The sequence below is a fragment of the Anomaloglossus baeobatrachus genome, unplaced genomic scaffold (genome assembly GCF_048569485.1).
Source record: "Anomaloglossus baeobatrachus isolate aAnoBae1 unplaced genomic scaffold, aAnoBae1.hap1 Scaffold_291, whole genome shotgun sequence".
Taxonomy (NCBI): Eukaryota; Metazoa; Chordata; class Amphibia; order Anura; family Aromobatidae; genus Anomaloglossus; species Anomaloglossus baeobatrachus.
The window spans coordinates 79,296-223,474 of record NW_027442361.1 but is presented as its reverse complement, the minus strand read 5'-3'; the positions used below and the strand labels follow the sequence as shown (position 1 = coordinate 223,474).

The 144,179-nt window shown below is 47.5% G+C and overlaps 1 protein-coding gene across 1 annotated transcript; it reads left to right on the top strand.

Annotated features, from left to right (window-relative positions):
* The first annotated feature begins 49,803 nt into the window (after positions 1-49,803).
* On the top strand, positions 49,804-120,915 carry LOC142266789 (nucleotidyltransferase MB21D2-like). The gene is made up of 3 exons (XM_075332321.1): positions 49,804-49,917; positions 57,634-57,812; positions 119,172-120,915. Exons 2-3 carry the CDS (start codon positions 57,641-57,643, stop codon positions 120,179-120,181), a joined length of 1,182 nt encoding a protein of 393 aa, XP_075188436.1. The 5' UTR covers positions 49,804-49,917; positions 57,634-57,640; the 3' UTR covers positions 120,182-120,915.
* The last annotated feature ends 23,264 nt before the right edge of the window (positions 120,916-144,179 follow it).

The following is a 144,179-nucleotide window of genomic DNA, read 5'->3' as shown; positions in this document are numbered from 1 at the left end:
GGCAGGTGAGTGTGTGTGTGAAGCTGGCGTAGCGATAACTTTCGCTACGCCAGCTATCACCACATATCGCTGCTGCGACGGGGGCGGGCACTATCGCACTCGGCATCGCAGCATCGGCCTGCGATGTCGTAGTGTGCAAAGCCCGCCTTAGGAAGCTGGCTGAGGTCTGCAAAGTCTGATAGCCAGGTGACCAAATTGTCCCAGCCTGGGTTTCTTCCTTAAGTAGTCCATGATATCAAAGCCGAATCCTTGCATTCGATGCTGAAGTCCTTATAGTATTATAATCCAGGTTTGATTATGGCTTGCCAATCGGATCCGCAGGTCCTAGATTGGTAGCATGTAGCAAGAGTCTACCCAGGCAATGGACAGTCCTCCTTCTTATACCCCTGAGCTCTCCGACCATTGGGGTCTTCACGATTGGTTGTACAAGGTTGCTTCTCTTATTTTGATGAATTTCAAGCTGTATGGATAATGTTCATTTAAATGATGTTGATAGAAAGACTGAGGATGTTTACATGTAGTCTGAAGTGCACAGACTAGACAATGGCCACTGAGGTAATATACATTAGATTAGCAATACACAACTACATTACAATGATTGCTCAGAAGGGTCTGGAGAAACAATAGTTTAGCAAACATGACTTAACACACAGAAGAACAATACGTCTGGCTAATGTAAGAACTTTAACCCACGAGACACATTAAAAAAGTCTGTGTCGTCACAGGGTATACATAATAGGGACAAGTACAATAATCAATACAAGACACAGACAGGTACAGGAGGAGAGAGGTCCCTGCCCGCGAGGGCTCACAGTCTACAAGGGATAGGTGAGCATACAGTAGGTTAGGGTATAGTTGATTGTGCGGCGCTGTATCAGACTGAGGGTTAAGGCAGGTTGTAGTCTTGTCGGAAGAGGTGGGTCTTCAGGTTCCTTTTGAAGTTTGTCAAGGTAGGAAAGAGTCTGATGTGTTGAAGCAGAGCATTCCAGAGTATGGGGGAGGCACGGGAGAAATCTTGGATGCGATGGTGGGAAGAGGAGATGATAGGGGAGTAGAGAAGGAGATCTTGAAAGGATCGAAGGTTACGTGCAGGTAAGTATCGGGAGACGAGGTCAGAGATGTAGGGAGGAGACAGGTTGTGGATGGCTTTGTAGGTCATAGTTAGGGTTTTGAACTGGAGTCATTGGGCAGTGGGAAGCCAGTGAAGGGATTGGCAGAGAGGACAGGTCAGGGAGTAGCGGGGGGACAGGTGTATTAGCCGGGCAGAATAGTTTAGAATAGATTGTAGGGGTGCGAGACTGTTAGAAGGGAGGCCACAGAGCAGGAGCTTGCAATAATCCAGGCAGGAGATAATAAGGGCATGTACTAGATTTTTTGCAGCTTCTTGGGAAAGGAATGTACGGATCTGGGAAATATTTTTTAGTTGAAGACAGCAGGAGGTGAAGAGGGCTTGGATGTGTGGCTTGAAGGATAGAGCAGAGTCTAAAGTTACTCCCAGGCAGCGAGCTAGTTGCACTGGGGAAAGTGAACAGCCATTGACATTGATGGATATGTCAGGAGGGGGAGATGAGTGATGAGGAGGAAAGACAATGAATTCTGTTTTGTACATGTTCAATTTTAAGAATCGAGCAGAGAAAAAGGATGAAATAGCAGACAGACATTGTGGGATTCTGGTTAGTAGGGAGGTGATGTCAGGTCCAGAGAGGTAGATCTGTGTGTCATCGGCATAGAGATGATACTGGAAGCCGTGGGACTCTATGAGCTGTCCCAGGTTGAAGGTGTAAATGGAGAACAGCAGGGGTCCAAGAACTGAACATTGGGGGACACCGACAGATAGAGGGCGAGATGAGGAAGTGGTGTGAGAGTGGGAGACGCTGAAAGTTCGGTTGGTTAAGTATGAGGAGATCCAAGATAGCGCCAAGTCTGTGATGCCCAGAGATGAGAGATACTGTAGTAGGAGGGAATGGTCTACTGTGTCGAAGGCAGAGGACAGGTCCAGGAGGAGGAGGACAGAGTAGTGTCGCTTGGATTTTGCGGTTAGTAGGTCGTTAGTGACTTTCGTTAGGGCAGTTTCAGTGGAATGATGGGGTCAGAAGCCAGATTGTAGCCGGTCAAAGAGGGAGCAGGATGAGAGGTATGAGGACAGTTCAAGATGGACATGCTGTTCCAGTAGTTTTGAGGCATAAGGAAGAAGTGAAATGGGGCAATAGTTTGAAACAGGAAGGGTCAAGGGAGGGCTTTTTCAGGATGGGTGTGATGGAGGCATGTTTAAAGCATGAAGGGAATACACCACTTGTTAGTGATAGGTTGAAGAGATGGGTTAGGGCTGGGATGAGAACTGCGGTGATGTTGGGGATGAGGTGCGATGGAAGCGGGTCCAGTGCACAGGTGGTTAGATGTGATCTTGAGAGCAGAGTGAAAAGATTGTTTTCTGTCATGGTGGAGAAGCTGGATTTGGAGGAAGAGGGCTGAGTAGCTATGATGAGGGGCTGCGGTGATTGTGGGCCAAAGCTTGCTCTGATGTTGTCAATCTTATGCTTGAAGAAAGAGGCAAAGTCTTCAGCTGAGATGAGAGGAGAGGGAGGTGGTGCCGGGGGATGGAGGAGAGAGTTGAAAGTGTTCAATGGCTGTTTAGGGTTGTGAGAGAGAGAGGATATTGTTAAGGTTAAATTGATGATTATGATGATGACACTCAAGCGGTCCCTCGGGATCTGACTGCTGTTCCAAATTATATTGTCATGTGTGCACGCGAGAAAGAACGATAACAAACACTATATCGGTTATGGACCTTCTCCATGACGGGCGCTGACCAACTGGTCTTTATTGTTTGAAACTTTCTATAGCTCTTGAGAAGTGAAGGGTGTAGACAAAATACAGTCCAATCAAGTATCACAGGCTGGACTGAGGACATATAGAAATTAGCATAATCTCTTCTGGATTGGTCAGTCTAAGCTTTAGGAATTCCTTTTTTCATCATCTTCTTTGGGAGTTGTCCAGGATGTGGCAGCCATCTTCAAGTTACATATGCCGATATATACTGTGCTAAGGAAAATCACTAAATATGCAATATATACCTGTTAGTAAGGAACAAAAGCATTCATAAATATGTGTGTTACTTTACATCTACTAAACTACAGTCATATGAAAAAGTTTGGGCACCCCTATTAATGTTAACCTTTTTTCTTTACAACAATTTGGGTTTTTGCAGCAGCTATTTCAGTTTCATATATCTAATAACTTATGGACTCAGTAATATTTCTGGATTGAAATAAGGTTTATTGTACTAACAGAAAATTACAATCCGCATTTAAACAAAATTTGACTGGTGCAAAAGTATGGGCACCCTTATCAATTTCTTGATTTGAACACTCCTAACTACTTGTTACTGACTTACTAAAGAACTACATTTGTTTTGTAACCTCATTGAGCTTTGCACTTCATAGGCAGGTGTATCCAATCATGAGAAAAGGTATTTAAGGTGGCCACTTGCAAGTTGTTCTCCTATTTGAATCTCCTATGAAGAGTGGCATCATGGGCTCCTCAAAACAACTCTCAAATGATCTGAAAACAAAGATTATTCAACATAGTTGTTCAGGGGAAGGACACAAAAAGTTGTCTCAGAGATTTAAACTGTCAGTTTCCACTGTGAGGAACATAGTAAGGAAATGGAAGAACACAGGTACAGTTCTTGTTAAGCCCAGAAGTGGCAGGCCAAGAAAAATATCAGAAAGGCAGAGAAGAAGAATGGTGAGAACAGTCAAGGACAATCCACAGACCACCTCCAAAGACCTGCAGCATCATCTTGCTGCAGATGGTGTCAATGTGCATCGGTCAACAATACAGCGCACGTTGCACAAGGAGAAGCTGTATGGGAGAATGATGGGAAAGAAGCCGTTTCTGCAAGCACGCCACAAACAGAGTCGCCTGAGGTATGTAAAAGCACATTTGGACAAGCCAGTTACATTTTGGAAGAAGGTCCTGTGGACTGATGAAACAAAGATTGAGTTGTTTAGTCATACAAAAAGGCATTATGCATGGAGGCAAAAAAAACACGGCATTCCAAGAAAAGCACTTGCTACCCACAGTAAAATTTGGTGGAGGTTCCATCATGCTTTGGGGCTGTGTAGCCAATGCTGGCACCGGGAATCCTGTTAAAGTTGAGGGTCGCATGGATTCAACTCAGTATCAGCAGATTCTTGACAATAATGTGCAAAAATCAGTGATGAAGTTGAAGTTGCGCAGGGGATGGATATTTTAGCAAGACAATGATCCAAAACACCGCTCCAAATCTACTCAGGCATTCATGCAGCGGAACAATTACAATGTTCTGGAATGGCCATCCCAGTCCCCAGACCTGAATATCATTGAACATCTGTGGGATGATGTGAAGCGGCTGTCCATGCTCAGCGACCATCAGACTTACCTGAACTGGAATTGTTTTGTAAACAGGAATGGTCAAATCTACCTTCATCCAGGATCCAGGAACTCATTAAAAGCTACAGGAAGCCACTAGAGGCTGTGATTTCTGCAAAAGGAGGATCTACAAAATATTAATGTAACTTTTATGTTGAGGTGCCCATACTTTTGCACCGGTCAAATTTTGTTTAAATGCGGATTGCACATTTTCTGTTAGTACAATAAACCTCATTTCAATCTAGAAATTTTACTGAGTCCATAAGTTATTAGATATATGACACTGAAATAGCTGCTGCAAAAACCCAAATTGTTGTAAAGAAAAAAGGTTAACATTAATAGGGGTGCCCAAACTTTTTCATATGACTGTAGTTTAGTAGATGTAAAGTAACACATATTTATGAATGCTTTTGTTCCTTACTAACAGGTATATATGTATATTGCATATTTAGTGATTTTCCTTAACACAGTATATGTAACTTGAAGATGGCTGCCACATCCTGGACAACTCCCAAAGAAGATGATGAACAAAGGAATTCCTAAAGCTTAGACTGACCAATCCAGAAGAGATTATGCTAATTTCTATATGTCCTGAGTCCAGCCTGTGATACTTGATTGGACTGTATTTTGTCTACACCCTTCACTTCTCAAGAGCTATAGAAAGTTTCAAACAATAAAGACCAGTTGGTCCATCAGTTATTAGATATATGAAACTGAAATAGCAAAAACCCAAATTGTTTTAAAGAAAAAAGGTTAACATTAATAGGGGTGCCCAAACATTTCCATATGACTGTATATACCTGAGTCTATGAAATGGCTGAATTAAAGGGAACCTGTCATCAGAAATTTGGCTTTCAACCTAAATGTTTCCCCCTCTGCAGCTCGTGGGCTGCATTCTAGTAAGGTTTCTATGCTTTTTGTGCCCCCTTTTAAACCAAAATAAATACTTTATAAAACTGTACCTTTTGGTTTGAAAATCTCGTGGCCGCGCTCTCCCCTCTGTACGTCGCTCAGATCCTCTCTGCTCCTCCCATCTATTTCCTGCTGCAGGGTACGATGGGAAGGAGGTGACGTCGGGCCGGCGCAGAACGCTGGAGGCAGTGGGGAAAGAGTGGGCACGAGAGTATGGGCGGGCACTTGCAATGCAATCAAAGCGCTGCCCATACTCTCATGCCTGCGACCACGTCACCAGGTGTCCTGGCATGCACGGGACCTCGGGCGCAGTGGGCGGCGTCCTGAGGGATGATTTGAAGCGTGGGGGGACGGCGTAAGATACAGCAACGGACGCCAGACGGCCCGCCCCCATGGAGAATATATAAGATTTTCAAACCAAAAGGTACAGTTTTATAAAGTATTTATTTTGGTTTAAAAGGGGGCACAAAAAGTATAGAAACCTTACTAGAATGCAGCCCACGAGCTGCAGAGGGGGAAACATTTAGGTTGAAAGCCAAATTTCTGATGACAGGTTCCCTTTAAGTATTTTTGGTTACTTAATTCTTATCCTCAACAGTCCCCCCTAAAGACTTATTTCTGCCATTTCTGAACTCTAAGGGTACTGTGTTCCCTTAGGAAGAGAGGTAGAAATATCTGTTGGAAAAACTTGCCTAATTAAACGTTGAGGCATGGGCAGAAAGGGAAAGTGGTTTTCTTCACCGGTTTGAGAGCAAGGACTCCTAGGCGAGTCCTCACCCTTTGTAGTTGGACTTTCCCATGTCTCAAGGTTCTCTAAGGGGAACTTTGCACACTACGACATCGCAGGTGCGATGTCGGTGGGGTCATGTCGAAAGTGACATCGTAGTGTGCAAAGCCTAGATGATACGATTAACGAGCGCAAAAGCATCGTAATCGTATCATCGGTGTAGCGTCGGCGAAAACCATAATTACCTTGCTGCGACGGTCTGATGTTGTTCCGCATTCCTGCGGCAGCACAAATCGCTGTGTGTGAAGTCGCAGGAGCGAGGAACATCTCCTACCTGCTTCACTGCGGCTCCTGTCGGTTATGCGGAAGGAAGGAGGTGGGCGGGATGTTTACGTCCCGCTCATCTCCACCCCTCCGCTTCTATTGGCCGCCTGCCGTGTGACTTCGCTATTACGCCGCACGGCCCGCCCCCTTAATAAGGAGGCGGGTCGCCGGCCAGAGCGACATCGCAGGGCAAGGTGAGTGCATGTGAAGCTGGCGTAGCGATAATTTTCGCTACGCCAGCTATCACCACATATCGCTGCTGCGACAGGGGCGGGGACTATCGCATTCGGCATCGCAGCATCGGCTTGCGATGTTGTAGTGTGCAAAGTACCCCTAAGTTCTCTCTGCTAACTGTTTTGGCAATGATGGTCTGAGACTGTACAGGTTTTTTGAAAAGGATAAATATGAGCAGGACGCTCAGTGCAGCTCTGGTTGGTCAACCCTTTTACAATGCGAGGCGTGGATCCATAGATTTTTCTGCGGTTGGATCGGCTCATCTAGTGTTGACTAATGGCTCTTTTTTTGCTTGTCCTTTAGAATCAGTCTCCTGACTGGAGACCATATGCTACTAGCTCTGATTTAAGATCTGGAATTGGAAAATACACCTGTTTATCACACTATTTAGTCAATCATATAAAAATTGTACATGCCTGTGCTAAACCAAAAACATCTTACATAAAGACCTGTTTATTACGAAAAGAAAACAAAACATACATTTTATTCACGATTTGCCAGTTTCCACTTTTCTATAAAAAAATATCCACTTTTTTACTTCTGTCAACCCATTTTTTTACATACCACCATCATGTGCTTCTCAGCAATAATGTCTCTTTCTGCACTGGAATGCCTCTGACCAAACCTGGAGAGAAATCTACACAACACGCACAGACTTGCATACAACGTGCTCATGATATACAGTGCCTACAAGTAGTATTCAACCCCCTGCAGATTTAGCAGGTTTGATAAGATGCAAATAAGTTAGAGCCTGCAAACTTCAAACAAGAGCAGGATTTATTAACAGATGCATAAATCTTACAAACCAACAAGTTATGTTGCTCAGTTAAATTTTAATAAATTTTAAACATAAAAGTGTGGGTCAATTATTATTCAACCCCTAGGTTTAATATTTTGTGGAATAATCCTTGTTTGCAATTACAGCTAATAATTGTCTTTTATAAGACCTGATGAGGCCGGCACAGGTCTCTGGAGTTATCTTGGCCCACTCCTCCATGCAGATCTTCTCCAAGTTATCTAGGTTCTTTGGGTGTCTCATGTGGACTTTAATCTTGAGCTCTTTCCACAAGTTTTCAATTGGGTTAAGGTCAGGAGACTGACTAGGCCACTGCAACACCTTGATTTTTTCCCTCTTGAACCAGGCCTTGGTTTTCTTGGCTGTGTGCTTTGGGTCGTTGTCTTGTTGGAAGATGAAATGACGACCCATCTTAAGATCCTTGATGGAGGAGCGGAGGTTCTTGGCCAAAATCTCCAGGTTGGCCGTGCTATCCATCTTCCCATGGATGTGGACCAGATGGCCAGGCCCCTTGGCTGAGAAACAGCCCCACAGCATGATGCTGCCACCACCATGCTTGACTGTAGGGATGGTATTCTTGAGGTCGTATGCAGTGCCATCCAGTCTCCAAACGTCACGTGTGTGATTGGCACCAAAGATCTCGATCTTGGTCTCATCAGACCAGAGAACCTTGAACCAGTCTGTCTCAGAGTCCTCCAAGTGATCATGAGCAAACTGTAGACGAGCCTTGACATGACGCTTTGAAAGTAAAGGTACCTTACGGGCTCGTCTGGAACGGAGACCATTGCGGTGGAGTACGTTACTTATGGTATTGACTGAAACCAATGTCCCCACTGCCAAGAGATCTTCCCGGAGCTCCTTCCTTGTTGTCCTTGGGTTAGCCTTGACTCTTCGGACAAGCCTGGCCTCGGCACGGGTGGAAACTTTCAAAGGCTGTCCAAGCCGTGGAAGGCTAACAGTAGTTCCATAAGCCTTCCACTTCCGGATGATGCTCCCAACAGTGGAGACAGGTAGGCCCAACTCCTTGGAAAGGGTTTTGTTCCCCTTGCCAGCCTTGTGACCCTCCACGATCTTGTCTCTAATGGCCTTGGAATGCTCCTTTGTCTTTCCCATGTTGACCAAGTATGAGTGCTGTTCACAAGTTTGGGGAGGGTCTTAATTAGTCAGAAAAGGCTGGAAACAGAGATAATTAATCCAAACATGTGAAGCTCATTGTTCTTTGTGCCTGAAATACTTCTTAATACTTTAGGGGAACCAAACAGAATTCTTGTGGTTTGAGGGATTGAATAATAAATGACCCTCTGAATAAACTTTTCACAATTTAAAAAAAAAATAAAAAAAGAAATAACATTCTTTTTTGCTGCATTTCACACTTCCAGGCTGATCCACAGTCCAAATGTCACAATGCCAAGTTAATTACGAATGTGTAAACCTGCTAAATCTGCAGGGGGTTGAATACTACTTGTAGGCACTGTACATCTATAATCAGTTTGCAGTCTCTAAAAATTGGTTGAGCAGGTGCAGGGTGTGTTTCTGCGGATTCTTTACAGTTTTTTCCTCACTTCGTTTTAGGCACATGTCTTACAAGACTGGGTGAGTCTGCCCACCTGAGTACTGAACCCTGGTGTCACCAAAGCACACACTGACAATTGTCTTACACAGATTTTAGTCCATAGGTTACCTGGGCCATCATTAAGAAGAGATCTCATGGCAGAGAAAGCTTACCACCCTTTACCTACTGACCTTCCTCAATCAGCTGGCTCCCTGCATGTCACACTCCATTCCTTGTTGATTTGCTTGTTCCTGTAGGGATTTAAGAACAAAAGGAGTGACAGAAGTCACTGATGTGACAGGTGTCACCGAGGTATGGTCCATATTGGTGAAAGACTCTCAACTCTAGGCCCGTTCACTGCTTCTTGGTCAGCTGCACCTGTGCGGGGATCTCCATCCGATTCAATCAGCTCAGATCTAGACTTTCTCTTCAGCATACCTAATCCATTTGACAACAGAGAAAAATCTACAACCTACAAACACCTCTAACCATCTTACCCACTCCTGTCGTACCCATCTAGAGAGGCATTAATACGTCACTTCCTCCTGTACTGATAGGAGGGGAGGGAGTGGTTCAAATTTAGACTACCTCATGTTGTGCAAACCGCAGCATATCCAGTGTAGAATCGACCAACATCTAATTCCATTTATGAAAACAAAAACTAAAAAAAATATACATTAGATCATTCTTATAACTTTAACTCTGACCATAATACAGTTAGTGGTCATCTATATTTCACATAACTGAAAATACTAAATAAATAAACAAATAAACATATATGACAAGACTTTCCTTTGTCAGTTAACAGCTATGCCTCGTAGCAATCTAGTAAACATAACTGTTGCAAAGGAAAAGCCAGCGTCAAAGCCTATTTAATATGCCTGCTGCGCCCTCTACTGTTGGAAAATATAATAAAATAACCTCTCCCCCCCTTTTTTTTTTTGTTTACCAACGTGGCAAAATTCAGAGTTTTTATGCTGGTATTCCCTAAAAGAAAAATAAGACAGCAGGTAACAAATTAGCTACATACTAGAAACTAAAGTTAGACAAACATTGAAAATAACGTATATCTTACAATAATATACATGGCTGGGGAATTTTAAAACCTTACGATAAACAACACTGTATCCATAAAGAAAAGAAAACCTTTGATAGTAAAAATAACTGAAACATGGTTAGTTGACAGCTGTGACTGGGTGACTAACCTGCAAAAAATATAAATTGTTTAGAAAGAATCGTACAAACAGAAATGGGAATAGAGGGAATAGAAAGGGAATAGAGTCACAAAATAAAAATATATTGTTCGAATAAATCGCCATTAAAAAACAAAACAACACAGAAACTAATTCGCATATCTCATGAAATCTAATTTTCCCTACAAAATTAATTTAATAATTTAGGTATGAGCAGGAAACTAAAAATGTAAAATCCTGAACTCTAAGGGTTAAACAGAACTGATTTCACCATCTGGGAAAGCCACATTCCATTCTTATCTTTTAGTAGAAGCCAAAGCAAAGAAAAAAAACCTCATCCTTTGTTTTAAAGAAGACTGAGCCCTGAAACATCTGTGTACGTCCATGTTGGGACTCCCTGGGTGTAATGGGAGGGGCTGGAACTACGGAGTGAACAAGGGGTGTTACCTTTAGTGCCTGTAAACCAGTTTGCATTCCAGCATACAAAGGAGGGGTTTGATTAATACCAGATATAATGACTTCTAAAGGAGAACAATGAGAAAGACATTTAGTGATTCTAGAAACAGCAACAGGCAGTGAATGGGGTCCTTGTTCTTCCTTATACCCTCACTGGAGATTAATATGGACTTCCGTACATGGGTTGCAGCCTGCCATCTGGTGGTAGTCCAACTACTTCACACAATTCCTCACAATCTTTTGTATCCTTTTTCCAGCTCCTTTTTTTTTTTTTTTTTAACTAGGGCGATAGCGCCTTTAGCATTTTCCGGAAAAACAGATTTCTTCTTGAACAGAGAGTGCATAGTGCTCTAATTGGATTGGCCACATCCAACTGAATCCTTTTCCCTCCTCCCCTGCTGTGTAATAAGGACACACTTACGACGCCCAACATATGAATACAATACCGTTCCTCATACGTCCCTATTTCCGGCTTCTTACATAGCAGTGCATGAGTTAATACTCAGGGGAATACGCTAATTCAAACACTTATCTTCCACCTGAACCCCTCCCCCTCTTTTACCGTATAAAGAGGACGCAATTTTGGCATCCAACACGTGGATACTATATACCGTTCTCCACGTGTTCCTATTTCTCCGGCTATAAATACAGCAATAGATGTGATACAAACACGGGGGAAACGCTGGTTCCCTTATGTCTCTGTTCCAAAAACAAACCAACAATTACAAAATACTGAAAACGCATAAGCCAGCTAGTTTCTGTTCCAATCCAAACAAAATAGCACTCTGTCCTTCCTACAGATCACTACAGCTCCTTCGTTTGCTTTTGCTACATAAAAGCTTCAGCTACGTGGGTAATTGCTAGGCCACTGACCCCCCCTTCTTGCTTCCAATGTAAAGACTACGGCAGTGGGGGGGGATTGCTAACCCCCCTTCCTCTTCACTCTCAGTAGAAAGACTGCAGCTGCGTCCCTGGGCTGTCTTGACCCCCGCTCTGTCCCTGTCTTAAGAGCCGGTGGGTGACTGACCCCCCTTCTTGCTGCTAGTGATTCCAACAACTGCAGACAATTAACACTTTGAGAACTAAGTCAGAGCTAAAGCAGAGAAATTACAAGCCTTCTGATCGTATTCCTAATTAATCACAAATGTCAGTCCGCTACATACAAATCTGTGGGCAACTGCTACTCAAAAAAAGCCCCCGATTTCTGCCTCACTTTCAACAACTCAATAATACAGACAGCCAGTCAGATCCCATACAAAAGAAAAAGACCTAAACTCAAGTTCTCAAGGAGTCTGAGTTCTTCTGTAGATCACCGGCGAGTTACAGTCACACTGTTAAGTCTCCGGTGCACTACCATTTTCCGGAGTAGTGACCACCCCCTTTCGCCAGGTGTCTCTCGAACCACAGGTAGAACAGCACACACAATGTATATGATGCTTACCGCGGATCGGATGGCGATCAATCCTATCGAGTGACACCTGGATACTTGTGGAGTAGCCCTCAGATGTCCGGAAGGTGGAAGATCTGACTCACTCTTTTCGGTGGCCCCACGTTGGGCGCCAACTGTTAAGGTTAAAGTGATGATTATGATGATGAGACTCAAGCGGTCCCTCGGGATCTGACTGTTGTTCCAAATTATAATGTCATGTGTGCACGCGAGAAAGAACGATAACAGACACTACATCGGTTATGGACCTTCTCCATGACGGGCGCTGACCAACTGGTATTGTTTGAAACTTTCTATAGCTCTTGAGAAGTGAAGGGTGTAGACAAAATACAGTCCAATCAAGTATCACAGGCTGGACTCAGGAAATATAGAAATTAACATAATCTCTTCTGGATTGGTCAGTCTAAGCTTTAGGAATTCCTTTGTTCATCATCTTCTTTGGGAGTTGTCCAGGATGTGGCAGCCATCTTCAAGTTACATATGCTGATATATACTATGCTAAGGAAAATCACTAAATATGCAATATACATATATAGGTGTTAGTAAGGAACAAAAGCATTCATAAATATGTGTGTTATTTTACATCTACTAAACTATATACCTGAGTCTATTAAATGGCTGAATTAAGTATTTTTGGTTACTTAATTCTTATCCTCAACAATATGAGAGATGAGAAGTGGTTTGTTTTGCAGCAGTGAGTGTGGACTTGAAAGTGGTGAGAGCTTGTTTGTATGTAACGAAGTGCTCAGTGGAGTGAGACCTCTTCCATCTGTGCTCAGCAATTCTGGAAGATCATCTCAATTCTTTAGTCTGGCTCGTGTGCCAGGGTTGCTTGTTGATTGTGCGGGTTTTGGTGTGTGTGAGAGGGGGCAGCTGATTCGAGAGCTGCAGAGATGGTGGTGTTGTATAAAGTGGCAGCAGCATCTGCATCATGTGAAGAAGCGATGTCTGCAAAAGGGAAAAGAGACTGAGAAAGTGAGTGTAAGTCAAGGTGATTGAGATTTCTGAGCGGGTGTGAAAGTTTGTGGAGGGGGGTTGTGTACTTAGAGAAGAGAGGGAAGAGAATGTGAGTAGATTGTGGTCAGACAGGGGGAGAGGCAAGTTAGAGAGGTTAGATAGGGAACAGAGGCGAGTGAAGATGAGGTCCAGCATGTGGCCATCTTTGTGAGTAGCTGCAGAGGACTATTGAGTGAGGCCGAAGGAGGAAGCGAGTGTTAGAAGTTTGGAGACAGATGAGTGGGAAGTGTCAATGGGGATATTGAAATCACCCATGATGATGGTGGGGATGTCGGTGGAAAGGAAATGTAGTAGCCCTGTGGTGAAATGGTCAAAAAAGGAAGTGGCTGGCCCTGGGGGGCGATAAATGACAGCCAGTTGGAGGTTAGAGGGGGCGTATGATTCCATGTATTCCATGGAGGTGTGTGTGTGATTTGCTTCTCCTGCACCTGTGATGCTTCCACTTTAGTGGGGGTTTAGCTGTATCCTGGTAGAGCACTAGTTTTTGGCCTGGGCGATGTTCACACTGCTGCCCAACTTGCTGTGAGTAATACTTAATTTTTGGAGGATATTATCCTCTTTTTGTTGCTATTTTTATATGGGGTGTAGATGCGTACGGAGTGCAACTCAAAAGAGGGGAGAGTAACCGAGGGTGGTAGTGGAATTGATAAGTATCAGCAGTGAGAAAGGGAATAATACATAACTTTTATTAGAATTATTAAAAAAATTGCGTAGTGCTGCAATTTATAAATAATTTTTTTGTGCAAAAAAATGAAGTAATACTCATGTCCAAGAGGACCAACAAAGATAGCGTTGGAGCCCCCCCGGTGGTGTCCGTCAATGATAGACCATAATCACCAGATGGACATTGAGGGGCTTCGACGCCAAATCAGTGTCCAAGATTCATAGACACTGTAAATTAATGACTACTATGAGCCGGATAGATGGGGCAACATCCTATAATCTTATTAGTCAGGTTAGGGTCATGGGAGGATATATTCCAGTGGGAACCAAGCCCCCCCCCAATAGGACTCACCAGTGTAAAATACAGTATGGGGTTACTAAATCCCCCAAAAAAAGCTTTTCATACATGTAAACACCAACAATTACCAACCATAACCTAACAAAAATCCATCCAAGATCACAGTGGTGTTTCTTGGATTTAATTCAGAGTATAATCACGGCAGTAAACATATAGGTATAATTATTGCCTCTTGCTTATAATGACCGGCTCATTTATACATCATGCAATTATAAATAGAGAAATGGAATGGTCTCACCCAGTTGTAGGTGCAGGTCAGTAGTTAGAAGGGGGTCATCAGGATAGATGAATCGGGTGGCTGTCCATGGCCGGGCAGGAGCTCTCTCCCTGGCAGGAACTAGCTGAACCCTCAAGCCCCATTAGCTCCAGCCCTTACAAGGACCGTCCCAAACTGACCCTGATTAAATTAGCCCTAAAGATTCATCACCATGGAACCTCCCGACGCGTTTCCTCCGCCAGGATTCATCAGGAGAGATACTGTAGGTGAAGGGCTCAAAATGCAGGTATAGAGACCCCAACATACAAGTGGTCAGACTCTAGGGCCTATGACACATGCTCAGGGCTTCAATGAGCCAGAACCCCAAGCCACCACCCTTCACACTCAGGCCACACTCTGCACGGCTCCATCGCGGTCGTCTCTTTCCAACAATGGCGCCAGCTTGCTTAGTGTTGGGAGTCCCTTTTCGCTGGTCCACAACTTCCAGTGCGGAGCCTCTTCCAGCTCCTCCGCCCATTTCTTCAGTTCCACCACCAGTTCTGCATCAGCTCGCTGCAAGGTGTGGAACCTCTCCTATCGCCTCGCCCATCTGGGATGAGGCATTCCCTCCAGGATATGTCTTCCCGCAGAGGCCAGCTGAACTTTGGCGCATTAGCGCTGTCGCAGCGCCCACAATGGGCCAGTCTTTTTTGCGCTGTGCCATAGTCAGCCATGCTAACGTACATTGTACTTTTTGTCTTCATCCGAGCTCTGGTCACGGAGTTGCATTTTGCAGGGGTCTTCCACACTGCTTCCCACTATTCCTGAAGCGAAGGTGGATCCTGCTGACTACAGCAGATGTGAGGGTGGTCTAGGGCAGTAGTCACGGGCGAGGGGCTCAGAACGTCAGTGGTCCACCTCCCGACCAGAGCAAGGGGGAGGGACTGGTCGTGGTGATCCTGACTGGGTGTGTGGACTTGGTGTAGAGGCCATACCAGTGACTAGGCCATTGTGCAGTCCAGGGTTCATCTGCTGGGGAGTCACAGACGGATTTCCTTCTGAATATTCGTTTACGTGACACTTTGCACAGCACTGTGAACACGTTGGTCCTGTGCCCACAACACAGGGACATGTTCTTTTCAGCAGGTTTAGCTTTGTGGCACAGTTTTCCTCCAGGCTGCGCCATCATTCCTGGTGATAGAGCTGCTGTTTGTCCATCCTCCTCCTCACTCTTTGTCACCATAGTCCTGCACATAGTCGACCCTGCCCAGGGTCTCGTCCCTCCCACCGGGCCCATTCTCTATAATGGTGCAGACCGCCGTTGGACTTGCCTCGTCTAATATTGGCTTCTATGCTGACCTGTTCGCCCAGGTCTATGCTGAGCCTCCTCATTAGGACTCGCACCGATAGAGTCCACTGACCGGGGAACCTCAGTAGAGTCTGGAACTCGTGACTGCGGGACAGAGGTGACACAGGTGAACCCTCTACCCCTTCTCGACTGGAGTCTTTCCCAGACGCTCTGCTCCTGCTGTCACTCGATGGTCAGGTGACAATTGAAAATAAGTAGCCACTGGGTATAAATACAATTTATCAATGATAAGTAGCAAGTTTTTCTTTTGGTCCGAAAAAATTATTTTAAAATTTAACTTTTAATAGTGCAACTAAAAGTGATGAAGTATCACAAACACCAGACAAACAACATAAAAAGGTTCTGGCCCTCCTATCGTCTCAAGGATTCATATAAGCCCAGAAATTGTTTGGACCTTTAACCCAAATGTAATCGGACTTCAATACCCGTCAATATAGGTGCCAATTAACATCCGTGTCCAAAAAAATGGATAATTCTTACCTCACTCCATAACAAAGATATGAATTGGTCTCACCACATGTTATTTGGATGTCATCAAACGCACATATTGGGGTCACGAAATACCCCTACCTCCCGACGCGTTTCATTCAAGTATCGAACTCTTCAGGGGAGTCTCAAAAAATATATTACATCCTTTTAGGGTCCTTCAGAAACTGAACCCATATATCCGCATGACATGCAACTAGTGAGGATTCATCACATAACCACTCTGTGACGCATCCAACTTCGGTCCCAAAAGTTATGGACCCATAGCCTATACACCATGCATGTGGCTGGAGCGGCCGTGCTTATCGCTCTATCCAATCTGGCCGCTCCAGCCACATGCATGGTGTATAGGCTATGGGTCCATAACTTTTGGGACCGAAGTTGGATGCGTCACAGAGTGGTTATGTGATGAATCCTCACTAGTTGCATGTCATGCGGATATATGGGTTCAGTTTCTTAAGGACCCTAAAAGGATGTAATATATTTTTTGAGACTCCCCTGAAGAGTTCGATACTTGAATGAAACGCGTCGGGAGGTAGGGGTATTTCGTGACCCCAATATGTGCGTTTGATGACATCCAAATAACATGTGGTGAGACCAATTCATATCTTTGTTATGGAGTGAGGTAAGAATTATCCATTTTTTTGGACACGGATGTTAATTGGCACCTATATTGACGGGTATTGAAGTCCGATTACATTTGGGTTAAAGGTCCAAACAATTTCTGGGCTTATATGAATCCTTGAGACGATAGGAGGGCCAGAACCTTTTTATGTTGTTTGTCTGGTGTTTGTGATACTTCATCACTTTTAGTTGCACTATTAAAAGTTAAATTTTAAAATAATTTTTTCGGACCAAAAGAAAAACTTGCTACTTATCAGGTGACAATTGCCATAAACACCCACTTACTATACAGCCTAAGGTATCCGGCTTGCACAATGCTCCTACTCGCTAAACTACCCACTAGTACAGCTTTCTACCCACTAAACCAAGATGGAATCAGCTTGTATCATGTAGCTGGATCCTCCTTCTCTGGGCGACCAACAGAGCTTAACTTTTCCTGCCCATAGTCCTCCTGTTGCTAGGCAGATTCTAATCATTACACCGAGGAGCGCTACCTAAAATCGGCCACTTGATGGCCATACTGATACTCGAATTAACACATTATACAAAATAGATAAGGGTGCAGGCCCCGTAGTGCAGGGTACGGGCCCCATACTGTACAGTGTGAACTCCATAGTGCAAGGTGTGGGGTCCATAGTGCAGGCTGCGGGCCCCGTAGTGCACGCTGCGGACCCTCTAGTTCAGGGTGTGGGCCCTGTAGTGCAGAGTGTGGGCCCCGTAGTGCAGGGTGTGGGCCACGTAGTGCAAGGTGCTGGCTCTATAATGCAGGGGATGGGCTCCGTGATTCTGGGTGTGGGCCCCATCATGCAGAGTGCAGGCCCCATGGGGAAGGGTGAGGGACTCGTAGTGCAGGGTGTGGGATCTGTAGTGGGGACATCATACTGTGTGTGGAGAGGGAATGTACTGTGAGGACATCATACTGTGTGTGGGGGGAATGTACTGTGAGGATATTATACTGTGTGTGTGGGGGAATGTACTGTGAGGACATTATACTGTGTGTGGGAGGAATATACTGTGGGAACATCATACTGTGTGTGGAGGAAATGTACTGTGAGGACATCATACTGTGTGTGGGGGAAATGTACTGTGAGGACATAATACTGTGTAGAGGAAATGTACTGTGAGGACATCATACTGTGTGTGGGGGAATGTACTGTGAGGACATTATACTGTGTGTGGGGGAATGTACTGTGAGGACATTATACTGTGTGTGGGGGAATGTACTGTGGGGACATCATACTGTGTGTAGAGGAAATGTACTGTGAGGACATCATATTGTGTGTGGGGGAATGAACTGTGAGGACATCATACTGTGTGTGTGTGGGGGAATGTACTGTGAGGACATCATACTGTGTGTGGGGGGAATTACTGTGAGGACATCATACTGTGTGTGGGGGAATGTGCTGTGAGGACATCATACTGTGTGTGGGGGAAATGTACTGTGAGGACATTATACTTTGTGTGGTGGAATGTACTGTGGGGACATCATACTGTGTGGAGAATGTACTGTGAGGACATCATACTGTGTGTGTGGGGGAATATACTGTGAGGACATTATACTGTGTGTGGGGGAATGTACTGTGAGGACATTATACTGTGTGTGGAGGAAATGTACTGTGGGGACATCATACTGTGTGTGGAGGAAATGTACTGTGGGGACATCATACTGTGTGTGGGGGAATGTACTGTGAGGATATTATTTTGTGTGTGGGAGGAATATACTGTGAGGACATCATACTGTGTGTGGGATAATGTACTGTGGGGACGTCATACGTAGGGGAAATGTACTGTGAGGACATCATACTGTGTGTGGGGGAATGTACTGTGAGGACATTATACTGTGTGTGGGGGGAATGTACTGTGGGGACATCATACTGTGTGTGTGGGGAATGTACTGTGAGGACATTATACTGTGTGTGGGGGAATGTACTGTGAGGACATCATACTGTGTGTGGAGGGAATGTACTGTGAGGACACCATACTGTGTGTGGGGGAATGTACTGTGGGGACGTCATACGTAGGGGAAATGTACTGTGAGGACATCATACTGTGTGTGGGGGAATGTACTGTGAGGACATTATACTGTGTGTGGGGGGAATGTACTGTGGGGACATCATACTGTGTGTGTGGGGAATGTACTGTGAGGACATTATACTGTGTGTGGAGGGAATGTTCTGTGAGGACATCATACTGTGTGGGGGGGGAATGTACTGTGGGGACATCATACTATGTGTGGAGGAATGTACTGTGAGGACATCATACTGTGTGTGGAGGAATGTACTTTGAGGACATCATACTGTGAGTGGGGGAATGTACTGTGATGACATTATACTGTGTGTGTGGGGGAATGTACTGTGAGGACATCATACTGTGTGTGAGGGAATGTACTGTGAGGACATTATACTGTGTGTGGGGGAATGTACTGTGAGGATATTGTACTGTGTGTGGAGGAATGTACTGTGAGGATATTGTACTGTGTGTGGGGGGAATGTACTGTGAGGACATCATACTGTGTATGGGGGAATGTACTGTGAGGACATCATACTGTGTGTGGGGGAATGTACTGTGAGGACATTATACTGTGTGTGTGGGGGAATATACTGTGAGGACATCATACTGTGTGTGGGGGGAATGTACTGTGAGGACATCATACTGTGTGTGGGGGAATGTACTGTGAGGACATTATACTGTGTGTGGGAGGAATATACTGTGGGAACATCATACTGTGTGTGGAGGAAATGTACTGTGAGGACATCATACTGTGTGTGGGGGAAATGTACTGTGAGGACATAATACTGTGTGTAGAGGAAATGTACTGTGAGGACATCATACTGTGTGTGGGGGAATGTACTGTGAGGACATTATACTGTGTGTGGGGGAATGTACTGTGAGGACATTATACTGTGTGTGGGGGAATGTACTGTGGGGACATCATACTGTGTGTAGAGGAAATGTACTGTGAGGACATCATATTGTGTGTGGGGGAATGAACTGTGAGGACATCATACTGTGTGTGTGTGGGGGAATGTACTGTGAGGACATCATACTGTGTGTGGGGGGAATTACTGTGAGGACATCATACTGTGTGTGGGGGAATGTGCTGTGAGGACATCATACTGTGTGTGGGGGAAATGTACTGTGAGGACATTATACTTTGTGTGGTGGAATGTACTGTGGGGACATCATACTGTGTGGAGAATGTACTGTGAGGACATCATACTGTGTGTGTGGGGGAATATACTGTGAGGACATTATACTGTGTGTGGGGGAATGTACTGTGAGGACATTATACTGTGTGTGGAGGAAATGTACTGTGGGGACATCATACTGTGTGTGGAGGAAATGTACTGTGGGGACATCATACTGTGTGTGGGGGAATGTACTGTGAGGATATTATTTTGTGTGTGGGAGGAATATACTGTGAGGACATCATACTGTGTGTGGGGTAATGTACTGTGGGGACGTCATACGTAGGGGAAATGTACTGTGAGGACATCATACTGTGTGTGGGGGAATGTACTGTGAGGACATTATACTGTGTGTGGGGGGAATGTACTGTGGGGACATCATACTGTGTGTGTGGGGAATGTACTGTGAGGACATTATACTGTGTGTGGGGGAATGTACTGTGAGGACATCATACTGTGTGTGGAGGGAATGTACTGTGAGGACATCATACTGTGTGTGGGGGAATGTACTGTGGGGACGTCATACGTAGGGGAAATGTACTGTGAGGACATCATACTGTGTGTGGGGGAATGTACTGTGAGGACATTATACTGTGTGTGGGGGGAATGTACTGTGGGGACATCATACTGTGTGTGTGGGGAATGTACTGTGAGGACATTATACTGTGTGTGGAGGGAATGTTCTGTGAGGACATCATACTGTGTGGGGGGGGAATGTACTGTGGGGACATCATACTATGTGTGGAGGAATGTACTGTGAGGACATCATACTGTGTGTGGAGGAATGTACTGCGAGGACATCATACTGTGTGTGGGGGAATGTACTTTGAGGACATCATACTGTGAGTGGGGGAATGTACTGTGGGGACATTATACTGTGTGTGGGGGGAATGTACTGTGGGGACATCATACTGTGTGTGGAGGAATGTACTGTGGGGACATCATACTGTGTGTGGAGGAATGTACTGTGAGGACATCATACTGTGTATGGGGGAATGTACTGTGAGGACATCATACTGTATGTGGGGGAATGTACTGTGAGGACATAATACTGTGTGTGGAGGAATGTACTGTGGGGACATCATACTGTGTGTGGGGGGAATGTACTGTGGGGACATCATACTGTGTGTGGAGGAATGTACTGTGAGGACATCATACTGTGTGTGGGGGAATGTACTGTGAGGACATCATACTGTGTGTGGGGGAATGTACTGTGAGGACATCATACTGTGTGCGGGGGAATGTACTGTGAGGACATCATACTGTGTGTGTGGGGGGAATGTACTGTGAGGACATCATACTGTGTGTGGGGGAATGTACTCTGAGCACACCATACTGTGTGTGGGGGAATGTACTGTGAGGACATCATACTGTGTGTGTGGGAATGTACTGTGAGGACATTATACTGTGTGTGGAGGAATGTACTGTGAGGACATCATACTGTGTGTGTGGGAATGTACTGTGAGGACATCATACTGTGTGTGGAGGAATGTACTGTGAGGACATCATACTGTGTGTGTGGGAATGTACTGTGAGGACATTATACTGTGTGTGGAGGAATGTACTGTGGGGACATCATACTGTGTGTGGAGGAATGTACTGTGGGGACATCATACTGTGTGTGGGGGAATGTACTGTGAGGACATCATACTGTGTGTGGGAGAATGTACTGTGAGGACATCATACTGTGTGTGGGGGAATTTACTGTGGGGACATCATACTGTGTGTGGGGGAATGTACTGTGAAGACATCATACTGTGTGTGGGGGGAATGTACTGTGAGGACATCATACTGTGTGTGGGGGGAATGTACTGTGAGGACATCATACTGTGTGTGGGGGGAATGTACTGGGAGGACATCATACTGCGTGTGGGGGAATGTACTGTGGGGACATTATACTGTGAGTGGGGGGAATGTACTGTGGGGACATCATACTGTGTGTGGAGGAATGTACTGTGGGGACATCATACTGTGTGTGGGGGAATGTACTGTGGGGACATCATACTGTGTGTGGAGGAATGTACTGTGAGGACATCATACTGTGTGTGGAGGAATGTACTGTGGGGACATCATACTGTGTGTGGGAGGAATGTACTGTGAGGACATCATACTATGTGTGGAGGAATGTACTGTGAGGACATCATACTGTGTGTGGGGGAATGTACTTTGAGGACATCATACTGTGAGTGGGGGAATGTACTGTGGGGACATTATACTGTGTGTGGGGGGAATGTACTGTGGGGACATCATACTGTGTGTGGAGGAATGTACTGTGGGGAAATCATACTATGTGTGGAGGAATGTACTGTGAGGACATAATACTGTGTATGGGGGAATGTACTGTGAGGACATCATACTGTATGTGGGGGAATGTACTGTGAGGACATAATACTGTGTGTGGGGGAATGTACTCTGAGCACACCATACTGTGTGTGGGGGAATGTACTGTGGGGACATCATACTGTGTGTGGAGGAATGTACTGTGAGGACATCATACTGTGTGTGGGGGAATGTACTGTGAGGACATTATACTGTGTGTGGAGGAAATTACTGTGGGGACATCATACTGTGTGTGGAGGAATGTACTGTGGGGACATCATACTGTGTGTGGGGGAATGTACTGTGAGGACATCATACTGTGTGGGGGAATGTACTGTGAGGACATCATACTGTGTGTGGGGGAATTTACTGTGGGGAAATCATACTGTGTGTGGGGGAATGTACTGTGAAGACATCATACTGTGTGGGGGGGGGAATGTACTGTGAGGACATCATACTGTGTGTGGGGGGAATGTACTGTGAGGACATCATACTGTGTGTGGGGGGAATGTACTGTGAGGACATCATACTGTGTGTGGGGGAATGTACTGTGAGGGCATCATACTGTGTGTGGGGGGAATGTATTGTGAGGACATCATACTGTGTGTGGGGGGAATGTATTGTGAGGACATCATTGTTGTGAATGTCAGTTATGCTTTTGCTGCTGTGAGGCTCCCTCTTTTGGCCAGGAATGGTTTGGACAGAGACCAGGTGTGTTGAGCAATGGGCGCTCTGCTTATTTAAACCCTGGTCTGCTGGCAGGCTATGTCGGATGTCAGTTGTTCTTTGTTCACCAGCCTGCTTCATCTTGCTCCACACCACATCTACCTCAGATAAGTGCTTGGCTCTTTATTTGTTGTTTGGTTCTTTTGGCTCTTATCTGAGTTTGTCATTGACTGTGGTGGTTTTCAGTTTATTTGCATGCAGGGATCTTCCCTCTCAGTTGCTTAGCTGGGAAGCTCCCTGCAGCTATGTTTGGAGTATTGCTCCTGTAAGTTCATATGTTTGTTGCTTCTTGAATTTGTAATGATTCCTGCTTTCTGTTCATTGGTATGACAAGAGCTCCTGGTATAGGACGGAGTTCAGATTTAGCGATCTGAGGGCTTTTTGTACTATCAGGTTGTTGGATTTTTCCAAGGTTTTTCTCTGGCCACCATCAGTCCCTTTCCTGTCCTTTCCTATTTTAGTCAGTAGGGCCTCACCTTTTGCTAATCCTGTCATCTACCTGTGTATTGTGTTTTCCTATATCACCGCAGTCTTTGAATGTGGGGGGCTTGCTATTCTTGTCTATTTTCTGAGGCAGAGAGTTATTCATCTTTCCTACCTTTAGGATAGTTAGTTCTCCGGCTGGGTTCACGGTGCACAGGATGTTAGTTCACCCCTCGGCTACTTCTAGTTGTGATGGTTAGTAAGGGGATGGCGGCCAGATTAGTTGCCAATGCTCTTGTCACCTTTTACCAATGATTTGTGGTGGTCTTCCATGGTTCCGGATCATAACAGTACATCCGGCCAACAAATTTAAAGGGTACTCTTAAGGAAAAAAAAAAAAGTCTGCTGAAAGATTTTTTTTTTTGGTGTTTTTTCCTCTTTTTCTTTGGGTTCCGTGGAAGATTTCTTTTTCTAGCATGGATGAATTGGGTGAGCGTGTTGCTCATCTTGATGCTAAGGTTCATATAGAGTCTTATCTTGCTCAGACTCCCCTTGCAGAGCCTAAGATTCCTGTTCCTGAATTTTTTTCGGGAGATAGGTCGAGATTTTTGAGCTTCAGGAATAATTGTAAATTATTTTTTGACCTGCGCCCTAAGTCCTCAGGGAATCCCGTACAGCAGGTCAAGATTGTCATCTCATTGCTGCGTGGTGACCCTCAGGACTGGGCCTTCTCTTTAGCGTCTCATGATCCGATTCGCAATGATGTGGACTCCTTTTTTCAGGCCTTGGGTTTATTATATGACGAACCCAATATTGTGGACCAAGCAGAGAAGGTCTTGTTGTCCTTAACTCAGGGTTTGGATTCTGCAGAAACGTTTTGTCAGAAATTTCGTAAGTGGGCGGTCCTTACCAAATGGAATGATGATGCGCTTGCGGCTCTTTTTCGCAAGGGTATTGCGGATGCTGTGAAGGATGTAATGGTAGGATTTCTGTCCCTTCTGGTCTTGATGCCTCTATGACCTTGGCCATTCAGATTGATAGGCGTTTACGTGAGCGCAGGAAGATACCTGCTGGTTTTGTGCCTGTGGAACAGCCTTTGGAACCTATGGAGTGTGATAGGGTCCTTTCTAATGCTAGTCGGCAGGGGTTCAGACGGAAGAATACACTGTGCTTCTATTGTGGAGACGCTTCTCATAACATCTCTGTCTGCCCTAAACGTGAAAGGAGATTGGCTACTTCTGTTACTGTGGGTTCTTTGCAACCAAAGTTTCTTTTGTCTGTCACATTGATTTGCTCATTGTCCTCCTTTTCTGCATTTGCCTTTGTGGACTCAGGGGCGGCGCTCAATTTGATGGATTTGGGGTTTGCTAGGGATTGTGGTTTCCCCATGGTTCCTTTGCAAATTCCTATTGATGCTACCCCTTTGGCAGAAAATAAACCCCAATTTTGGACCCAGGTGCCTATGAGAGTTGCACCAGCGCATCAGGAAACTTAGTATTGCATAATCTACAGGACACCTTGGTACTGGGATTTCCGTGGTTGCAGACCCATAATCCGGTTCTTGACTGGAGATCCTTGTCGGTAGCTAGTTGGGGTTGTCAAGGTTTGCATCAGGACCTTTCTGTGTCGTCCACGTCTGCTCAGGCAGTTGATGTTCCGGCTTTCTTGTCTGATTTCCGTGATGTATTTAATGACCAGGAATCTGATTCTCTGCCCCCACACCGGGACTGTGACTGTGCCATTGAGCTGGTGCCGGGTTGTAAATTTCCCAAGGGGCGGATTTTCAACTTGTCTGTGCCCGGACATGATGCCATGCGGTCATACATCAGGGAATCCTTGGAGAAGGGGCACATTCGGCCCTCATCTTCTCCTTTGGGTGCTGGCTTTTTCTTTGTTGCTAAGAAAGATGGTTCGTTGAGGCCTTGTATTGATTACCGTCTTCTTAATAAAATTACGGTCAAATAACAGTACCCTTTGCCTCTGATGTCTGATCTGTTCTCTAGAGTGAAGAGTGCCAAATGGTTTATGAAACTGGATCTAAAGGGTGCGTATAATCTCATCCGTACTAAGGAGGGTGATGAATGGAAGACGGCTTTTAATACTCCTGAGGGGCATTTTGAGTACCTAGTGATGCCTTTTGGGCTCACTAATGCACCCTCCGTCTTCCAGGCCTTCATGAATGATATTTTTCGGGACCTTATTGGTAAATTTTTGATTGTGTATTTGGATGACATCTTGATTTTTTCTGATGATTGGGACTCTCATGTGGGGCAAGTACGGGAGGTTTTTCAGATACTTAAGGATAATGCACTGTACGTTAAGGGGTCAAAGTGCCACTTTGGGGTGCAAAGGATTTCCTTTTTTGGCTTCATCTTGTCTCCCTCCGCTATCGAAATGGACCCGGTTAAGGTTCAGGCTATTTACGACTGGGTGCAACCGACTTCTCTAAAATCCCTGCAGCAGTTTTTGGGGTTTGCTAATTTTTACCGTAAATTTATAGCCAATTTTTCTGCCATTGTCAAACCTCTGACAGATTTGACAAAGAAGGGAGCTGATGCTGAGCATTGGACCCCTGAGGCTATTGTGGCCTTCCAGGAGCTTAAAAGGCGGTTCACTTCTGCCCCAGTTCTGCAGCAACCTGATGTGTCTCGCCCATTTCAAGTTGAGATCGATGCCTCAGAGATCGGAGCAGGTGCTGTTCTGTCTCAACGAGACGCTACTTCAGGTAAACTTAAGCCCTGTGCCTTTTTCTCTCGGAAGTTTGTGTACCGCCCCGCGGGCTCGGCTGCGACCGCTGAGCCACTCGGATCCGTGCTCGTACTGCGGGTGGTGGCTTGAGCCTCTCACGGACCCGGGGGTCACGTCGCTCTGCAAGGGAGTTGGCACTACACGCAGGGATTTGGGGTGTTTGGATTTGAAGTGATAGTTCGTGACGCCACCCACGGGTTGTGGTGATTGTGGACACCACCGCTGCGGTGAAGGTGTGGGGGCTCTTGGGAGCGATGTAGTAGCGCAGCTAGGTGTTGACCCCTCCGTGGGTAGGGGATGTTGGTCCCGGGGTCCGGAGGGCCGGGGCTCGGGTGCAGGGTGTAGTGTTGCGGTGCAGCGCGGCGCGGTGCCGGATGGCACTGGTGTACTCACTCTGACACAAGACACTGGAGTCGCTGGTAAACCAAACGGAGTGATGAACGGGGCCCGCAGCCAGCTGCAGCTTTTCCCAGACTGGGTTGGTAATGTCCGCTTTTCTCCTGCATCTCTGTATGTGAATCTTGACTCCTGTGCCTAGGCACCGCTAGTCCGCTCCCCGGCGGGTATCCGTCGTAGGAGCCCGTTTGCCCGCAGACGCTGGCCCCCTGGATCTGTGGCCCTTGGCGGTGGCACTTATCCGGAATGGTTGGGCTGTTGCCTTCAATCGGGACTTAGATTATTATTATTATTATTATTATTATTATTATTATTTATTTATAGAGCACCATTAATTCCATGGTGCTGTACATGAGAAGGGGGTTACATACAAAATACGTATACAAGTTACAGTAGACAGACTAGTACAGAGGGAAGAGGGCCCTACCCTTGCGGGCTTACATTCTATAGGATTATGGGGAGGAGACAATAGGTGGGGTGTAGGTCAGGCGGCAGCTCCGCACGGTGGTCGGGCGGCAGCTGCGCACGGTGGTCGGGCGGCAGCGAGTTCATTGTAGATTGTAGGCATTTCTGAACAGGTGCGTTTTCAGGTTCCGTTTCAAGTTTGCAAGAGTAGGGGATAGTCTGACGTGTTGAGGCAGCGAGTTCCAGGAGACTGGGGATGCTCGGGAGAAGTCTTGGAGTCGGTTGTGTGAGGAGCGAATGAGAGAGGAGGAGAGGAGGAGATCTTGGGAGGACCGGAGGTGACGTGTTGGAGTGTAGTGGGAGAGTAGTTCGGAGATGTACGGAGGGGAAAGATTATGCACAGCTTTGTAGGTCAGTGTTAGAAGTTTGAATTGGATACGGTGGAAGATTGGAAGCCAGTGGAGGGACATGCAGAGAGGAGAAGCGGGGTGGTATTGAGGAGAGAGGTGGATAAGTCGGGCAGCAGAGTTAAGGATGGACTGGAGAGGGGCAAGCGTGTTGGCAGGGAGGCCACAGAGGAGGATGTTACAGTAGTCGAGGCGGGAGATTATGAGGGCATGCACTAGCATTTTAGTAGATTGCAAATTGAGGAAAGGGCGGATTCTGGAAATATTTTTGAGTTGAAGACGGCAGGAGGTGGTGAGGGATTGGATGTGTGGTATGAAGGATAAGGCAGAGTCAAAGGTCACTCCGAGGCAGCGAACTTTGGGTACTGGCGAGAGCGTGGTGTTATTTATTGTAATAGATAGATCAGGTAGAGAGTGTAGGTGAGACGGAGGAAAGATGATTAGTTCAGTTTTGGCCACATTGAGCTTTAGGAAGCGAGAGGAGAAGAAGGAGGATATAGCAGATAGACATTTCGGGATTTTGGACAGCAGAGATGTGGCATCTGGGCCAGAGAGGTAGATCTGGGTGTCGTCGGCATATAGGTGGTATTGGAAGCCATGGGACTTTATGAGTTGTCCCAGGCCAAATGTGTAGATAGAGAAAAGTAGGGGTCCTAGGACAGAGCCTTGAGGGACGCCAACAGAGAGATGGTGGGATGAAGAGGTTGTGTGGGAGTGGGAGACACTAAAAGTGCGATTTGAGAGGTATGAAGAGATCCAAGAGAGGGCGAGGTCTCTGACACCAAGGGAAGAGAGGATCTGTAGTAGGAGGGAGTGGTCAACGGTATCGAAGGCTGAGGACAGGTCTAGGAGTAGGAGTATAGAGAAGTGCTTGTTCGCTTTGGCAGTAAGCAAGTCATTTGTGACTTAGATGGGAATAAACCCCTGAGGTCCAGACCGCAATCAGTTAATTTGACTATGGTGGTGGCTTCTAGCCTAGTTCGGGGTCCCAGTACCCTGCCTGGTGCTCCGGTATCCAGTTGGATCCCAGATTCGGTTCCGGCGGGCCACTACCCTGTCCCGGTCCCTTACGGTTCCACCAGTCATATTCCCGGTCTCCTGCAGGCGGCCACTACTGTCTGCCTCCTTGCCAATGGTGACTGGGCTCCAACCCAGCCACCGGAGTAGTCTTTGGCAGGCCTGAGCACAGGTCTGCTTCTGGACACAACCTCCCTCCTTCACTGTCAAAACCACTCTCTCCACTAACTTGAACTTGACTACTTGGTTCCCGCCTCCAGGCCTGTGAACTCCTCGGTGAGTGGAGCCAACCGCCTGGCTACACCCCCCCCCCCCGGTGTGGACATCAAACCTGGAGGATGGTGACAAGGCTTTTAGTTTGACTGCTGTTACCTAACTGGGAAGGGGTGTGTAGTGTTGTTGTGTCTACCTGGGACGACCTGGATAGTCCAGGGAATCACATTTGCTCCTTCTGAACGGAATTATGATGTGGGGAACTGGGAGTTATTGGCTATGAAGTGGGCATTTGAAGAGTGGAGGCATTGGTTGGAGGGGGCTAGTCATCAAGTTGTGGTGCTTACGGACCACAAGAATCTCATCTATCTGGAATCTGCCAACAGGTTGAATCTTCAGCAGGCCAGGTGGGCTTTGTTTTTTACCCGGTTTAATTTTGTGGTCTCTTTTTTGCCGGGCACCAAGAATGTTAAGGCCGATGCCCTTTCCCGGAGTTTCTGCGCTGACTCTTTGGAGGTTGTCGAGCCGTCTACTATCCTGAAGGATGATGTAGTTCTCTCGGCCATTTCGCCTGATCTGCGGTTGGCACTGGCGGAATTGCAGGGGGATGAACCTGAGAGATGTCCTACGGGGAAACTGTTTGTCCCAGACCAAAGGAGAGACCGAGTTGTTTCTGAGGTTCATTGCTCTGTTTTGGCGGGTCATCCTGGCATTTTTGGTACTCGGGATCTTGTGAGCCGCTCTTTTTGGTGGCCTTCCCTGTCCCGGGATGTCCGTCGTTTTGTGCAGTCGTGTGGAGTTTGTTCTAGGTCCAAGCCCTGTTGTTCACGTTCTAGTGGGTTATTGCCTTTGCCGGTACCTAAGAGACCTTGGACGCACATCTCTATGGATTTTATTTCAGAGCTTCCCGTCTCTCAGAAAATGACTGTGATTTGGTTGATCTGTGATAGATTCTCCTAGATCAGTCATGGCGAACCTTTTACAGGCCGAGTGCCCAAACTGTAGTTCTAAACCCATTTTTTTTTCCAAAGTGCCAACCAATCCTATTATGTAAATAATTGATTTTAACCTTACCTTTGCCGTCTTCTCTTCTCTTCAGCAGGGGGCGTCACACTCATGCTTACCACACATGGAAACTGAGCCCCTGCCCTTTCCAGACACAGCAGTTGGATTGATCTTTCTGGAAATAATTGCAGCATATTAGACAGAGCTGTTAGCCTGGAATGCAATCACATGTCACCCTGTAATCCACATCTACATTTCAAAGTCTGAACATCTCGAAATCCCATAAAGACGTACGAGTTGCTCCCCTCCCCTTTCATTGTGTAGTTATGTCCCCCTTCCTGGCCACTTCCTGGTAAACATGTCCCCCATCCTGATATATATTTCCTACATTCTGGTATATTTGTCCCCATCATGGCCCCATCCTGGTAAATGTACCCCATTCCTGGTAAATGTACCCCATCCTGGTAAATGTACCCCATCATTGTAAATGTATCCCATCCTGGCATGTTCCCCCATGCTGTTAAATGACCCCATACTGGTAAATGTACCTCATCCAGGCATGTTCCCTTATCCTGGTAAATGTACCCCATCCTGATAAATGTCACCCTTCCTGCTAAATGTTCCCCATCCTGGCATTTTTCCTCATCCTGGCATGTTCATGTACCCCCATCCTGGCATGTTTCCCCCCCATCTTTTCATGTTTCCCCCCCATTCTGGTAAATGTATCCCCCTTACTGGTAAATGTATCCCCCATACTGGTAAATGTACCCCCCATACTGGTAAATGTACCCCTTCCTGGCATGTTTCCCTTCCTGCTAAATGTACCCCATCCTGGCATGATTTCCCCCATCCTTGCATGTTTCCCCCATCTTTGCAGCCATGTTTCCCCCATCTTTGCAGCCATGTTTCCCCCATCTTTGCAGCCATGTTTCCCCCATCTTTGCAGCCATGTTTCCCCATCTTTGCACGTTTCTCTCCATCTTTGCAGCCATGTTTTCTCCGTGCTCTCCATGTTTTCCCCGTGATCTGTTTGTATATGCCCCATGCTCCCATGTTTCCCTGTGCTAGCTCTGTCCCCCGTGCTCCCATGTTTGCCCCGTGCTAGCTCTGTCCCCCGTGCTCCCATGTTTCCCCCATGTAGGCTCTGTCCCCCGTGCTCCAATGTTTCCCCCGTGCTCCATGTTTGCCCCGTGCTCCCCATGTGTCCCCCGTGTGCTCCATGTTTGCCCCGTGCTGGCTCTGTCCCCCGTGCTCTATGTTTCCCCCGTGCTGGCTCTTTCCCCCGTGCTCCCCATGTGTCCCCCATGTAGGCTCTGTCCCCCGTGCTCCAATGTTTCCCCCGTGCTCCATGTTTGCCCCGTGCTCCCCATGTGTCCCCCGTGCGCTCCATGTTTGCCCCGTGCTGGCTCTGTCCCCCGTGCTCTATGTTTCCCCCGTGCTGGCTCTGTCCCCCGTGCGCTCCATGTTTCCCCCGTGCTGGCTCTGTCCCCCGTGCTCCCCATGTTTCCCTGTGCTGGCTCTGTCCCCCGTGCTCCCCATGTTTCCCCCGTGCTGGCTCTATCCTCCGTGCTCTATGTTTGCCCCGTGCTGGCTCTGTCTCCCATGCTCTATGTTTGCCCCGTGCTGGCTCTGTCCCCCGTGCTCCCCATGTTTCCCTGTGCTGGCTCTGTCCCCCGTGCTCCCCATGTTTCCCCCGTGCTGGCTCTGTCCCCTGTGCTCCCCATGTTTCCCCCATGCTCTATGTTTGCCCCGTGCTGGCTCTGTCCCCCGTGCGCTCCATGTTTCCCCCGTGCGCTCCATGTTTCCCCCGTGCTCTTTGTTTGCCCCGTGCTGGCTCTGTCCCCCGTGCGCTCCATTTTCCCCCCGTGCGCTCCATGTTTCCCCCGTGCGCTCCATGTTTCCCCCGTGCGCTCCATGTTTCCCCCGTGCGCTCCATGTTTCCCCCGTGCGCTCCATGTTTCCCCCGTGCGCTCCATGTTTCCCCCGTGCGCTCCATTTTTCCCCCGTGCGCTCCATTTTTCCCCCGTGCGCTCCATGTTTCCCCCGTGCGCTCCATGTTTCCCCCGTGCTGGCTCTGTCCCCTGTGCGCTCCATGTTTGCCCCGTGCTGGCTCTGTCCCCCGTGCTCTATGTTTGCCCCGTGCTGGCTCTGTCCCCCATGCGCTCCATGTTTCCCCCGTGCGCTCCATGTTTCCCCCGTGCTGGCTCTGTCCCCTGTGCGCTCCATGTTTGCCCCGTGCTAGCTCTGTCCCCCGTGCTCCCATGTTTCCCCCATGTAGGCTCTGTCCCCCGTGCTCCAATGTTTCCCCCGTGCTCCATGTTTGCCCCGTGCTCCCCATGTGTCCCCCGTGTGCTCCATGTTTGCCCCGTGCTAGCTCTGTCCCCCGTGCTCTATGTTTCCCCCGTGCTGGCTCTTTCCCCCGTGCTCCCATGTTTCCCCCATGTAGGCTCTGTCCCCCGTGCTCCAATGTTTCCCCCGTGCTCCATGTTTGCCCCGTGCTCCCCATGTGTCCCCCGTGTGCTCCATGTTTGCCCCGTGCTAGCTCTGTCCCCCGTGCTCTATGTTTCCCCCGTGCTAGCTCTGTCCCCCGTGCTCTATGTTTCCCCCGTGCTGGCTCTTTCCCCTGTGCTCCCCATGTGTCACCCATGTAGGCTCTGTCCCCCGTGCTCCAATGTTTCCCCCGTGCTCCATGTTTGCCCCGTGCTCCCCATGTGTCCCCTGTGCGCTCCATGTTTGCCCCGTGCTGGCTCTGTCCCCCGTGCTCTATGTTTGCCCCGTGCTGGCTCTGTCCCCCGTGCTCCCCATGTTTCCCTGTGCTGGCTCTGTCCCCCGTGCTCCCCATGTTTCCCCCGTGCTGGCTCTGTCCCCCGTGCTCCATGTTTCCCCCGTGCTGGCTCTGTCCCCCGTGCCCTCCATGTTTCCCTGTGCTGGCTCTGTCCCCCGTGCTCTATGTTTCCCCCGTGCTGGCTCTGTCCCCCGTGCTCCCCATGTTTCCCTGTGCTGGCTCTGTCCCCCGTGCTCCCCATGTTTCCCTGTGCTGGCTCTGTCCCCCGTGCTCCCCATGTTTCCCCCGTGCTGGCTCTGTCCCCCGTGCTCTATGTTTCCCCCGTGCTGGCTCTGTCCCCCGTGCTCCCCATGTTTCCCCCGTGCTGGCTCTGTCCCCCGTGCTCCATGTTTCCCCCGTGCGCTCCATGTTTCCCCCGTGCGCTCCATGTTTCCCCCGTGCGCTCCATGTTTCCCCCGTGCGCTCCATGTTTCCCCCGTGCGCTCCATGTGTCCCCCGTGCAGGCTCTGTCCCCCCCACATCTTGGCACAGCCGCACAGAGACTAAAAACAAAACAAAAAAACCTCACCTTCTGGCCCCCACTCCTCCACTGCTGTGTCCTCAGTCACTTCAGTTCCCGCGCGGCCACAAGACACCGGCGCCGCCTACTGACGCTCCTCCGTCTCCTAGGCAACAAGCCTGCGGCCCAGGAGAGGAGCGTGTCAGAGCGAGGAGAAATGTCTCCTCTCCTAAACACCAGTTTGAGCTGCTGGCGCGACCACACCAGCAGATCAAAGTGGCGCAGTGTGGCGACAGCGCGCGTGCCAGCACAAACGGCTCTGCGTGCCCTGTCTGGCACGCGTGCCATAGGTTCGCCATCACTGTCCTAGATGGTCCACTTGGTTCCCCTATCTAAGTTGCCGTCTTCATCAGAGTTGGTGCCTTTGTTTTTCGAACATGTTGTCCGTTTGCATGGTATTCCCGAAAACATTGTTTCTGACAGAGGGGTGCAGTTCGTATCCAGATTTTGGAGGATTTTTTGCTCCAAATTGGGTGTTCAGCTGTCTTTCTCCTCGGCGTTTCATCCTCAGACCAACGGTCAGACTGAAAGGGCTAACCAGACCCTGGAGACCTATTTACGGTGTTTTGTTTCTGCGGATCAGGATGACTGGGTTTCGTTTTTGCCTTTGGCTGAATTTGCCCTTAACAATAGAGCTAGCTCTACCACGTTGGTGTCCCCATTTTTCTGCAATTTTGGGTATCACCCCAGGTTCCTCTCGGGGCAGCTTGAGGCGTCTGACTGTCCGGGGGTGGATTCGGTGGTCAATAGAATGCAGCAGATTTGGGGGCAGGTAGTGGATAAATTGTTTCAGTCCCAAGAAACTGCCCAAAAGTTTGCCAACCGGCGTCGGACTGTTGGTCCCCAGTTTAAAGTGGGGGACATGGTGTGGTTGTCCTCTAAAAATATTCCTATGAGAGTTCCGTCTCCTAAATTTAAGCCCAGATTTATTGGACCTTATAAGATTTCGGAGATTATTAACCCTGTATCTTTCCGTTTGACTCTGCCTGCGTCATTTAAGATTCACAATGTCTTCTAAAAGTCCTTGTTGAAGAAACATGTGGAGCCGGCAGTTCCTGCAGCGGCGCCTCCTGACCCTGTTTTGGTACAAGGGGATCTGGAGTATGAGGTTGAAAAAATTCTGGATTCCCGTCGCAGTAAGTGTCAGCTTCAGTACCTTGTGAAATGGAAGGGTTATGGGCAGGAGGATAACTCTTGGGTTGTGGCTTCTGACATTCAAGCGGACAGGTTGGTTCGCGCCTTCCATCATGCTCATCCTGAGCGACCCGGTGGTGTTGGTGAGGGTTCGGTGACCCCTCCTCAAGGGGGGGTACTGTTGTGAATGTCAGTTATGTTTTGGCTGCTGTGAGGCTCCCTCTTGTGGCCAGGAATGGTTTGGACAGAGACCAGGTGTGTTGAGCAATGGGCGTTTCTATTGCTAACTCTCTGCCTATTTAAACCCTGGTCTGCTGGCAGGCTGTTGCCGGATGTCAGTTGTTCTTTGTATCTCCAGCCTGCTTCATCCTGCTCCACACCACATCTACCTCAGATAAGTGCTTGGCTCTTTATTTGTTGTTTGGTTCTTTTTGCTCTTATCTGAGTTTGTCATTGACTGTGGTGGTTTTCAGTTTATTTGCATGCAGGAATCTTCCCTCTCTGTTGCTTAGCTGGGAGGCTCCCTGCAGCTATGTTTGGAGTATTGCTCCTATAAGTCCACGTGTTTGTTGCTTCTTGAATTTGTAATGGTTCCTGCTTTCTGTTCATTGGTATGACAAGAGCGCCTGGTATAGGACGGAGTTCAGATCTAGCGATCTGAGGGCTTTTTGTACTATCAGGTATTTGGACTTTTGCAGGGTTTTTCTCTGGCCACCATCAGCCCCTTTCCTATCCTGTCCTATTTAGTCAGTAGGGCCTCACCTTTTGCTAATCCTATCATCTATCTGTGTATTGTGTTTTCATATATCACCGCAGTCTTTGAATGTGGGGGGCTTGATATTCTTTATCTATTTTCTAAGGCAGAGAGTTATTCATCTTTCCTACCTTTAGGATAGTTAGTTCTCCGGCTGGGTTTGCGGTGCACAGGATGTTAGTTCACCCCTCAGCTACTTCTAGTGTTGATGGTTAGTAAGGGGATGGCGGCCAGATTAGTTGCCAATCCTCTTGTCACCTTTTACTAATGATTTATGGTGGTCTTCCATGGTTCTGGATCATAACACATCATACTGTGTGTGGGGACATCATACTGTGTGTGTGGGGGAATGTACTGTGAGGACATCATACTGTGTGTGGGGGGAATGTACTGTGAGAACATCATACTGTGTGTGGGGGAATGTACTGTGAGGACATCATACTGTGTGTGTGTGTGGGGGGGAATATACTGTGAGGACATCATACTGTGTGTGGGGGAATGTACTGAGGGGACATCATACTGTGTTTGGGGGAATGTACTGTGGGGACATCATACTGTGTGTGTGGGGGAATGTACTGTGAGGACATCATACTGTGTGGGGGGAAGGAACTGTGAGGACATCATACTGTGTGTGGGGGAATGTACTGTGAGGACATCATACTGTGTGTGGGGGGAATGTAATGTGGGGACATCATACTGTGTGTGTGGGGAAGGAACTGTGAGGACATCATACTGTGTGTGGGGGGAATGTACTGTGAGGACATCATACTGTGTGTGGGGGAATGTACTGTGAGGACATCATACTGTGTGTGGGGGAATGTACTGTGAGGACATCATACTGTGTGTGGGGGGAATGTACTGTGAGGACATTATACTGTGTGTGGGGGGGAATGTACTGTGAGGACATCATACTGTGTGTGTGGGGGAATGTACTGTGAGGACATCAAACTGTGTGTGGGGGAATGTACTGTGAGGACATTATACTGTGGGTGGGGGGAATGTACTGTGAGGACATCATACTGTGTGTGGGGGGAATGTACTGTGAGGACAAGACATCATACTGTGTGTGGGGGGAATGTACTGTGAGGACATCATACTGTGTGTGGGTGGAATGTACTGTGAGGACATCATACTGTGTGTGGAGGAATGTACTGTGAGGACATCATACTGTGTGTGGGGGGAATGTACTGTGAGGACATTATACTGTGTGTGTGGGGGAATGTACTGTGAGGACATCATACTGTGTGTGGGGGGAATGTACTGTGAGGACATTATACTGTGTGTGTGGGGGTAATGTACTGTGAGGACATCATACTGTGTGTGGAGGAATGTACTGTGAGGACATCATACTGTGTGTGGGGGGAATGTACTGTGAGGACATCATACTGTGTGTGGGGGGAATGTACTGTGAGGACATTATACTGTGTGTGTGGGGGAATGTACTGTGAGGACATTATACTGTGTGTGTGGGGGAATGTACTGTGAGGACATCATACTGTGTGTGGGGGGAATGTACTGTGAGGACATCATACTGTGTGTGGGGGGAATGTACTGTGAGGACATTATACTGTGTGTGTGGGGGAATATACTGTGAGGACATCATACTGTGTGTGGTGGGAATGTACTGTGAGGACATCATACTGTGTGTGGGGGAATGTACTGTGAGGACATCCTACTGTGTGTGTGGGGGAATGTACTGTGAGGACATCATACTGTGTGTGGGGGGAATGTACTGTGAGGACATTATACTGTGTGTGGGGGGAATGTACTGTGAGGACATCATACTGTGTGTGGGGGAATGTACTGTGGGGACATCATACTGTGTGTGTGGAGGAATGTACTGTGAGGGCATCATACTGTGTGTGGGGGAATGTACTGTGAGGACATCATACTGTGTGTGGGGGAATGTACTGTGAGGACATTATACTGTGTGTGTGGGGGAATATACTGTGAGGACATCATACTGTGTGTGGGGGGAATGTACTGTGAGGACATCATACTGTGTGTGGAGGAATGTACTGTGAGGGCATCATACTGTGTGTGGGGGAATGTACTGTGAGGACATTATACTGTGTGTGTGGGGGAATATACTGTGAGGACATCATACTGTGTGTGGGGGGAATGTACTGTGAGGACATCATACTGTGTGTGGGGGGAATGTACTGTGAGGGCATCATACTGTGTGTGGAGGAATGTACTGTGAGGGCATCATACTGTGTGTGGGGGAATGTACTGTGAGGGCATCATACTGTGTGTGGAGGAATGTACTGTGAGGACATCATACTGTGTGTGGGGGAATGTACTGTGAGGACATTATACTGTGTGTGGGGGAATGTACTGTGAGGACATTATACTGTGTGTGTGGAGAAAATGTACTGTGAGGACATTATACTGTGTGTGGGGGGAATGTACTGTGAGGACATCATACTGTGTGTGGGGGGAATGTACTGTGAGGACCTCATACTGTGTGTGGGGGAATATACTGTGAGGACATTATACTGTGTGTGGGGGAATGTACTGTGAGGATATTATACTGTGTGTGGGGGAATGTACTGTGAGGACATTATACTGTGTGTGGGGGGAATGTACTGTGATGACATCATACTGTGTGTGGGGGAATATACTGTGAGGACATCATACTGTGTGTGGAGGAATGTACTGTGAGAACATCATACTGTGTGTGTGGGGGAATGTACTGTGAGGACATCATACTGTGTGTGTGGGGGAATGTACTGTGATGACATCATACTGTGTGTGGGGGAATATACTGTGAGGACATCATACTGTGTGTGGAGGAATGTACTGTGAGGACATCATACTGTGTGTGTGGGGGAATGTACTGTGAGGACATCATACTGTGTGTGGGGGGAATGTACTGTGAGGACATCATACTGTGTGTGTGGAGGAATGTACTGTGAGGGCATCATACTGTGTGTGGGGGAATGTACTGTGAGGACATCATACTGAGTGTGGGGGAATGTACTGTGAGGACATTATACTGTGTGTGTGGGGGAATATACTGTGAGGACATCATACTGTGTGTGGGGGGAATGTACTGTGAGGACATCATACTGTGTGTGGAGGAATGTAGAGTCCCTATGGGTGGAGATAAGGGGGGGAGAATGAATAATAAAATACTGATAGGGGTGTGTTATAAGACGCCGAATATAAGACACACCATACTGTGTGTGGGGGAATGTACTGTGGGGACATCATACTGTGTGTGGGGGAATGTAGTGTGAGGACATTATACTGTGTGTGGGGGAATGTACTGTGGGGACATCATACTGTGTGTGGAGGAATGTACTGTGAGGACATCATCCTGTGTGTGGGGGGAATGTACTGTGAGGACATTATACTGTGTGTGGGGGGAATGTACTGTGAGGACATCATACTGTGTGTGGGGGAATGTACTGTGGGGACATCATACTGTGTGTGTGGAGGAATGTACTGTGAGGGCATCATACTGTGTGTGGGGGAAAGTACTGTGAGGACATTATACTGTGTGTGTGGGGGAATATACTGTGAGGACATCATACTGTGTGTGGGGGGAATGTACTGTGAGGACATCATACTGTGTGTGGGGGAATGTACTGTGAGGGCATCCTACTGTGTGTGGGGGAATGTACTGTGAGGACATTATACTATGTGTGTGGGGGAATATACTGTGAGGACATCATACTGTGTGTGGGGGGAATGTATTGTGAGGACATCATACTGTGTGTGGGGGGAATGTACTGTGAGGACATTATACTGTGTGTGTGGGGGAATGTACTGTGAGGGCATCATACTGTGTGTGGAGGAATGTACTGTGAGGACATTATACTGTGTGTGGGGGAATGTACTGTGAGGACATTATACTGTGTGTGGGAGGAATGTACTGTGAGGGCATCATACTGTGTGTGGGGGAATGTACTGTGAGGACATTATACTGTGTGTGGGGGGAATGTACTGTGAGGGCATCATACTGTGTGTGGAGGAATGTACTGTGAGGGCATCATACTGTGTGTGGGGGGAATGTACTGTGAGGACATCATACTGTGTGTGTGGGGGGAATATACTGTGAGGGCATCATACTGTGTGTGGAGGAATGTACTGTGAGGACATCATACTGTGTGTGGAGGAATGTACTGTGAGGACATCATACTGTGTGTGGGGGGGGAATGTACTGTGAGGACATCATACTGTGTGTGGAGAAAATGTACTGTGAGGACATTATACTGTGTGTGGGGGGAATGTACTGTGAGGACATTATACTGTGTGTGGGGGGAATGTACTGTGATGACATCATACTGTGTGTGGGGGAATATACTGTGAGGACATCATACTGTGTGTGGAGGAATGTACTGTAAGGACATCATACTGTGTGTGGGGGAATGTACTGTGAGGACATTATACTGTGGGGGGGGGGATGTACTGTGATGACATTATACTGTGTGTGTGGGGGAATGTACTGTGAGGACATCATACTGTGTGTGAGGGAATGTACTGTGAGGACATTATACTGTGTGTGGGGGAATGTACTGTGAGGATATTGTACTGTGTGTGGAGGAATGTACTGTGAGGATATTGTACTGTGTGTGGGGGGAATGTACTGTGAGGACATCATACTGTGTGTGGGGGAATGTACTGTGAGGACATCATACTGTGTGTGGGGGAATGTACTGTGAGGACATTATACTGTGTGTGTGGGGGAATATACTGTGAGGACATCATACTGTGTGTGGGGGGAATGTACTGTGAGGACATCATACTGTGTGTGTGGGGGAATGTACTGTGAGGGCATCATACTGTGTGTGGGGGAATGTACTGTGAGGACATTATACTGTGTGTGGGGGAATATACTGTGAGGACATCATACTGTGTGTGGAGGAATGTACTGTGAGGACATTATACTGTGTGTGGGGGAATGTACTGTGAGGACATTATACTGTGTGTGTGGGGGAATGTACTGTGAGGACATTATACTGTGTGTGGGAGGAATGTACTGTGAGGGCATCATACTGTGTGTGGGGGAATGTACTGTGAGGACATTATACTGTGTGTGGGGGGAATGTACTGTGAGGGCATCATACTGTGTGTGGAGGAATGTACTGTGAGGGCATCATACTGTGTGTGGGGGGAATGTACTGTGAGGACATCATACTGTGTGTGTGGGGGGAATGTACTGTGAGGGCATCATACTGTGTGTGGAGGAATGTACTGTGAGGACATCATACTGTGTGTGGAGGAATGTACTGTGAGGACATCATACTGTGTGTGTGGGGGAATGTACTGTGAGGACATTATACTGTGTGTGGGAGGAATGTACTGTGAGGGCATCATACTGTGTGTGGGGGGAATGTACTGTGAGGACATCATACTGTGTGTGTGGGGGGAATGTACTGTGAGGGCATCATACTGTGTGTGGAGGAATGTACTGTGAGGACATCATACTGTGTGTGGGGGAATGTACTGTGATGACATCATACTGTGTGTGGGGGAATATACTGTGAGGACATCATACTGTGTGTGGAGGAATGTACTGTAAGGACATCATACTGTGTGTGTGGGAAATGTACTGTGATGACATCATACTGTGTGTGGGGGAATATACTGTGAGGACATCATACTGTGTGTGGGGGAATGTACTGTGAGGACATCATACTGTGTGTGGGGGAATATACTGTGAGGACATCATACTGTGTGTGGGGGAATGTACTGTGAGGACATCATACTGTGTGTGGGGGGAATGTACTGTGAGGACATCATACTGTGTGTGGAGGAATGTACTGTGAGGGCATCATACTGTGTGTGGGGGGAATGTACTGTGAGGACATCATACTGTGTGTGGGGGAATGTACTGTGAGGACATTATACTGTGTGTGTGGGGGAATGTACTGTGAGGACATTATACTGTGTGTGGGGGGAATGTACTGTGAGGGCATCATACTGTGTGTGGGGGAATGTACTGTGAGGACATTATACTGTGTGTGGGGGGAATGTACTGTGAGGACATTATACTGTGTGTGGGGGGAATGTACTGTGAGGACATTATACTGTGTGTGGGGGGAATGTACTGTGAGGACATTATACTGTGTGTGGTGGAATGTACTGTGAGGACATCATACTGTGTGTGGAGGAATGTACTGTGAGGGCATCATACTGTGTGTGGGGGGAATGTACTGTGAGGACATCATACTGTGTGTGTGGGGGGAATGTACTGTGAGGGCATCATACTGTGTGTGGAGGAATGTACTGTGAGGACATCATACTGTGTGTGGAGGAATGTACTGTGAGGACATCATACTGTGTGTGGGGGGGGGAATGTACTGTGAGGACATCATACTGTGTGTGGAGAAAATGTACTGTGGGGACATCATACTGTGTGTGTGGGGGAATGTACTGTGATGACATCATACTGTGTGTGGGGGAATATACTGTGAGGACATCATACTGTGTGTGGAGGAATGTACTGTAAGGACATCATACTGTGTGTGGGGGAAATGTACTGTGATGACATCATACTGTGTGTGGGGGAATATACTGTGAGGACATCATACTGTGTGTGGGGGAATGTACTGTGAGGACATCATACTGTGTGTGGGGGAATATACTGTGAGGACATCATACTGTGTGTGGGGGAATGTACTGTGAGGACATCATACTGTGTGTGGGGGGAATGTACTGTGAGGACATTATACTGTGTGTGGAGGAATGTACGTAAGGACATCATACTGTGTGTGGGGGGAATGTACTGTGATGACATCATACTGTGTGTGGGGGAATATACTGTGAGGACATCATACTGTGTGTGGGGGAATGTACTGTGAGGACATCATACTGTGTGTGGGGGGAATGTACTGTGAGGACATTATACTGTGTGTGGAGGAATGTACTGTAAGGACATCATACTGTGTGTGGGGGAATGTACTGTGAGGACATTATACTGTGGGGGGGGGGGATGTACTGTGAGGACATTATACTGTGTGTGTGGGGGAATGTACTGTGAGGACTTCATACTGTGTGTGAGGGAATGTACTGTGAGGACATTATACTGTGTGTGGGGGAATGTACTGTGAGGATATTGTATTGTGTGTGGGGGAATGTACTGTGAGGACATTATACTGTGTGTGGGGGAATGTACTGTGAGGATATTGTACTGTGTGTGGAGGAATGTACTGTGGGAACATCATACTGTGTGTGGGGGAATGTACTGTGAGGACATTATACTGTGTGTGGTGGGAATGTACTGTGAGGATATTGTACTGTGTTTGGGGGAATGTACTGTGAGGACATCATACTGTGTGTGGGGGAATGTACTGTGGGGACATTATACTGTGTGTGGGGGAATGTACTGTGAGGACATTATACTGTGTGTGGGGGAATGTACTGTGAGGACATCATACTGTGTGTGGGGGAATGTGCTGTGAGGACATCATACTGTGTGTGGAGGAATGTACTGTGAGGATATTGTACTGTGTGTGGGGGAATGTACTGTGAGGACATTATACTGTGTGGGGGGGAATGTACTGTGAGGATATTGTACTGTGTGTGGAGGAATGTACTGTGAGGACATTATACTGTGTGTATGGGGGAATGTACTGTGAGGATATTATACTGTGTGTGGAGGAATGTACTGTGAGGACATCATACTGTGTGTGGGGGAATGTACTGTGAGGACATCATACTGTGTGTGGGGGAATGTACTGTGAGGACATCATACTGTGTGTGGGGGAATGTACTGTGAGGACATCATACTGTGTGTGTGGAGGAATGTACTGTGAGGACATCATACTGTGTGGGTGGGTCTGAATGGCTCAGGTGTGCACAGTGAGGGATGGGGCAGAGCAGCTCAGGTGTGCATAGTGAGGGATGGGGCAGAGCGGCTCAGGTGTGCACAGTGAGGAATGGGTCAGAGCAACTCAGGTGTGCATAGTGAGGGATGGGGCAGAGCGGCTCAGGTGTGGACAGAAAGGGGTGGGGCAGAGCAGCTCAGGTGTGCACAGTGAGGGAAGGGGCAGAGCAGCTCAGGTGTGCACAGTGAGGGCTGGGGCAGAGCAGCTCAGGTGTGCACAGTGAGGGAAGGGGCAGAGCAGCTCAGGTGTGCACAGTGAGGGATGGGGCAGAGCGGCTCAGGTGTGCACAGTGAGGAATGGGTCAGAGCAACTCAGGTGTGCATAGTGAGGGATGGGGCAGAGCGGCTCAGGTGTGGACAGAAAGGGGTGGGGCAGAGCAGCTCAGGTGTGCACAGTGAGGGAAGGGGCAGAGCAGCTCAGGTGTGCACAGTGAGGGCTGGGGCAGAGCAGCTCAGGTGTGCACAGTGAGGGAAGGGGCAGAGCAGCTCAGGTGTGCACAGTGAGGGATGGGGCAGAGCGGCTCAGGTGTGCACAGTGAGGAATGGGTCAGAGCAACTCAGGTGTGCATAGTGAGGGATGGGGCAGAGCGGCTCAGGTGTGGACAGAAAGGGGTGGGGCAGAGCAGCTCAGGTGTGCACAGTGAGGGAAGGGGCAGAGCAGCTCAGGTGTGCACAGTGAGGGCTGGGGCAGAGCAGCTCAGGTGTGCACAGTGAGGGAAGGGGCAGAGCAGCTCAGGTGTGCACAGTGAGGGATGGGGCAGAGCGGCTCAGGTGTGCACAGTGAGGGATGGGGCAGAGCAACTCAGGTGTGCACAGTGAGGGAAGGGGCAGAGCAGCTCAGGTGTGCACAGTGAGGGAAGGGGCAGAGCAGCTCAGGTGTGCACAGTGAGGGATGGGGCAGAGCGGCTCAGGTATGCACAGTGAGGGATGGGGCAGAGCAACTCAGGTGTGCACAGTGAGGGCTGGGGCAGAGCAGCTCAGGTGTGCACAGTGAGGGAAGGGGCAGAGCAGCTCAGGTGTGCACAGTGAGGGATGGGGCAGAGTGGCTCAGGTATGCACAGTGAGGGATGGGGCAGAGCGGCTCAGGTGTGCACAGTGAGGAATGGGTCAGAGCAACTCAGGTGTGCATAGTGAGGGATGGGGAAAAAACAAAAAGCCAGCACCAAATGTGCACTACAGCACTAAATATTCCAAACTGTACTTATTATAAAAAATGTTTTGAGATTTTTGGCAAAAAATTGCAATTTCTTGAGCTGCCCCGCCACGTCACGGCAAATCTCATTTGAAGCAGTCCTACACTAAAATATTTTTATAAAATGTGCCATGCGGCCTCACATATAAATAGCAGAACTGCTCCCAGCAGCACTCACCTGGTCTATTTCAATCCCGTACCCATGACTGAGTCATGGCTGTGGGCGGGACAGGTCCAAGCAAATGCTGCATGAAGTAAATAGCCTGTGGACAAAGCCTGATGACTTAATGTGAACAGTCACCAACCGCCAAAATCCAGACAGATGGAATACATCCCAAATTGGGGTGCAAAGCAAGGTGGAGGTCAACCACCGACCAATTCAATGAAGAAAAAACAAAAAGCCAGCACCAAATGTGCACTACAGCACTTTTATAAAAATATTTTAGTGTAGGACTGCTTCAAATGAGATTTGCCGTGACGTGGCGGGGCAGCTCAAGAAATTGCAATTTTTTGCCAAAAATCTCAAAATTTTTATAATAAGTACAGTTTGGAATGTTTAGTGCTGAAGTGCACATTTGGTGCTGGCTTTTTGTTTTTTCTATAGTGAGGGATGGGGCAGAGCGGCTCAGGTGTGGACAGAAAGGGGTGAGGCAGAGCAGCTCAGGTGTGCACAGTGAGGGCTGGGGCAGAGCAGCTCAGGTGTGCACAGTGAGGGAAGGGGCAGAGCAGCTCAGGTATGCACAGTGAGGGATGGCGCAGAGCAGCTCAGGTGTGCACTGTGAGGGAAGGGGCAGAGCAGCTCAGGTGTGCACAGTGAGGGAAGGGGCAGAGCAGCTCAGGTATGCACAGTGAGGGATGGCGCAGAGCAGCTCAGGTGTGGAAAGTGCGGGGTGGGGCAGAGCAGCTCAGGTGTGGAAAGTGCGGGGTGGGGCAGAGCAGCTCAGGTGTGCACAGTGAGGGATGGGGTAGAGCGGCTCAGGTGTGGACAGTGAAGGGTGGCGCAGAGTGGCTCAGGTGTGTACAGTGAGGGATGGGGCAGAGCAACTCAGGTGTGGACAGTGAGAGGTGGGGCAGAGCAACTCAGGTGTGGACAGTGAGGGCTGGGGCAGAGCAACTCAGGTGTGGGCAGTGAGGGGTGGGGCAGAGCAGCTCAGGTGTTGACAGTGAGGGGTGGGGCAGAGCGGCTCAGGTGTGCATAGTGAGGGATGGGGAAGATAAGCTCAGGTGTGCACAGTGAGGGCTGGGGCAGAGCAGCTCAGGTGTGCACAGTGAGGGAAGGGGCAGAGCAGCTCAGGTGTGCACAGTGAGGGATGGGGCAGAGCGGCTCAGGTGTGGGCAGTGAGGGGTGGGGCAGAGCAGCTCAGGTGTGCACAGTGAGGAATGCGGCAGAGCAGCTCAGGTGTGCATAGTGAGGGATGGGGTAAAGCGGAGAGGTGTGAACAGAAAGGGGTGGGGCAGAGCGGCTCAGGTGTGCACAATGAGGGGTGGAGCAGAGCGGCTCAGGTGTGACAGTGAGGGATGGGGAAGAGCGGCTCAGGTGTGCAAAGTGAGGGGTGGGGAAGAGCGGCTCAGGTGTGCACAGTGAGGGCTGGGGCTGAGTGTCTCAGGTATGCACAGTGAGGGGTGGGGAAGAGCAGCTCAGGTGTGCACAGTGAGGGATGGGGCAGAGCAGCTCAGGTGTGCACAGTGAGGGGTGGGGCAGAGCGGCTCAGGTGTGCACAGTGAGGGGTGGGGCAGAGCAGCTCAGGTGTGCACAGTGAGGGATGGGGCAGAGCGGCTCAGGTGTGCACAGTGAGGAATGAGTCAGAGCAACTCAGGTGTGCATAGTGAGGGATGGGGCAGAGCGGCTCAGGTGTGGACAGAAAGGGGTGGGGCAGAGCAGCTCAGGTGTGCACAGTGAGGGCTGGGGCAGAGCAGCTCAGGTGTGCACAGTGAGGGAAGGGGCAGAGCAGCTCAGGTATGCACAGTGAGGGATGGCGCAGAGCAGCTCAGGTGTGCACTGTGAGGGATGGGGCAGAGCAGCTCAGGTGTGCACAGTGAGGGAAGGGGCAGAGCAGCTCAGGTATGCACAGTGAGGGATGGCGCAGAGCAGCTCAGGTGTGGAAAGTGCGGGGTGGGGCAGAGCAGCTCAGGTGTGCACAGTGAGGGATGGGGTAGAGCGGCTCAGGTGTGGACAGTGAGGGGTGGCGCAGAGTGGCTCAGGTGTGTACAGTGAGGGATGGGGCAGAGCAACTCAGGTGTGGACAGTGAGAGGTGGGGCAGAGCAACTCAGGTGTGGACAGTGAGAGCTGGGGCAGAGCAACTCAGGTGTGGGCAGTGAGGGGTGGGGCAGAGCAGCTCAGGTGTGCACAGTGAGGGGTGGGGAAGAGCAACTCAGATGTGGACAGTGAGGGGTGGGGCAGAGCAGCTCAGGTGTGCACAGTGAGGGGTGGGGCAGAGCAGCCCAGGTGTGCACAGTGAGGGGTGGGGCAGAGCAACTCAGGTGTGGGCAGTGAGGGGTGGGGCAGAGAAGCTCAGGTGTGGACAGTGAGAGGTGGGACAGAGGAGCTCAGGTGTGCACAGTGAGGGGTGGGGCAGAGCGGCTCAGGTGTGGACAGTGAGGGGTGGCGCAGAGTGGCTCAGGTGTGTACAGTGAGGGATGGGGCAGAGCAACTCAGGTGTGGACAGTGAGAGGTGGGGCAGAGCAACTCAGGTGTGGACAGTGAGAGGTGGGGCAGAGCAACTCAGGTGTGGACAGTGAGAGGTGGGGCAGAGCAGCTCAGGTGTGCACAGTGAGGGGTGGGGAAGAGCAACTCAGATGTGGGCAGTGAGGGGTGGGGCAGAGCAGCTCAGGTGTGCACATTGAGGGGTGGGGCAGAGCAGCTCAGGTGTGGACAGTGAGAGGTGGGACAGAGCAACTCAGGTGTGGACAGTGAGGGCTGGGGCAGAGCAACTCAGGTGTGGGCAGTGAGGGGTGGGGAAGAGCAACTCAGATGTGCACAGTGAGGGGTGGGGCAGAGCAGCTCAGGTGTGCACAGTGAGGGGTGGGGCAGAGCAGCCCAGGTGTGCACAGTGAGGGGTGGGGCAGAGCAACTCAGGTGTGGGCAGTGAGGGGTGGGGCAGAGAAGCTCAGGTGTGGACAGTGAGAGGTGGGACAGAGCAGCTCAGGTGTGCACAGTGAGGGGTGGGGCAGAGCGGCTCAGGTGTGGACAGTGAGGGGTGGCGCAGAGCAGCTCAGGTGTGTACAGTGAGGGATGGGGCAGAGCAACTCAGGTGTGGACAGTGAGAGGTGGGGCAGAGCAACTCAGGTGTGGACAGTGAGAGGTGGGGCAGAGCAACTCAGGTGTGGACAGAGAGGTGGGGCAGAGCAGCTCAGGTGTGCACAGTGAGGGGTGGGGAAGAGCAACTCAGATGTGGGCAGTGAGGGGTGGGGCAGAGCAGCTCAGGTGTGGACAGTGAGAGGTGGGACAGAGCAGCTCAGGTGTGGACAGTGAGGGGTGGGGCAGAGCAGCTCAGGTGTGCACAGTGAGGGGTGGGGCAGAGCAGCCCAGGTGTGCACAGTGAGGGGTGGGGCAGAGCAGCTCAGGTGTGCACAGTGAGGGGTGGGGCAGAGCAGCTCAGGTGTGCACAGTGAGGGGTGGGGCAGAGCAGCTCAGGTGTGGACAGTGAGAGGTGGGGCAGAGCAGCTCAGGTGTGGACAGTGAGGGGTGGGGAAGAGCAGCTCAGGTGTGCACAGTGAGGGGTGGGGCAGAGCAGCTCAGGTGTGGGCAGTGAGGGGTGGGACAGAGCAGCTCAGGTGTGCACAGTGAGGGGTGGGGCAGAGCAGCTCAGGTGTGGACAGTGAGGGGTGGGGCAGAGCAGCTCAGGTGTGCACAGTGAGGGGTGGGGCAGAGCAGCTCAGGTGTGGACAATGAGGGGTGGGGAGGAACATCTCAGGTGTGCACAGTGAGGGGTGGCGCAGAGCAGCTCAGGTGTGGACAGTGAGGGGTGGGGAAGAGCAGCTCAGGTGTGGACAGTGAGGGGTGGGGCAGAGCAGCTCAGGTGTGGACAGTGAGGGGTGGGGCAGAGCAGCTCAAGTGTGCACAGTGAGGGGTGGGGCAGAGCAGCTCAGGTGTGCACAGTCAGGGGTGGGGCAGAGCGGCTCAGGTGTGCACAGTGAGGGGTGGGACAGAGCAGCTCAGGTGTGCACAGTGAGGGGTGGGGCAGAGCAGCTCAGGTGTGGACAGTGAGGGGTGGGGCAGAGCAGCTCAGGTGTGCACAGTGAGGGGTGGGGCAGAGCAGCTCAGGTGTGGGCAGTGAGGGGTGGAGCAGAGCAGCTCAGGTGTAGGCAGTGAGGGGTGGGGCAGAGCAGCTCAGGTGTGGACAGTGAGGGGTGGGGCAGAGCAGCTCAGGTGTGGACAGTGAGGGATGTGGCAGAGCAGCTCAGGTGTGCACAATGAGGGGTGGGGCAGAGCAGCTCAGGTGTGCACAGTCGGGTGGGGCAGAGCGGCTCAGGTGTGCACAGTGAGGGATGGGGCAGAGCAGCTCAGGTGTGGACAGTGAGGGATGGGGCAGAGCAGCTCAGGTGTGGACAGTGAGGGATGTGGCAGAGCAGCTCAGGTGTGCACAGTGAGGGGTGGGACAGAGCAGCTCAGGTGTGCACAGTGAGGGGTGGGGCAGAGCAGCTCAGGTGTGCACAGTGAGGGATGGGGCAGAGCAGCTCAGGTGTGCACAGTGAGGGGTGGGGCAGAGCAGCTCAGGTGTGCATAGTGAGGGATGGGGCAGAGCAGCTCAGGTGTGCACAGTGAGGGATGGGGAAGAGCAGCTCAGGTGTGGACAGTGTGAGATGGGGCATCAGTGAGGGATGGGGCAGAGCACCTCAGGTGTGCATAGTGAGGGATGGGGCAGAGCGGCTCAGGTGTGCATAGTGAGGGATGGGGCAGAGCAGCTCAGGTGTGCATAGTGAGGGATGGGGCAGAGCAGCTCAGGTGTGCATAGTGAGGGATGGGGCAGAGCGGCTCAGGTGTGGACAGTGAGGGATGGGGAAAAGAAGCTCAGGTGTGCACAGTGAGGGATGGGGCAGAGCGGCTCAGGTGTTGACAGTGAGGGGTGGGGCAGAGCGGCTCAGGTGTGCACAGTGAGGGATGGGGCAGAGCAGCTCAGGTGTGCATAGTGAGGGATGGGGCAGAGCAGCTCAGGTGTGCATAGTGAGGGATGGGGCAGAGCGGCTCAGGTGTGCATAGTGAGGGATGGGGCAGAGCAGCTCAGGTGTGCATAGTGAGGGATGGGGCAGAGCGGCTCAGGTGTGGACAGTGAGGGATGGGGAAAAGAAGCTCAGATGTGCACAGTGAGGGGTGGGGCAGAGCGGCTCAGGTGTGGACAGTGAGGGGTGGGGAAAAGAAGCTCAGGTGTGGGCAGTGAGGGGTGGGGAAAAGCAGCTCAGGTGTGCACAGTGAGGGATGGGGCAGAGCGGCTCAGGTGTTGACAGTGAGGGGTGGGGCAGAGCGGCTCAGGTGTGGACAGTGAGGGGTGGGGCAGAGCGGCTCAGGTGTGCACAGTGAGGGATGGGGCAGAGCAGCTCAGGTGTGCATAGTGAGGGATGGGGCAGAGCAGCTCAGGTGTGCATAGTGAGGGATGGGGCAGAGCGGCTCAGGTGTGGACAGTGAGGGATGGGGCAGAGCAGCTCAGGTGTGCATAGTGAGGGATGGGGCAGAGCGGCTCAGGTGTGCATAGTGAGGGATGGGGCAGAGCGGCTCAGGTGTGGACAGTGAGGGATGGGGCAGAGCGGCTCAGGTGTGCACAGTGAGAGGTGGGGCAGAGCAGCTCAGGTGTGCACAGTCAGGGGTGGGGCAGAGCGGTGAGGGGCGTGACTGAGCGGCTCACGTGTGCGGTGAGGGGCGGGGCTGAGCGGCTCAGGTGCGCTGTGATAGGCGGGGCTTATATCCAGGAAGTGAGTTCCGCTCCGGAGGTGTGCACACTGCTCTGATGGTCGCTGGTGATCGGTTTTGCCGGAGATTTCTCCGGTTTCTTCTTTTCATGCAGCGGTGACTGCGACACTGTAACGACAGCACAGCGCGACACAAGGTACCGACAGTCACACAGGCGGAAGAGTTGCAGAGCATTGCTCTGTCTGAAATTCTGCAGATTATCCCACCTCTGGCCTCTGCAGAGCATTGCTCTGTCCTCAGTGATACTCTGCAGATTATCCCACCTCTGGCCTCTGCAGAGCATTGCTCTGTCCTCACTGATATTCTGCAGATTATCCCACCTCTGGCCTCTGCAGAGCATTGCTCTGTCCTCAGTGATATTCTGCAGATTATCCCACCTCTGGCCTCTGCAGAGCATTGCTCTGTCCTCACTGATATTCTGCAGATTATCCCACCTCTGGCCTCTGCAGAGCATTGCTCTGTCCTCAGTGATATTCTGCAGTTTATCCCACCTCTGGCCTCTGCAGAGCATTGCTCTGTCCTCAGTGATATTCTGCAGTTTATCCCACCTCTGGCCTCTGCAGAGCATTGCTCTGTCCTCAGTGATATTCTGCAGATTATCCCACCTCTGGCCTCTGCAGAGCATTGCTCTGTCCTCACTGATATTCTGCAGATTATCCCACCTCTGGCCTCTGCAGAGCATTGCTCTGTCCTCACTGATATTCTGCAGATTATCCCACCTCTGGCCTCTGCAGAGCATTGCTCTGTCCTCAGTGATATTCTGCAGATTATCCCACCTCTGGCCTCTGCAGAGCATTGCTCTGTCCTCACTGATATTCTGCAGGTTATCCCACCTCTGGCCTCTGCAGAGCATTGCTCTGTCCTCACTGATATTCTGCAGATTATCCCACCTCTGGCCTCTGCAGAGCATTGCTCTGTCCTCAGTGATATTCTGCAGATTATCCCACCTCTGGCCTCTGCAGAGCATTGCTCTGTCCTCAGTGATATTCTGCAGATTATCCCACCTCTGGCCTCTGCAGAGCATTGCTCTGTCCTCACTGATATTCTGCAGGTTATCCCACCTCTGGCCTCTGCAGAGCATTGCTCTGTCCTCACTGATATTCTGCAGATTATCCCACCTCTGGCCTCTGCAGAGCATTGCTCTGTCCTCAGTGATATTCTGCAGATTATCCCACCTCTGGCCTCTGCAGAGCATTGCTCTGTCCTCACTGATATTCTGCAGATTATCCCACCTCTGGCCTCTGCAGAGCATTGCTCTGTCCTCAGTGATACTCTGCAGATTATCCCACCTCTGGCCTCTGCAGAGCATTGCTCTGTCCTCACTGATATTCTGCAGGTTATCCCACCTCTGGCCTCTGCAGAGCATTGCTCTGTCCTCAGTGATATTCTGCAGGTTATTCTGCCTCTGGCCTCTGCAGAGCATTGCACTGTCCCCTCACTGATATTGTGCAGATTATTCCACCTCTGGCCTCTGCAGAGCATTGCTCTGTCCTCAGTGATATTCTGCAGTTTATTCCACCTCTGGCCTCTGCAGAGCATTGCTCTGTCCTCAGTGATATTCTGCAGGTTATTCCACCTCTGGCCTCTGCAGAGCATTGCTCTGTCCTCAGTGATATTCTGCAGTTTATTCCATCTCTGGCCTCTGCAGAGCATTGCTCTGTCCTCAGTGATATTCTGCAGTTTATTCCACCTCTGGCCTCTGCAGAGCATTGCTCTGTCCTCACTGATATTCTGCAGATTATCCCACCTCTGGCCTCTGCAGAGCATTGCTCTGTCCTCAGTGATATTCTGCAGATTATCCCACCTCTGGCCTCTGCAGAGCATTGCTCTGTCCTCACTGATATTCTGCAGATTATCCCACCTCTGGCCTCTGCAGAGCATTGCTCTGTCCTCAGTGATACTCTGCAGATTATCCCACCTCTGGCCTCTGCAGAGCATTGCTCTGTCCTCACTGATATTCTGCAGGTTATCCCACCTCTGGCCTCTGCAGAGCATTGCTCTGTCCTCAGTGATATTCTGCAGTTTATTCCACCTCTGGCCTCTGCAGAGCATTGCTCTGTCCTCAGTGATATTCTGCAGATTATCCCACCTCTGGCCTCTGCAGAGCATTGCTCTGTCCTCACTGATATTCTGCAGGTTATCCCACCTCTGGCCTCTGCAGAGCATTGCTCTGTCCTCACTGATATTCTGCAGATTATCCCACCTCTGGCCTCTGCAGAGCATTGCTCTGTCCTCAGTGATATTCTGCAGATTATCCCACCTCTGGCCTCTGCAGAGCATTGCTCTGTCCTCAGTGATATTCTGCAGATTATCCCACCTCTGGCCTCTGCAGAGCATTGCTCTGTCCTCACTGATATTCTGCAGGTTATCCCACCTCTGGCCTCTGCAGAGCATTGCTCTGTCCTCACTGATATTCTGCAGATTATCCCACCTCTGGCCTCTGCAGAGCATTGCTCTGTCCTCAGTGATATTCTGCAGATTATCCCACCTCTGGCCTCTGCAGAGCATTGCTCTGTCCTCACTGATATTCTGCAGATTATCCCACCTCTGGCCTCTGCAGAGCATTGCTCTGTCCTCAGTGATACTCTGCAGATTATCCCACCTCTGGCCTCTGCAGAGCATTGCTCTGTCCTCACTGATATTCTGCAGGTTATCCCACCTCTGGCCTCTGCAGAGCATTGCTCTGTCCTCAGTGATATTCTGCAGGTTATTCTGCCTCTGGCCTCTGCAGAGCATTGCACTGTCCCCTCACTGATATTGTGCAGATTATTCCACCTCTGGCCTCTGCAGAGCATTGCTCTGTCCTCAGTGATATTCTGCAGTTTATTCCACCTCTGGCCTCTGCAGAGCATTGCTCTGTCCTCAGTGATATTCTGCAGGTTATTCCACCTCTGGCCTCTGCAGAGCATTGCTCTGTCCTCAGTGATATTCTGCAGTTTATTCCATCTCTGGCCTCTGCAGAGCATTGCTCTGTCCTCAGTGATATTCTGCAGTTTATTCCACCTCTGGCCTCTGCAGAGCATTGCTCTGTCCTCACTGATATTCTGCAGATTATCCCACCTCTGGCCTCTGCAGAGCATTGCTCTGTCCTCAGTGATATTCTGCAGATTATCCCACCTCTGGCCTCTGCAGAGCATTGCTCTGTCCTCACTGATATTCTGCAGATTATCCCACCTCTGGCCTCTGCAGAGCATTGCTCTGTCCTCAGTGATACTCTGCAGATTATCCCACCTCTGGCCTCTGCAGAGCATTGCTCTGTCCTCACTGATATTCTGCAGGTTATCCCACCTCTGGCCTCTGCAGAGCATTGCTCTGTCCTCAGTGATATTCTGCAGGTTATTCTGCCTCTGGCCTCTGCAGAGCATTGCACTGTCCCCTCACTGATATTGTGCAGATTATTCCACCTCTGGCCTCTGCAGAGCATTGCTCTGTCCTCAGTGATATTCTGCAGTTTATTCCACCTCTGGCCTCTGCAGAGCATTGCTCTGTCCTCAGTGATATTCTGCAGGTTATTCCACCTCTGGCCTCTGCAGAGCATTGCTCTGTCCTCAGTGATATTCTGCAGTTTATTCCATCTCTGGCCTCTGCAGAGCATTGCTCTGTCCTCAGTGATATTCTGCAGTTTATTCCACCTCTGGCCTCTGCAGAGCATTGCTCTGTCCTCACTGATATTTTGCAGATTATCCCACCTCTGGCCTCTGCAGAGCATTGCTCTGTCCTCAGTGATATTCTGCAGATTATCCCACCTCTGGCCTCTGCAGAGCATTGCTCTGTCCTCAGTGATATTCTGCAGGTTATCCCACCTCTGGCCTCTGCAGAGCATTGCTCTGTCCCCTCACTGATATTCTGCAGATTATCCCACCTCTGGCCTCTGCAGAGCATTGCTCTGTCCCCTCACTGATATTCTGCAGATTATCCCACCTCTGGCCTCTGCAGAGCATTGCTCTGTCCTCAGTGATACTCTGCAGATTATCCCACCTCTGGCCTCTGCAGAGCATTGCTCTGTCCTCACTGATATTCTGCAGATTATCCCACCTCTGGCCTCTGCAGAGCATTGCTCTGTCCTCAGTGATACTCTGCAGATTATCCCACCTCTGGCCTCTGCAGAGCATTGCTCTGTCCTCACTGATATTCTGCAGGTTATCCCACCTCTGGCCTCTGCAGAGCATTGCTCTGTCCTCAGTGATATTCTGCAGTTTATTCCACCTCTGGCCTCTGCAGAGCATTGCTCTGTCCTCAGTGATATTCTGCAGTTTATTCCATCTCTGGCCTCTGCAGAGCATTGCTCTGTCCTCAGTGATATTCTGCAGTTTATTCCATCTCTGGCCTCTGCAGAGCATTGCTCTGTCCTCAGTGATATTCTGCAGTTTATTCCACCTCTGGCCTCTGCAGAGCATTGCTCTGTCCCCTCACTGATATTCTGCAGATTATCCCACCTCTGGCCTCTGCAGAGCATTGCTCTGTCCTCAGTGATACTCTGCAGATTATCCCACCTCTGGCCTCTGCAGAGCATTGCTCTGTCCTCACTGATATTCTGCAGATTATCCCACCTCTGGCCTCTGCAGAGCATTGCTCTGTCCTCAGTGATACTCTGCAGATTATCCCACCTCTGGCCTCTGCAGAGCATTGCTCTGTCCTCACTGATATTCTGCAGGTTATCCCACCTCTGGCCTCTGCAGAGCATTGCTCTGTCCTCAGTGATATTCTGCAGTTTATTCCACCTCTGGCCTCTGCAGAGCATTGCTCTGTCCTCAGTGATATTCTGCAGTTTATTCCATCTCTGGCCTCTGCAGAGCATTGCTCTGTCCTCAGTGATATTCTGCAGTTTATTCCATCTCTGGCCTCTGCAGAGCATTGCTCTGTCCTCAGTGATATTCTGCAGTTTATTCCACCTCTGGCCTCTGCAGAGCATTGCTCTGTCCTCACTGATATTTTGCAGATTATCCCACCTCTGGCCTCTGCAGAGCATTGCTCTGTCCTCAGTGATATTCTGCAGATTATCCCACCTCTGGCCTCTGCAGAGCATTGCTCTGTCCTCAGTGATATTCTGCAGGTTATCCCACCTCTGGCCTCTGCAGAGCATTGCTCTGTCCTCAGTGATATTTTGCAGATTATCCCACCTCTGGCCTCTGCAGAGCATTGCTCTGTCCTCACTGATATTTTGCAGATTATCCCACCTCTGGCCTCTGCAGAGCATTGCTCTGTCCTCAGTGATATTCTGCAGATTATCCCACCTCTGGCCTCTGCAGAGCATTGCTCTGTCCTCACTGATATTTTGCAGATTATCCCACCTCTGGCCTCTGCAGAGCATTGCTCTGTCCTCAGTGATATTCTGCAGTTTATTCCACCTCTGGCCTCTGCAGAGCATTGCTCTGTCCTCACTGATATTTTGCAGATTATCCCACCTCTGGCCTCTGCAGAGCATTGCTCTGTCCTCAGTGATATTCTGCAGATTATCCCACCTCTGGCCTCTGCAGAGCATTGCTCTGTCCTCAGTGATACTCTGCAGATTATCCCACCTCTGGCCTCTGCAGAGCATTGCTCTGTCCTCACTGATATTCTGCAGATTATCCCACCTCTGGCCTCTGCAGAGCATTGCTCTGTCCTCACTGATATTTTGCAGATTATCCCACCTCTGGCCTCTGCAGAGCATTGCTCTGTCCTCAGTGATATTCTGCAGGTTATCCCACCTCTGGCCTCTGCAGAGCATTGCTCTGTCCTCAGTGATACTCTGCAGTTTATTCCACCTCTGGCCTCTGCAGAGCATTGCTCTGTCCTCAGTGATATTCTGCAGGTTATCCCACCTCTGGCCTCTGCAGAGCATTGCTCTGTCCTCAGTGATATTTTGCAGATTATCCCACCTCTGGCCTCTGCAGAGCATTGCTCTGTCCTCACTGATATTTTGCAGATTATCCCACCTCTGGCCTCTGCAGAGCATTGCTCTGTCCTCACTGATATTCTGCAGATTATCCCACCTCTGGCCTCTGCAGAGCATTGCTCTGTCCTCACTGATATTTTGCAGATTATCCCACCTCTGGCCTCTGCAGAGCATTGCTCTGTCCTCAGTGATATTCTGCAGTTTATTCCACCTCTGGCCTCTGCAGAGCATTGCTCTGTCCTCAGTGATACTCTGCAGATTATCCCACCTCTGGCCTCTGCAGAGCATTGCTCTGTCCTCACTGATATTCTGCAGATTATCCCACCTCTGGCCTCTGCAGAGCATTGCTCTGTCCTCACTGATATTTTGCAGATTATCCCACCTCTGGCCTCTGCAGAGCATTGCTCTGTCCTCAGTGATACTCTGCAGATTATCCCACCTCTGGCCTCTGCAGAGCATTGCTCTGTCCTCAGTGATACTCTGCAGATTATCCCACCTCTGGCCTCTGCAGAGCATTGCTCTGTCCTCACTGATATTCTGCAGGTTATCCCACCTCTGGCCTCTGCAGAGCATTGCTCTGTCCTCACTGATATTTTGCAGATTATCCCACCTCTGGCCTCTGCAGAGCATTGCTCTGTCCTCAGTGATATTCTGCAGTTTATTCCACCTCTGGCCTCTGCAGAGCATTGCTCTGTCCTCAGTGATATTCTGCAGGTTATTCCGCCTCTGGCCTCTGCAGAGCATTGCTCTGTCCTCAGTGATATTCTGCAGGTTATTCTGCCTCTGGCCTCTGCAGAGCATTGCACTGTCCCCTCACTGATATTGTGCAGATTATTCCACCTCTGGCCTCTGCAGAGCATTGCTCTGTCCTCAGTGATATTCTGCAGTTTATTCCACCTCTGGCCTCTGCAGAGCATTGCTCTGTCCTCAGTGATATTCTGCAGTTTATTCCACCTCTGGCCTCTGCAGAGCATTGCTCTGTCCTCAGTGATATTCTGCAGTTTATTCCACCTCTGGCCTCTGCAGAGCATTGCTCTGTCCTCACTGATATTCTGCAGATTATTCCACCTCTGGCCTCTGCAGAGCATTGCTCTGTCCTCACTGATATTCTGCAGATTATCCCACCTCTGGCCTCTGCAGAGCATTGCTCTGTCCCCTCACTGATATTTTGCAGATTATCCCACCTCTGGCCTCTGCAGAGCATTGCTCTGTCCTCAGTGATATTCTGCAGATTATCCCACCTCTGGCCTCTGCAGAGCATTGCTCTGTCCTCACTGATATTCTGCAGATTATCCCACCTCTGGCCTCTGCAGAGCATTGCTCTGTCCCCTCACTGATATTCTGCAGATTATCCCACCTCTGGCCTCTGCAGAGCATTGCTCTGTCCTCAGTGATACTCTGCAGATTATCCCACCTCTGGCCTCTGCAGAGCATTGCTCTGTCCTCACTGATATTCTGCAGATTATCCCACCTCTGGCCTCTGCAGAGCATTGCTCTGTCCTCAGTGATATTCTGCAGATTATCCCACCTCTGGCCTCTGCAGAGCATTTCTCTGTCCTCAGTGATATTCTGCAGTTTATTCCACCTCTGGCCTCTGCAGAGCATTGCTCTGTCCTCAGTGATATTCTGCAGGTTATTCTGCCTCTGGCCTCTGCAGAGCATTGCACTGTCCCCTCACTGATATTTTGCAGATTATCCCACCTCTGGCCTCTGCAGAGCATTGCACTGTCCCCTCACTGATATTGTGCAGATTATTCCACCTCTGGCCTCTGCAGAGCATTGCTCTGTCCTCAGTGATATTGTGCAGATTATCCCACCTCTGGCCTCTGCAGAGCATTGCTCTGTCCCCTCACTGATATTGTGCAGATTATTCCACCTCTGGCCTCTGCAGAGCATTGCTCTGTCCCCTCACTGATATTTTGCAGATTATTCCTCCTCTGGCCTCTGCAGAGCATTGCACCTTCTGTTTTGCAGGCGGGGCATGGCGTCTCCGGCACGACTTCTGACTGATCTGGATTTCTGCTCTGGATCTCGAATTGAGGAGCTGAATAAACTCCTGGAGGAGCTGGAGAGGAGGGAGAGCGTCGCTCTGCAGGGGAAGGAGGTCGTCCACACCTGTGTCCAAGCCAAGGAGCTCGTCTTCTCCATCGTAGGTGGGTGACGGGAGGGGAGCCGCGAGGAGACCCAGGGTGGGTGACGGGAGGGGAGCCGCGAGGAGACCCAGGGTGGGTGACTGGAGGGGAGCCGCGAGGAGACCCAGGGTGGGTGACGGGAGGGGAGCCGCGAGGAGACCCAGGGTGGGTGACGGGAGGGGAGCCGCGAGGAGACCCAGGGTGGGTGACGGGAGGGGAGCCGCGAGGAGACCCAGGGTGGGTGACGGGAGGGGAGCCGCGAGGAGACCCAGGGTGGGTGACGGGAGGGGAGCCGCGAGGAGACCCAGGGTGGGTGACGGGAGGGGAGCCGCGAGGAGACCCAGGGTGGGTGACGGGAGGGGAGCCGCGAGGAGACCCAGGGTGGGTGACGGGAGGGGAGCCGCGAGGAGACCCAGGGTGGGTGACGGGAGGGGAGCCGCGAGGAGACCCAGGGTGGGTGACGGGAGGGGAGCCGCGAGGAGACCCAGGGTGGGTGACGGGAGGGGAGCCGCGAGGAGACCCAGGGTGGGTGACGGGAGGGGAGCCGCGAGGAGACCCAGGGTGGGTGACGGGAGGGGAGCCGCGAGGAAACTCGCAGGAGCGCTGCTGATGTATGATGGGTGTAATAACTAGTCTATTAACTAGAACTCCTGTCTCTTCATTGTTATCGTCACTGTTTCTCCCTATCATGGTCTGGATTCCATAGTCTTACTGCTTGTACTGTTAAGAAGCCTTCCTAGGATATCACATGACCCCCCCCCCCCCCATTGTCTTGATGTGCTAGAACATCTCTCGCGTTACCCCATCTTCTAAGGTTACAACAGAAGAAGGCCCCCCGGGCAAGAACCGCACACACCACGGCGTGTGTGTTGTGGCTGGCGGCGTGCACTTGGGCCTGTGTGTGTGTGGTGTGGCTGGCGGCGTGCCCTTGGGCCTGTGTGTGTGTTGGCTGGCGGCGTGCCCCGGGCCTGTGTGTGGTGTGGCCGGCGGTGTGCCCCGGGCCTGTGTGTGTGTTGGCTGGCGGTGTGCCCCGGGCCTGTGTGTGTGGTGGCTGGCGGTGTGCCCCCGGCCTGTGTGTGTGGTGGCTGGCGGTGTGCCCCCGGCCTGTGTGTGTGGTGGCTGGCGGGGTGCCCCGGGGCTGTGTGTGTGGTGGCTGGCGGGGTGCCCTGGGCCTGTGTGTGGTGGCTGGCGGCGTGCCCTGGGCCTGTGTGTGGTGTGGCCGGCGGCGTGCCCTGGGCCTGTGTGTGGTGTGGCCGGCGGCGTGCCCTGGGCCTGTGTGTGGTGTGGCCGGCGGTGTGCCCCCGGCCTGTGTGTGTGGTGGCTGGCGGTGTGCCCATGGCCTGTGTGTGTGGTGGCTGGCGGGGTGCCCCGGGGCTGTGTGTGTGGTGGCCGGCGGCGTGCCCTGGGCCTGTGTGTGGTGTGGCCGGCGGCGTGCCCGGGCCTGTGTGTGGTGTGGCCGGCGGCGTGCCCCGGGCCTGTGTGTGTGGTGTGGCCGGCGGCGTGCCCCGGGCCTGTGTGTGGTGTGGCCGGCGGCGTGCCCCGGGCCTGTGTGTGGTGTGGCCGGCGGCGTGCCCCGGGCCTGTGTGTGTGGTGTGGCCGGCGGCGTGCCCCGGGCCTGTGTGTGGTGTGGCCGGCGGCGTGCCCCGGGCCTGTGTGTGGTGTGGCCGGCGGCGTGCCCCGGGCCTGTGTGTGGTGTGGCCGGCGGTGTGCCCCGGGCCTGTGTGTGTGTTGGCTGGCGGCGTGCCCCGGGCCTGTGTGTGTGGTGGCTGGCGGCGTGCCCCGGGCCTGTGTGTGGTATGGCTGGCGGTGTGCCCCGGGCCTGTGTGTGTGTTGGCTGGCGGCGTGCCCCGGGCCTGTGTGTGGTGTGGCCGGCGGTCCGCCTCGTGCCTGTGTGTGTGTTAGCTGGCGGCGTGCCCCGGGCCTGTGTGTGTGGTGGCTGGCGGCTTGCCCTTGGGCCTGTGTGTGTTGTGGCTGGCGGTCCGCCTCGTGCCTCTCTCTCGGCATTTCCCCCATATCTGCTGTTCCATTTAAGGTGTGTTAGGAGGCCAGGCCTATACATATAGGGCATTACATAGTGGGCCGAAGCAGACCAAGCTGCAGAGGTCCCTGTGTAAGAACACTACGGGGCCTTTCCAGTCCAATGACTCCTCGTAATGCACAGTCCACCTGCTTTGGAGGCCCCAGAATGCACCAATGATATGTCCCCCCCCCCCCTCCCCCGATAGTAGCCTTCCCCCCCGATAGTAGCCTCCCCCCCCCCCCAATAGTAGCCTTCCCATTTACAACCTCCTCTAGAAGCCAAAATGTATTTTATTTTTTTTAATTGCCTGCCGTAACTCCCGCAAGAAGCAGAAGATGACTGTATATGGTCACGTGCTTGTCTCAGCTGACTGTGGTCTCCTGGTGGAGGTCTCCGTGGACCCGGCTGCTCTCAGTACAGGTCATATGGCCTATGTTTTTCCTGGTGGTCTTCCGCTATTGGTCCCCCGTTGTCTTGGTGACTGTTCCCAGTAAAGGTCCTGATGGTGTCTGAGTACAGGGTGCGGTGCCGTCTGTTCTTGTTGGTCTTCCACTACTGGTTCCCATTGGTGACTGTTCCCAGTAAAGGTCCATGTGGTGTCTGGTTCAGGTCGCTGTGGTATTGCACTACCGGCCCCCATGGTCTTGGCTGCTCTGAATAATGGTGCTCTGAATAATGGTGTGTATGTGTTGCGGGCACGGGACAGGCCAGGGGAAGGGGCTGCTTGATAGGCTCGGATCCGGGGTCGTGGCGGTGGGTCGAGGGGAAGCATGTTCCGGGGCCTGAGCACCAGTCTGTCGCCCGCAAGTGAAAAAGGGGGGAGTTATTATATAGGGGATTTGTTGGTGACACCGCCGCTGCCTTGGTATTGGGTGCCCGGGGCTAATGGAGGGGGGCAACAGGATGGTAACCCCTCCAAGGGTAGGGGAGGTGTTGTCCTGGGGCACAGGTGTTGGTGAGATAGCGTGATGGGGCTCAGTCTGCGGGGTTGGACCGGATGATACCGGTGTACTCACTATTTTGAATAAAGTCACACAGAGTCCAGATAGTAAACCAACTGCCGGTAACCGGTAGCCTCCGGAGAGGTGTGCTCGGGTCCCGCACACCGGTGAACAGAACAGGGGGCCCTTCCTCCTGCACTTTAGGTTGGTGCTTTGTGTGTTGACTAGTCCGCATGAAACAGGGAAGTCCACTCCCAGTGTCTTTGCTGTGGGAGCTGTCGCCCGTGAGAACTGACCCGTGGGATTTTTGCAAGCACTTGCAGACGCCTTATCCCCCGCGTTGGGCTTCCGTCTCGCTCTATCTGGGCTGCTGGTGGGACAAGACTTGGAATCTTGTCCCCTGCTGGCTAATTGACAAGGTGCTTGAAGCTGTCCTCTCCCTAGGGTCCAGGTACCCCGACTGTGCATGACCTCCGGACCAGATTCCCGCTGTCTGCACCGGCGGGCAACAACCCTGCCCCGGTCCACTTAAGGTCTCCGTCGCCTGTGGCCCTGCTCTGCCGTCTGACACCTAGTCAGGTCAAGTAGGTAGTCCGGGAGCTACAAACCCCAACTACCACTTTACTCCTCTCACTTCCACTGTCCAACTCTGCTGCCTCTACCGACTGTCTCAACTCCCTCTGGCCCCTCCCATCACACCTCTGGACCCCTAGATGGGCGTCACCATCTGCCTGGCCCCGCCCACTGGTGTGTCCCTATTGTCCTGGGGGTGGGGGGGGGGTGACTAGGCTTTGGCTGGTGTTAGGTACCTGTGTGGGTTTGTGTTGGAAGGCCAAATAGGAGGGAATCCTGCATCTAGAAGATGGATGCAGTGTTCTGTGACCACCTGATTTTGTCAGAGCGTCACATATGGTCTTTGATTACAGCCCCTTGTACTCTCCCACTTCAGGCAGTATTGGTGCCTGTAGTCTTAGGTGCTACCAGTACAGATTGCCATGACTGGTCCCTGTGGTCTCTGTTGTTTCTAGTGGTTTTCCACTATAGGTCTCCTTGACTTTGGCAGCAGCATCCTGTGGTCTTCAGGTCTCTGAGTAGAGATTCCTGTGCTCATTCCTAGTATAGGTCTCCATGATCTTCCCTGGTCCCAAAGAAGGTCTACAAGTCTCAGTGGTTTTGTCTCCATCATGTACAAGAGGCCGTGTTGTCTCAACATTTTGCAGGGAGGTCCCCATTGTCTGGGTTGATCTGAAGGAAGGTGCACTCAGTTTCAGTTGCTCTTAGTACAGGCCCCTGTGATGACTACAACCAGGTTCACAGTCAGCTCAGTGAGTGGTCCAGTAGGCTTTGTTTCTCCCATAATAGGATCTCATAGTTTCTACTATTCCCAGTGAAGGCATCTAGTGTTCCTAGAACAGGCCATAGTGGTGTGGCAGTACATGTCCACGTGGTCTTGACAATGAAGGCCCTACTGGTTTTGTCTGTTCCCAGTGAAAATACCTTTGGGCCTGGCAGTTCACGATAAGGTTCATGTACTGTCCTGGTACAAGTTGCAGTGATCTTGGTTGCTCTCAATGGCTGCCCCTTGGTCTTTGCGGTTCCCAGTGATCTCTCCCTACAGGTCACTATAGTTATGGCTTTGATATTTTCCACTACTAGGGACCTCTGTTTTTACTGAAGATACCTTAGGTCTCAGCTACTCCCAACAAAGGTTCATGTGGATTTTGACTGTTCCCATTGAAAGTACTAGTGGTCTTGGCCACAAGTCTCACTGGCCTCTTGCTAAAAGTCCAGTGTTTCTTCTACGCTGAGCAATCTATATGGGAAAGAGTTAAAACAACCCAATAGTAAGATTGACTAGCCCAATTGCAGATATACCTCGCTGTAGTCCCTATGGTCTTGGCTTCATTCAGTAGATGTCTCCAAATTTCAGGTCCTGTAGTCTCAGTTCCTCATGGTATAGGTGTTTGTAGCCTGTGTCTCCCAATACTATTCCTTCTAGTTTTGGATGTTCCCAGTACCGGACCTTGTTGGCCCCCAATGAAGGTCCTAGTGGACTGATGACACTGCCCAAAGAAGGTGTGTGTGCGCTTTTGGTTGCTCCTGGTAGTCTCCCCCTTCAGGTCCCTTTTTGTTCATGATTCAGATTCCCTCTGCTCTCTACAAGGAGCCTCCAAGAGGATGTAAACCTATACTAATGGTAGAAGAAATCACAGAGACCTTCACTAGAAACACAGTCCAAGTGCATCCATCCATGGTGTCAACTTTTAGTTTGAAAAGTTTTGTGTGAACTTTGCTGCTCCATAGTGTCCTAGCACAAGATCCAGGTGGTCTCTTATTACAGGTCTCGTGGTTCAGGACGCTCCCAGTAAAGGTGTTTGTGGCCTCAGCTGCTCCCAATAAAGGTCCCGTGACCTTGGCTGCTCTCAATACACGTCTACGGTACTTGTTTTCCTAGTAGAAGTCTCTGTTGCACTTGTTGGTCTACCATTTAAGGTCCCTGTGGTCTTAGTTGCTACCAGTAAAGTCCTTATGGTCTTAGTGGTCTTAGCTTCTCCCAGTACATGTTACTATGGTGCTGGTTCCTCTCAGATCATATGTTGGTGGTCTTCTTAGTTCAGTGGATAGTGGTCTTTTTTGATCCCATTAAACGTCCCCATAATGTTAGCCATATTCAGTACAGTCATGGGGCGTGTGAGCGAGCATGCGGGGACAGCGGACCACTCAACAACCCTTATTGTGTCAGTGAGAGAATGTTCCATCAAGATATGTAGATATCATTCCCCAAGATCTATAACCTGCTCCAGCAAAAGGAACAACTCTGGGGCACCACCCGCTAATCCAATGTCAAGGAAGATAAACCACTAGTCTTTAGAATAGCTCTTCAAATCCAGCAGGGTGACCAAAGCGATTGACAACAGTACGTGGCAGATGCTCCGGTTTTCTCTAGTCCATGCACTTGTACCAGGCTCGGCAGAAGCACGGCCTCCTCAGAGACGGCAGTAACCTCCCCCAAACATCTGTCTGCTCCTTTACAGGTAAAATAGATTTTTGTACCGTGTTATTCAATAGATAGAAGAAAAAAAAAGGTTTAAAAGAACTGAGAGTCCTCAGTGGGTGATACCTTGTAATGGCTAACGAAAAAGATGGTAATAAAATTAGCTGTGGAGACTCCTCCGGCCTCTTCATCAGGCCGAGTATAACACATAATCTGAGGAGTCCATATTATACACAGGACACAGAATAGAGCAGTAAATAAGATGAGGAACAGAACCATCAGTATAGGAAGAGGAGACACAGCTGTGGAGACTCCTTCAGCCTCTTCATCAGGCCGAGTATAACACATAATCTGAGGAGTCCATATTATACACAGGAGGACATAGAATAGAGCAGCAAATAAGACGAGAAACAGAACCATCAGTATGAGAAGAGGAGTCACAGCTGTGGAGACTCCTCCAGCCTCTTCATCAGGCCGAGTATAACACATAACCTGAGGAGTCCATATTATACACAAGACACAGAATAGAGCAGTAAATAAGACGAGGAGCAGAACCATCAGTATGGGAAGAGGAGACACAGCTGTGGAGACTCCTCCGGCCTCTTCATCAGGCCGAGTATAACACATAACCTGAGGAGTCCATATTATACACAGGACACAGAATAGAGCAGTAAATAAGATGAGGAACAGAACCATCAGTATAGGAAGAGGAGACACAGCTGTGGAGACTCCTCCGGCCTCTTCATCAGGCCGAGTATAACACATAACCTGAGGAGTCCATATTATACACAGGACACAGAATAGAGCAGTAAATAAGATGAGGAACAGAACCATCAGTATGGGAAGAGGAGACACAGCTGTGGAGACTCCTCCGGCCTCTTCATCAGGCCGAGTATAACACATAACCTGAGGAGTCCATATTATACACAGGACACAGAATAGAGCAGTAAATAAGATGAGGAACAGAACCATCAGTATGGGAAGAGGAGACACAGCTGTGGAGACTCCTCCGGCCTCTTCATCAGGCCGAGTATAACACATAACCTGAGGAGTCCATATTATACACAGGACACAGAATAGAGCAGTAAATAAGACGAGGAGCAGAACCATCAGTATGGGAAGAGGAGACACAGCTGTGGAGACTCCTCCGGTCTCTTCATCAGGCCGAGTATAACACATAATCTGAGGAGTCCATATTATACACAGGACACAGAATAGAGCAGTAAATAAGATGAGGAACAGAACCATCAGTATGGGAAGAGGAGACACAGCTGTGGAGACTCCTCCGGCCTCTTCATCAGGCCGAGTATAACACATAACCTGAGGAGTCCATATTATACACAAGACACAGAATAGAGCAGTAAATAAGACGAGGAGCAGAACCATCAGTATGGGAAGAGGAGACACAGCTGTGGAGACTCCTCCAGCCTCTTCATCAGACCGAGTATAACATATAATCTGAGGAGTCCATATTATACACAGGACATAGAATAGAGCAGTAAATAAGACGAGGAGCAGAACCATCAGTATAGGAAGAGGAGACACAGCTGTGGAGACTCCTCCGGCCTCTTCATCAGGCCGAGTATAACATAACCTGAGGAGTCCATATTATACACAGGACATAGAATAGAGCAGTAAATAAGACGAGAAACAGAACCATCAGTATGAGAAGAGGAGACACAGCTGTGGAGACTCCTCCAGCCTCTTCATCAGGCCGAGTATAACATAACCTGAGGAGTCCATATTATACACAGGACACAGAATAGAGCAGTAAATAAGATGAGGAACAGAACCATCAGTATGGGAAGAGGAGACACAGCTGTGGAGACTCCTCCGGCCTCTTCATCAGGCCGAGTATAACACATAATCTGAGGAGTCCATATTATACACAGGACATAGAATAGAGCAGTAAATAAGACGAGGAGCAGAACCATCAGTATAGGAAGAGGAGACACAGCTGTGGAGACTCCTCCAGCCTCTTCATCAGGCCGAGTATAACATAACCTGAGGAGTCCATATTATACACAGGACATAGAATAGAGCAGTAAATAAGATGAGGAACAGAACCATCAGTATAGGAAGAGGAGACACAGCTGTGGAGACTCCTCCAGCCTCTTCATCAGGCCGAGTATAACACATAATCTGAGGAGTCCATATTATACACAGGAGGACACAGAATAGAGCAGTAAATAAGACGAGGAGCAGAACCATCAGTATGAGAAGAGGAGACACAGCTGTGGAGACTCCTCCAGCCTCTTCATCAGGCCGAGTATAACACATAATCTGAGGAGTCCATATTATACACAGGAGGACATAGAATAGAGCAGTAAATAAGACGAGGAGCAGAACCATCAGTATGGGAAGAGGAGACACAGCTGTGGAGACTCCTCCAGCCTCTTCATCAGGCCGAGTATAACACATAATCTGAGGAGTCCATATTATACACAGGAGGACATAGAATAGAGCAGTAAATAAGACGAGGAGCAGAACCATCAGTATGGGAAGAGGAGACACAGCTGTGGAGACTCCTCCAGCCTCTTCATCAGGCCGAGTATAACATAATCTGAGGAGTCCATATTATACACAGGACATAGAATAGAGCAGTAAATAAGACGAGGAGCAGAACCATCAGTATAGGAAGAGGAGACACTGCTGTGGAGACTCCTCCGGCCTCTTCATCAGGCCGAGTATAACACATAATCTGAGGAGTCCATATTATACACAGGACATAGAATAGAGCAGTAAATAAGACGAGGAGCAGAACCATCAGTATAGGAAGAGGAGACACAGCTTTGGAGACTCCTCCAGCCTCTTCATCAGGCCGAGTATAACACATAATCTGAGGAGTCCATATTATACACAGGAGGACACAGAATAGAGCAGTAAATAAGACGAGGAGCAGAACCATCAGTATAGGAAGAGGAGACACAGCTGTGGAGACTCCTCCAGCCTCTTCATCAGGCCGAGTATAACACATAATCTGAGGAGTCCATATTATACACAGGAGGACACAGAATAGAGCAGTAAATAAGACGAGGAGCAGAACCATCAGTATAGGAAGAGGAGACACAGCTGTGGAGACTCCTCCGGCCTCTTCATCAGGCCGAGTATAACACATAATCTGAGGAGTCCATATTATACACAGGACATAGAATAGAGCAGTAAATAAGACGAGGAGCGGAACCATCAGTATGGGAAGAGGAGACACAGCTGTGGAGACTCCTCCAGCCTCTTCATCAGGCCGAGTATAACACATAATCTGAGGAGTCCATATTATACACAGGACATAGAATAGAGCAGTAAATAAGACGAGGAGCAGAACCATCAGTATAGGAAGAGGAGACACAGCTGTGGAGACTCCTCCAGCCTCTTCATCAGGCCCAGTATAACATAATCTGAGGAGTCCATATTATACACAGGAGGACATAGAATAGAGCAGTAAATAAGACGAGGAGCAGAACCATCAGTATAGGAAGAGGAGACACAGCTGTGGAGACTCCTCCAGCCTCTTCATCAGGCCGAGTATAACACATAATCTGAGGAGTCCATATTATACACAGGAGGACATAGAATAGAGCAGTAAATAAGACGAGGAGCGGAACCATCAGTATGGGAAGAGGAGACACAGCTGTGGAGACTCCTCCAGCCTCTTCATCAGGCCGAGTATAACACATAATCTGAGGAGTCCATATTATACACGATGTAGAATAGAGCAGTAAATAAGACGAGGAGCAGAACCATCAGTATGGGAAGAGGAGACACAGCTGTGGAGACTCCTCCAGCCTCTTCATCAGGCCGAGTATAACACATAATCTGAGGAGTCCATATTATACACAGGACATAGAATAGAGCAGTAAATAAGACGAGGAGCAGAACCATCAGTATAGGAAGAGGAGACACAGCCGTGGAGACTCCTCCAGCCTCTTCATCAGGCCGAATATAACACATAATCTGAGGAGTCCATATTATACACGATGTAGAATAGAGCAGTAAATAAGACGAGGAGCAGAACCATCAGTATGGGAAGAGGAGACACAGCTGTGGAGACTCCTCCAGCCTCTTCATCAGGCCGAGTATAACATAATCTGAGGAGTCCATATTATACACAGGACATAGAATAGAGCAGTAAATAAGACGAGGAGCAGAACCATCAGTATAGGAAGAGGAGACACAGCTGTGGAGACTCCTCCGGCCTCTTCATCAGGCCGAGTATAACATAATCTGAGGAGTCCATATTATACACAGGACATAGAATAGAGCAGTAAATAAGACGAGGAGCAGAACCATCAGTATAGGAAGAGGAGACACAGCTGTGGAGACTCCTCCAGCCTCTTCATCAGGCCGAGTATAACATAATCTGAGGAGTCCATATTATACACAGGAGGACATAGAATAGAGGAGTAAATAAGACGAGGAGCAGAACCATCAGTATAGGAAGAGGAGACACAGCTGTGGAGACTCCTCCAGCCTCTTCATCAGGCCGAGTATAACATAATCTGAGGAGTCCATATTATACACAGGAGGACATAGAATAGAGCAGTAAATAAGACGAGGAGCAGAACCATCAGTATAGGAAGAGGAGACACAGCTGTGGAGACTCCTCCAGCCTCTTCATCAGGCCGAGTATAACATAATCTGAGGAGTCCATATTATACACAGGAGGACACAGAATAGAGCAGTAAATAAGACGAGGAGCAGAACCATCAGTATGGGAAGAGGAGACACAACTGTGGAGACTCCTCCGGCCTCTTCATCAGGCCGAGTATAACATAATCTGAGGAGTCCATATTATACACAGGACACAGAATAGAGCAGTAAATAAGACGAGGAGCAGAACCATCAGTATAGGAAGAGGAGACACAGCTGTGGAGACTCCTCCAGCCTCTTCATCAGGCCGAGTATAACATAATCTGAGGAGTCCATATTATACACGATGTAGAATAGAGCAGTAAATAAGACGAGGAGCAGAACCATCAGTATGGGAAGAGGAGACACAGCTGTGGAGACTCCTCCAGCCTCTTCATCAGGCCGAGTATAACACATAATCTGAGGAGTCCATATTATACACAGGACACAGAATAGAGCAGTAAATAAGACGAGGAGCAGAACCATCAGTATGAGAAGAGGAGACACAGCTGTGGAGACTCCTCCAGCCTCTTCATCAGGCCGAGTATAACATAATCTGAAGAGTCCATATTATACACAGGAGGACATAGAATAGAGCAGTAAATAAGACGAGGAGCAGAACCATCAGTATGGGAAGAGGAGACACAGCTGTGGAGACTCCTCCAGCCTCTTCATCAGGCCGAGTATAACACATAATCTGAAGAGTCCATATTATACACAAGACACAGAATAGAGCAGTAAATAAGACGAGGAGCAGAACCATCAGTATAGGAAGAGGAGACACAGCTGTGGAGACTCCTCCAGCCTCTTCATCAGGCCGAGTATAACATAATCTGAGGAGTCCATATTATACACAGGAGGACATAGAATAGAGCAGTAAATAAGACGAGGAGCAGAACCATCAGTATGGGAAGAGGAGACACAGCTGTGGAGACTCCTCCAGCCTCTTCATCAGGCCGAGTATAACACATAATCTGAAGAGTCCATATTATACACAGGAGGACATAGAATAGAGCAGTAAATAAGAGGAGGAACAGAACTATCAGTATAGGAAGAGGAGACACAGCTGTGGAGACTCCTCCAGCCTCTTCATCAGGCCGAGTATAACATAATCTGAAGAGTCCATATTATACACAGGACATAGAATAGAGCAGTAAATAAGACGAGGAGCAGAACCATCAGTATGGGAAGAGGAGACACAGCTGTGGAGACTCCTCCAGCCTCTTCATCAGGCCGAGTATAACATAATCTGAGGAGTCCATATTATACACAAGACACAGAATAGAGCAGTAAAATAAGACGAGGAGCAGAACCATCAGTATGGGAAGAGGAGACAGCTGTGGAGACTCCTCCGGTCTCTTCATCAGGCCGAGTATAACACATAATCTGAAGAGTCCATATTATGCACAGGACATAGAATAGTGCAGTAAATAAGACGAGGAGCAGAACCATCAGTATGGGAAGAGGAGACACAGCTGTGGAGACTCCTCCAGCCTCTTCATCAGGCCGAGTATAACATAATCTGAGGAGTCCATATTATACACAAGACACAGAATAGAGCAGTAAAATAAGACGAGGAGCAGAACCATCAGTAAAGGAAGAGGAGACCCAGCTGTGGAGACTCCTCCGGCCTCTTCATCAGGCCGAGTATAACACATAATCTGAGGAGTCCATATTATACACAGGAGGACATATAATAGAGCAGTAAATAAGACGAGGAGCAGAACCATCAGTATGGGAAGAGGAGACACAGCTGTGGAGACTCCTTCAGCCTCTTCATCAGGCCGAGTATAACACATAATCTGAGGAGTCCATATTATACACAGGAGGACATATAATAGAGCAGTAAATAAGACAAGGAGCAGAACCATCAGTATGAGAAGAGGAGACACAGCTGTGGAGACTCCTCCAGCCTCTTCATCAGGCCGAGTATAACACATAATCTGAGGAGTCCATATTATACACAGGAGGACATATAATAGAGCAGTAAATAAGACGAGGAGCAGAACCATCAGTATGGGAAGAGGAGACACAGCTGTGGAGACTCCTTCAGCCTCTTCATCAGGCCGAGTATAACACATAATCTGAGGAGTCCATATTATACACAGGAGGACATATAATAGAGCAGTAAATAAGACAAGGAGCAGAACCATCAGTATGAGAAGAGGAGACACAGCTGTGGAGACTCCTCCGGCCTCTTCATCAGGCCGAGTATAACACATAATCTGAGGAGTCCATATTATACACAGGACATAGAATAGAGCAGTAAATAAGACGAGGAGCAGAACCATCAGTATAGGAAGAGGAGACACAGCTGTGGAGACTCCTCCGGCCTCTTCATCAGGCCGAGTATAACATAATCTGAGGAGTCCATATTATACACAGGAGGACATAGAATAGAGCAGTAAATAAGATGAGGAGCAGAACTATCAGTATAGGAAGAGGAGACAGCTGTGGAGACTCCTCCAGCCTCTTCATCAGGCCGAGTATAACATAATCTGAGGAGTCCATATTATACACAGGAGGACATAGAATAGAGCAGTAAATAAGACGAGGAGCAGAACCATCAGTATGGGAAGAGGAGACACTACTGTGGAGACTCCTCCAGCCTCTTCATCAGGCCGAGTATAACATAATCTGAAGAGTCCATATTATACACCGGACATAGAATAGAGCAGCAAATAAGACGAGGAGCGGAACCATCAGTATGGGAAGAGGAGACACTGCTGTGGAGACTCCTCCGGCCTCTTCATCAGGCCGAGTATAACACATAATCTGAGGAGTCCATATTATACACAGGAGGACATATAATAGAGCAGTAAATAAGACGAGGAGCAGAACCATCAGTATGGGAAGAGGAGACACAGCTGTGGAGACTCCTTCAGCCTCTTCATCAGGCCGAGTATAACACATAATCTGAGGAGTCCATATTATACACAGGAGGACATATAATAGAGCAGTAAATAAGACAAGGAGCAGAACCATCAGTATGAGAAGAGGAGACACAGCTGTGGAGACTCCTCCGGCCTCTTCATCAGGCCGAGTATAACACATAATCTGAGGAGTCCATATTATACACAGGACATAGAATAGAGCAGTAAATAAGACGAGGAGCAGAACCATCAGTATAGGAAGAGGAGACACAGCTGTGGAGACTCCTCCGGCCTCTTCATCAGGCCGAGTATAACATAATCTGAGGAGTCCATATTATACACAGGAGGACATAGAATAGAGCAGTAAATAAGATGAGGAGCAGAACTATCAGTATAGGAAGAGGAGACAGCTGTGGAGACTCCTCCAGCCTCTTCATCAGGCCGAGTATAACATAATCTGAGGAGTCCATATTATACACAGGAGGACATAGAATAGAGCAGTAAATAAGACGAGGAGCAGAACCATCAGTATGGGAAGAGGAGACACTACTGTGGAGACTCCTCCAGCCTCTTCATCAGGCCGAGTATAACATAATCTGAAGAGTCCATATTATACACCGGACATAGAATAGAGCAGCAAATAAGACGAGGAGCGGAACCATCAGTATGGGAAGAGGAGACACTGCTGTGGAGACTCCTCCGGCCTCTTCATCAGGCCGAGTATAACACATAATCTGAAGAGTCCATATTATACACCGGACATAGAATAGAGCAGCAAATAAGACGAGGAGCGGAACCATCAGTATGGGAAGAGGAGACACAGCTGTGGAGACTCCTCCAGCCTCTTCATCAGGCCGAGTATTACATAATCTGAAGAGTCCATATTATACACAGGAGGACATAGAATAGAGCAGTAAATAAGACGAGGAGCAGAACCATCAGTATAGGAAGAGGAGACACAGCTGTGGAGACTCCTCCAGCCTCTTCATCAGGCCGAGTATAACACATAATCTGAGGAGTCCATATTATACACAGGAGGACATAGAATAGAGCAGTAAATAAGACGAGGAGCAGAACCATCAGTATAGGAAGAGGAGACACAGCTGTGGAGACTCCTCCAGCCTCTTCATCAGGCTGAGTATAACATAATCTGAGGAGTCCATATTATACACAGGAGGACATAGAATAGAGCAGTAAATAAGACGAGGAGCAGAACCATCAGTATGAGAAGAGGAGACACAGCTGTGGAGACTGCTCCAGCCTCTTCATCAGGCCGAGTATAACACATAATCTGAGGAGTCCATATTATACACAAGACACAGAATAGAGCAGTAAATAAGACGAGGAACAGAACCATCAGTATGGGAAGAGGAGACACAGCTGTGGAGACTCCTCCGGTCTCTTCATCAGGCCGAGTATAACACATAATCTGAGGAGTCCATATTATACACAGGACATAGAATAGAGCAGTAAATAAGACGAGGAACAGAACCATCAGTATAGGAAGAGGAGACACAGCTGTGGAGACTCCTCCAGCCTCTTCATCAGGCCGAGTATAACACATAATCTGAAGAGTCCATATTATACACAGGACATAGAATAGAGCAGTAAATAAGACGAGGAGCAGAACCATCAGTATGGGAAGAGGAGACACTACTGTGGAGACTCCTCCAGCCTCTTCATCAGGCCGAGTATAACATAATCTGAAGAGTCCATATTATACACCGGACATAGAATAGAGCAGCAAATAAGACGAGGAGCAGAACCATCAGTATAGGAAGAGGAGACACAGCTGTGGAGACTCCTCCGGCCTCTTCATCAGGCCGAGTATAACACATAATCTGAGGAGTCCATATTATACACAGGAGGACATAGAATAGAGCAGTAAATAAGACGAGGAGCAGAACCATCAGTATAGGAAGAGGAGACACAGCTGTGGAGACTCCTCCAGCCTCTTCATCAGGCCGAGTATAACACATAATCTGAGGAGTCCATATTATACACAGGACATAGAATAGAGCAGTAAATAAGACGAGGAGCAGAACCATCAGTATGAGAAGAGGAGACACAGCTGTGGAGACTCCTCCAGCCTCTTCATCAGGCCGAGTATAACACATAATCTGAGGAGTCCATATTATACACAGGAGGACATAGAATAGAGCAGTAAATAAGACGAGGAGCAGAACCATCAGTATGGGAAGAGGAGACACTGCTGTGGAGACTCCTCCGGCCTCTTCATCAGGCCGAGTATAACACATAATCTGAGGAGTCCATATTATACACAGGACATAGAATAGAGCAGTAAATAAGACGAGGAACAGAACCATCAGTATAGGAAGAGGAGACACAGCTGTGGAGACTCCTCCAGCCTCTTCATCAGGCCGAGTATAACACATAATCTGAAGAGTCTATATTATACACAGGACATAGAATAGAGCAGTAAATAAGACGAGGAGCAGAACCATCAGTATGGGAAGAGGAGACACAGCTGTGGAGATTCCTCCAGCCTCTTCATCAGGCCGAGTATAACACATAATCTGAGGAGTCCATATTATACACAGGAGGACACAGAATAGAGAAGTAAATAAGACGAGGAGCAGAACCATCAGTATGGCAAGAGGAGACACAGCTGTGGAGACTCCTCCAGCCTCTTCATCAGGCCGAGTATAACACATAATCTGAGGAGTCCATATTATACACAGGAGGACACAGAATAGAGCAGTAAATAAGACGAGGAGCAGAACCATCAGTATGGCAAGAGGAGACACAGCTGTGGAGACTCCTCCAGCCTCTTCATCAGGCCGAGTATAACATAATCTGAGGAGTCCATATTATACACAGGAGGACATAGAATAGAGCAGTAAATAAGCCGAGGAGCAGAACCATCAGTATGGGAAGAGGAGACACAGCTGTGGAGACTCCTCCAGCCTCTTCATCAGGCCGAGTATAACACATAATCTGAGGAGTCCATATTATACACAGGAGGACATAGAATAGAGCAGTAAATAAGACGAGGAGCAGAACCATCAGTATGGCAAGAGGAGACACAGCTGTGGAGACTCCTCCAGCCTCTTCATCAGGCCGAGTATAACACATAATCTGAGGAGTCCATATTATACACAGGAGGACACAGAATAGAGCAGTAAATAAGACGAGGAGCAGAACCATCAGTATGGGAAGAGGAGACACAGCTGTGGAGACTCCTCCAGCCTCTTCATCAGGCCGAGTATAACACATAATCTGAGGAGTCCATATTATACACGATGTAGAATAGAGCAGTAAATAAGACGAGGAGCAGAACCATCAGTATAGGAAGAGGAGACACAGCCGTGGAGACTCCTCCAGCCTCTTCATCAGGCAGAGTATAACATAATCTGAAGAGTCCATATTATACACAGGACATAGAATAGAGCAGTAAATAAGACGAGGAGCAGAACCATCAGTATAGGAAGAGGAGACACAGCTGTGGAGACTCCTCCAGCCTCTTCATCAGGCCGAGTATAACACATAATCTGAGGAGTCCATATTATACACAGGAGGACATAGAATAGAGCAGTAAATAAGACGAGGAGCAGAACCATCAGTATGAGAAGAGGAGACACAGCTGTGGAGACTCCTCCGGTCTCTTCATCAGGCCGAGTATAACACATAATCTGAGGAGTCCATATTATACACAGGAGGACATAGAATAGAGCAGTAAATAAGACGAGGAACAGAACCATCAGTATAGGAAGAGGAGACACAGCTGTGGAGACTCCTCCGGTCTCTTCATCAGGCCGAGTATAACATAATCTGAAGAGTCCATATTATACACAGGACATAGAATAGAGCAGTAAATATGACGAGGAGCAGAACCATCAGTATAGGAAGAGGAGACACAGCTGTGGAGACTCCTCCGGTCTCTTCATCAGGCCGAGTATAACATAATCTGAAGAGTCCATATTATACACAGGACATAGAATAGAGCAGTAAATAAGACGAGGAGCAGAACCATCAGTAAAGGAAGAGGAGACACAGCTGTGGAGACTCCTCCGGTCTCTTCATCAGGCCGAGTATAACATAATCTGAGGAGTCCATATTATACACGATGTAGAATAGAGCAGTAAATAAGACGAGGTGCAGAACCATCAGTATAGGAAGAGGAGACACAGCTGTGGAGACTCCTCCAGCCTCTTCATCAGGCCGAGTATAACATAATCTGAAGAGTCCATATTATACACAGGACACAGAATAGAGCAGTAAATAAGACGAGGAGCAGAACCATCAGTAAAGGAAGAGGAGACACTGCTGTGGAGACTCCTCCAGCCTCTTCATCAGGCCGAGTATAACACATAATCTGAGGAGTCCATATTATACACAGGAGGACATAGAATAGAGCAGTAAATAAGACGAGGAGCAGAACCATCAGTATGGCAAGAGGAGACACAGCTGTGGAGACTCCTCCGGCCTCTTCATCAGGCCGAGTATAACACATAATCTGAGGAGTCCATATTGTACACGATGTAGAATAGAGCAGTAAATAAGACGAGGCGCAGAACCATCAGTATGAGAAGAGGAGTCACAGCTGTGGAGACTCCTCCAGCCTCTTCATCAGGCCGAGTATAACACATAATCTGAAGAGTCCATATTATACACGATGTAGAATAGAGCAGTAAATAAGACGAGGAGCAGAACCATCAGTATAGGAAGAGGAGACACAGCTGTGGAGATTCCTCCAGCCTCTTCATCAGGCCGAGTATAACACATAATCTGAAGAGTCCATATTATACACGATGTAGAATAGAGCAGTAAATAAGACGAGGAGCAGAACCATCAGTATAGGAAGAGGAGACACAGCTGTGGAGACTCCTCCGGTCTCTTCATCAGGCCGAGTATAACATAATCTGAGGAGTCCATATTATACACGATGTAGAATAGAGCAGTAAATAAGACGAGGAGCAGAACCATCAGTAAAGGAAGAGGAGACACAGCTGTGGAGATTCCTCCAGCCTCTTCATCAGGCCGAGTATAACACATAATCTGAAGAGTCCATATTATACACAGGAGGACATAGAATAGAGCAGTAAATAAGACGAGGAGCAGAACCATCAGTATGGGAAGAGGAGACACAGCTGTGGAGACTCCTGCAGCCTCTTCATCAGGCCGAGTATAACATAATCTGAGGAGTCCATATTATACACAGGACACAGAATAGAGCAGTAAATAAGACGAGGAGCAGAACCATCAGTAAAGGAAGAGGAGTCACAGCCGTGGAGATTCCTCCAGCCTCTTCATCAGGCCGAGTATAACACATAATCTGAAGAGTCCATATTATACACAGGAGGACATAGAATAGAGCAGTAAATAAGACGAGGAGCAGAACCATCAGTATGAGAAGAGGAGACGCAGCCGTGGACACTCCTCCGGCCTCTTCATCAGGCAGAGTATAACATAATCTGAGGAGTCCATATTATACACAGGAGGACATAGAATAGAGCAGTAAATAAGACGAGGAGCAGAACCATCAGTATGGGAAGAGGAGACACAGCTGTGGAGACTCCTCCAGCCTCTTCATCAGGCCGAGTATAACACATAATCTGAAGAGTCCATATTATACACAGGAGGACATAGAATAGAGCAGTAAATAAGACGAGGAGCAGAACCATCAGTATAGGAAGAGGAGACACAGCCGTGGAGACTCCTCCAGCCTCTTCATCAGGCCGAGTATAACACATAATCTGAGGAGTCCATATTATACACAGGAGGACATAGAATAGAGCAGTAAATAAGACGAGGAGCAGAACCATCAGTATAGGAAGAGGAGACACAGCTGTGGAGACTCCTCCAGCCTCTTCATCAGGCCGAGTATAACACATAATCTGAGGAGTCCATATTATACACAGGACATAGAATAGAGCAGTAAATAAGACGAGGAGCAGAACCATCAGTAAAGGAAGAGGAGACACTGCTGTGGAGACTCCTCCAGCCTCTTCATCAGGCCGAGTATAACACATAATCTGAAGAGTCCATATTATACACAGGAGGACATAGAATAGAGCAGTAAATAAGACGAGGAGCAGAACCATCAGTATGGGAAGAGGAGACACAGCTGTGGACACTCCTCCGGCCTCTTCATCAGGCCGAGTATAACACATAATCTGAGGAGTCCATATTATACACAGGACATAGAATAGAGCAGTAAATAAGACGAGGAGCAGAACCATCAGTATAGGAAGAGGAGACACAGCTGTGGAGACTCCTCCAGCCTCTTCATCAGGCCGAGTATAACACATAATCTGAGGAGTCCATATTATACACAGGAGGACATAGAATAGAGCAGTAAATAAGACGAGGAGCAGAACCATCAGTATGGGAAGAGGAGACACAGCTGTGGAGACTCCTCCGGCCTCTTCATCAGGCCGAGTATAACACATAATCTGAGGAGTCCATATTATACACAGGAGGACATAGAATAGAGCAGCAAATAAGACGAGGAGCAGAACCATCAGTATGAGAAGAGGAGACACAGCTGTGGAGACTCCTCCAGCCTCTTCATCAGGCCGAGTATAACACATAATCTGAGGAGTCCATATTATACACAGGAGGACACAGAATAGAGCAGTAAATAAGAGGAGGAGCAGAACCATCAATATAGGAAGAGGAGACACAGCTGTGGAGACTCCTCCAGCCTCTTCATCAGGCCGAATATAACACATAATCTGAGGAGTCCATATTATACACAGGAGGACATAGAATAGAACAGTAAATAAGACGAGGAGCAGAACCATCAGTATGAGAAGAGGAGACACAGCTGTGGAGACTCCTCCAGCCTCTTCATCAGGCCGAGTATAACACATAATCTGAGGAGTCCATATTATACACAAGACACAGAATAGAGCAGTAAAATAAGACGAGGAGCAGAACCATCAGTATGGGAAGAGGAGACAGCTGTGGAGACTCCTCCGGTCTCTTCATCAGGCCGAGTATAACACATAATCTGAAGAGTCCATATTATGCACAGGACATAGAATAGTGCAGTAAATAAGACGAGGAGCAGAACCATCAGTAAAGGAAGAGGAGACACTGCTGTGGAGACTCCTCCTGCCTCTTCATCAGGCCGAGTATAATATAATCTGAGGAGTCCATATTATACACAGGAGGACATAGAATAGAGCAATAAAATAAGACGAGGAGCAGAACCATCAATATAGGAAGAGGAGACACAGCCGTGGAGACTCCTCCAGCCTCTTCATCAGGCCAGGTATAACACATAATCTGAGGAGTCCATATTATACACGATGTAGAATAGAGCAGTAAATAAGACGAGGAGCAGAACCATCAGTAAAGGAAGAGGAGACACAGCTGTGGAGATTCCTCCAGCCTCTTCATCAGGCCGAGTATAACATAATCTGAGGAGTCCATATTATACACGATGTAGAATAGAGCAATAAAATAAGACGAGGAGCAGAACCATCAGTATGGGAAGAGGAGACACAGCTGTGGAGACTCCTCCAGCCTCTTCATCAGGCCGAGTATAACACATAATCTGAGGAGTCCATATTATACACAAGACACAGAATAGAGCAGTAAAATAAGACGAGGAGCAGAACCATCAGTATAGGAAGATGAGACACAGCTGTGGAGATTCCTCCTGCCTCTTCATCAGGCCGAGTATAACATAATCTGAGGAGTCCATATTATACACGATGTAGAATAGAGCAATAAAATAAGACGAGGAGCAGAACCATCAGTATGGGAAGAGGAGACACAGCTGTGGAGACTCCTCCAGCCTCTTCATCAGGCCGAGTATAACACATAATCTGAGGAGTCCATATTATACACAGGAGGACACAGAATAGAGCAGTAAATAAGAGGAGGAGCAGAACCATCAATATAGGAAGAGGAGACACAGCTGTGGAGACTCCTCCGGCCTCTTCATCAGGCCGAATATAACACATAATCTGAGGAGTCCATATTATACACAGGAGGACATAGAATAGAACAGTAAATAAGACGAGGAGCAGAACCATCAGTATGAGAAGAGGAGACACAGCTGTGGAGACTCCTCCAGCCTCTTCATCAGACCGAGTATAACACATAATCTGAGGAGTCCATATTATACACAAGACACAGAATAGAGCAGTAAAATAAGACGAGGAGCAGAACCATCAGTATGGGAAGAGGAGACAGCTGTGGAGACTCCTCCGGTCTCTTCATCAGGCCGAGTATAACACATAATCTGAAGAGTCCATATTATGCACAGGACATAGAATAGTGCAGTAAATAAGACGAGGAGCAGAACCATCAGTAAAGGAAGAGGAGACACTGCTGTGGAGACTCCTCCTGCCTCTTCATCAGGCCGAGTATAATATAATCTGAGGAGTCCATATTATACACAGGAGGACATAGAATAGAGCAATAAATTAAGACGAGGAGCAGAACCATCAATATAGGAAGAGGAGACACAGCCGTGGAGACTCCTCCAGCCTCTTCATCAGGCCGAGTATAACACATAATCTGAGGAGTCCATATTATACACGATGTAGAATAGAGCAGTAAATAAGACGAGGAGCAGAACCATCAGTATGGGAAGAGGAGACACAGCTGTGGAGTCGCCTCCAGCCTCTTCATCAGGCCGAGTATAACATAATCTGAGGAGTCCATATTATACACAGGAGGACATAGAATAGAGGAGTAAATAAGACGAGGAGCAGAACCATCAGTAAAGGAAGAGGAGACACAGCTGTGGAGACTCCTCCAGCCTCTTCATCAGGCCGAGTATAACACATAATCTGAGGAGTCCATATTATACACAAGACACAGAATAGAGCAGTAAAATAAGACGAGGAGCAGAACCATCAGTATAGGAAGAGGAGACACAGCTGTGGAGATTCCTCCTGCCTCTTCATCAGGCCGAGTATAACATAATCTGAGGAGTCCATATTATACACGATGTAGAATAGAGCAATAAAATAAGACGAGGAGCAGAACCATCAGTATGGGAAGAGGAGACACAGCTGTGGAGACTCCTCCAGCCTCTTCATCAGGCCGAGTATAACACATAATCTGAGGAGTCCATATTATACACAGGAGGACACAGAATAGAGCAGTAAATAAGACGAGGAGCAGAACCATCAGTATGGGAAGACGAGACACAGCTGTGGAGACTCCTCCAGCCTCTTCATCAGGCCGAGTATAACATAATCTGAGGAGTCCATATTATACACGATGTAGAATAGAGCAGTAAATAAGAGGAGGAGCAGAACCATCAGTATGGGAAGAGGAGACACAGCTGTGGAGACTCCTCCAGCCTCTTCATCAGGCCGAGTATAACACATAATCTGAGGAGTCCATATTATACACAAGACACAGAATAGAGCAGTAAAATAAGACGAGGAGCAGAACCATCAGTATGGGAAGAGGAGACACAGCTGTGGAGACTCCTCCAGCCTCTTCATCAGGCCGAGTATAACACATAATCTGAGGAGTCCATATTATACACAAGACACAGAATAGAGTAGTAAAATAAGACGAGGAGCAGAACCATCAGTATAGGAAGAGGAGACACAGCTGTGGAGACTCCTCCAGCCTCTTCATCAGGCCGAGTATAACACATAATCTGAAGAGTCCATATTATACACGATGTAGAATAGAGCAGTAAATAAGACGAGGAGCAGAACCATCAGTATGGGAAGAGGAGACACAGCTGTGGAGACTCCTCCGGTCTCCATCAGGCCGAGTATAACACATAATCTGAGGAGTCCATATTATACACAGGACATAGAATAGAGCAGTAAATAAGACGAGGAACAGAACCATCAGTATGGGAAGAGGAGACACAGCTGTGGAGACTCCTCCAGCCTCTTCATCAGGCCGAGTATAACACATAATCTGAAGAGTCCATATTATACACGATGTAGAATAGAGCAGTAAATAAGACGAGGAGCAGAACCATCAGTATGGGAAGAGGAGACACAGCTGTGGAGACTCCTCCGGTCTCCATCAGGCCGAGTATAACACATAATCTGAGGAGTCCATATTATACACAGGACATAGAATAGAGCAGTAAATAAGACGAGGAGCAGAACCATCAGTATGGGAAGAGGAGACACAGCTGTGGAGACTCCTCCAGCCTCTTCATCAGGCCGAGTATAACACATAATCTGAAGAGTCCATATTATACACGATGTAGAATAGAGCAGTAAATAAGACGAGGAGCAGAACCATCAGTATGGGAAGAGGAGACACAGCTGTGGAGACTCCTCCGGTCTCCATCAGGCCGAGTATAACACATAATCTGAGGAGTCCATATTATACACAGGACATAGAATAGAGCAGTAAATAAGACGAGGAACAGAACCATCAGTATGGGAAGAGGAGACACAGCTGTGGAGACTCCTCCGGTCTCCATCAGGCCGAGTATAACACATAATAGTCCATATGATACACAGGAGGACCTTGACGCAAAGTCAACATGGCTGCTTCTGCTGTAGCACCTTTCAGGTTATCGAATACATGACTCATGGCTGAAATGAAATCAATCTGATTATTCAAACATTCATCAGCCCATGCTGGAGCCTTGTTGGTGAGCAGCATGATTATTGTTAGAACTTTTGATCGCTCATTGAGTGGGGTGCATGAGCTGCCAAAAACAGTTTGCATTGATTAATAAACCCCCTACATTTTTCCAGTTCACTGCCAAAGTAGAATTGTGGTAACTTGGGGAGTCCAGAAACCGGAGGTAAATATGGTGCGTGGAGTCGTTCCTCCAGAGCTTTAGTCCGGGTTCGCAATTGTTGAATGTTTTTTTCCGAAAACCTGTAGATTACGAACATTACAATTCTGCAGACTTGCAAAGCTGGTCTTTTCCCTTACGCCTCTTGTTGTATTTTATTTTCCCTTACGCCCATGACAGCTCCACCTGAGAGAGAGGTTCCGCCCACCTCAGGATAGGAAACCCACTGAAATAAAAAGGTGGTACCTCTCCTCCGCTTCAGTTTAGGTTTCCTGTCCTGATGGACGTCCCACAATTGTCCCAGGTCCGACCCGGTGTGGAAGTCTGGTCTTACCAGAAACTGGCATTAGGGTCTGGAAGCACCTCCCCGGGGGCTTTATCCTTCTACAGTGGTGGGGTGCGAGCCTGGAGCAGGAGCTTGGCTCTGCGTCGCCCCAGGCTCTGGACCGCTCACGGAACCTGCGAGACAGGTTCCCTGCTGCTGGTTTCCCTGGAGTGAAGTGGAGCATACAGCGCGGTGGATCCGGAAGTGCGCGACGGCAGGAAGTAAGTCACCGGCGCATGCGCAGGAACACCAGGATGGCGGCGCCCAGTAAGTGATTCCTGGGCGGGAGATTTGCATACTGGAGGATAAAAAGATCGGCAGGACTGCGTGCTGGGGGAGTATAGTTTTCCCCTACCCAGATGAAAGACAGCGCTCTCCCAGCACAGGATGTGCTCGAGCAGCAGGAGAATGCAGAGTCCTTGCAGCACCAGTAGCGAGGGGACCGCTTCACCGCTAGGACCAGTCCCTCTAGTCCAGCAGGTCGTCATTCTGGGGGATCTAAGAGGTCCAAGCCTGGAAGCTATGTCACCTCCTAAACCTGTACCTGATTCGCCATCTTGGGGGTAAGTGTTGTTCTCTTACAACCTCCTAAAATGTTCCCCCTTCTATGTTCCCTTATTTTTTCCAGGAAGTATCCAAGAAGCATACCTCCAAGAGGAATCCTACGGCTTGTGAAGTATGCAAGGACCCCCTGGCCTCAGATTACAAGAAGGATCTCTGCTCCACATGTATATAAAAAAAAAAATTCTCTGTGTAGAAGGGCCGGGATTTGTGGCCGAACTGAAGGAGATTATTCCGGCAGAAGTCAGGGATTCCATTAGCTCCCCCTCTCACACTGTTCTGAAGAAGCATAAGAAGTTTGCTAAAAAAAAAACTGATGGTGTCTCTGACAGTTCAGTGAACTCCGACCTGGGCTCTAGGTCGTCCTCTTCTTCCTCCGAGGAAGGCGGCAGACCTTGCTTTCCTTCCTTCGAGGTAACTTCCCTTGTGAAAGCGGTCTGCACCACCATGGGGCTGGTGGATACTAAGGATCCCGAGTCTGCACAGGACTTAATGTTTTTGGTGGCCTGGAGGGCAGGAGAAAGCAGGTATTCCCTATTCATCAGAAGATCCAGGACCTGATAACTGAGCAATGGAAGAAGCCAGACAAGAGGGTATCCATTTCCTCGTCTATGAAACGGAAATATTCCTTTGACGAGGAAGCTACCTTGTCTTGGGATAAGTCGCCAAGGATTGAGGTGGCTATCGCCAAAGCTTCCAGGTCCACTGCAGGATATTGGGTCCCTGCGAGATCAGCTGGACCGAAAGGCGGATGGATTTCTCTGTGGTGCATGGGAGACAGCAGCTGGAGCCCTGAGACCTACAGTGGCAAGCACGTGCGTGGCAAGATCTCCCATGGTCTGGATCCAGCAGTTAGACCAGCTTAAGGGGGATATTTCTAGGAAGGATATTTTTTTTTCTCCTCTATACCCCATATTCAGGGGGCAGCGGCTTTTTTGGCAGACTCCTCTATAGACTCCCTGAGACTCTGCAAAATCGGCGGCCCTTTCCAATTCAGCCTGGAGGGCCCTCTGGTTAAAAACCTGGAAGTGAAATTTACAGTCCAAAGGGAGGCTTTGCGTAATACCTTGCGAGGGTACCTTCTTGTTTGTTGCACAACTGAATGACCTGCTGTCCAAGGCGGCGGATAAGAAACAGGGCTTTCTGGTTGTCCAGACCCCATTGCGTCAGAGCAGTCGTTTACGGAGAAAGCAATTTTGCCACACGAAGCCCCCCCAGAGACCAGGACTCCTGGAGGGACAGAAGGAAGAAGTCGTCAGGATTCCTATTCAGTCCACCCTCCACTACCAAACCAAAAGGCCCCCAATAACTCCATGGTTCAGGTGGGGGGAGGCTTTCACTTTTCTGCATGGAAGATTTCCTCCAGCCAGTGGATTCTCCAGATCATCTCGAAGAATTGAGGCTGCAGATGACTTGGCCCCTTGGGGGTATTTCATTGTAACATCCCTAAGACAGGGAGAAAAGAGACGGGCCTTGGAATTAGAGATCCATGCCCTCCTTCTCAAGGAAGTGATACAGGAGGTCCCCAAGGGAGAAGTGGGGCAGGGGCTCTATTCCCCACTGTTCCTAGTGAGAAAACCAGATTGGTTCTTCAGGACTATCATCAACCTGAAGCGACTCAACCATCATCTACTTCAGCAATCCTTCAAGATGGAAACAATCCAGTCCACAATAAAGCTGTTATATCCCGGGTGTTTCATGGCAGTGATAGACTTGAAGGATGCATGTTATCATGTTCCTATCCACGCTGCTTACCAGAGATACCTAAGGGTTTGCCTTCCAGAAGGACAATGATATTCTTCATTAGCAGTTCAGGGCACTTCCCTTCGGGAACTCCATGGCACCCAGGGTTTTCAGGAAACTCATGGCAAAAGTGATGGCATATGTCAGAATCCACCAAATTCTGGTTATCCCTTACCTGATATTGACTCAGTTGGAGGACCTTTGCAGACAGCATGTGGACACTGTAATTTCAGTTTTAGAGAACTTTGGGTGGATAATAAATCAAAACAAATCCAGACTACAGCCCCAGCAATGCCAGTCCTTTCTGGGTCTTCTGCTGGATTCGGTCTCCCAAATGACTTTCCTTTCGGGAGACAAAGATCAGGATACAGAAGCTGGTTGCTGCAGTAATAAGGAATCCGGTCGTGACCCTCAGACAAGCCATGTCACTGGTGGGATCCCTCACCTCCTGTATCCCCGTGATTCTTTTGGGCACAGGTGCATACAAGATCTCTTCAGGCGGAGGTCCTGGCATGGCAGCAGCTGTTTGGACCACAAAATCCATCTAAGCCCAGAGACATTGCGTTCCCTTTCGTGGTGGCAGGATTTAACTCGCCTATCCGCTGGGGTGCTGTGGAGTCCTCACATCAGATACCATCACGACCAATGCAAGCCATCTAGGCTGGGGGGCTCATCTGAAAGATCACTTCTTACAGGGTCGATGGGACTCCAATCTACGGTATCAGTTCTCAAATTTCAGAGAGTTGACACTGGTGAAGTTAGCACTCGAAGGCTTCCTCCCTTATCTAGCAGGTCGGCACGTTCAGATCCTTTCCGACAACAGAGTGACTGTAGCCTACCTCAATCATCAAGGGGTAATCAGATCCAGATCGCTCCTCTCCCTCTCAACAGACCTCTTTCAGTTGGTAGAACCTCATCTTCTTTCCCTGACTTCCCTTCATATTCGGGGATGGGACAACGAGGAGGCCGATTTTTCTCAGAAGACCTCATCTGGACCAAGGGGAATGGGCTCTGAGCCCTCGGGTGTTCAGTTTAATCTTAGAACTCTGTATGACTCCGGTTGTGGCTCTATTTGCAACCAGGGCCAACAGGCAGGTGCAGAACTTTTGCTCTCTCAATCCCAGAGACTGTCCCTTGGCAGTAGATGCCATGCGTATCTTCTGATCCCAGGGTCTCCGGTATGCCTTCCTGCCCTTGATTCTTCTTCCAGCAGTCCTTTGGAAGATCCGGGAAGACAGAGCCCATGTCATCCTCGTTGCTCCCTTTTGGCCAAAGCGGGCCTGGTTTTTCTGGCTCCAGAAACTGACAATCTCAGAATCCTGGATACTTCCAGGCGATGCAGACCTCCTAGTCCAGGGACCAGTGCGTCATCCCAGAGATCCAGCCTTGCACTTGACAGCGTGGCATTTGAGCGGCAGCTTCTCTTTTGCACAGCGATTTTTCTGGGAACCTGGTGGAGACTCTCCTGAAGAGTAGAAAGCCAATCACCACTGGTATTTATGGGAGGGTCTAGAGAAAATTCTTACAGGTTTCAGGAGTTAAGGTCCTCCTCCCTTCCCCGCTATACTAGAGTTCCTTCAGAAGGGGTTGGAATTGGGCCTGTCCACCAGTACGTTGAAAGTACAGGTTTTGGCCCTGGGGGCACTATATATAACTGCAACCTGTCGGAGAATAGATTAATAAGTTCATTCGATCCTGTGCTAGAGCTGCTCCTGTTGCCTCTCCTTGTGTACCTGCATGGGATTTAAATCTGGTCCTGGATGCCTTGGTAGATGCCCCTTTCAGAGGTTTCCCTCAAAAACCTGTCCCTGAAGGTAGCACTGCTTATTGCATTAACATCGGCTAGACGGGTGGGTGATCTACAGGCACTCTCTTTCGCCCAACCATACACGCAAATTCTGGTAGACAGGGTGATACTATTCACCGACCCCCTCCTACCTTCCAAAAGTAGTCAAGCCTTTTCATAAGTCTCAGGACATATTACCATCCTTTTGTGACCCTCCTTCCAATGACAAGGAAGGCCGACTCCATACGTTAGATGTGAGAAGGGCCCTTCTTACCTACTTAGATAGGACCTGCTTGCTTCCTTGAGGGGGTGTCCAAGGGTTGCAAGGTTTCTAAGAGCACCCTAGCTAGGTGGATACGAGATGCTATATCACTGGCCTACTCATCTAAGGGGGTCCCTGCCCTCTTGCAGATTAAAGCACATTCTGCTAGGTCAGTTTCCACCTCCTGGGCAGAAAAGGCAGAGGTTTCAATTGAGCAAATCTGTAGGGCTGCCACTTGGTCCTCTTTTTCTACCTTTTTTCCGTCACTGTAGACTTGACTTGTCCTCCACAGCCGACCTCTCTTTTGGTAGATGGGTTTTACAGGCGGTGGTCCCTCCCTAAGGTGATTGGTCTATAGAATCTCTCAGATGGTGCTGTCATGGGCGTAAGGGAAAAATCCTAATTACTTACCGGTAATGGGATTTTCAGTCCTCTCTGGCTCTTTAAACCTACTGAAGCAGAGGATAGGTACCGCCTTTTTATTTCAGTAGGTTTCCTGTCCTGAGGTGGGCGGTACCTCTCTCTCAGGTGGTGCTGTCATGGGCTCCTGAAAATCCCATTACTGGTAAGTAATTAAGATTTTAACACGTGTATCTCAGCAAGAATGGTCAGTCACTTCACACAGATTTTTAATGCGGGCTTCCATATTTCCAGACCCTGCAGACTCTATCCTTGGCTTCTGAAACTTGTAATATCTTAAATACTGTTTTCCTAGTGCAGGGAGCTGTGTTCTTGGCTGGTGTCAGTACAGGTCTCATGGAGTCATCCTAGGGCAGGGCGCTGTGTTCTTGGCCATTCTCAGTACAGGTTCTCATGGTGTCCTCCTAGTGCAGGGAGCTATATTCTTGGCTAGTGTCAGTACAAGTCTCATGGTGTTCTCCTAGTGCTGCAAGCTGTGTTCTTGGCCATTCTCAGTACAGGTTCTCATGGTGTCTTCCTAGTGCAGGGCGCTATATTCTTAGCTGCTCTCAGTACAGATTCCCATGGTGTCCTCCTAGTGTAGGGTGCTGTGTTCTTGGCTACTTTCAGTGCAGGTTCTTATGGTGTCATCCTAGTACAGGGTGCTGTGTTGTTTTTTTTTCGATCTCTGTACAGGTTCTCATGGTGTCATCTTGGTACAGGGTGCTGTGTTTCGTTGTTTGTCGATCTCGGTACAGGTTCTCATGTCCTAGTGCAGCGTGCTGTGTTTTTGGCTGGTCTTAGTACTGTTAGGGTGAACTCTTAACCAGAGATCACTAGTTCCATACTGCCTGGCCTAATTGGTGTGGACCAAGTGCATGCGTAAAGAAATCACACCAGACAGTCGGATGTGAAATCTCTTTTTGATCACAGTATAGATGGCACCAAACAGAACAGGAGAACCCGTGCGGTCTCTGATATAATCTAGGGGCGTACACAAGTTCAGATATGCCCATTTAGTGGAACAGTTCATGGGCTAGCTAATAGGGAGATCCGTGTTGCTGTTGATGGGCAGGTCTGACTTTAGTAGATAAAGCCATGGTGTCATCTGATCTGTGGGTTGGTCCTCTAGCTTGTCTAGTGGGTTTTTTCCTTATATGGTGGCCTTCTTACATCTGGACATTCCTTGTATTCCAGGCAAGGTGTGAAAAACAGGAAATGGCAGCCATCCTTAAATCTGTGTCATGTGTATGATCTGAAACCTGAATTATGTAAGGCAAATCGACATATTTCCCACAATCCCTTGTCAAGAGGTTAATTAAGTATTTCATCTTATAACTAGAGATGAGCGAACCGGTCGCGGTTCGGCTCGAGGTTGGTTCGCCGAACGGACCTCCCGTTCGAGTTCGGTTCGTCGAACGTTCGACGAACCGAACTCGAACTGCATAGGAAACAATGGCAGGCAATCACAAACACAGAAAAACACCTAGAAAACACCCTCAAAGGTGTCCAAAAGGTCACAAACAACTCACAACACATGGGAAAGTGACAAGGACATATACTCATGCGAAAACAAAAGAGCTGGACAAGGAAAAAGAGGAGGACACACAGATATATGAGTATATGCAAGGAAACATGCCATTATTGTGCAACTTGAGCCCTGCTCATTCTTGGCTTCCAATCTTGATAAATTGCCTGAGCTCGCCACGTACGTCTTGGGGATCTTGTCGTGTCCTGCAGCCAGCGTTCTCTCTGAACCTGTCTTCAGTGCTGCTGTGGGTCTGCTGGCAGATAAGCACACGTGTCTGTCCACTGACAATGTGGACATGGCTCTCAGAGGACTTTTCTTCCCCGGGGTCAGCCAGGGGACGGGAAAGGCACGCGTATTTTTGAGAGTGCTTCATGCAAAGCATCTTTTTCTTTTTCAAAAGGGGGCTCAACCGATGCCAGTCAAGTGGGGTGTGTGTGGCCCAGTGAGTGGCAACGAGGGAGACTGTGGTTGGAGTCCCCTCGCTGTGTTTCTAAAAGAACCAAGATGAACAAGTCATGGCTCTCAGAGGACTTTTCTTCCCCGGGGTCAGCCAGGGGACGGGAAAGGCACGCGTATTTTTGAGAGTGCTTCATGCAAAGCATCTTTTTCTTTTTCAAAAGGGGGCTTAACCGATGCCAGTCAAGTGGGGTGTGTGTGGCCCAGTGAGTGGCAACGAGGGAGACTGTGGTTGGAGTCCCCTCGCTGTGTTTCTAAAAGAACAAAGATGAACAAGTCATGGCTCTCAGAGGACTTTTCTTCCCCGGGGTCAGCCAGGGGACGGGAAAGGCACGCGTATTTTTGAGAGTGCTTCATGCAAAGCATCTTTTTCTTTTTCAAAAGGGGGCTCAACCGATGCCAGTCAAGTGGGGTGTGTGTGGCCCAGTGAGTGGCAACGAGGGAGACTGTGGTTGGAGTCCCCTCGCTGTGTTTCTAAAAGAACCAAGATGAACAAGTCATGGCTCTCAGAGGACTTTTCTTCCCCGGGGTCAGCCAGGGGACGGGAAAGGCACGCGTATTTTTGAGAGTGCTTCATGCAAAGCATCTTTTTCTTTTTCAAAAGGGGGCTCAACCGATGCCAGTCAAGTGGGGTGTGTGTGGCCCAGTGAGTGGCAACGAGGGAGACTGTGGTTGGAGTCCCCTCGCTGTGTTTCTAAAAGAACCAAGATGAACAAGTCATGGCTCTCAGAGGACTTTTCTTCCCCGGGGTCAGCCAGGGGACGGGAAAGGCACGCGTATTTTTGAGAGTGCTTCATGCAAAGCATCTTTTTCTTTTTCAAAAGGGGGCTCAACCGATGCCAGTCAAGTGGGGTGTGTGTGGCCCAGTGAGTGGCAACGAGGGAGACTGTGGTTGGAGTCCCCTCGCTGTGTTTCTAAAAGAACCAAGATGAACAAGTCATGGCTCTCAGAGGACTTTTCTTCCCCGGGGTCAGCCAGGGGACGGGAAAGGCACGCGTATTTTTGAGAGTGCTTCATGCAAAGCATCTTTTTCTTTTTCAAAAGGGGGCTCAACCGATGCCAGTCAAGTGGGGTGTGTGTGGCCCAGTGAGTGGCAACGAGGGAGACTGTGGTTGGAGTCCCCTCGCTGTGTTTCTAAAAGAACCAAGATGAACAAGTCATGGCTCTCAGAGGACTTTTCTTCCCCGGGGTCAGCCAGGGGACGGGAAAGGCACGCGTATTTTTGAGAGTGCTTCATGCAAAGCATCTTTTTCTTTTTCAAAAGGGGGCTCAACCGATGCCAGTCAAGTGGGGTGTGTGTGGCCCAGTGAGTGGCAACGAGGGAGACTGTGGTTGGAGTCCCCTCGCTGTGTTATACATGCTTTTAGAAGGGCATGACATGGCTTGGAGGTTGACTTTCATAAAATGCAAACTGTTGGCTACCAAAATGCTGCCTTTCCAACAACTGTGGTTATAGGCAATGAGGAACATACTGATGAAGATGAGACGCAGATACCCGATTGGGATGACAACTTAAATATTCGGTCAGGGCAAGAAGAAACTCGGTCTGAGGGGGAGGGGAGTGCAAACACAACAATTGATGATGAAGTTCTAGATCCCACCTACTGTCAACCCACAGTCAGACACTCGAGGAGGTCAATAGAGGCGGTGGAGGAGGATGCAACCGACGTCGAAGTAACCTGGCGCCTTCCTGGACACAGTCGGAGCACTGGTAGCACGTCTACAACTGCATCCTCAGCCACCACTCTGCCTCTGAGCATTATTCGGGGTGGATCAACAGGTCGCATGGCCTCTAAGCCTTGCCTAGCCTGGTCCTTTTTTGACATAAAAAAAGATCGGCCAAATTATGTGATCTGTAACATTTGCCATGGTTATCTTAGTAGAGGTCAAAACCTCAGCAGTTTGACAACTTCTTCCATGAATCGTCACATGAATAAATATCATATGGCCTGGTGGGAAGCTCACCGTGCTGCAATGCGGCCTAGTGGAGCCAACCATCCACCGCCTGCCCCTTCCAGGGCATCCGCGCGCTCGTCATCTTCTAGGACTGTGGGGACAGCTGTCACACCTGTTTTTCCACCCACAACTTCCACCACTGTAACCGCAACAGGCAGTTTGCTTGGTAGGTCGTCAGTTGGTTTGGAAGGGGAAACAAGTGAGTGTGTACAGCTCTCTCAGACATCGATAGCACCAACTTTGGATGAAGGCAACATCATGTCTCCGCCTGCACTTTCCTCCCAAAGCTGCATTTTTCCAGGGACACCCTACTCAACACAGTCTACACACAGCAGCCAGATCTCTGTCCCTCAGATGTGGTCAAATAAAAGGCCACTTCCTTCGACCCATGACAAAGCGAAGAGGTTGACTCTATCCCTCTGTAAGCTGTTGGCTACAGAAATGCTGCCTTTCCGCCTAGTGGACACACAGGATTTTAGAGACCTTATATCTGTCGCTGTGCCCCAGTACCAGATGCCTAGTCGCCACTACTTCTCTAAGAAAGGTGTGCCCGCGCTACACCAGCATGTCACACACAACATCACCGCTTCCTTGAGAAACTCTGTGTGTGAACGGGTGCATTTCACCACCGATACTTGGACCAGTAAGCATGGACAGGGACGTTACATGTCGCTGACTGGGCACTGGGTAACTATGGTGATAGATGGTGAAGGGTCTGCTGCACAAGTCTTGCCGTCCCCACGACTTGTGTGTCAATCCTCTGTCTGTCCAAGTTCCGCCACTGCTTCTGCATCCTCCACCTCATCTGGGTCCTCCACCTCCGCCCCAAGCCTGCCTGGTCAGGCCACCAGCGTTCTCACTGCGCAGAAGGAATCACGCACCCCTCATTACTATGCTGGCAGCAGAGCGCAACGGCATCAGGCGGTCTTTAGCTTGACATGTCTTGGGAATAAGAGTCACACAGCTGAGGAGTTGTGGTCAGCTCTGCGGTCCGAGTTTAATAAATGGTTGTCTCCACTCAACCTGCAGCCTGGTAAGGCCGTGTGCGACAATGCTGCAAACCTGGGTGCGGCCCTTCAACTGGGCAAGGTGACACACGTGCCTTGTATGGCTCACGTGTTGAACCTTGTTGTCCAGCAATTTTTAACACACTATCCCGGCCTAGATGGCCTTCTGACCAGGGCACGGAAACTGTCTGCAGTGCTCACTTCCGCCGTTCAAGCGCCGCAGCTGAGCGACTTGCATCGCTCCAGAAGTCTTTCGGCCTGCCGGTTCATCGCCTGAAATGCGATGTGGCGACACGCTGGAATTCAACTCTCCACATGTTACAGCGACTGTGGCAGCACCGCAGAGCCCTGCTGCAATACGTCATGACGTATAGCCTGGGCCAACGAGATGCAGAGGTGGGGCAGATCACCCTGATGGAGTGATCTCAGATCACGGACCTATGCACCCTTCTGCACAGTTTCGACATGGCGACGAATATGTTTAGCGCTGACAATGCCATTATCAGCATGACGATTACAGTCATTTACATGCTGGAGCACACGCTAAACACTATTCGGAGTCAGGGGGTGGGACAACAGGAAGGGGAGGAACTACAGGAGGATTCATATGCGCAAGACACAACAACATCACCAAGGTCCAGACGTTCATCATCACCAACGCGGCAGGCATGGGACCATGGGGGACAGGGATCAACAAGGGCGCATGGTAGCAGGCGAGATGTTGAGGAAGGTGCAGGAGGACATGAAGATATGGAGGACGAACTGTCCATGGACATGGAAGACTCAGCTGATGAGGGGGACCTTGGTCAAATTTAAGTTGAAAGAGGTTGGGGGGAGATGACAGAGGAAGAAAGAACGGTTAGCACCTCTATGCCACAAACACAGCGTGGACTTGGTCCGCATGGCTGCGCAAGACACATGAGTGCCTTCTTGTTGCACTATCTCCAACATGACCCTCGTATTGTCAAAATTAGAAGTGATGATGACTACTGGCTTGCCACACTATTAGATCCCCGGGACAAGTCCAAATTTTGTGACATAATTCCACCCATAGAAAGGGACGCACGTATGCAGGAGTATCAGCAGAAGCTGTTACTCGATCTTAGCTCGGCTTTTCCACCAAACAACCGTGCAGGTGAAGGGAGTGATTCTCCCAGTTGTAACTTGACAAACATGGGACGGCCTCGTCATCTTCAACAGTCTACCCGTACCAGTAGGACCGTATCTGGTGCTGGTAACAGCAATTTTATGGAATCTTTTCATAATTTTTTTAGACCCTCCTTTGCAAGGCCACCAGAGTCATCAAGTGTGTCACATAGTCAACGGATGGAGAGGATGATACAGGAGTATCTCCAAATGAACATCGATGCAATGACTTTGCAAATGGAGCCTTGCTCCTTTTGTGCTTCAAATCTAGAAAAATGTCAAGAGCTCTCCAGTTACGCCTTGAAGATTTTGTCGTGTCCAGCTGCCAGCGTTGTCTCTGAACGTGTCTTCAGTGCTGCTGGGTGTGTGCTGACAGATAAGCGCACGCGTCTGTCCAGTGACAATGTGGACAGACTAACGTTCATCAAAATGAACAAGTCATGGATCCACCAGGAATTTACTACCCCTGTGTCATCCTGGGGAGAGTAAATGCTTGTGGATTTGGAATGTGCTTGATGCAAATCAAAACATCCTGTTTGCAACTAGGGCACAAGTCCTGCCACTGATGGGGTGTCTGTGTGCCCAATTTGGGGAAAAAAGGTAGACTCCGCTTGGAGTAACCCTTGCTTGCTGTGTTTTTTAAAAATGATACAAGATGAACAGATCTGAAGGCAAGATGAAGGCAACATCATGTCTCCGCCTGCACTTTTCTCACAAACCTGCATTTTTCCAGGGACACCCTACTCAACACCGTCTACAGACAGCATCCAGATCTCTGTCCCTCAGATGTGGTCAAATAAAAGGCCACTTACTGCGACCCATGACAAAGCTAAGTGGTTGACTCTATCCCTCTGTAAGCTGTTGGCTACCGAAATGCTGCCTTTACGCGTAGTGGACACACAGGATTTTACAGACCTTATGTCTGTCGCTGTGCCCCAGTACCAGATGCCCAATCACCACTGCTTCTCCAAGAAAAGCATGCCCGCGCTACACCAGCATGTCGCACACAACATCACCACTTCCTTGAGAAAATCTGTGTGCGACAGGGTGCATTTCAACACAGATACTTGGACCAGTAAGCATAGACAGGTTCATTACATGTCACTGACTGGGCACTGGCAAACTATGGTGAGAGATGGAGAAGGGTCTGCTGTACAAGTCTTGCCGTCCCCACGAGTTGTTTCAATCCTTGTTCTGTATGTAGAAGTTAATACACTGCTTCTGCCTCTTCAACCTCGTGTGGGTCCTCCACCTTGGCGCAAACCCTGTGTGGTCAGGCCACCCTTCCTTGCAACTGCGCACAAGGACTACCACACACCTCCTTACTATGCTGGCAGCAGAGCTCAATGCCATCAGGCGGTCAAAGTTTTACTTTGAAATGTATGGGAAATGTGAGTCACACCGCTATTACAGAGAATAGTAGTCAGGCAGGGTCAAAACATTAATTGAGGAACAGGAACAGAATGGGACGGCCAGGAAAGAATCAGAAAACAAGCAGAGGTGAAATGCGGATCGGCCAACAAGGTACATAAACAGCAAGCAGGAAAAGTAGTCAGGTAACAAGCACACAAAATCATAAAACTGAACTGGGGGTAAAATTAACCAGAGGTTCATAGCTATGTCTGGCAGTGGTCTGCAGACAGGATGGGCATAAAAAAGGGTGTGGTGTCTTCCCATTGGTTGTAGCTGAATGATGGTATTTCATCTGTGAGATACCCACCAGCTACATTCAGCCAGAGATTCTGCATCTGTCAAGGTAATGCAGCCCAGTGGGTGAGCATAACCTGCGTCCACCTGCGCCGCTGGCATCGACTACTCTCCCATCATCAGCACTATTCATGAAAGGAACACGTTGTCACCTGGCGACCGGAGTACAAATTGACGGAGCGGACTCCGTTGGTGACTTAACAGCCGTGTGCGGCAATGATGCAAACCTGGCTGCGGGCCATCCTCAGGGCAATGTGACACACGTGCCTTTTAGGGCTCACGTGTTGAACCGAATTCGCCAGCAATTTTTAAAACACCATCACGGCCTACATGGCCTTGTGCAGTGGGCACGCTCGCTATGTGCTCACTTCCATCGTGCGCACACAGCAGCTCAACAACTTTCATCACTCCGGAAGTCTTAGGGTCTGGCAGTTAAACGCCGTAAATGCGATGTTTCGACACGCAGGAATTGGAATCTGCACATGTTGCAGCGTGTGTGGCAGCACCGCAGAGCCCTGCTGAAATACGGTAAGACATATAGCCTGGGATAACTTGATCCAGAGGTGGTGCAGATCACGCTGCTGGAGTGGTGTCAGATCAAGGACCTATGCACCCTGCTACACAGTTTACAAATGTCGACGAAGATGTTTAGCACTGGCGATGCCATTCACAGCGTGACAATTCTGGTCATCTACATGATGGAGCACACTGTAATTATTATTCGGAGTCAGGTGTTTGGACAAGAGGAAGGGGAGGAAGTACAGGAGGAGTCATATGCGGAAGGGATAACAAGATCTACGAGGTCCAGATGGTCAGCGGCACCTATGCGGCAGTCATGGTGAGGGAGAGGGATTAACAAGGGCGCATAGTATCAGCAAAAAGTGTTGATGAAAGTGCAGGAGCCCATGAAGAAATGGAGGACGAACTGGCGATGGGCATGGAAGACTCAGCAGATGAGTGAGAGCTTGCTCACATTTCGGTTGTTCGAGGTTGGGGGGAGAGGGCAGAGGAAGGATGCACGATTCTCACCTCTCTGCCACCAACACACCAAGGACTTGGTCCTCCTGGATGCACAAGACACATGAGCGCCTTCTTGCTGCACTACCTACATGACCCTCGGATTGTATGAATTTGAACTAATCCTGAATACTGGGTTGCCACACTGTTAGATCCCCGGTACAAGACAAAATTTGGCGAACTAATTCCTGCCATAGAAATAGACGCACGTATACAGGAGTATCTGCAGAATGTGGTACGCAATCTTAGATCTACTTGTCCACTAAACACCAGTGCTGCACAGAGTGAATCTCAACGCTTTGTCATGGATAGGAGGAAATGGTCTTTTACTTGTCCACATCGGAGGGACCGAGGGATGGCTGCTGTGCTGAGATGGCATTGAGTACGGTGTCCCTGCACAGTTGCACTTTTGGTCATATCCCAAAATGAGTTGAAAAAGGACAGATGCTGGTGGAAAGGGGAACAGGTGTGTTGGAAAGGGGAAAAAAGTTTTGGTCCGTGGATTTGGTGGTTAAGCAACTGTAACATTTGCTGAAGAAACAACATCTGTTACAGTGGGACTGGCAGATTTGGATAAAGTGGTATATAATCTGTGACCGCTATATAACGAAAATTAATAAGAAAAGAAAGAGAAAGGTATATATCCCCATCAGCAGTCAGTGTCCACCGTGCTCCCAGTTGGAAAAGGAGAGGTTGGCAACTGGAAGGTTAGGCGGAGGATACAGAGCTGTGTGGCTATGAAACTAATAGTAGCCTGAACCGAGTTAGACGCCATTCGGATCTGGAGACTGTGAGCCCTGTTAGCGTCACAGGGTCCACATGCCCACCCAGCCCAGGAACTCCCTGTTAACAACACAGGGGCCATTGAGTACGCTGACCGTGTGCGTAGGGGCCACACCTGTGGACAGCAGGCGCATCAGCAGCAGCAGGCCTGTTAATGCCACTGGGCTGCACAAGCAGGACTGTTAGGACAGGAGCTGGTCTTAACCGTTCTGCGTTACCAACTGTGGTGGTGGCCTGCATCGACGCCCTATCCCTGCCTACCTCTGGCCTAAAGCCGCAATGGGTTCAACACATGGAGGTGTGCTCTTTCGGAGCATAATAGAAGACTGCGCACCTCCTTGTTGGCTCCAGCCCCTTTTATAACCTGGGTCCGCCCCAAACCAGGGTGAACCACAATGCACCTCCTGGAGACAAAAGTAGAGTGACACGTCATGAGTGGCATAACTAGCGTCCTATTTGGAAACGCAACTTCAATGATGACCTCATGGCTGCCATGACCCAAACACCTCACCAGTCATCGTCTGAGCATCAATAATGCGGTGACAAGTCATAGGTGTGGGCCTCTGCAAGCCATTTGGGAGGACACCTGATGCCCTGTGGTCTATATGGGACCCCCACATCAGGGCCAGGGCCAAAGAGTTCATTACCGGACCTAGTCTCTGATGCAGGAAGTGCCTGAGCATGCTCAGTAGCATGAAATACAGTCTCTGAAAAAAGACTATCAGCTTTAGCATGGTGTCTATGCCCAAAACAGGACTTATACCCGGCACGGAATGCAAGCACCTGTGCAAAGAGGCTTTTCACACTTAGTGTGGGAGCATGCGCTGTATCCCGAAATGAAAACTTAGCGTCAGGAATGGCACAGTCAGGCTGAGCATACTCACTAGGCGAAACACTGTAATTATGCTGCAGCTGGGGTACATCGGCACACGCATGCGCACTAGCTGCCTCTCCACACTTAGACGTGGAGGGGAAATTTGTCTTGGAGATGCTGTCTATGAACAGAAGGAAAAGCTAAAGGAAGCCTGACTTTCTATCCCTCCGAATTATGAAATGCAGCAATGAATTCCATGAGTTTGCTATAACATTAGCGTAGCAAAATGTGCATGAGGGTGTGATGTAGAGGTGCTAGAAATAGCTTGTCACCAGTGGGGCACTAATGGAATACAACAGCCAGTTCTATGATGCCACTAAATGGCAGTATTTTGTGCTATCATTATAGCTTATTAAAAACAGAGCACGAGGTTGTCATGCAGAGGTGCTGCACATAGATTTGCAGTAGTGTGAATTGACAAAAGTACAATAGCCACGTTTAGGATACAACTAGGTACAGTGAGTGTTTGCTAGTATAATGGCTGAGTTTAAAAAAGTTTGAGTGTGCAATGCAGGCAGACGTGCTGCAAATAACGTTCCAATACTGTGAATTGACAAAAGTACAATAGCCACGTATAGGATGCCACTAGGTACACTGAGTGTTTGCTAGTAAAATTGCTTAGTTTAAAAAAGTTGTAGTGTGCAACGCAGGCAGACGTGCTCTGCAAATGTCTTTGCACTAGTGGGACTATAGCAAAGTCCAATAGCCACGTATAGGATGCCACTAGGTACACTGAGTGTTTGCTAGTAAAATTGCTTAGTTTAAAAAAGTTGTAGTGTGCAATGCAGGCAGATGTGCTCTGCAAATGTCTTTGCACTAGTGGGACTATAGCAAAGTCCAATAGCCACGTTTAGGATGCCACTAGGTACACTGAGTGTTTGCTAGTAAAATTGATTAGTTTAAAAAAGTTGTAGTGTGCAACGCAGGCAGACGTGCTCTGCAAATGTCTTTGCACTAGTGGGACTATAGCAAAGTCCAATAGCCACGTATAGGATGCCACTAGGTACACTGAGTGTTTGCTAGTAAAATTGCTTAGTTTAAAAAAGTTGTAGTGTGCAATGCAGGCAGATGTGCTCTGCAAATGTCTTTGCACTAGTGGGACTATAGCAAAGTCCAATAGCCACGTTTAGGATGCCACTAGGTACACTGAGTGTTTGCTAGTATAATGGCTTACTTAGAATGAGTTGGAGTGTGCAGAGGACAGGAGGGTACAGTGGCAGGATTGTGGGTCTGGGTAGAGGAATGGAAGCCTGCCTTTCTATTCCCTCCTAATGGTGAAATGCAGGGAGGAAATCCCTGACCTGGGCTACACAGACGCTGTTGCTGTTTGCAGGACCTGTCACTTATGGCTCTCTGACCCTGCCGCTTTGAGCCCTTAAAAGGACTGCTAGAATGTGCTCTCCCTAAGCTGTCTAACGCTGTGTATGCAGCGCATACAGCTGTATCGGCTATAGGACTCAGGAGGACGGAGCTGCGACACTGATGTCTGACACCAAAGACGCAGAAGGCAGATAATGGCGTTCGTGAAGAAAATGTCCGGTTTTATAATGCAGGGACATGTGACATGCAGATCCTATCACACATGCCGTTGCTTCTCTGGCTCAAAGTCCACTTAGGTGTGTGTGTGTCTGTGATTGGCTGACATGCTGGCCCGCCCCACAAGACGCGCGCGCTTAGGGAAGGAAGACAAGAAAAAAAAAAAAAAAAAATGGCGATCGCCATTATAGAAACAGCAGTGATCTGAAGGCGCTGTTCACGCACACTATACACTGAAATGTCATAATAGTGTGAGTCACAGAGTGACTTACACTATTACAGCAGAAACCAAGCTAGGATTTAGCTGTTTTTTGGCTGCTAGAACCGTTCTCGAACGTTTCTAGAACTATCGAGCTTTTGCAAAAAGCTCGAGTTCTAGTTCGATCTAGAACATGCCCCAAAATCACTCGAGCCGCGAACTGGAGAACCACGAACCACGAACCGCGCTCAACTCTACTTATAACTCTCCTCAACAGTCCCCCCTAAATACTTTATTAACCTTCTGACCCTACCTTGGTCCTCTAACACATCCGATCAGCTCTAAAGCTTTAACTGCAACTTTTTTCATTTTGCTATCTGCTATACAAGCATTACTAAGCCTTTGCCCCTACTGGTGAAGACTGTTGATTAGAGAGTTGATTACATCCCGCACACACAGTTCACAGAGGCATAGGTAACGTCCCAGTCCTTAGAACAGACTATTTAATGCTGAAGAGCTCACCCAGATTTTTAGATTAATCGATTAGAAAGAGTAAGGCAATTGCAAGAATAAGCTTCTTACCGTTATGCTGCAGCTTTTAGCATTACTGTTTCTAAAAGACTGATTCTCAGTCAACATCTGAGTGCTGTCCACGTCTTTGAGACTTTTCTACCTGAATAGACCTAATTGTATCACACTAATGGATCTCTTCTTGTCTCGGGTCCGTAATCTATCAGCAGGAGGCCTTTAACAAGATTTCCCTTACACATGGATCCGATTACCTTCAGTAAAGCTGTGTTCACACTAAGCGACAGCGACGTCGCTGTTACGTCACCATTTTCGGTGACGTAACAGCGACCTTGTAAGTCGCTGTTATGATCGCTGCTTAGCTGTCAAACACAGCAGAAGCAGCGATCATAACGTCGCTGTGCTACATGTGCAGAGAGCAGGGAGCCGCGCTTAGCGCTGGCTCCTTGCTCTCCTAGGTACAGTACACATCGGGTTAATTAACCCGATGTGTGCTGCAGCTACATGTCACAGTGCAGAGAGCAGGGAGCCGCGCGCACTGCTTAGCGCTGGCTCCTTGCTCTCCTTGCTACAGTATACATCGGGTTAATTACCCGATGCGTACTGCAGCCACATGTGCACAGAGCAGGAGCCGGCGCTGGCTGCAAGAGCGGAGGCTGGTAACGAAGGTAAATATCGGGTAACCAGGGAAAGGTCTTCCCTTGGTTACCCGATGTTTACGCTGGTTACAGCTTACCGCAGCTGCCAGTGCCGGCTCCTGCTCGCTTCATTTCGTCGCTCTCTCGCTGTCACACACAGCGATGTGTGTGTCACAGCGGGAGAGTGACGACCAAAAAATGAAGCTGGACATTCAGCAACGACCGGCGACCTCACAGCAGGGGCCAGGTCGTTGCTGGATGTCACACACAGCGACAGGACGTCGCTGCAACGTCACAGAAAATGGTGACGTAGCAGCGACGTCGTTGTCGTCGTCGTCGCTGTGTGTGACACCAGCTTAACACAGAGTTGCACTTTTACGGCTTCAAATACCAACAAATAACACAATACCAGTTACCTACAGGTGTATGTTACCCTTAAAAAGTCACTTAAACCCTTAAACTAATGAGCTGCTTCAAGTCAGATGATAATGTTGTTCCCACCATGAGCCCTTATTTGTGTAATGTTCCTGTACCCATTGTTCCCTTATCATGGTTATCTCCAATGTATCATCCCCAATCTAGAAATTCTCCATAAGGTTCTATGTGAGATAATCCAGCACTATGTGTGTTGTGACCCTCATTCTGCTAGTACGATGACTCTTTACAGCGGCTGTTGTCTCCAGATGGGTTTTCCCTCAAGCTTCATGGAAGTTGCAGTGGTTGGGAAAAGCTGGAGCGGCTCATCTGATTCTGACTCATGGCTCTTTTTCACTTGTTTTTTTAGGGTCACCCAGTCTCCTGGCTGGAGACCACGTGCTCCTGACACGGATTTAGGATCTGGAATTGGAGGATACACATGTGTAACACACTATATACGCAGTTGTATACGGCTCATACATCACTGGTCAGGATATCACACTGTATCTGCAGTATCTGTGAGAAATATAATCACGTTCCACGTGCTAAACTAAAAATATCTTATATAAAGATCTAATTATTAAGGAAAAGGATAATTAACATTTGTTACATGATTTGCAGCGTCCACCATTATCTTGTGGATCGTTACATGTTTATGTTATAATCCTTAAAATTCCAAACAACATCCACCCATGTGAGTAACTATAGACACAATTAGATATTCCAGTAAAGGAGGGGGCAGGGATTGGGGCAATAGCCCTAAACTCTCCCTACCTCGCAGCGTAGGTCGGCACCCTGTAAGGCGAATTGGCGCCCCCGCTCACCGACGGCTCGCCCTCCCTATCCGTACACTGCTAAGCTAATACGTGCTGCTAATGTCAGTGAGGGAATATAGAAACCGTGAGATACCGGGGATAAAGAGGCGGCAATATGCAATTATATATATCCAATTCATTCCCAAAGATTAAATATTCAAACTCTGTATTTACATAGCTGTTTGGTAGCTTAAGTCAATATGATACAGCAAAATTCAAGGACCAAACCCTAAAACAAATTGAATATTTCACATGTATAACATGTACCCACTGTATAAAAATAATAATAAGGCCAGGTAAAGTCAGGAGATCTTGTGCAATCATAGACCCTCCACTGTCCAATTCACACTCAGGCTAATAAAAATATAAACGCATATTTGTTAAACACTTAGCTTGAAAGAAGCCCAACGTGTTTCTCCCCTTTTCACAATGGCAGACTGGTTCATCAGGGGCATCGGCAGGTGAGGACCGTAAAGGCGGCGTTACACGCAACGACTGATCTAACGATATATCGCCGGGGTCACGGATTCCGTGAAGCACATCCAGCATCGTTAGCGACGTTGTTGCGTGTGACAGCTAGGAACGACTGTTAACGATGGAAAATACTCACCAAATCTTCCATCATTGACACGTCGTTCATTTTTAAAAAATCGTTAATTGTTGAGCACGCAGGTTGTTAGTCGTTCCTGAGGCAGCACACATCGCTACGTGTGACACCTCGGGAACGACGAACTGCAGCTTACCTGCGGCCGCCGGCAATGCGGAAGGAGGAGGTGGGTGGGATGTTACGGCAGCTCATCTCCGCCCCTCCGCTTCTATTGGGCGGCCGCTTAGTGACGTCGCTGTGACACCGCACAAATCGCCCCCTTAGAAAGGAGGCGGTTCGCCGGCAACAGCGACGTCGCTAGGCAGGTAAGTACGTGTGACTGCTCCAAACTATTTTGTGCACCACGGGCAGCGATTTTTGCCCGTGACGCACAAACGACGGGGGTGGGTGCTGTCACCAGCGATATCGCTAGCGATATCGCTGCGTGTAACACCCCCTTTAATTTAGCCAGTTCAAAAGAGCTACTAATCCCCAGATCATGATCTCTGCTATAGAACATGTACTTTACCACTTTTAGGAACTTCATTTTTACATACCACTAACATCATGAGTTTTTCAGCAGTAACGTTTTCCATACTGGATATGTTTCAGAGCAGGCCTCAAAAGAAATTCACACAACACGCACAATCTCATACAAACCATGTGTAGGTTTATATGACTAATCTTCAATCACCGAAGCAGTAGAGCGGATGAGGGGGGTGTTTCTACGAGGTCTTTAGTTTCTCTATCTTGTATTAAGCACAGGTCTTACAAGACTGGATGTGTCTGGCCACCTGGGTACTGAAGCACTGGTGCTGCCCATATATTGTCCACAACAACACTTATAACAGTCTTTGTCACGTGCATTCATTGATTACTTGGGCCATTATTGAGTAGAGTGCTCATGGCAGAGAAAGCTTACCGCCCTTTATCCACAGACCTTCCTCAGTCACTGGCTCCCTGCGTCTCACACGTCGTTCCTTGCTGAATCGCTTGTTCCTGTAAGGATTTAAGAACACAAGGAGTGAGAGATGTCACGGACGACGTGACAGGTGCCACCGAGGAATGGTACTGGTCTGCATTGGTAAAGGACTTTCAACTCTAGGCCCATTCACTGCTTCTTTGTTGTCTGCACCTGTGAGAGCATCTCCTCCGGCTCCGTCACCGCCTCCTTTGATAACAGGAGAGCCTCCACCTGGGCTCATACCCACTGTATGGTCTTTATAGGTTTATCACGTCACACTATAAAAGATCTGCTGCCTATATCCACATTTGACTCTTACACCCCTCCACTCTACAAACCACAGTGATCGCAAATCTTCATCTCGTTCTCCTATTCTGATGGGAGAGGAGCGAGTGGTCCGGCTTTATTACCTCATGTTGTGTAACCTCAGCATATCCAGTGCAGAATCAACCAGCATCTTGGTATCTGGATCCATCTACAGAAAAACTCAAAATCTGCATTAGTAATGGAATCGTCTCAGACATGTTCAAAACCTGACAATTCTTGTTACTTCAAAGCAATCATGAGATATATGTGTGACTGCTGTATCATCCTTACAGATAAAAATATAAAAATTACTTAATAGAAAAACTCAATCGATGAACAAATTAAAACCTTAAAAATAGGTGTTTCTTTCCACATCATCTTTCCCCCCTTTTTGAATCTATTATCCAAAGCCTAATTAGATTCAAAAAGTGTGTGGCCCCGGAGCTCTACATTTAGGCATAAAAGTCACAATGTGTAGATTGTACCTAACCGGGAACACCATAAATATTATGTTATGTATAATCTTATAATGGAAATCCATTTCAATGACTTCAACCTTTCGCTTTTTTTTTTTTTTTTTAAAGAAACATAAACATGCTTGGGCTGCTCTTTTCACAAGAAACCCCCTGTAAGGTGAAATGTAAATAGATAGGACTACCCCCCCCCTCCTCCCCCGCAAGGTGAAAAAACTTCAATTCTCTTTCCTACAAACTGGGAGAACCTGTTTTTTTCTCCACACACTAAGGCCAAAATCAAACAGGCCTTCTCCTTCTGTTGGACACGTTAAGAAGCCAAATCTCTCTCCTCCCTTGAACATATATATCTTTTATTGATTGATTTTTTTTTTATTTTTTTTTAAACATGAAACTCTCAGGATCAGTCTATCAGATCCATAACTGGAATATTTATTATTTACTTATTTATCATGACCTCTACTGCAAAGGTACGTTATTTAAGAATTTTTATCTTAATGCTTTCCTAATCTATCATTTTCAATATTGTAATGGACTTTAACATATTGATCCATAAGTCTCACACTGCAAATACTTATTTTATCTAATTTCCTACTAATTTGATATTCTTTTATGACTGTCCCAACTACCAAATATTACTTTATCAATATGTGCAGTTACCCTTACTAACACTTCATGTTATTCAGTGGGTGCAGTTTTGTCAGTTTCACTAGATGTGAAAAGATGGCCACCACAGCACATGATTTCCTTTTCTTTTTTCTAAGGAAGCATGTGGGAGGGTAAACTGTTTTTGTTTTGTTTTTTGGTTTTTTTGTTTGCTCAACTATCTCCCCCCTATATTCTATTGTCTGTGATTATTTATTATTTTATATATATAATATATATATATATATATATATATATTTGGTGCAAAGACGTTTTATAATATGTAACCACAATATGTACACAGAGCAGAATATACACAGTAGAACATACACATAGTAAATACCTGCCGGGTTCGGAGCAAAGGGGAATTCCCGGGACCGCGCACCGGACTCCCCCAGGGAGACCACCAGGAGCGAACCCCTATACAGGGGCTGTCTGGCAATCACCCCAGAAGGCCTAAATGCGCAGCAGCCGGGACACAAAAGGGCAACAGGTATAGTCCAAAAAATGTCCGTACGTGATGTGAGTCCTAGGGTGGATATGAAACGGAAGGGACCGGGCAGAAGTGCCGACCAGAGACGGCAGACAAAGTCCGAGCACAGCTTGATGAGACAGGTGAAGTCCAGAGCTGGTGTCGGGTGTTTCAACAGGATCCAAACCGCAATCAGGAGATGAGAGCAGCAGGGCAGGAGCACACAGGAAGCAGTATACTCAGGCAACTAGACTAAGCTTAGGGGCGGCTTTAAAACAGATGAACAGGAAGTGGGGCAACAGAACAGAAAACTCCATGTTAACAAAGGGCAAGATCCTTCAGAAGAAAACAGGAAATCCCGGAACTCTGACAGCCAGTTGTTATGACTATTAAGATACGATGGCACTATGGAAAACCCAGGGACACAAAGATGGTGAATAACAACAGTTTTATTTATAATTCTAAAAAAAATTATTTTAAAAATAAAAAATTATTTTACAAAAAAACCCCAGTTCTCTTACAAATTATGGACCACAACAGCCCGGAATAAACAATAACAGTTTATGCAACTCGGAGGACTTCAAGTGTCGGTCTGTAGGGATGAACTGGACTATATTTCCCCCCACTATATCGCTCCCTCCCTTATCTATTAATGGGGCTTACCCGGGTGCACTACTACAGATAAGGGCACGTGATCCCTCCAAGGATATAATCTTACAACCACCTCCCCTTATGTTTACAATTCAATCAGGGTAGCCGGCCACCTCCCCATATACAGCCAGAAACAAGTAAATATATGTACATGTACCTTTTTATACCTGTACCTCTACTGTGTACTTCTATTCAATATTCTGTACCTCACTGCCCCAGACAGTGTAATGAAGCAAAGGCAGAATAGTCTTATTATCAGCACAACACAGCTTAACCTCCACTAACTTCCGGTTCAGAGCAAACGCCTCAGGATAAGCAAACACAGCTCCTTCTCAGTGAATAATCTGTAGAATAATCCTCCTTCTTCTTTATCCTTTCTATCTATCTGTCCCTGACTGACTATTATACACCGATCGATCTCAGGTCAATTGTTACTCACTGAAGTCTTCACCCAAGATGGCGTCCGTCCCCTCAGACTGCTTCTGATTCACTCTTAGATGATTTTGTCCAAACAGTTTCTGGAGAAAAAAAAGTCACTCAGATAAATTCCCCTCATCAGGGGCAGTAGGAGCTCCAAGAAAAAAAAAACGAGTAAGCAGTCCATAAAAAGAAGAAAAAAAAAACAGCCAATCCTATGAATCCAAACACTGGAAAAGGACAGTAGTTCTTCTCTTGCGCAGTCCCTCAGATCCTGACTGAAATTTTCAACCGTCTCTCTCCATCTACGTTACCAGGGAAACCTAATGTAACCCCTTACTGTTTAGCAGTGTGCCTGCACTCTAGTGACACCTAGTGGCCATTTAAATTATAGCATAAATATATAAAATACATAAACAAACATGCAAGTTTATCTGATGTACATTTTCACCCTGTTACACTCCACCCCACTTAAGATTTGGCGTCCCGACAAATCAATTTCTACATCTTACATGCAGTACATATTTTTCAGGGTTGTACCATATCGGAGGAACACCAGCCGTACTCCTTTCAAATCTTCGTAATTCAGTACCTGTCGTGTTTGTGGGAGTGATTTCCATGTCTGGCGGAGCAACGACACTTAGAGGTAGCTCTGGAACAACTGGAATCTGCAATGCCGGATCTAGGTCATCTGGTGCCACGTTGCTGAAATCATCACAGCAGTCACACACAAGGTTATTTGGCCGACCCGTGATTGGTGGATCAAGTGAGACAGGTGGGCATGTAGGTGTGTCGGAGATGCACCTTTTCAACCAGTTCCGGTGCAACGTACGACGCGGCTCGACACATCCTTCAGGGATCACAGTGTACACACTTCCCCCTGTAAATGGTCTGTCCACCACAGTGCAAGGTGTAGCCTCCCACTGATCGTCCAACTTTCCACCTGGGCGAGTAACTCGTACAAGCACCCTATCGCCCACTAGGAACTCATCTCCATGCACCAGTCCACGATCTCGATGGGGATGGTCCCGCACTCGTTCCCCCACTATCCTGTGGATTTCTCGCAGCTTCCATTGGTGACTCTGAACCCATTCACTGGCTGTGCGATACTCGAGTTCCCCAGGTACTGACAAGTTCAGTTCCTCGACCTCCCTCCCAGGCCGCCCAAACATCATCATGTAAGGGGTAAACCCGGTAGTGCTATGGACTCTATTGGTAAAAACAACTGACATGTCAATTGTTTTTGCCATTTGGGTTTTGCACTGCAAAGCTGAGTTTTTGACCAAAGTTCTGCAACAAAAAGGCTGCAGTTTGAACTGCATAGTGCGGACAAGAAACCCAAATTCCCATAGACTTTGCTTGAAAAGCAGAACACAACCATTTTGGCATTAAACGCTGCAGTTGAAAAAGCAGCAAAAAAGCAGGTAAAAAGCAACGTGCGGACATAGCCTTACTCGTGACAGCCCAGGGTCTGCGTTCTGTAGATCAGCCCATTCTTGACGAGTCTTCCCCAGCAATCTGGCTACTCGTGTCACCACCCCACTTGAACGTGCCAGATCTACAAATTCAGGTAATCGCCTCAGGTCAGGAATCTCGGTATCCTCGAGATCTTCGTCTACCTCACGCCCTGGCGCATGTCGCGTTACCCGTGACAGGGCATCCGCGTTGGAGTTCTCTTTGCCGGACCGGAACCGAATCCGGTAATTAAATTTGGACATTCGCACCACCCATCGCTGTTCTAACGCGCCCAGTTTGGCGTTCTCCAGATGAGCTAGCGGGTTATTGTCTGTCATTACAAGAACCTCCGACCCTCAGTCATGGCCCACACCAGGGCTAACCTCTCCAATTTGAACGAACTATATTTATCAGGGTTGCGCTCAGTGTCCCTTAAGGACCGGCTGGCATACGCGACAACCGTCTCCCGTCCCTCTTGCTCTTGGGCCAACACTGCTCCCAGTCCATGCAGACTTCCATCTGTATACAGAGTAAAGGGTCGTTTGTGAAAATTATTACCAAGGAATAGAACAGTGTACAGCAAATGGCAATAAGGTTAAAATATAACTTTTAATTAAGTCTTATTAAAAACGACTCATGGTCTATTATTCACCCGTGCATGGTATCACACAAATTTTAGACAAACACAGACAATTGGGTATTCAATCCCAGGAGATATTGAAAAAACCTCCACTGGAGAAAGATAGATCAGATATCAATTACTCCTATGGTATCTTATTATCAAGTATTTTTATCCAAGGGTAGTGTAATGAAACACAATATCTGCTTGTTACCTCAAATTGCTGTTTTACCTCTGGCAGAAATGGGGTATGACAATTCACCCATCCTCTCTGGCAGAGAAAATTAAAAAGATATTACCTTAATGGGACATGATGCTCAATGTAAATTCAGCCCAAAGGTAATCATTAGAATAAGCTCAATGCCCTCCTTTTTCCCAACGCGTTTCCTCTTATCGATTCATCAGGGGAAATATTAAATGGAGGCTGTGGTATAGAAAAGACAAAATGAGCTAATACCCAGTCTAAGTAGTGCTCAAATAGAGTAAAATCATTGCTATATATATCCCCAAATCATAAGCAGATGTTACCTTATTTAGAGTAGCATAGGACCTATATTGCCCTAGGTGTGAGCTTCATAACACACCGGGTCCGGGGACCACACCTCTTATGGAGTCCACATAAAATGCCGGAAACGCCGGTCTTTTCATCTCTGGCCCTATATAGCCTCATTTTCAAAATCGCGCGCCATGTGACGTCAGTCACATGACCGCCGAGTCAAGCACCACGTCATTCTTACCTGCCATGTGACCACCGCGTCATAAGTCCCAATCACATGCTCAGGTCAGTTCCTGCTCAAATGCATGCTGGGTTCTGATCACAATGACGCGGTCACATGGTCATTGTTACCACGCCCCCAAGTCCAGTTCTTAGTTAACTTGATTTGAGCAGGAACTGACCTGAGCATGTGATCGGGACTTATGACGCGGTGGTCACATGGCAGGTAAGAATGACGTGGTGCTTGACTCGGCGGTCATGTGACTGACGTCACATGGCGCGCGATTTTGAAAATGAGGCTATATAGGGCCAGAGATGAAAAGACCGGCGTTTCCGGCATTTTATGTGGACTCCATAAGAGGTGTGGTCCCCGGACCCGGTGTGTTATGAAGCTCACACCTAGGGCAATATAGGTCCTATGCTACTCTAAATAAGGTAACATCTGCTTATGATTTGGGGATATATATAGCAATGATTTTACTCTATTTGAGCACTACTTAGACTGGGTATTAGCTCATTTTGTCTTTTCTATACCACAGCCTCCATTTAATATTTCCCCTGATGAATCGATAAGAGGAAACGCGTTGGGAAAAAGGAGGGCATTGAGCTTATTCTAATGATTACCTTTGGGCTGAATTTACATTGAGCATCATGTCCCATTAAGGTAATATCTTTTTAATTTTCTCTGCCAGAGAGGATGGGTGAATTGTCATACCCCATTTCTGCCAGAGGTAAAACAGCAATTTGAGGTAACAAGCAGATATTGTGTTTCATTACACTACCCTTGGATAAAAATACTTGATAATAAGATACCATAGGAGTAATTGATATCTGATCTATCTTTCTCCAGTGGAGGTTTTTTCAATATCTCCTGGGATTGAATACCCAATTGTCTGTGTTTGTCTAAAATTTGTGTGATACCATGCACGGGTGAATAATAGACCATGAGTCGTTTTTAATAAGACTTAATTAAAAGTTATATTTTAACCTTATTGCCATTTGCTGTACACTGAGTAAAGGGTCGGTCAAAGCGAGCATATGCCAACAGAGGTGGTTGTACGAGAGCAGTCCGAATTTGATCGAACGCTTGATGTCGGTTGGTCCATCGAATAGGCTGATTCCTGGGGCCCTGAGATGTCCCCCTCAATAACTCATTCAATGGTTCAGACATCTTAGCGAAGTCCTTCACAAACCGACGATAGTATCCGGCCAAACCGAGGAAGGCCCGTACGTCTCTCACAGTCCTGGGGGTGGGCCACTCCTGGATAGCCTCTATCTTGCTCTCGGTCGGACGCACCCCATCCGCTGACACCACATGTCCCAGATATTCAATCTGGGTCTGGAACAAGCGACACTTCTTGGGTTTGATCTTGAGGCCATTGTCTTTTAGCTGGTGTAGCACTTGCCGGAGCTTCCTCAGGTGACCCTCAAACGAATCTCCAAATATAATTACATCGTCCAGATATATCAATACAGATTCAAAATTGTAATCACCTAGACAGTACTCCATCAGTCGCTGAAATGTGGCCGGGGCATTAGTCAGTCCGAAAGGCATTCGATTAAACTCAGAGTCCCATTGGTAGGATGAAAGCTGTTTTTTGACGATCCTTATCTGCCATGGGTACCTGCCAATAGCCACTAGCCAGGTCCAATGTGGAGAAGTATTTAGCCTTTCCCAGAGCAGACAGAGACCCCTCAATCCTTGGCAACGGGTATGAGTCACGCACGGTCTGCGCGTTCAGCTTGCGGTAATCAACAGAAAACCGTATGGACCCGACCTTCTTCTGAACTAGTATAACGGGCGCAGCCCAGGGACTCTGACTCGGGCGGATCACGCCATTATCCAACATTTGCGCTAACATACTCTTGACCTCCTGATAAAGATTTGGGTGAATCTGGCGATATCTCTCTCGGATTGGGGCCACGTCCCCTGTGGGTATCCCGTGTTCTACTGCTTTTGTGCAGCCAAAGTCTTCATCACTCCTGGAAAAGGCAGACTGGTATTCCCATAGGGTAGTCTGTAGCTGGTGCACCTGTTCCGGCGTTAGCTGAGTTGTATCCATCCCCATCAGCTCTATGATCTTCTTACCATTCCACATGGGCGTAGGTGACTCCTCTTCTGCTGCCTGCATTGACAGAGTCCAAGCAGTCTGGCGGTTCGCTGTCAACGTGAACTGATTCTTGTGGAGAACTTCTCCACCGCACACATACACATCGGCCAGTTTTGAGCCCGCCATCAAAGTCGCCTCATGGCTCTGCAAATTCAGGCACCGAACCGGCACCCTCCCATTTTGTACAGTGACTAGCGTCCTGGCGATCATGAAGCCCTCCATGCTCTGACTGTCTCACAGGCTCCAGAATTACTTCCAGACCGTTAAGCTTCCTATGGGTCCCCACCGGCATAAACACCAGCTTCTCCTGACCCGGAGCTATAGTTACAGCAGGGCCACGTGGGACGAACACCGCTCCCACTGCTCTTCCTCCTGCTGAACTCTTCTGTATGCCACACAAACGGACAACCTGCTGTAGGGCCCTCTGCGTGACCTTATGAGTTGTTGCTCTTTTCCAGTATCCTGGGCCATCGCGCTCAAACAGAAGAGAATCCAGTTCCCTCAGGATATTCATCCCTAGGACCACCGGGAGATTTGGCCTTGCCTGCGTCTTCACGAGTATAACTCCCTTGGTTCCCACCTCCTGTCCGCACAGCTGCACCTTCATCCATGCGATATCCGCTACTGGAATTTCTTCATTGTTAGCCGCTTTCAGTTTTAATAAATGCCCCGATTCTGGTTTAGCAGCCTCCTTGAAGTACGTCTGGAAATATTCTACCGGCATAGTTGTCACCTCTGATCCAGTGTCTACCAGGCACACCACTTTCTTCCCAGCAAACTGTACCTCCAGTACAGGACTCTCCGCAATCAGATCTTCTGAGCAGAGTTCGGGCATTGGTTCTCGGTCCTGCCTCGCCGTATGCCCAGCTACAGCGAGGGCTTCCCTTTTACCGCCGTCGCAGTTTCTTCTGTTCTGCCCCTCCGGCAATCTCGTTGCAGATGTCCAAGCCCTCTGCATCTCCAACACTGAAGAGGCCCTCTCATCTCACTTCTTGCTGCCTCTGATCTGGGGCGGGCCATTGTTCCTTGTTGTGTATAACGCCGTGACTGCATCTCCAACATATGAGGCGATATTTGTCTAGGCATGGGAGCACAAGGGTCCATTGGTGCTGGGTAAGTAGGAGGCATCCCCTGAGCCCGAATTTGTTGCATCTGTTCCGCCAGACCCTCCACAGTCTTCTGCAAGGCTGCTAGCTGTACCTGGACAGGGTCACGACTCAATTCCCTTGTGTCGACCACCTGCATGTTACTCCATTTAGGGGCAGGCTTCACCTCCAGGGTCCTTGCCACTGCCTCTTCTTGTATTTCAGCGTAGGTAACACCAGGGGTACTCCTTGCCTTCAGTAGTAGTTCACTCCTTAACATCTCATTTTGGAGCCCCTCAATGAACTGATCCCGTAAAATGCGATCAACCTCGGCCTCAGCGCCCACCGTTACATTCGACTTCTTCTTAATTTCCTGATGCAATTCTTCCAGTGCGATGCCATACTGGATCAGACTTTCTCCGCTCCTCTGGGTACGAGCGAAAAACTGTACTCGCAGTTGTCCGGCCGCTACTACATGGTCAAAAGCCTTTTCCAAGACCTGAATTATTTCATCCACTGTCTTCCGCTGGCCTTCTGGTTTCAGCAGAACAACCTTGCGGGCATCCCCTTCTAGAGCATTCAGAGCGACCTCAGGTTGCAGTTTGGGGTGTACGCTGTGCAAGGCAATGGCGTTCTTCAGCCGGCCCACCCAGTCACTGAACAGTAAGTTATACCCATCGAATTTAGCCAGGTGATTTAGCAGCGCGCCCACTGCAGAGCACCCTATTAGCCGCTCACTGCTGGTCACCAAGGGGGAAGAAGGGTGAAGTACTACAGGGGGTGTTACAGCGTCTCCCACCTGATCGGGGTTATCCATAGCGAGCACCGTATCCTGCCGACTACGCCAAATATGTAACGACTGAATGCCAGTTGTTATGACTATTAAGATACGATGGCACTATGGAAAACCCAGGGACACAAAGATGGTGAATAACAACAGTTTTATTTATAATTCTAAAAAAAATTATTTTACAAAAAAAACCCAGTTCTCTTACAAATTATGGGCCACAACAGCCCGGAATAAACAATAACCGTTTATGCAACTCTGAGGACTTCAAGTGTCGGTCTGTAGGGATGAACTGGACTATATTTCCCCCCACTATATCGCTCCCTCCCTTATCTATTAATGGGGCTTACCCGGGTACACTACTACAGATAAGGGCACGTGATCCCTCCAAGGATATAATCTTACAACCACCTCCCCTTATGGTTACAATTCAATCAGGGTACCCGGCCACCTCCCCATATACAGCCAGAAACAAGTAAATATATGTACATGTACCTTTTATACCTGTACCTCTACCTCTACTGTGTACTTCTATTCAATATTCTGTACCTCACTGCCCCAGACAGTGTGATGAAGCAAAGGCAGAAGAGTCTTATTATCAGCACAACACAGCTTAACCTCCACTAACTTCCGGTTCAGAGCAAACGCCTCAGGATAAGCAAACACAGCTCCTTCTCAGCGAATAATCTGTAGAATAATCCTCCTTCTTCTTTATCCTTTCTATCTGTCCCTGACTGACTATTATACACCGATCGGTCTCAGGTCAATTGTTACTCACTGAAGTCTTCACCCAAGATGGCGTCCGTCCCCTCAGACTGCTTCTGATTCACTCTTAGATGATTTTGTCCAAACAGTTTCTGGAGAAAAAAAAGTTACTCAGATAAATTCCCCTCATCAGGGGCAGTAGGAGCTCCAAGAAAAAAAACGAGTAAGCAGTCCATAAAAAGAAGAAAAAAAAAACAGGCAATCCTATGAATCCAAACACTGGAAAATGACAGTAGTTCTTCTCTTGCGCAGTCCCTCAGATCCTGACTGAAAATTTTCAACCGTCTCTCTCCATCTACGTTACCAGGGAAACCTAATGTAACCCCTTACTGTTTAGCAGTGTGCCTGCACTCTAGTGACACCTAGTGGCCATTTAAATTATAGCATAAATATATAAAATACATAAACAAACATGCAAGTTTATCTGATGTACATTTTCACTGTTACACATTATATATACACACACACATATTCAGATATCCAAAGTCGTGGTCCAAATACAGTTAAAAACACTCATTTTTTTTCTGTCCAAGTATATAGTACTCCATCCTATCCATTGTTCAGACATTCAAACAATCTATGGTCTTCTGGTTACTTTACACATGCTCTCTTAAAAATGGCTGCCACCAGGAATAGCACATGGTTTATCTCACACCTCTAACCACTAACTTCCTTTCTTTGTCTCAAACATGCCTCGGCCACCATGTGCTTCGTCCACGATTTTTCCTCTGTAGGAGCATGTGGCAGATGGGAAAACTGACCTCACATCTGCTCAAACTTTCTCCCCTCTTTTCTGTAGTGTGTGTGTGTGTGTGTGTGTGTGTGTGTGTGTGTGTGTGTGTATAATAAAACACACACACATGTGTATGTCCACAATCTTAGACAGAAAAATAAGTGTTTTTATCTATAATTAGACTAAGTATATAGTAGTCCACCCAGTCTATTGTTCAAACATTTACAGAGCACATGATCTTCTTCACACATCCCCCGACTCACTTCCTTTTCTTTGTTTAAACCATGCATGTGCTTCATCCACCATTTTAAAATCGGACCTAACATGGCTGCCACCAGGAATAGCACATGGTTTATCACAGTACTGCAGCCTAGAGTCCCTACATCCCAACACTCTCATATGGATTTTTCCGACCACAACTCCATCAAGTTCCCCATCTTTCTCTCAAGATAAACCACACCAAACAAGCTATCTTTCTCTATGTAGACCAGATAAAAACAACAGACAAACAAAAAGACGGGGGAGATGACTCACAACTGAAACACCAAAGAAAACTTCTAGTTTTCATCACACACTTCCAAATCCTTCCTTATACTGCCACGTGGTCTCTGTCTGATTTCTGCATTCCGTAATTTACAAAAACACCTCCAGAGATACCCCTGGCTTGTAATTGTGTCAATCTAGCCCCGTACCCGGCCTCTATGTAGCCCTGTTCCCAGCTTCTATGTAGCCCTGTACCCAGCCTCTATAAGACCCAGGCTCCTGTAATAAGCCCCATTTGGATGTCTTCTACCCATCCTTTTTAACCCAGGCTCCCGTTAACAAGCCTCTTTTGGAGGATTTGTAACTAGCCTCTCTAACCAGCTTTGATAGCCCGTGGAAAACACGTGCCTAACCTGACCAATTAAAACCGCGCTATATCTTGTGTCATTACATACCAGCCTCTTAACTAGGCCTTGTAGAAAACCGTATCAACAAATTTGAGAGCCCGTGAAAAACACGTGCCTAACCTGACGAATTAAAACCTTCGCTTTATCTCTTGGCCTCTTGCAGAGTCATTCACTCTAGGCCTCGAGCGCCAAAACTCAATTTACTAGGCCCCGTGTCGAGTCATTCACTCTAGACCACGTGCCAACAACTTAATGTACTAGGCCGAGTCGCTCACTCTAGGTTTTGAACCAAACCTTATTAACCACTTAAGTCTCCACTAGAACCATAAAGCGTATCAGGCAACAACCACATACCATACTACATGGATCGTCCTCCACATTTCCAAACACCGCTCAAAAACCTAGTTGCTATCCTAACTACCAGTCAATCTCCCCTCAAGACAAACCCACAACAGACAGCAGGCAACTGAATATGTGACGGTTCGTCCAAGATTAATATGGCCAATAGCCGTGAGACCCGTCTGCCCGTCAACAGATACCCCCAAAAAAACGGACACGGTTAGGCAATCAGTGACACCCACCCCACCCCGCCCTTTTTCCCGAGACCACGGGAAGACTACAGATTATGAAAAATCAGCAGACTTACCGTGCTCTCGTTAGGAGGTGATCAAATTCCTGGGGTGTCCAGGACGTCATGCCATTCCAGTTGCCGGTTCATCAGGATTTCAGGTGTTTCCGTCTATTGGCCCCACGTTGGGCACCATTAATGTTAGGGTGAACTCTTAACCAGAGATCACTAGCTGCCTACTGCCTGGCCTAATTGGTGTGAACTAAGTACATGCGTAAAGAAATCACACCAGACAGTCAGATGTGAAATCTCTTCTTGATCACAGTAAAGATGGCACCAAACAGAACAGGAGAACCCGTGCGGTCTGTGATATAGTCTAGGGGCGTACACAAGTTCAGATATGCCCATTTAGTGGGACAGTTCATGGGCTATCCAATGAGGAGATCAGTGTTGCTGTTGATGGGCGGGTCTGACTTCAGTGGATAAAGCCATGCTGTCATCTGATCTGTGGGTTGGTCCTCTAGCTTGTCCAGTGGGTCTTTTCCTTATATGGTGGTCTTACATCTGGACATTCCTTGTATTCCAGGCAAGGTGTGGAAAATAGGAAATGGCAGCCATCCTTAAATCTGTGTCATGTGTATGATCTGAAACCTGAATTATGTAAGACAAATCGACATATTTCCCACAATCCCTTGTCAAGAGGTTAAGTATTTCATTTTATGGCTTTCCTCGACAGTACAGGTTCTTGGCTTATTACAATAAAGTTCTTGCCAGATCATTCCCTGTTTCACAGTAGAGGCCTCTGAAGGGTCAGTTGTTCACTATATAGGCTACCATTTACTATAAGTCCATGTGGATTAGGCTGTGCCTGTGATCTTTGACTGTTCCCGTAGTCCACTACAGTATAATGCCCTGTGGTTCTGTTTGCCCATATTAGGTCTCCACTGTTTCCAGTACACCCTTGGGGTCTTTGCTATTCCCAGTGAGGGACACAACAGCCTTGGTTTCTCTCATTACAGGTCCTGTGTTCTCGCAGTGGAGCTTTGTACACTTCGATATTTACAGTGGTTTCACTACAGGTCCCTGTGTACTGCTCCCAGTTAATGACCCTCGTGGTCTTCCTGTTCACGTCCCTGTCATGTTAAATCTCTTAAGGTCCCTTATACCACCCCCCCACACCCCAGCACAGATCGCAATGACGACCCTATCTGATAAGCCTGGGAGTTTGGTATTTATGACCAGGGGGATGGAACAACTGAAGCCAAATCTGTGCACACAAAAACATTCCTTTGTTCTCTTAAGTAGAAAAGCTATCAACACAGTTTTTAGGTGCCACGTAAATACTAGAAAAATGAAAAGCATATTGTCAGAATCCCAGAGAAGTGCTGAACGCAGCGCACCGTTTGGCTTTGCTAGGTGATCGCTGGTATTCCGACAAATGGGGTATTGGCCAATAAAATCATGCTAGATGTGTTGTGTTTGGTATCTATGCGAATGAAAAATCGAGATATAAAATTTGACGCTAATATATTTATTTTATATAGCGCTATTAATTCCACAGCGCTTTACATACATTAGCAACACTGTCCCCATTGGGGCTCACAATATAAATTCCGTCTCTGTATCTTTTTGGAGTGTGGGAGGAAACCGGAGAACCCGGAGGAAACCCACACAAACACAGGGAGAACATACCAACTCCTTGCAGATGTTGTCCTTGGTGGGATTATAACCCAGGACCCCAGCGCTGCAAGACTACAGTGCTAACAACTGAGCCACCGTGCTGCTCCTAATATCTCTCACCTGTGTGGCCCACGGGCAAAGATATGCGAAAAACTCGAATTACCAACTTTTCTGAACCCCTTGGCACAGCCCACAACGTATCATAAAATGAGGTCCCAGATGGGAGGGCGAACTTGGGTCATAAAAATCAGAAGCCCATGTTTGGCTTTTGTCAGTTCAGGAGGGCACAGTTAAGCTGTGGTGCTGCCCGTTTGTCTACCATCTTCTACTGGACCCTCCCTCCATAAATTCGGATGTCACATCTATGGCACGAGTTTAGTAAGTTTCATGTTTATCCCTTTTATTTTTATGTAATTGTCTACACTGTATTTGTATTGTTCCCTTTGTAACATCTTGTATATTTTATAAACACTGCCTATTTTCGGATTAAATATATAAAATGTAATAGCTTTGTTACTTCTGCTCTTTACACAAATCTGAACCCAAAGAGCCTTTTGCTATTTGGAACAGGTGTCTGGGCTACCTGTAAAGGTTCGGTGGTGGCAGGGAAATTATTGATGTGTAGAATTATTGGAGTGCCACTAGTAAGGGGTACCGAGGTGTATATATATTTCATTAGCAGGAATCTGTGATATACAGTACCCATGCTGGGAGATTTTCAATAGTTGGCATTAGTAGCTCAGCAGCCTCATTTTCTTATTGTACGTCAGTACCGAAATTGACCTGCCGTCAAGGGGGTCATGACAAATTGGTGAACAACGGGTGGATCTTGTGAGACCCCCATCTGGCGGTTCCTGACAGTCCCCCATATACTTAGTTGTTCTCAGTTCAGGTCTTGTGTACTTCGCTGTTTCCAGTGATGGTCCATGTCATGTCACTCACTCTCAGTAAAGGTTTAAGTTATGTCCAAAGGAAGCTCTTTGTGGTCTTGAAAGTTTGCTTCAAAGCTTCCTGTAGTCTTGGTTGTCCCTTTCTACTCTCGACTGCTACATGTTGAAGTCTGTGGTCTTAGCTGCTTCCTGTATAAATACCTTGGTGTCAATGGTTTCCATTGGTGTCCACTTCACGTCAATGCGGTGTCAACAGCTTTCAGCAAACGTCCCCATGGACACCTCATACAAGTCTCTACTCTTCTTCTACATGTCTCTGAGCTCTGCTCCTGTTCAGGTGTATGTGGTTGTTGCCTCTCCCAGTAGAGGTCCTAATGGATACCTCATACGAATCTCTACTTTTGCACTTTGTGTCCCTCTGGGCTTTGCTCCCGTTCCAGGTATATGTGGTTGTGGCCTGTCTTAGTAAAGGTCCTCATGGACACCTCATAGAACTCTACTCTCCCTCTACATGTCTCTATGGGCTCTGCTCCTGTTCCCGGTGTATGTGGTTGTGGCCTCTCCCAGTAAAGGTCCTCATGGTTTCCTAGTCTGTGGTCTCGGCTGAATTCAGCACCGTTCACTGTGGTCTCCTCGTGTTAAGTGTGATCTGGGATTGGGATCGTATTGGAATGAGACTGGGTGTATTAATTTTTTCATTCTTTCTTTTGCAGCTCAAGTTCATCCTTTGCCTTCACCCAATGCATTTCTGCTTCTGTCTGGAGGCCTGTGCTCCGGTTCCCTTGATGTCTCTCCCACGGATTTGGGTTCCCCCTCGCCGTTTATAGGACATTACATTTCTTACACCCTTCTAGTGCCCATCATCCGCCTTCCATCCCCCGACCTCCTCTTGCAGTCGAGCCCATGCCACTACTCCCTGCCATCCTCTGCCTGGGACTCTGCACCATCTGAGCTCTCAACGTCACATCTTTCCCCACACGATGTGTCCACATGGTTCAGTGCTGCACTGCTGTCCGTGGTGTCAAGTCTTTCCGAGATGCCTCTGACACTGCAGGGAGCTGAACGTTGGGGTAGCAGCGTCTCCATCCTCCTTTCCACCTCCACTTTGTTGATTCGCTATGACCTTGTTCCTGTGGTTGAGGTCCAGGGTTGGCCCCCAGGTGTTCAGTACCTGGAGGACTTGGTGGCGGAGGATGGGCTAGCTCCTAAGGTCTTCCACCTCCTCCCCTGGGGAGCTGATGGTCGGTGGAGAGTGGGCTTTCCAGGCGTAGAGCTATATATGAGGCGGTTCCTGCACCCCGCGCTCTCCAGAGTGCTCAGAGCCGCTAAAGGTGTCTTGGGGAAGATTCTGCAGGAAAAAGGGGCCCCAGGGCCCTATGTTGTGTGGGTGACCGTCTTGCAGGCCTATCAGAGGCTGCCACGGGGGTACCTAAGTCAGGGGCATAATGCAGCCTTGTGCTTTTTGGGGATCTTGGAGGAGCTTTCCCGTTTGTTCTTGAAGGGCTCCTGCCCTAACCCATTCCTGCCCGGATGTGACCTCCTCCTGGGTGGCCGCCATGGGCATCACCTGGCACGGCACATCTCTGAGATCAGAACCTATCCTGCCAAATACCTGCGGGCGGTGATCAGAGATGCCAAAGAGGTGGTGAAAGGGGGCGACAAGGGGGAGAAGGAGGAGGCGGACGAGAAGGAGGAAAGGGGCTTTGGGTGTTATACCAGCTAGTGGCACTGCCCCGAACATAGCAGAGCTGAATTTATCATCACTGTTATCTGTGGAGTTACGTAGGACTGCAGGCGACATCTACTGCTGTGATAAGTGATCAATCCAACTCTGCTACATCTGCCTGGAGTAGATGATTAGGGGCTGCACTCTGCAGCATGTGATGAAATGCTCTGCAGAGCTCGGTGGTGGGGTTACTGTACTCTGCATAGCATATGCAAGTTGTGCACTAGTTTCTTTTAACCCCTTGTCTGCCAGCTACTGTGGAGCAGGTCGTGGTTAACCCCTGGCTTGCTGGTGTCCTCTAGAGTGGCTGCACATGATGGATTCCCCTCACGTCCCGCACATGCTGTCCCCTCCTTCATTCTGATCAATTTTCTGATTAGCTCAGTGCTGGCGGCGACGTGGTGTATATATTATATCTGGCAGGACCCAGAGAGACGTCAGGCAGCCTATATATCTATAGTGGGCACACCCATAATCTGCAGATCTCTGCTCACAGCTCGGAGATGTGTGGAGGGCAGAGCGGTCGCCTCCAGCGTGGACACTACCCCCCCACCCCCACCCTAATGTCAGGCACCTGCCAGCAGCGGCCGGCAAGGACGAGACAGCCCTGATCCAGCAAAACGCTGACGCCAGCAGGTGTAGTGTCTTCCCATAGATATGTCCTGGGCCTGCCTGAAGAGCTCATATCTACAGATCCCCCCCTCTATACAGCTCCAGTATCTACAGATTCCCCCCCCACTATAGATCTACAGTCCACCCCCCCCACACTATACAACTCCAGTGTCTGCTAAGCCCCACCACTATACAGCTCCAGTGTCTACAGATTCCCCCCCCCCCACTATAGATCTACAGTCCACCCCCCCCCACACTATACAGCTCCAGTGTCTGCTGAGCCCCACCACTATACAGCTCCAGTGTCTACAGATTCCCCTCCCACTATACATCTCCAGTATCTACAGATCCTCCCCCCCCACACTATACAACTCCAGTGTCTGCTAAGCCCCACCACTATACAGCTCCAGTGTCTACAGATTCCCCCCCCCACTATAGATCTACAGTCCACCCCCCCCCACACTATACAGCTCCAGTGTCTGCTGAGCCCCACCACTATACAGCTCCAGTGTCTACAGATTCCCCTCCCACTATACAGCTCCAGTATCTACAGATCCTCCCCCACTATAGATCTCAAGTGTCTACAGTTCCCTCCCCCACTACACAGCTCCAGTGTCTACAGATCCCCTTCATTATACATCTCCAGTATCTACAAATCCCACCCCCCACTACACAGCTCCAGTGTCTACAGATCCCCTTCATTATAGATCTCCAGTGTCTACAGATCGCCCCCCCACTACACAGCTCCCAGTGACTACAGATCTCCCCCGCTACACAGCTCCAGTGTCTACAGATCCCACCACTATAGATCTCCAGTGTTTACAGTCCCCCCCCCCTCCACAACACAGCTCCAGTATCTACAGATCCCCTTCATTATAGATCTCCAGTGTCTACAGCTCCAGTGTCTACTGAGCCTCCTCACTATAAATTTCCAGTGTCCACAGATCCTCCCCACTATAGATCTCCAGTGTCTACAGCTCCCCTACCACAATTCAGCTCCAGTGTCTACATATCCCACACTGTTCAGCCCCAGTGCTTACACATCTCCCACTATAGAGCTACAGTGTCTACAGATCCCCCCCCCTCCCAAACTAATTTATAGATTTCCAGTATATATGGAGAGAGCCCAGGGGCGGGAAGTGGTCCGTCGCGGAGCCCGGGGGCGGGAAGTGGTCCGTCGCGGAGCCCGGGGGCGGGAAGTGGTCCGTCGCGGAGCCCGGGGGCGGGGAGTGGTCCGTCGCGGAGCCCGGGGGCGGGGAGTGGTCCGTCGCAGAGCCTGGGGGTGGGGAGTGGTCCGTCGCAGAGCCCGGGGGCGGGGAGTGGTCCGGCTCTCCACAGTGCTCTGAGACAGAGCTGTCAATCACCAGCTGGGGTGAAGCCAGACTAGTCCTGTCTCCAGCTATGATGCATGCCCGAATCTTCTGCTATTTCCTTCTCTGATAAGCTTGAGCGTTTCAAAACATAAACATCTGGACACCGTCTGATTCATGCTGCCTGCGGTTTGGGCGTCACTGACCAGGTGACAGGTTTCTTGTGTAGACGCGGGTCCGCCTGAACTACGCACGACTAAATCTATCTTGTATATGCCACTAGCTCGATAAGGAAGAGATGTATTCCTGAAGATCCGCTGCCCATATAAACGTCTGGAGATGGGATATTCTCCATATAGATTTATGCCTCTGGCCGAGGATCTGAAATCTTACTCTCCTACGACGACCTTCTAGAGGCTTCCTGACAAATCCACACATATTGAAGATGAAAACTGAACCCTTAACATCAAGCTGACCCCCGAAAAAGCCCCTGTATCCATAACCTCATTCTGACCATCACACAGAGCAGCTAGAGAAGGACGCTGGCACGAAATCCACTGGATGGGCGCTCCCTGCTGTCCTTGTGTGCGGCACAGCTCTGCCAAACTGGCCCCCGGCCCATCCCAGAACATGCACTTATAATAAATGTGTCAACTTGAAAACGGTGCAGTGTGGTGACAAATACAGCAGACGGGACGCAGAAGGAGTGTGCGGAGGGGAACCGCCGATAAATACAGGCGTAGTGTACAGTACAGGAATAGTATATACAGGGCAGGATGGAGGTGTAGTGTAGAGCTGTGTATACAGTACAGGAATAGTATATACAGGGCAGGATGGAGGTGTAGTGTAGAGCTGTATATACAGTACAGGAATAGTATATACAGGGCAGGATGGAGGTGTAGTGTAGAGCTGTGTATACAGTACAGGAATAGTATATACAGGGCAGGATGGAGGTGTAGTGTAGAGCTGTATATACAGTACAGGAATAGTATATACAGGACAGGATGGAGGTGTAGTGTAGAGCTGTGTATACAGTACAGGAATAGTATATACAGGGCAGGATGGAGGTGTAGTGTAGAGCTGTGTATACAGTACAGGAATAGTATATACAGGGCAGGATGGAGGTGTAGTGTAGAGCTGTGTATACAGTACAGGAATAGTATATACAGGGCAGGATGGAGGTGTAGTGTAGAGCTGTATACAGTACAGGAATAGTATATACAGGGCAGGATGGAGGTGTAGTGTAGAGCTGTATATACAGTACAGGAATAGTATATACAGGGCAGGATGGAGGTGTAGTGTAGAGCTGTGTATACAGTACAGGAATAGTATATACAGGGCAGGATGGAGGTGTAGTGTAGAGCTGTATATACAGTACAGGAATAGTATATACAGGGCAGGATGGAGGTGTAGTGTAGAGCTGTGTATACAGTACAGGAATAGTATATACAGGGCAGGATGGAGGTGTAGTGTAGAGCTGTATATACAGTACAGGAATAGTATATACAAGGCAGGATGGAGGTGTAGTGTAGAGCTGTGTATACAGTACAGGAATAGTATATACAGGGCAGGATGGAGGTGTAGTGTAGAGCTGTATACACAGTACAGGAATAGTATATACAGGGTAGGATGGAGGTGTAGTGTAGAGCTGTGTATACAGTACAGGAATAGTATATACAGGACAGGATGGAGGTGTAGTGTAGAGCTGTGTATATGTAGTGGGTGGGCCTACCCCCTACTAGTTTAACATAGTTACCCGGCATTGTGATTATTAAAAGTGTTGAATTTTATGTTTTTATGTGATGTGTTAGGGCACCCCCTAGTGGCCGGGTGGGACGGCTGTTGCCACCGGAGAGGAGGAGTCGGCCGGATATCTAGGCTAGGTCTGAATGTGTGTGGGGAAGAGAGATCCGGGTCAGCGGAGTGCGAGCATCTGCAGCGGCAAGTGCGATAGTGTGAGCGGAACATCAAGGGACACCGGAGAGGAGGAGGTGGACGTAACCTCAGAGCCTATTCTGCCGGTGTGGGTCCGGTGTATGCTTGGCTGAATAGTGGGTGCCCGAAGGAAGTAGAGTACGGAGGGCCTATCCCCACCCGAGGTGACGTTTGGTCAGAGTGTCCCCAGCTCCACTAATATTGCCGTGATCCGCTGACCGGAGTGGTTTTTACCGGAGTGTCTGTCAAGCTGTGAGATCCGGGACAGCAGTGTGTGCACTTGGGCAGAGTGTGAGCGAAACAGCACGGGACACCGGAGATAAGGAGGTGGACGCAACCTCAGAGCCTATTCTGCCGGTGTGGGTCCGGTGTATGCTTGGCTGAATAGTGGGTGCCCGAAGGAAGTAGAGTACGGAGGGCATATCCCCACCCGAGGTGGCGTTTGGTCAGGGTGTCCCCAGCTCCACTGAAAGTCTACAACTGCCTGTTTCTTTACTGTCTGCTGTTCGGATTATTGGACTGTGCTGAATAAATGTTCTCTTTTATTGCATTCAACTCCTGCCTGAAGTCTTTTTGTGTAATGGAGAACGAAGACACTGACACACACTGTTTTAACTCTAAAGAAGTGATGAAGACAGGGATGGGCCTGCACCATAGTGCTGCCACGACTACACAGCCAGAGGCCTCCCTGCCTGGTCACTTCATGTGGCGTAGTCGGCAGGATCCAAGTCCCTTGCCGGAGAACCAGGAGACTGAAGACCAAGTAGTGCCTGAAGTACGGAATGCGGATTATGGGAACAGATTTCCAGTCCCATGGTGGGAGGAAGAAGTGCCCAAGGCGTTGGACCGGGCACAAGATGGCGGCAAGGAGGCCGTTATCTGTGAGGAAGAAAGGGCGCGAAAAGTTGGCGCCAAAAGAAGGGCCTGGGGCTGGCCGGCGCCGAAGAAAAAGGACAGAGTACTCCGCCCAAAGAGGGGAGGCGCCAGCTCCAGGGCATTAAAGACGAAGAAAAGGAAAAAGAAGTACCTCAGCGGAGGAGTCGAGATGATGCGCAAGGCTGGGGGTGGAGTTTGTTCAAGAGCGGGAAACGAAGACCCGCCTCCACTTCCTCCAGTCTCAGCGTCGACACCACCGCCATTACCAGTGATTCCGTTGAGAACCGAGATGGAGAACTTTGGGCAACCTGCGGAGTTGGCGACGACTATGGCCCTCATCAGCCTTGGCCGAGGCCGACCCCGGTTCGCCCCTGCTAACGAGGCCGCGATAGCGGATCTCCCCATTGGGCCGGGAGGCTCTACAAGACCGGACAAGGTCTCTTGGAAGACCTCATGGGACGCTCAAACCGGGAGCACCATTACGGAAGTGAAGGCGACCTATGCTACCCCGCCCATGCCAAGCCGTCCGGGGGTTGCTGTTTTCCCTTGGGACACCCCGCAGCTTAACGCCGCCGCCACACCATTTGTCCCGGTGCCGGAGTCAGCCGAGGAGTTAGCCGGGCGTCTAGAGGAGGACCACCTGGGCTTCTTCTGGGACCCAGTCATCGCCCCGCCGGAGAGGGCGCGTCCCAGTGTTCCGCCCCCGAAGCCTGATCCCGTCCGGGAACGGCTCCTGGCTGAGACCATAGTCCGGGAAATGCTGTCCGGTCCCGGTGGAGAGGATCTGGCCCAGCAGTTCGTGACCGGGGTGGTTGTTAAATTCAACCAGCAGGAGGGGTATGGATTCATCCGTGAAGTAGAGACCGGGGATGACTACTTCTACAACCGAGTTCACCTGGATGTAGAAGGACTCCCCAAGCGACTCCATACCCTGTGGCCGGGCGAGAAAGTCAGCTTCTTGCCGGACAAAGGTAGCCGCGGTCTGTTTGCGGTGTGTGTTTCCCGCATGCCCACCACCCGGGAAGCGGAGCAGTGGCAGGAGGAGATTGCGTGGGAGGAGCAGCAAGAGCGACGACAGAGCCGTACCAGACCGGCCGCGCCTCCTCAACCCCGGCGCGTACCGACGGCTGCCCCGGAAGCAGAGGCAGAGCCAGCCCTCGATCCGGAGAGGCTTCCAACTGTGGTGGCGGTGACGCAAAATGTCAACAACAGGCCAGTTTTCATGCTGGACGCGTCGCCCGCCGCACCACCACCGTCCCGGGCAGAGACGCCATCACCACCAAGAGGTGCTGCAGCAGCTGTGCCGGAGGAGCCGTGCTACGCTCCGGTGTCTTTCAGGCGGATCCGCCGCCAGCCAGGACAAACTCTGGGGGCCTATATCCAGGCTCAAGCGGAAGAATGGAAGAGAGCCTGGCCCCCAGAGTAAGCTGTTCGCTCCAGCACCCGTGAAGACCGGAATTGTTGTAAACCGGCAGAAAGTTGCTTTTGTTGAAAAGTTTTACGGGCCTGTTGCCCTTCAGCAAAGACCGGGAGCGCTATTGAAGCCTCCGGGCACCTTCAGCAAAGACCGGGAGCGCTATTGAAGCCTCCGGGCACCTTCAGCAAAGACCGGGAGCGCTATTGAAGCCTCCGGGCGCACATCTAAGACCGGGAGCGCTGTTGAGCCTCCGGGCGCTATCCAGAGACCGGGAGCGCTGTTGCGCCATCAAGCGCCCCTCAAGACCGGGAGCGCCGCTGAACTGGTGCCGCTGTTGAGGACTGAACCGAAAGGTTTTTATGTGTTTATGTTTTTATGTGTTTAAGAGCCTTGCCGGGAGGCTCGGATTTTAAGAGGGGAGGCATGTAGTGGGTGGGCCTACCCCCTACTAGTTTAACATAGTTACCCGGCATTGTGATTATTAAAAGTGTTGAATTTTATGTTTTTATGTGATGTGTTAGGGCACCCCCTAGTGGCCGGGTGGGACGGCTGTTGCCACCGGAGAGGAGGAGTCGGCCGGATATCTAGGCTAGGTCTGAATGTGTGTGGGGAAGAGAGATCCGGGTCAGCGGAGTGCGAGCATCTGCAGCGGCAAGTGCGATAGTGTGAGCGGAACATCAAGGGACACCGGAGAGGAGGAGGTGGACGTAACCTCAGAGCCTATTCTGCCGGTGTGGGTCCGGTGTATGCTTGGCTGAATAGTGGGTGCCCGAAGGAAGTAGAGTACGGAGGGCATATCCCCACCCGAGGTGACGTTTGGTCAGAGTGTCCCCAGCTCCACTAATATTGCCGTGATCCGCTGACCGGAGTGGTTTTTACCGGAGTGTCTGTCAAGCTGTGAGATCCGGGACAGCAGTGTGTGCACTTGGGCAGAGTGTGAGCGAAACAGCACGGGACACCGGAGATAAGGAGGTGGACGCAACCTCAGAGCCTATTCTGCCGGTGTGGGTCCGGTGTATGCTTGGCTGAATAGTGGGTGCCCGAAGGAAGTAGAGTACGGAGGGCATATCCCCACCCGAGGTGGCGTTTGGTCAGGGTGTCCCCAGCTCCACTGAAAGTCTACAACTGCCTGTTTCTTTACTGTCTGCTGTTCGGATTATTGGACTGTGCTGAATAAATGTTCTCTTTTATTGCATTCAACTCCTGCCTGAAGTCTTTTTGTGTAATGGAGAACGAAGACACTGACACACACTGTTTTAACTCTAAAGAAGTGATGAAGACAGGGATGGGCCTGCACCATAGTGCTGCCACGACTACACAGCCAGAGGCCTCCCTGCCTGGTCACTTCATATACAGTACAGGAATAGTATATACAGGGCAGGATGGAGGTGTAGTGTAGAGCTGTATACAGTACAGGAATAGTATATACAGGGCAGGATGGAGGTGTAGTGTAGAGCTGTGTATACAGTACAGGAATAGTATATACAGGACAGGATGGAGGTGTAGTGTAGAGCTGTATATACAGTACAGGAATAGTATATACAAGGCAGGATGGAGGTGTAGTGTAGAGCTGTGTATACAGTACAGGAATAGTATATACAGGGCAGGATGGAGGTGTAGTGTAGAGCTGTATACACAGTACAGGAATAGTATATACAGGACAGGATGGAGGTGTAGTGTAGAGCTGTGTATACAGTACAGGAATAGTATATACAGGGCAGGATGGAGGTGTAGTGTAGAGCTGTGTATACAGTACAGGAATAGTATATACAGGGCAGGATGGAGGTGTAGTGTAGAGCTGTGTATACAGTACAGGAATAGTATATACAGGGCAGGATGGAGGTGTAGTGTAGAGCTGTATACAGTACAGGAATAGTATATACAGGGCAGGATGGAGGTGTAGTGTAGAGCTGTGTATACAGTACAGGAATAGTATATACAGGGCAGGATGGAGGTGTAGTGTAGAGCTGTATATACAGTACAGGAATAGTATATACAGGGCAGGATGGAGGTGTAGTGTAGAGCTGTGTATACAGTACAGGAATAGTATATACAGGGCAGGATGGAGGTGTAGTGTAGAGCTGTATATACAGTACAGGAATAGTATATACAGGGCAGGATGGAGGTGTAGTGTAGAGCTGTGTATACAGTACAGGAATAGTATATACAGGGCAGGATGGAGGTGTAGTGTAGAGCTGTATATACAGTACAGGAATAGTATATACAAGGCAGGATGGAGGTGTAGTGTAGAGCTGTGTATACAGTACAGGAATAGTATATACAGGACAGGATGGAGGTGTAGTGTAGAGCTGTGTATACAGTACAGGAATAGTATATACAGGGCAGGATGGAGGTGTAGTGTAGAGCTGTGTATACAGTACAGGAATAGTATATACAGGGCAGGATGGAGGTGTAGTGTAGAGCTGTGTATACAGTACAGGAATAGTATATACAGGGCAGGATGGAGGTGTAGTGTAGAGCTGTGTATACAGTACAGGAATAGTATATACAGGGCAGGATGGAGGTGTAGTGTAGAGCTGTATATACAGTACAGGAATAGTATATACAAGGCAGGATGGAGGTGTAGTGTAGAGCTGTGTATACAGTACAGGAATAGTATATACAGGGCAGGATGGAGGTGTAGTGTAGAGCTGTGTATACAGTACAGGAATAGTATATACAGGACAGGATGGAGGTGTAGTGTAGAGCTGTGTATACAGTACAGGAATAGTATATACAGGACAGGATGGAGGTGTAGTGTAGAGCTGTGTATACAGTACAGGAATAGTATATACAGGGCAGGATGGAGGTGTAGTGTAGAGCTGTATATACAGTACAGGAATAGTATATACAGGGCAGGATGGAGGTGTAGTGTAGAGCTGTATATACAGTACAGGAATAGTATATACAGGGCAGGATGGAGGTGTAGTGTAGAGCTGTATATACAGTACAGGAATAGTATATACAGGGCAGGATGGAGGTGTAGTGTAGAGCTGTATATACAGTACAGGAATAGTATATACAGGGCAGGATGGAGGTGTAGTGTAGAGCTGTATATACAGTACAGGAATAGTATATACAGGGCAGGATGGAGGTGTAGTGTAGAGCTGTGTATACAGTACAGGAATAGTATATACAGGGCAGGATGGAGGTGTAGTGTAGAGCTGTGTATACAGTACAGGAATAGTATATACAGGGCAGGATGGAGGTGTAGTGTAGAGCTGTATACAGTACAGGAATAGTATATACAGGGCAGGATGGAGGTGTAGTGTAGAGCTGTGTATACAGTACAGGAATAGTATATACAGGACAGGATGGAGGTGTAGTGTAGAGCTGTATACAGTACAGGAATAGTATATACAGGGCAGGATGGAGGTGTAGTGTAGAGCTGTGTATACAGTACAGGAATAGTATATACAGGGCAGGATGGAGGTGTAGTGTAGAGCTGTATACAGTACAGGAATAGTATATACAGGGCAGGATGGAGGTGTAGTGTAGAGCTGTGTATACAGTACAGGAATAGTATATACAGGGCAGGATGGAGGTGTAGTGTAGAGCTGTATACAGTACAGGAATAGTATATACAGGGCAGGATGGAGGTGTAGTGTAGAGCTGTATATACAGTACAGGAATAGTATATACAGGGCAGGATGGAGGTGTAGTGTAGAGCTGTATACAGTACAGGAATAGTATATACAGGGCAGGATGGAGGTGTAGTGTAGAGCTGTGTATACAGTACAGGAATAGTATATACAGGGCAGGATGGAGGTGTAGTGTAGAGCTGTGTATACAGTACAGGAATAGTATATACAGGGCAGGATGGAGGTGTAGTGTAGAGCTGTGTATACAGTACAGGAATAGTATATACAGGACAGGATGGAGGTGTAGTGTAGAGCTGTGTATACAGTACAGGAATAGTATATACAGGGCAGGATGGAGGTGTAGTGTAGAGCTGTATATACAGTACAGGAATAGTATATACAGGGCAGGATGGAGGTGTAGTGTAGAGCTGTATATACAGTACAGGAATAGTATATACAGGGCAGGATGGAGGTGTAGTGTAGAGCTGTGTATACAGTACAGGAATAGTATATACAGGGCAGGATGGAGGTGTAGTGTAGAGCTGTGTATACAGTACAGGAATAGTATATACAGGGCAGGATGGAGGTGTAGTGTAGAGCTGTATATACAGTACAGGAATAGTATATACAGGGCAGGATGGAGATATAGTGTAGAGCTGTATACACAGTACAGGAATAGTATATACAGGACAGGATGGAGGTGTAGTGTAGAGCTGTGTATACAGTACAGGAATAGTATATACAGGGCCGGATGGAGGTGTAGTGTAGAGCTGTGTACACAGTACAGGAATAGTATATTGTAAAAACCTTAAAATTAATACATCTAGTTATCAAATATGTTATAGTAAGACATACAAGTCCACAGTTCTGTTTATGTTGGAGGGCATAATTTATTAATTAAGTTTTTATAAGCAATAAGTATTAAAATATCCATATTGAATATACATATATGCTGAGCATGGAAGGATATATATAAATCCTTCCAGAAGCTTCCCGAGGCTTCCAGAAGGTTACGTAATATGGAACTATATTCAACTATGTTCCACTAGAACACCCTATATGGGCTGAGCAGCTGGTATATAATACACGATGGAGGGGGCTACTGGGGGCTCCTTCACACTGCCTGCTGTGAGAAGACTCGAGGCTGCAAAGATGAAGACACGCTAAGAGAAGACATCCCCTGCATTGCCGTTCAGGAGCCAAAGAGAGATGGGTAAAGACTTCCCATTGTTCAGTATGGACTAAATGAACTCTTTTTTACATAAGCTATCAAAGTATATTATTTTTTTCCTTTCTGTAACTGAACCCTGGCAACCATTTTTAAATAGATAAAATACATTTATTTTTTACATCTTTGGAAGTTCTTTCTTTCATGCGGCCTTTACGTATTTGACGAAAAATATATTTAAGAGTATATTTTTTTAACATTTTGGCGAGTCAGCTATTCGTGATTTTTTTGCATTTTTTTGTTGTTCCTTCCCTTTGCATAAGGGGGGTCGAAGTTATCAAAGTCATAAGTATTTTAAATATCTCCTGCAAAGGATCAGGAATCGACAATTTATAAAAAATCACGCAGAACCTAGGAAATACGTATGAGTCAAGTTGCATGAATGTTTTTTTTAATGAACTTTAAAGTTTTTACAAAGCCACAGAAGTTAACTTTTGACGTATTTTTGAGTAAGAAGATAAAGTCAGTCCATAAGAAGTATTGGACCTGCTGAGTAAGGTGAATCAAGTCTTAGAGGATCATCCATCAGATCATCTGATCATTTCAGGTAAGAAAATGGATTTTATCTCTTCATATGTTAAGCAAAGTAAACTTCAGTTCACTTATTCAGATATTTCTAATGTAGAGGAACTTTGGTTACGCTTTTATGAGGAGTGTGAACTTGAGAATTCACGTATAGAATGTGCAAGGTCTTTTAATAGAGAGAAACAGAAAATCAGAAATGTCTGTCATTTAGTCTATGATTTTCACAAGTTAATCGTAGAAAAGTGTAAAAATGGTGGAAATAGACAACCTGAATTGTCAGGAGAGTTAGTGACAGAGAAATCCAAAGACTGCTTAGAACTTGGAATGTCAGTCAGTGATATTGTGAATTCTGACTGTAATGTTGTAAATGATCAGTCAGATGATTTAGACTGTAATTTTGTAAATCAGAATTTTGATAATGGCAACAGACACGTGTTACCTAATCAAGGTGCCTTTCAAGATACGGAGAAAGAAGCAGGAAATGACGTAGTGAAGCCAGAAGGGGGAGGAGCCAGAATGGGACACAGGCAGAAAGCCGTCAGAGAAGGACACGTGGAGAGAGAAAATGGCGACAATCAGTTTCTAAAAATAGAACAGGCTAAGTTAGGGATTACACTTAGAAAAAATTTATTGGACATATGCAAATTAATTCCCGCATATAATCCTAAAATACATGTTTGCAGAAATTCAGAGATATTTGAAAGTTCCATCGAGAAATTTAATTTAACCAATAGTGAGACGAATCAGTTATTCCGTATGTGGTTACCTCAGCATTTCTTTAGACAATTGGCATTAAAAAAGTCTTCTGACAATGAGACATTTGATTGTTCAAATGATAACGATATAATAAGGCTGAAATATCTCATCTTCTGTGCAAGGAATGAATCTGATCCAAACTATGAGATGTTGAAGGAATTACAAATTGAACAGAATGAGAGTACGTTCTCATTTATGTCCGTTTTTGAACGTTTGTATAGGGCGGTCATTCCAAATGTCAGATTGGATGGAATGATACGTTTATTCATCAAGAAATTTAATTTCCTTGATAATGCAGCCTGTGCAGTGGCATTAAATAAAAAGTCCCTATTCGAATGTACGACATTTATCAATTTTGTTAGAAGTCGCCAAAGTCAATCAAAACAGAAATTAATTAATTCTGAAAAACCAACACGGAAAAGGGAGAGTTTCCGTGAAAAACCAACAGTGTCTCCCAGATCCAGATATTTCTGTGACAGGGTGTATGCAGTTCGGAGGAAGATGCATACGTGTTACAAACCATACAATCCACCCCAATTTCTGTCATCTAAAAGTCTTTTTCCACAGGAAAAACCCTTGTCACCAGTGACGGGATCGATCACTGGGATTGAGGATCCCAGACAAATGATGAGTAAAAGCTTTGAAAACCAGAAACAGGTGTCTTGTGGAGATCCTCTCCCTGGGATAGGATTTGATAGCCAGCAACAGCTGGGGGGTCTTTCAGAGAGGGACATTCTCTCTCATATAAGAGAAAGCCTTGAATTACATAAGTTCCGAGATTCCTATAAGTTCAAAGGGAATCTAATAAATCGAATCTTTGAAGAAAAAATTAGGTATGGTCTTCAGTTAAATAAAGTGGATTTCTGGGTAAATTAATTTTATTGTTTGACAAATGTGCTTATTCATATACAGTGAATCAATACATATATATATATATATATATACATATATATATATATATATATATATATATATATATATATATTAAAGGTAGTGATAGTAAATCAAGGTCATATTTTCATTTAGTCAAATGATAGTTAATGTTATAAATTAATAATTTGATCTCTGTATATGAATAATAATATTTAAAATAAAACAATAAGAGAAAGTAACAGATTCAAAGTGTTTCATTTTTATCATGAATATGATAATTTTATTCTTTTATTTCCCTCAGAATTTATCAGTAAAGCAGATTGATGAAGTATTAACTTTTTTATTTATACATATGTTCTTGTCCTCAATCAGGTAACATATATTTTATTGGGTAAGATTAATCGCGAAAGCACGAATAATAATAATAATTATTTTCTCAGGTACCAATTGCCAGAGAACTATTATTTGAATGTTTCTTTTATGAATACACATACATCTTCTTTAGAGTTATTAGAAATGTAATCTGAGCTTTGGAATGTAGTAAAACTGCTTGCTGTTTTGGAATGGTGTTCCTTGCACGTACTAGAGCATGTGACTTGAATTACTAAAGCTAATATCAAATATTTCTATGGCAAATGTACAGTATGTAATACATTGGAATTTGTATTTTTCAAGAAGTACTTCAAATTAGTAACATAATTTTTGAAATGCGCATAGAATATTGGAAAAAAAAAGGGATATGTGTTTGTCAGTTTCTATGTAGAAGTGTATGTTAAAGACCATGGCAGTCTTGTGTGCATAGATGTGTCAATGAATGATTGATTGTTTGAGCAGCTGCTAAAGTCAAAGTATTTGGATCCAGAGAGAGAGAAAAAAAAAAAAGGGGGGAATTTTTGTTTTAACTTAGAAGTTATAAGATATGTATGTATACTATATAGAATAAATAAGTTATAGTACATAAGTATAAATAATGAAGGAATTTATACAAGATATATATTTTAATTCTTAGACATATGTCTTTAGTATAGAGATATTAGGATTTTTTTTTTATTATTAAGGGTTTATTCTGAAGAGTTACATTCTAGAATAAGGTTATAACGTTTTGATTTTCTTATATCTTTTGTGTTAGTCACTTCTTTTACTGATACACAGATTGGTAATCATTTTTTCTTTTCAAATATGGAAGTGATATTTATAATATGGTCTTGAAGATATACAACACAAATTTTAATTTAATTTAATCTAAACATATTAATTTTTATAATATCATATTTCATGATATTGAAAGGGAGAGGTTTGGTCTCAATCACACACATTTATATTTGATAAATATATGTGTTTACAGGATACTTTAATAATTAATATTTCAAGTACAAAGGAAGAATTGGGAATATAAAAAATATATTTGAAGTATATCATAATGCATTTATATACTAAGAGAAGTGTATTATTTGCAAGGTTACATGACTTAATTATTTTTATTGGTTACTGATAGGTTTGGTAATTTTATAAGGTTATCTGGTAACATTAAGGTTATGTATTATTAAAGACATAGGTGTTATATACATAGAAGGCCTTATTTTTATTTCAAGTTTTATTTTTATTCCGATTTTCATTTTTCTTTTTATTCCTATTTTTTATATTAATTATTATTTAATATTCACATTTTTAATCTTAATTCTACAATTTTTATTTTTTCTTCAGATTTTAAATATCTCAATTGAGAAAACACTTCAATATTTAGTTCAGTAATATCTAATATAAGAATATTACTTTATTAAATATGAATCATATTAAAAGGGAAAAGTTCCATTTTTTGGAAGAAAAGATACTTTTTTCATCAATATATACAATTATTTCCTAGTAATACATTATTTTTATATTAATATGGATGAAATATTACTTATAGTTACACATTTCTTTATAGTAGGTTATTTAATAAATAATAGACAAATCAAATAAATTAAATTAGAGTAATAAAGATGGAAGATTAAGGTACATCTAGGTTTACCTTCCTATATTTACAAATAATATATATTATATTTTTAATCAATAATAATTTATAATGGGTATTATTGTGTTTTGATTATATCATCCAGTCTTTTTCAAAAGGTTATTTGCTTTGGTTTATAATTTTACAAATGATCTAACTAATAAGCCACATTGTTGCCTTTCATATTTATAATATGATACATGTTATAGGTACACATTATATTGTTTCATATTTTATATTATATTTTGGTTACATTCAATGCATTGCCACCTATGGGTTTGGAAGGGTAATACACCAATGATAAAAAAGGTCATTACAAGAGAATACTATTGTCTATACCATTATGCAGTATTTTATCATTCTGAGTATCAATTATATCAATACTTCTACGATAATAATAATGACATGGTATTATAGTATTAGAGTTATGGTACGCTGTGACATTTATTAGTGATAGTTATTGCCATATTTGGTATTTAGATTAGGGAATGAATCAGTCTTCAATCAAGATTATAGAAGATAAAAAGACTTTATAATTATCCTAAAGTTAAAAGGGATTCTGCAAAAAGGTCCAAAAGGTAACGTCTCAAATAAGACTGTGAAACATACCAAATACACTTACCGCGTTTGCACTTCAGAAACATAATAGTCCTATGATTCCAGGATGGACAATGACACATGGTCTGAGCATTAAGACCTCCCTAAAGTTACTAAGAAGAGCAATGACGTGTTAAAGTTAACCCCTGTCGTGCTGACCAAGAACGTCTTAACATCTGTTCCTGGGTTATTTGACAACAGGCAGCATGAAAGGTGACTAGTGTAAATCACACTGCACAGACATCAAAGACTTTTTGCTATTCTTCTTCTACACTCATGAACTGTGGTTTATCAACATTGGCTATGGACTTTGCAATAAAGAATAAAGTTTATGGACTGTGATCTAACAATGATAAACACAATATGGGACTGTATGAATTGGTAACCATTCATTTTTATCAAAGGATTTATTTCTAAGAGACTGTGTTTATGCCGGATTACATCGGAGATAAGAAGACATCAACTCAGAGGACATCACATGGTGACCGGATTTGGTTTTTGCATTTCTTTTTAGGTCTAGCGAAGTATAGTTTTATACATTTTTATATGATCAGTCACAGCCTGTCATAACATGAATCCACATTATTATATTATTGAACTTACATGAATAATGCAAATTAATTATTCTTCATCATTATTATTGATATTAATCCATTATCGCCAAATAAGGAAAGAAGATTTGTTGTTTTAATGATGTATTAATTAATTTCGGGGTTATTCTACCCGCTTCAAGGGGGAATTGTAAAAACCTTAAAATTAATACATCTAGTTATCAAATATGTTATAGTAAGACATACAAGTCCACAGTTCTGTTTATGTTGGAGGGCATAATTTATTAATTAAGTTTTTATAAGCAATAAGTATTAAAATATCCATATTGAATATACATATATGCTGAGCATGGAAGGATATATATAAATCCTTCCAGAAGCTTCCCGAGGCTTCCAGAAGGTTACGTAATATGGAACTATATTCAACTATGTTCCACTAGAACACCCTATATGGGCTGAGCAGCTGGTATATAATACACGATGGAGGGGGCTACTGGGGGCTCCTTCACACTGCCTGCTGTGAGAAGACTCGAGGCTGCAAAGATGAAGACACGCTAAGAGAAGACATCCCCTGCATTGCCGTTCAGGAGCCAAAGAGAGATGGGCAAAGACTTCCCATTGTTCAGTATAGACTAAATGAACTCTTTTTTACATAAGCTATCAAAGTATATTATTTTTTTCCTTTCTGTAACTGAACCCTGGCAACCATTTTTAAATAGATAAAATACATTTATTTTTTACATCTTTGGAAGTTCTTTCTTTCATGCGGCCTTTACGTATTTGACGAAAAATATATTTAAGAGTATATTTTTTTAACATTTATACAGGACAGAATGGAGGTGTAGTGTAGAGCTGTATATACAGTACAGGAATAGTATATACAGGGCAGGATGGAGGTGTAGTGTAGAGCTGTGTATACAGTACAGGAATAGTATATACAGGGCAGGATGGAGGTGTAGTGTAGAGCTGTATATACAGTACAGGAATAGTATATACAGGACAGGATGGAGGTGTAGTGTAGAGCTGTATACAGTACAGGAATAGTATATACAGGACAGGATGGAGGTGTAGTGTAGAGCTGTATACAGTACAGGAATAGTATATACAGGGCAGGATGGAGGTGTAGTGTAGAGCTGTGTACACACAGTACAGGAATAGTATATACAGGGCAGGATGGAGGTGTAGTGTAGAGCTGTATACAGTACAAGAATAGTATATACAGGACAGGATGGAGGTGTAGTGTAGAGCTGTATATACAGTACAGGAATAGTATATACAGGGCAGGATGGAGGTGTAGTGTAGAGCTGTGTATACAGTACAGGAATAGTATATACAGGGCAGGATGGAGGTGTAGTGTAGAGCTGTGTATACAGTACAGGAATAGTATATACAGGGCAGGATGGAGGTGTAGTGTAGAGCTGTGTATACAGTACAGGAATAGTATATACAGGGCAGGATGGAGGTGTAGTGTAGAGCTGTATATACAGTACAGGAATAGTATACACAGGGCAGGATGGAGGTGTAGTGTAGAGCTGTATACAGTACAGGAATAGTATATACAGGACAGGATATAGGTGTAGTGTAGAGCTGTGTATACAGTACAGGAATAGTATATACAGGGCAGGATGGAGGTGTAGTGTAGAGCTGTATATACAGTACAGGAATAGTATATACAGGGCAGGATGGAGGTGTAGTGTAGAGCTGTGTATACAGTACAGGAATAGTATATACAGGGCAGGATGGAGGTGTAGTGTAGAGCTGTGTATACAGTACAGGAATAGTATATACAGGGCAGGATGGAGGTGTAGTGTAGAGCTGTGTATACAGTACAGGAATAGTATATACAGGGCAGGATGGAGGTGTAGTGTAGAGCTGTATACAGTACAGGAATAGTATATACAGGGCAGGATGGAGGTGTAGTGTAGAGCTGTGTATACAGTACAGGAATAGTATATACAGGACAGGATGGAGGTGTAGTGTAGAGCTGTGTATACAGTACAGGAATAGTATATACAGGACAGGATGGAGGTGTAGTGTAGAGCTGTGTATACAGTACAGGAATAGTATATACAGGCAGGATGGAGATGTAGTGTAGAGCTGTGTACACAGTACAGGAATAGTATATACAGGGCAGGATGGAGGTGTAGTGTAGAGCTGTATATACAGTACAGGAATAGTATATACAGGGCAGGATGGAGGTGTAGTGTAGAGCTGTATACAGTACAGGAATAGTATATACAGGGCAGGATGGAGGTGTAGTGTAGAGCTGTGTACACAGTACAGGAATAGTATATACAGGGCAGGATGGAGGTGTAGTGTAGAGCTGTATATACAGTACAGGAATAGTATACACAGGGCAGGATGGAGGTGTAGTGTAGAGCTGTATATACAGTACAGGAATAGTATATACAGGGCAGGATGGAGGTGTAGTGTAGAGCTGTATATACAGTACAGGAATAGTATATACAGGGCAGGATGGAGGTGTAGTGTAGAGCTGTGTATACAGTACAGGAATAGTATATACGGAGCAGGATGGAGGTGTAGTGTAGAGCTGTGTATACAGTACAGGAATAGTATATACAGGACAGGATGGAGGTGTAGTGTAGAGCTGTGTATACAGTACAGGAATAGTATATACAGGGCAGGATGGAGGTGTAGTGTAGAGCTGTGTATACAGTACAGGAATAGTATATACAGGGCAGGATGGAAGTGTAGTGTAGAGCTGTATATACAGTACAGGAATAGTATATACAGGGCAGGATGGAGGTGTAGTGTAGAGCTGTGTACACAGTACAGGAATAGTATATACAGGGCAGGATGGAGGTGTAGTGTAGAGCTGTATACAGTACAGGAATAGTATATACAGGGCAGGATGGAGGTGTAGTGTAGAGCTGTGTATAAAGTACAGGAATAGTATATACAGGACAGGATGGAGGTGTAGTGTAGAGCTGTGTATACAGTACAGGAATAGTATATACAGGACAGGATGGAGGTGTAGTGTAGAGCTGTATATACAGTACAGGAATAGTATATACAGGGCAGGATGGAGGTGTAGTGTAGAGCTGTATATACAGTACAGGAATAGTATATACAGGGCAGGATGGAGGTGTAGTGTAGAGCTGTGTATACAGTACAGGAATAGTATATACAGGGCAGGATGGAGGTGTAGTGTAGAGCTGTGTATACAGTACAGGAATAGTATATACAGGGCAGGATGGAGGTGTAGTGTAGAGCTGTGTATACAGTACAGGAATAGTATATACAGGGCAGGATGGAGGTGTAGTGTAGAGCTGTATATACAGTACAGGAATAGTATATACAGGGCAGGATGGAGGTGTAGTGTAGAGCTGTGTATACAGTACAGGAATAGTATATACAGGACAGGATGGAGGTGTAGTGTAGAGCTGTATATACAGTACAGGAATAGTATATACAGGGTAGGATGGAGGTGTAGTGTAGAGCTGTATATACAGTACAGGAATAGTATATACAGGGCAGGATGGAGGTGTAGTGTAGAGCTGTGTATACAGTACAGGAATAGTATATACAGGGCAGGATGGAGGTGTAGTGTAGAGCTGTGTATACAGTACAGGAATAGTATACACAGGGCAGGATGGAGGTGTAGTGTAGAGCTGTATATACAGTACAGGAATAGTATATACAGGGCAGGATGGAGGTGTAGTGTAGAGCTGTATATACAGTACAGGAATAGTATATACAGGGCAGGATGGAGGTGTAGTGTAGAGCTGTATATACAGTACAGGAATAGTATATACAGGGCAGGATGGAGGTGTAGTGTAGAGCTGTGTATACAGTACAGGAATAGTATATACAGGACAGGATGGAGGTGTAGTGTAGAGCTGTGTATACAGTACAGGAATAGTATATACAGGACAGGATGGAGGTGTAGTGTAGAGCTGTATATACAGTACAGGAATAGTATATACAGGGCAGGATGGAGGTGTAGTGTAGAGCTGTATATACAGTACAGGAATAGTATATACAGGGCAGGATGGAGGTGTAGTGTAGAGCTGTGTATACAGTACAGGAATAGTATATACAGGGCAGGATGGAGGTGTAGTGTAGAGCTGTATATACAGTACAGGAATAGTATATACAGGGCAGGATGGAGATATAGTGTAGAGCTGTATACAGTACAGGAATAGTATATACAGGGCCGGATGGAGGTGTAGTGTAGAGCTGTGTACACAGTACAGGAATAGTATATACAGGACAGGATGGAGGTGTAGTGTAGAGCTGTGTACACAGTACAGGAATAGTATATACAGGGCAGGATGGAGGTGTAGTGTAGAGCTGTATATGCAGTACAGGAATAGTATATACAGGGCAGGATGGAGGTGTAGTGTAGAGCTGTATATACAGTACAGGAATAGTATATACAGGGCAGGATGGAGGTGTAGTGTAGAGCTGTGTATACAGTACAGGAATAGTATATACAGGACAGGATGGAGGTGTAGTGTAGAGCTGTGTATACAGTACAGGAATAGTATATACAGGTGTAAAAACATTGAAATTAATACATCAAGTTATCAAATATTTCATAGTAAGACATATACGTTCATAGTTCTGTTTATGTTGGAGGGCATAGGTTATTAATAAAGTTTATAAGGGATAAATATGCCCATATTGAATATACTTGAGTGCTGAGCATGGAAGGATATATTTAAATCCTTTCCGAAGCTTTCCGAAGCTTTCCGAAGTTTCCAGAAGGTTACGTAATATGGAACTATATTCAACTGTGTTCCACTAAACACCCTATATGGACTGAGCAGCTGGTATATAATACACGATGGAGGGGGCTACGGGGCGCTCCTCCACACTGCCTGCTGTGAGAAGACTCCAGTGCTGCAAGATATGACACGTTGTCCAGCCTAAGAGATGACATCCCCTGCATTGCCGTTCAGGAGCCAAAGAGAGATGGGTAAAGACTTCCTATTGTTCAGTATGGACTAAATGAACTCTTTTTACATAAGCTATCAAAGTATATTCTTTTTCCTTTCTGTAACTGAACCCTGGCAACCATTTTTAAATAGATAAAATACATTTATTTTTTACATCTTTGGAAGTTCTTTCTTTCATGCGGCTTTTACGTATTTGACGAAAAATATATTTAAGAGTATATTTTTTTAACATTTTGGCGAGCCAGGTCATTCGTGTTTTTTCTGCATTTTTTGTGCTTCTTCCTTCACTTTGCATACGGGGGGAGAGACAGAGACATATATCTCCTGCAAAAGATCAGGAATCGACAATTTATAAAAATCACGCAGAACCTAGGAAATACGTATAAGTCAAGTTGCATGAATGTTTTTTTTTTTAAATGAACTTTAAAGACTTTATAAAGCCACATAAGTTAACTTTTGACGTATTTTTGAGCAAGAAAGATAGAGTCAGTCCATAAGAAGTATTGGACGGGTTGAACAAGGTGAATCAAGTCTTACAGGATCATCCATCAGATCATCTGATCATTTCAGGTAAGAAAATGGATTTTATCTCTTCATATGTTAAGCAAAGTAAACTTCAGTTCACTTATCCAGATATTTCTAATGTAGAAGAGATTTGGTTACGCTTTTATGAGGAGTGTGAACTTGAGAATTCACGTATAGAATGTGCAAGGTCTTTTAATAGAGAGAAACAGAAAATCAGAAATGTCTGTCATTTAGTCTATGATTTTCACAAGTTAATCGTAGAAAAGTGCAAAAATGGTGGAAATAGACAACCTGAATTGTCAGGAGAGTCAGTGACAGAGAAATCCGAAGACTGCTTAGACCCTGGAATGTCAGTCAGTGATATTGTGAATTCTGACTGTAATGTTGGCTGTAATTTTGTAAATCAGAATTTTGATAATGGCGGCAGACATGTGCTACGTAATCAAGGTCATTTTCAGCATACTGGGAAAGAAGCAGGAAATGACGTAGAGAAGCCAGAAGGGGGAGGAGCCAGAATGGGACACAGGAAGAAAGCTGTCAGAGAAGGACACGTGGAGAGAGAAAATGGCGACGATCAGTTTCTAAAAATAGAACAGGCCAAGTTAGGGATTACACTTAGAAAAAATTTATTGGACATATGCAAATTAATTCCCGCATATAATCCTAAAATACATGTTTGCAGAAATTCAGAGATATTTGAAAGTTCCATCGAGAGGTTAAATTTAACCAATAGTGAGACGAATCAGTTATTCCGTATGTGGATACCTCAGCATTTCTTTAGACAATTGGCTTTGAAAAAGTTTTCTGACAATGAGACATTTGATTGTTCAAATGATAACGATATCATAAGGCTGAAAAATCTCATATTCTGTACAAGGAATGAATCTGATCCAAACTATGAGATGTTGAAGGAATTACAAATTGAACAAAATGAGAGTACGTTCTCATTTATGTCCGTTTTTGAACGTTTGTATAGGGCGGTTATTCCAAATGTCGGATTGGATGGAATGATACGTTTATTCATCAAGAAATTTAATTTCCTTGACAATGCCGCCTGTGAAGTGGCATTAAATAAAAAGTCCCTATTCGAATGTACGACATTTATCGATTTTGTTAGAAATCGCCAAAGTCAATCAAAACAGAAATTAATTAATTCTGAAAAACCAACACAAAAAAGGGAGAGTTTCCGTGAAAAACCAACAGTGTCTCCCAGATCCAAATATTTTTGTGACAAGATGTATGAAATTCGAAGGAACCTTCATGTGAATTATAAGTCATACACCCCCCCTCTTTCCTTGTCACCTTCAATGAAAGAGAAAATTGTCACAAAATCTGATACCGATTATCTCAGACAAGCGATTTTTAAAAGCCCTGAAAGACAGAAACAGGTGTCTTGTGCAGATTCTCTTCCCTGGTCACTAGTCAAAGAAAAAAGGTCGTCCAGAGAATTTGATAGCCAGCGACAGCTGGGTGGTTTTTCAGAGAAAGATATTTTTTCTCATTTAAGGACAAAAATTGAGTTACAAAATAATTTCAATTCCAATTTTCTGGAAATTACTGCAATAAACCGAATCTTGCAAAAATTGAGGTTTGGTCTTTAGCTGGATAAAAGGGGATTTCTGGATAAATTAATTTTGCTATTTGATAATCATAATTTTTCATATACAGTGAATATATATATATATATATATATATATATATATAAAAAGTAGTGATAGTAAATCAAGGTCATATTTTCATTTAGTCAAATGATAGTTTAATGTTTATAAATAAATAATTTGATCTCTGTATATGAATAATAATATTTAAAATAAAATAATAAGAGAAAGTAACGGATTTCAAGTGTTTCATTTTTATCATAAATATGATAATAATTTTATTCTTTTATTTCCCTCAGAATTTATCAGTAAAACAGATTGATGAAGTATTAACTTTTTATTTTTACATATGTTCTTGTCCTCAATCAGGTAACATATATTTTCTTGTGTAAGGTTAATTTGCGAAAGCATGTTTGATAATAATTATTATTTTCTCAGGTACCAATGGTCAGAGAAGTATACTTGAACGTTTTTTTATGAATATATATATATATCTCCTTTAGAGTTATTAGAAATGTAATCTGAGCTTTGGAAGTGTAGTAAAACTGCTTGCTGTCTTGGAATGGTGTTCCTTGCACGTAACCAGAGCATGACTTGGTACTAAAGCTAAAAATAAATGTTTGTTCCATGGTCATATGTACAGTGTGTAATACATTGGAATTTGTTTTTTTCGAGAAGTACTTCAAATTAGTAACA

What these genes read in the sequence shown, in the direction of transcription:
- LOC142266789 (XM_075332321.1), top strand. Translation starts at nt 57,641, where the DNA reads ATGGCGTCTCCGGCACGACTTCTGACTGATCTGGATTTCTGCTCTGGA. An exon ending in GCTCGTCTTCTCCATCGTAG is followed by an intron (nt 57,813 to 119,171) that starts GTGGGTGACGGG and finishes TTTCTTTTGCAG; the next exon opens with CTCAAGTTCATCCTTTGCCT.